The sequence below is a fragment of the Schistocerca gregaria genome, chromosome 6 (assembly GCF_023897955.1).
Source record: "Schistocerca gregaria isolate iqSchGreg1 chromosome 6, iqSchGreg1.2, whole genome shotgun sequence".
Lineage (NCBI taxonomy): Eukaryota > Metazoa > Arthropoda > Insecta > Orthoptera > Acrididae > Schistocerca > Schistocerca gregaria.
The window spans coordinates 453651918-453785469 of record NC_064925.1 but is presented as its reverse complement, the minus strand read 5'-3'; the positions used below and the strand labels follow the sequence as shown (position 1 = coordinate 453785469).

Sequence of the window (133552 nt, the reverse complement as noted above, 5' to 3'; positions counted from 1 at the left end):
TAAGCAGATTCATAAGGATGTAGGATGCAGTAGTTACTCAGAGATGAAGAAGCTTGCACAGGATGGAATAGCATGGAGGACTGCATCAAACAAGTCTCTGGACTGAAGACGACAACGCAACAACATTTATGAATAGGGGTCCTCACAGTTTGTCAGAGCTACCCTGGTGTTTCCCGCATCAAACTGTGACAATGCCCTGCAACTTGACTTTGTCTTGCCCTTTGCAGTCACCCACCTCTGAAGTCACTACTACGCCCGGGTTGCGCTCATCTGGGAGGCATTTGGTTCGATTCTTGGCACCGGAAGATGTTTTCACCCGATGAAATTTGGCCAGCAATAGCAGCAGAAGTGATGGCGTACCTGCCGGTCCGCAAATTGAGTGCCCATGCTGTATGTTGAGTCCCAGGCAGTGTCTAGCGGAGTGTGAGAATGTGACGCTGTTGTGCTGATCTGTCCGCCGAATGGGGTTCTTAAACTCGACGGCAGGTTTGGTGCTAATGGCGAGGGGTGAGCTATGCGCCTGTACCGAGATTCACTTAGGCACTACTTTCCCATCGTCAGCAACGATACAACACAACATCAGACCACACCCACCAGTCGGTCATCTGCAGAAAACAGCGTATGGGCTTTGGGCTTTTCGAAGGAAAGATGCCGGTTAGAACCTAGAAGAGAATCTTCCCATCCAGGAGGTCAGCCTTTTCCTTGGATAATATTTTTTTTCTTTTTCATTCTATAGACAGAGCCGCTGTTTGAGTAATGACCCACCTCAGAGTGAGGTACTCTTCAGTCAAATACCAGCCGACGTGGTGGAGAGGGCGCCAAGTCCCAAATGTGAAATCAAGGAATAGGTTTCGATTCCGCCATTTGCCATACAATCAGCGGAGTCTTCCCGAAAAACTTCCTAATAACCGAGGGGTGGGAGCTATTTTTAATTTAATTCTGAATTAAAATGTGTAACGCAGAAGACTGAAAGCCTGGTGTATGTGGAAGTGTATTTGTTTACGAAGTCAATTTAGCAGTTTGCTGCACTTGCACAGTGTATTTGTCGTTGACAGTGAGAGTTTGACACAACAGTATTCCTACTTTTTATGTGAAATTCATATTCGAGCGTACTTCTTTCATTTCTCAGTTCTTCTACAATAGCATATAACCAGCAATGCACAGCTGAACGAAACCGGCATGTATATATGAATAATGAGTCTAACTGTAGACATTAATGATACAATTTTAACTCTGTCTCTTTTTTTGTGATATGTTACAATACAGCATCACCGGTCTATTGCGGTCTAACTGTGTTGGTGAGGCAGTCAATTTATCCACAGGGCAGTGACTGCGTCACTGCAATTCACTTTGGAGGTGTGGCGGTGGGACTTGTAGTCCCGTACCACCCACTGACGGTGATAGTACTACATGAGTCAGGCAGAAAAATTTAGCCTAACGTGGGCAGGTATGATTGAAAAGTATTGGACGTAGAATGGGGGCTAGTCCTGCCAAACGATGCGTCCGTGGTGGGCGTACCGGACCTATCGTTAGCTATGGTCGGAATCCGATTCCTGTAGGATGGTTAAGGGAACCGGATGTCGATGCCAGGAGCGTGGAAGTGTGGTCCCAACGTGGCGTAACCCATGGAGAGTGTCCCGCAAGGCATCCACTTTCTCATAGAGCCGTCGCGCGTTGTTGCGTATGGTCGTCTTTAGGGGAACTCTGTCTCGGTTATTTACATTATTAAATCCTTGCTGCTTAGAAAAGTGCCTACGAGTGACACCGTTTCATTATTATTATTATTATTATTATTATTATTATTATTTTGAGGAAGACAGTTTCATATTTGGTAAAGCCCTGCTAAGTAGCAATAGTTCGGGATTTCTTTGATAACGCATATCTCTCGTTTCGTAGCAGCAGATCTATTAAGGGCTGTCTAAAACAACATTGTTTTTAATGCAAGCCCACAGATACAATAGGAGAACAGTTCATCTCAGTTCGGCACTCGTTTTGTGACAGTAGCGAAGACACATTCATAGGAAAATAGATCCCTGTAGCAGTCTAGAATCAAAAGGTATGTCTCTGAGCACACTTATCTTGCCTTTTTCAGTGCGGCTAGGGTAAGACACATTTTTGTGAAGATCGATTTATTCGCTCTCCAACTTGGATAACGTGAGACATTTTTGCGTTGTAAGATTTGTGGATTTGAAATGTTTAACAACGAAACGACCACGTGCATGTGACGAGTAAAGTTCAATGTGTAAAAACGTCATAATTCACCTGATGATGACGACAACAAGACTAATGAGACCCGTAGTAGTACTCAAAATTGACTGAGGCAGTAAATCGATGATTTCTCCTGTACAAATTGGGAGAACTAATTAACAGTTCATTTGTTATTTACAAATTGTGCACCTGAGTGAGTAAGAATACAATCAGACGGGTTACTCAAAGTAAAGCGTTAGCGTGGGCAACCGTATTGAAAATAGTAGCAAACAAGCTGCAGGATTGTAATTAAAACACAAGACAATTGTTTTTAATTCCACATGTTTTATACATTTCGGGTTATCAAGTAATAAACGCAAGATCATTATAAAACAACGCAGTCTTCGGGTAAGCAAGCGTGCTGCCGAAATACGTCACTCAGTTTTTTTCTCACAGCTTCGTAATTCATATTATACGGGGGACGCCACATCTATGATTGAGTGACTTCAACAAAATATATTAATAATGACAGACGGTAATCTAAATTACAAATGATGAATACTGGAAAGAAAGCTTACCAGTTTAATTATTCAGCCGAAGTACAATAGTCTCTACGCCTCCTGAGAGTACATAATAATACGGATTGCAATGTATATTTTCAAATACTACAGAGAGAGCCGTCGTGTTTGCGTCCAACTCCAACGAAATATGCCGGTGGAAGACGATCAGAGATAAGGAGAAAGTTCCAATGTAATGATGAAACAAAAGACGAATTAAATTACACCAACTATGCTATATCATTAAGTGAACTGCAAGGGCGTTTTTTTATGTTACGTAAAATACTGTAATAATATGTATGTAAAACAGTTTCTGAGACTTTTGATATTACAAATAGAATGGCAAAGTGGAAGAGACTGGCCAGAGTCTTCCTTCTAGAATATTGGAGAATGTTGGGAAATATTGTAGAATGTTCCAGAATACTACAGAATCTTCCAGAATTTTCTAGATTGTTTCATTACCCTGTTGTCGTGGAGATATTATCCAGCGTAATGTCGAATGGACGTGTCAGCAAACTTTTGAGAATCGATTACAGTAGATTAGGGAAAAGTGATACCGATAGAAACTGAAATAAACTGAAGTGAAAGTGGATTGCTGAAGATACTAAACAGTGTATTTCAGTGTGTTAAGTATAACATTTAAAAGGATTAACATAAAACAGAAAAGGATCTTGCAGTGCTGAACTGAAAGGTCAAAGCAGAAACAACGAAGAAATGAAACAAATGAGGAGAGAGAAGCAATTTAGCTTCAGAAAGGAAGAGAATGAATAGACTGAAAGAAAATTTAACAGAAGTTAGAGAAGAAGGACCAATGAGACATTCAGCAAGCTGGCACAAAGAAAGTTCCAAAGAAATAAGATAATGAAATTAAGGGCATGAATTCAGTCCTGTGTTTTCCATCAAAGGACGTGTCTATTATAGAGTGCGACCATTGTTACAATTGCCAAACCAGTGGCGGCTGCTGTATAAGAGAACGAGAACACCTTATCATTCGACACATTGCGCATTTATTGGTTATTTTTCTTTGAATCCTATTAAACATAACATAGATGCTGCAATCTGAAAGATACAGCACTTATATCTACCGTGTTACTGTTTCTCTAGACTCTGTGAACGTTGGCATCATGGTCGTGAGTACAGTTTCAGTTGAGCACGTTTCAAGGTGATTTTGCCCTTGTGCAACTCGTTTGACGTAATAGCCTTACGGGCCAAATATACTCCTGGAAATTGAAATAAGAACACCGTGAATTGATTGTCCCAGGAAGGGGAAACTTTATTGACACATTCCTGGGATCAGATACATCACATGATCACACTGACAGAACCACAGGCACATAGACACAGGCTACAGAGCATGCACAATGTCGGCACTAGTACAGTGTATATCCACCTTTCGCAGCAATGCAGGCTGCTATTCTCCCATGGAGACGATCGTAGAGATGCTGGATGTAGTCCTGTGGAACGGCTTGCCATGACATTTCCACCTGGCACCTCAGTTGGACCGCGTGAGACGACGCTTCATCCAGTCCCAAACATGCTCGATGGGGGACAGATCCGGAGATCTTGCTGGCCAGGGTAGTTGACTTACACCTTCTAGAGCACGTTGGGTGGCACGGGATACATGCGGACGTGCATTGTCCTGTTGGAACAGCAAGTTCCGTTGCCGGTCTAGGAATGGTAGAACGATGGCTTCGATGACGGTTTGGATGTACCGTGCACTGTTCAGTGTCCCCTCGACGATCACCAGAGGTGTACGGCCAGTGTAGGAGATCGCTCCCCACACCATGATGCCGGGTGTTGGCCCTGTGTGCCTCAGTCGTATGCAGTCCTGATTGTGGCGCTCACCTGCACGGCGCCAAACACGCATACGACCATCATTGGCACCAAGGCAGAAGCGACTCTCATCGCTGAAGACGACACGTCTCCATTCGTCCCTCCATTCAAGCCTGTCGCGACACCACTGGAGGCGGGCTGCACGATGTTGGGGCGTGAGCGGAAGACGGCCTAACGGTGTGCGGGACCGTAGCCCAGCTTCATGGAGACGGTTGCGAATGGTCCTCGCCGATACCCCAGGAGCAACAGTGTCCCTAATTTGCTGGGAAGTGGCGGTGCGATCCCCTACGGCACTGCGTAGGATCCTACGGTCTTGGCGTGCATCCGTGCGTCGCTGCGGTCCGGTCCCAGGTCGACGGTACCGTGCACCTTCCGCCGACCACTGGCGACAACATCGATGTACTGTGGAGACCTCACGCCCCACGTGTTGAGCAATTCGGCGGTACGTCCACCCGGCCTCCCGCATGCCCACTATACGCCCTCGCTCAAAGTCCGTCAACTGCACATACGGTTCACGTCCACGCTGTCGCGGCATGCTACCAGTGTTAAAGACTGCGATGGAGCTCTGTACGCCACGGAAAACTGGCTGACACTGACGGCGGCGGTGCACAAATGCTGCGCAGCTAGCGCCATTCGACGGCCAACACCGCGGTTCCTGGTGTGTCCGCTGTGCCGTGCGTGTGATCATTGCTTGTACAGCCCTCTCGCAGTGTCCGGAGCAAGTATGGTGGGTCTGACACACCGGTGTCAATGTGTTCTTTTTTCCATTTCCAGGAGTGTACATACGGATTCGATAAACAACGTGCATGGTTCATGATGTGCACAGCTAGCCCTAGCCACTCAACTAGAAGTTTGCGTCAGAGCTGCCAGGTGGCAGCACACAGCGGAAGACTTGATCCCCGTTCGCTCGGCGTAAATCCTGCTAGATTTGCAGACATGCTAATTCACTCACTATATACCTTAGTCAAATTAGATCGGACGTCAGTATACGTTAAAGTTGTACTGAGAGTAAACCTATTTTGTGGGTTTCAGAAGGAGTTACAGTATATTACGTTGTGAATTTTATCATACAGTCATCCATTCGAGGCGCTGACATTGCACCGCCCTCAGATTTAATGGTGAGATGGCCCAGTGGATAGACCGTGAACACCTAAATCTGGCAAGGAGCCATACCTCACTCACTCACCAGGCGTACAAATTAGTTGCGTCGATAAGCAATTCCTGTCATATGACACCTGTATTGTCACTAACGCCTTGTATAACATACCAGTCGTGTTTACAGGTGAAGGCTTCGGTTGACTTGTCACTTTGTCATGAAACATTTGCAGTTTCCTTTCGAAAGCCACTTCTTTTCGACTGCTTATAGAGTAGTTGTGCAGAATCAACTTTCATTATAGGTCTCTTCCGCGCACCTCAATATTGCAAAAGGATGTTACACCAGGACACTGACACAAATTTGAATACAACGACAGGGGGTAAAGAAGAAATGCCACGAGGGAAATTTGAACATAGCTCGCCCACTTAGAAGTCCAGCACCGTGACCACTTAATCATGACGCCATGGCTGTTCTACGTCGCTCGATGTTGCTGTTACTAAACTTGGACCGTTAACTATTTCTATTTTGCTTTTTCACAGGTCAGTGCACCTTCTTCCTGTTTTCATGCTTGATCTGTGTTCAGTTGCTTACAAGCTGTCGACTGGGCCCTTTTAGCAATAAACCTGAGGGGGATGCGATGGAGAGTTTCCCTTTTGAGAATCATAAGGGCCTAAAGCACATCACTGTCGATTGTGAGACTCTAGCATTTCTTCATGCTACTGAAACTTGTTGATCTTATGGTGAGTCATGTTTACGTGTGCTGTAGGCCCACATTGTATGTTACGTGTGCTGTAGGCCCACATTGTATGTATGAAATTTCAGGAAAAGCTGTATCACTGGTTTGTCTGACAGTCACTAAATTGTGGAATCGACGCCATGTGCTTTAGGCCCTTATGAACCTTAGCGCTTCATTTGTTTTCTAGTTAAGTGATCGTGCTGGTAGACATTACTAATTGTGTTTAATCATTTCCACAAACGGCGCTTTGTGTTTGGAGTTGGTTGTTTTCTGTGCGGGAATCGGCTTTCTTGGGCAATATAAACATCAACTATGTAGATTCCGTTTTAAATGTTAACAGGAAAGTTAAGCCGTGAGGACGAGTGGTGCATCGTGCTTCAGTATCTCAATCGGTAGAGCACTTGCCCGCGAAAGGCAAAGGTCCAGAGTTCGAGTATCGCTGCGGCACACACCTTTAATCTGCCAGGAAGTTTCATATCAGCGCACACTCCGCTGTAGAGGGAAAAATCTTATTCTGGGAAGAGAGAAATAAATTATCGGGAAAAATTAGCTGTAAAGGAACAGATCCTTTGATTGAGAGAGTGACGAAACCAATTTAGCTTGACTACAAGCGAACATTTAAGAAAGAAGTTTACAGTTGACACAAGCTGTTGTTAGGTTGCAGCGTAAGAACACCTGATTTTCAGCCCGGAAGTAAATTCGTGAACTAATACATTTATTACGGACCTTGTATATCTGTCAGAAAAAATGGAAAAGCACAAAAACTACCACTTACGCAAAAATGTGAAATGGAGAGCTGTCAGAAGTTACACATTATTTCGTTATTGCCCTAAACAGTTCTTAATTATGTACAAAACAACAAAATTCCACAAATTTTGTCAGGTAAATTATGCATCTTATTATTATTACTATTATTATTATTGCAGCGGCTGTAGTTGTATAAACTTGTTGATAAGCATAATTATTATACAGCAGATGCTATTAATTAAACACTGTCAGATTTTTCTGAATCTAAAAATTTGTGAATACCCAGAATGTATACTCGCGAGCCGCCACTGTGCCAAACTAATCTTACAAATTTTTGCAACTATATTTCATTGGCGGCGAACAAACTGAAGTCAAAAATTGTTCGGAGTGAGATCATAAAGAACTGCAAAGTATTTTACTCAAGTACAATCAATTCATGCATTTAGAGCAGCACTAGATCAAGTTTTATCTGATGGGTATAAACCTGTGACTCGAGCCGACGAAAGACCAGATGGCGAACACGAATGTCTACTGAATGCACCGTCAAGTCAGTGAAACTGACGTTTTAATTGTGGCCAGTGAGTACACAGGTCATGATACAATTTTTAAACGAATAAGAGAAGGATTACAACGTGTCGCAGAATGACACCGTTTTTACGATGCACTTCACTATAGATCAATTTTTATTATAGGAGAAGGCGTTACCCCTTCAGTCTACAAAAAAGTTAATACAATACAGGTGCACAAACAAATAGAAAAGTAACTTCGAAGGAATTTTATGCGTATTACCTAATGCTCTGAGGCAAGTAGGGATCTTATCATAGCACGAGTTTCTGGCAATTATTTCAACAGTCTGTAGTTGATATACACGCCAAAATAAGGGGCAGAGCGAATGATATTCATACGATAGAACAAAAAGAAACTGCGTACATCTGTAATATTTTCAGAAAACAAATGAAATTAACGACCAAGTGAATTGGGATTTTGACACCCAGCAGTAAATACAAATTACGTTTATGATTGGTAGCGTATAGCCAAATGTAAACTCAAATGCTAGCAGCTGCTGCGAACCCGTAATGGAAGATTGCTATGTAACTTCAAGAATTTTATCTCCCTGTGACCAACATCGTGGCATAGTCCCTGTCATTCTAGGCAGGGTGTGGAACAAAAAAGACGTAACATATTGCCAAAGGTGCAGCGCAGGCAAGATTGTATTCATTGAACAAATCTATCGATGGGGAATCAAATAATGAATATATCCTTCCTTTGTTAGGCGTGGAACGTGAAGTAACAACTTAATCTCTTTAACATAAGAATCGCTCACACGAGAAATAATCTCGCAGTATGAGAACTGTATGAATTTAAACCACTATTAACACGAATGATAACTTCCAAAAACTCAGCTGGTTAAGCTCAATATTTTCGAACGCATTTTGGCTGTACAATTTCATCTGTCGTTGCCCCGATGCTTTCGTTGTCTAATATACTGGAGGTCATAAAATAATCATACATCAAGATGAGGGAGAAAATTTATTTTCAAACAGGTGGCGTTACCTTACAAGACATTATAACCTAAATATTTGTTGTGAACTTTGTCTATGAAACATCTCGACTTTGCATTGTGTATTACCTACAATTATTAGTTACTCGAGGAACCAAAAGCCTTCTGCGCGGTATGGGATCCTTAACAAGTAGGTTTGACAGTGGACATCGGAAAAGCACAAAAAGGGTCAGGTCGTTTTGTATTATCGCGAATGGGGACTGTCACTGATGTGATAAGCGACATGGGATGACATTCAACAAAAGTATTTTTCGTCGTGACGAGATCTTTTCACGAAATTTCAGACACCATCTTTTAAAATAAGAGAATTCAGAGCTCTAACGGAAAGATGTAAGTGTTCGTTTTTCTCGCGCGCTGGGAGTGGAACGGTAACGAAGCAGCCTGAAGCTGGTTCGATGAACCTTCTGCTAGGCACTTAAACGTGAGTCGCAGTGCAGTCTTACTGATGTAGAATGCACAAATTTATTTTACAACGACAGTTTATTGAATTAGGTAACTTCACCTGGTATTATTAACCGAACACAACCAACTGCGTCTTTCCAGTGAGGATATTTGTCCAGATATTGAGACATACCAGAAGTGCGTAAAAAGGTACCAACGACGTCAACATTACACAACAATTTTAATTTATTTTATCATGCATATGTTTTCAATTTTCACTCGTTAGTGGCCTTGTAGCTGCACTGATAAAATGGATACTACAATCAGCAACTTACAGAGCTATACAATCACTTAAATGATATCATGTCGATGAACCATGATAAGATACGCAAAATCTGTTGATTATACAGGGTGTTCCAAAAAGGTACGGCCAAACTTTCAGGAAACATTCCTCACACACAAGTAAAGAAAAGATGTTAGGTGGACATGTGTCCGGAAACGCTTAATTTCCATGTTAGAGCTCATTTTAGTTTCGTCAGTATGTACTGTACTTCCTCGATTCACCGCCAGTTGGCCCAATTCAAGGAAGGTAATGTTGACTTCGGTGCTTGTGTTGACATGCGACTCATTGCTCTTCAGTACTAGCATCAAGCACATCAGTACGTATCATCAACAGGTCGGTGTTCATCATGAACGTGGTTTTGCAGTCAGTGCAATGTTTACAAATGCAGAGTTGGCAGATGCCTATTTGATGTATGGAATAGCACAGGGCAATAGCCGTGACGCGGTACGTTTGTATCGAGACAGATTTCCAGAACGAAGGTGTCCCGACAGGAAGACGTTCGAAGCAATTGATCGGCGTCTTATGGAGCACGGAACATTCCAGCCTATGACTCGCGACTGGGGAAGATCTAGAACGATGAGAACACATGTAATGGACGAGGCAATTCTTCGTGCAGTTGACGATAACCCTAATGTCCGCGTCAGAAAGTTTCTGCTGTACAAGGTAACGTTGACCACGTCACTGTATGGAGACTGCTACGGGAGAACCAGTTGTTTCCGTACCACGTACAGCGTGTGCAGGCACTATCAGCAGCTGATTGGCCTCCACGGGTCCACTTCTGCGAATGGTTCATCCAACAATGTGTCAATCCTCATTTCAGTGCAAATGTTCTCCTTACGGATGAGGCTTCATTACAACGTGATCAAATTGTAAATTTTCACAATCAACATGTGTGGGCTGACGAGAATCCGCACGCAATTGTGCAATCACGTCATCAACACAGATTTTCTGTAAACTTAAGGGCAGGCATTGTTGGTGATGTCTTGATTGGGCCCTATGTTCTTCCACCTACGCTCAATGGAGCACGTTATCATGATTTCATACGGGGTACTCTACCTGTGCTGCTTGAACATGTGCCTTTACAAGTACGACACAACATGTGGTTCATGCACGATGGAGCTCCTGCACATTTCAGTCGAAGTGTTTGTACGCTTCTGAACAACAGATTCGGTGACCGATGGATTGGCAGTGGCGGACCAATTCCATGGCCTCCACGCTCTCCTGTCCTCAGCCCTCTTGACTTCCGTCATTTGATAGCTTTTGTCTACGCAACCTCGGTACCAAATGTAGAGACTCTTCGTGCTCGTATTGTGGATGGCTGTGATACAATACACCATTCTCCAGGGCTGCATCAGCGCATCAGGGATTCCATGCGACGGAGGGTGGATGCATGTATCCTCGCTAACGGAGGACATTTTGAACATTTCCTGTAACAAAGTGTTTGAAGTCACGCTGGTACGTTCTGTTGCTGTGTGTTTCCATTCCATGATTAATGTGATTTGAAGAGAAGTAATAAAATGAGCTCTAACATGGAAATTAAGCGTTTCCGGACACATGTCCACATAACATATTTTCTTTCTTTGTGTGTGAGGAATGTTTCCTGAAAGTTTGGCCGTATCTTTTTGTAACACCCTGTATATTTGAAAATATTGGATATAAAAATAAGTTTCATGTAAAATGGTAGAGATATTTTTTCCTAACCGTCACAAAGAAAGAACATTTAGCTCAAGTGTTAAGAATATCAATATGCAACAACAAATATTACATAACCAGATTTAGTGAGAACGCAAGCAACAAACTACGCACTCTGGTGCGAACTGCAAGCGGTAAGTGCGTGTGACAGTTTGTGAGTAGCAGTAAGACAGTCGTGAGACAGAGAGAAATACGGAAACAGTCGATGGAAAAACTGTCAGTCTTCTTTTCTAGTAGATGACCAGTCGTTGAACTATGCAGTTAATTGCTTTCTCACAGTACTTTCCAGAAGCGTGGTATTATCTCTGCCAAACAATATCAGATTAACGAAGTTTTATTTCGGTGCAAATCGAATGTAAATAAAGAAGTTTTCAGAGTCACGGCTGCTCACAAACAGTGCAGCTTGAAGGCCCAACCGACAGAAGCCGCCAAATTGAGAGGGCCACAACTGTAAAGATTTCTATACAGTGTGTAACCATTCTCTGTTAACTATTGCAATATTAGTAGAGGCCGCTTGACGCCGCAAGCTGGTAGGGCGTCAGGGCCACCTAAGTGCAAGATTTGGGGAAAGTGTACGAGGGAAGGGAAGGAGAGGGCAGGTGGGGGTGGCGTACCTAATGTATGGTAAGTCGCACGTGTGTAAACCGTTCTCGAACCGATCTTGCTCACACTTTTCATAAGTAGCCTTCCCATACTATACTGCTGGACGTTATATCTGCAACACCAGGATGGACTGCAAATCAGCCGCCCCTGCCAGTGCCGTTTTATGCAATCCGCAGTTCTACACTGAATTGCCAAAGAAACTGGTATAGGCATGCGTATTCAAACACAGAAATATGTAAACAGGCAGAATACGGCGCTGCGGTCGGCAACGCCTATATAAGACAACAAGTGTCTGGCGCAGTTGTTAGATCGGTTACCGATGCTACAACTGTAGATTGTCAAGGTGTAAGATATTTTGAACGTGGTGTTACAGTCGGCGCACGAAGCGATGGGACACAACATCTCCGAGATTGCGATGAAGTGGGGATTTTCCCGTACGACCATTTCACGAGTATACCGTGAATATCAGGAATCCAATAAAACATCAAATCTCCGACATCGCTGCGGCCGGAAAGAGATCCTGCAAGAAAGGGGCCAACGACGACAGAAGAGAATCGCTCAACGTGACACAAGTGCTTTCGGCAAATCGCTGCAGATTTCAGTGCTGGGCCATCAACAAGTGTTAGCATGCGAACCATTCAACGAAACATCATCGATACTGGCTTTCAGAGCCAAAGGCCCACTCGTATACCCTTGATGACTGCACGACACAATGTTTTACATCTTGCTTGGGCCCGTCAACACCGACATTGGACTATTGATGAAGGGAAACATGTTGCCTGGTCGGGCGAGTCTCATTTCAAATGGTATCGAGCGGATGGATGTGTACGGGTATCGACACAACCTCATGAAGCCATGGACCCTGCATGTCAGCAGGGGACTGTTCAAGCTGGTGGAAGCTCTGTAATGGTGTGGGCGTGTGCAGTTGGAGTGATATGGGACCGCTGATACGTCTAGGTACGACTCTGACAGGTCACACGTACATAAGCATCTTGTCTGATCACCTGCATCCATTCATGTCTATTGTGCATTCCCACGGACTTGGGCAATTCCAGCAGGACAATGCGACACCACACACGTCCACAATTGCTATAGAGTGGCTGCACACTTCTGAGTTTAAACACTTCCGCTGGCCACCAAACTCCCCAGAATTGAACATTATTGAGCATTTCTAGGATGCCTTGCAACCTGCTGTTCAGAAGAGATCTCCTCCCTTCGTACTCTGCACGACTCGCACGTTTTCGCTAGAGGCCGTAGTTTTCGACTTATTCAACAAAAACATACAAAAGTGACCTTCAGGCGCACACCCATCCCACACGCAGCCCGCATGAGTCAGGATTTCTACACATTGTGTTGTTCATGACATTCCGTCCTACCCCTGTACAAAAATTTGCGACTGCACAACGTATTTCTCACATTCTACCTGTTTTTGTCTTCATTGACTGGCCTTATTACGCCACCGGCTTAGTCGAGCACTTAAAGATTGTAAACTTGACATTTGTATAAATTTTACCTAACAATTTTGCGTATTCGCCAGGCCCTCTGACTACATAACCATTGTCATTGTGAGGATTAAGTTTGGATCGAATTGTGAAAGTAATTAGTTTTTGCGTAACGATTACAAAAGTCATTTTTCGTTCATTAACCTCACGAGCACGTTTAGATTAATAATATTTCCGAAGTGGCCGACTATGCTGGTCGCGTAATAGCCCAACCACAGAGGCCAAGTCCTCCACGGGGCTCGCCACTCTTATGCGAGTTCGTGCTTGGCTACCACGGGAGCCTTTGCAGCATTTTTTCCCTTCTGTGCTGCATGTCTATCCCATTGATATTCTTCTTCCCCTCACTTGGGGAACATGTCTTTGATGTTATTGCGAATGTTCTGCAATGTCTGTCACTGGCGTAAGAACAGTCTCACCTTTGTTTCTCGGTCCCTTTTCCTTTCTTTGTTTCCCTTCTCCTCTCGTTCCTCCGCTTCGGCGTTTGAGGTTCTTCTTTCTCTTCTTCCTCCCTGTGCGCTCCTGAAAGCCGGCCCACGCGTCTGACATGTAACAGGTGACTGGGTAATGAGTAATTCTCAGCCCCGGATCGACAGGTAGGGTTCGCACATACCCCTCGATACAGGCCAGGGAGGGGTGACTGCCTGAGCTGCAACCTTCCCAAATTGACGATTGGTTCCTCTGACAGGCGTTCAGGAGGTGTGACCTGAGGTGTGAACAATCACCTAAGGCGGGTGGGCCCCCTTGTGAGGGGTGCCCCCAGTTGGAAGGAGTGCAGCATCAGAGACGCTGGCATTTATGGGGGATTTTCTCGCAATGAGTTAGTCATTTTCCCAATCAATGTCTACAAAACGTAAACGTTATGAGGCTAATGATTCAAAGACCCTTCCTGCTGCACCAAGGTTCCTCATGGTCTCTCATACTGAGGACGGTCAGTCCTTTGCCACGGTAAATCCGTTTATTATTCAGAAAGGTGTTGATGCAACTGCCGGCAATGTGAAATCCTGCTCTCGTTTACAGAATGGCACTTTGCTTTTAGAGACTACTTCTGATTCTTAAGCACAACTGCTTGCTGCCTCGTTTCTCCACGGCTACCCTGTTCGTGTCGAGGCCCATAGAACTCTGAATTCTTCCCGCGGTGTAATTTACACCAGGCTGCTCGACGGTTTAACCGAGATCAAAATCCAATCTTACCTCTCTGATCAGTCATTGCTGTCCATTGTGTAATGAAAAATGTAGATTCCTCCTTAGTGTCCACCCACACTCTTTTTCTCACCTTTGATAGAATCGTGCTTCCATCCAAGATCAAAGCAGGCTATGAAATTACCACAGTCGGCCATACATTCCGAACCTGATGCGCTGCTACCAGTGTCATCGTTTCAACCACACTAGAACGTCTTGTCGACAGACAGCCAAATGTGTCACCTGTGGTAGGAATGTGCACGAGGGCGATTGTCTGCCTCCTTCTCCCCACTGTATCAACTGCAATGGCGGCCATGTCGCCACCTCTCTGGATCGTACTGTGTATTTTGATGAGTGGGCTGTCCAAGAGATACAGATAAAGGAAAAGGTGCATTACCCAGTAGCTCGCTAGACTGGTTAGTCACAAACCCTGCATTATCCCGTCTGGCACCTATAGTTCTGTTATCGTTACCCCTCTCTGCTTCACTGACATGGCCACACAGACGTGCGACCTCCATCTCAGCTCTGAGGTTGTGAAATCGCCCAGTGTCAAGGTAGCATCGTCATCCCCCGTTCAGCTGTGCAACAACTCTTGGCTCAAGGGGCGAAGCCACCAGCTACGCAATCGGTAGGCCAGGTAGGACAGAAGGAGTATTCCCATGAAGACTTTCTCCATCCCTCCAGCCAAACAACACCTGAGTCTTCCGCTAACTGGAAAGGCTTGAAGAAGTCCGACAAAGGCAAACGGTCTTCTCCTTTGCCAATTTGAAGATCCTCTTCGACGGTGTCGCCACGTGATACCCTAGAACGGCCGGCCTCCCTGTTGCCAGTGCGCACCACCAACCGTTTTTCAGTGTTGGACTCCACAGACCGAGCGCACAAGCAAGCCGATGCATCTGTGGATACCATGGAGCGGATTCCTCCTGCTTCTGTGCCCTGTAGTAGCGACTCTTCACTGGCTGTCACTCGGCAGCTGCCAAGGTGATCAAGGGTTCAAACCCACCGGGAAAGGTGCAGGTAGTTTGAAGGTAAGCCGCAGTAGCAAGTGTCAAAATCGGACGCCAGGAGGTAATAGAGAAGATGGACGTGCCCCATCCTGGTGATCAGAGGAATCATCAAAGGAGGCGGCATAGGATGGGTGGCCATGCATGGGAGACAAACGACATGCATACCTGCTGAGAAGAAAGTCACAGTGTAGGATAGTAGCAGCTTCAGCAAACAGACTCTCAACCGGGCTGGTGTACAAGGCTCCCATGGCCGAACGGCTTCATCTGTCCACAAAATCTTCCACAGCCAATCACTGCCCACTTCCAGGCGCGAAGTGGCCCATGTTAACCTTGGTCTTCATTCGCTGCCTAAGGACACTACTCCAGCTTTGCTCAATCGCCTTCAGTTTCATTACCTTCGCATGGAACTTTGCGATAATATCTTTGTATACACTGATGGTTCGCGAATTGACCATGGGATCGGGTTTGCCTTCATCATTGGCTATGTTTGCAACCGGAAAGCTGAACACAGCATCTTTCAGATAGCCCCACAGCCAGAAGTCACGCGGATTAGGATCAGGTGATAGGGATGGCCAGACTGTAGAGAAGTGACAGCTCATAATTCTAGCATTTCCGAAATGCTTCATCAGCTGCTTATCTTAATTTGCAATGTGCGGAAGTGCGCTGTTGGAGAGCTGGAATGACGTTGTTGCGCAAAAGACGCTCATAGGGCTTACCAGTGACAATACAGGTAACAGGACTGGAAGCACCTGTCCCTTCGAAAAATAATGCCCTATGCTAAATGATGCCGTAAACCCACATCACACAGTGACCTTTTCAAGATGAAGTGGTACTGATTGATTTGCGTGTGGATTTTCCGTTGCCCATATTCGACAATTCTGTGTATTGACATATCCTGTCAGATGGAAGTGGGCTTCGTCTGCCCACAAAATCTTCCACGGACAATCGCTGAACACTTCCAGGCGAGCAAGAAATTCTAAAGCAAAGGTATCTCTTGCTGGCAGGTCAACAGGAAGCAACTCGTGCACATGGGTAATTTTGAATGGATAGCAAAGAAGGATGTTTCGTAGGATTTTACACACCGTGCTCACAGGTATGTCCAATGTTTGGGCAATTCTCCGTGCACTACACGTTTGCACACCACCACTCGTCTCCTCCTGCATTGCTGTGGCCATTGCTTCCACTTATAGCGTCCCCAACGACATAATAACAAAAGACTTAAAAGACAGTATTTATAAAGAAGAGAGATTTAAAAATTGAATAATATACATTTTTCTCATGTATCCGTATTATAATAATTTCTCTGTGTAAGTTTCGAGGGCAAAGAAATCTAACAAAACGATCCAAAGAGACGACAAGATACGCTCTTTTGTTAATTTTTTAATCGTCTTCACTACTTTTCTTGTCTTGGTTGCGTGTAGACGGACATCTTGCGAGTGCTGGCAAATGTAAGCATATTTGTACTAATTAAGCAGACAATATACTGATTTAATATTATTGTTCATTTTTAATTTGTAAGAGGTGATCCCGATTTCATGTCTGCCTTCCTTGAATTAACATGCATTCGAGCAATTTACAGTGCAACAATCGCAGCGGGCGATGCAGCCAACGACGCCATTACGTGGCGATATTAACTTATAAAATTTAGCGGAAGCGAAAAACTCGCCCGCTATTAACATAATATAGATTTTTCTCCACAGCCGCTCGACGATGCAGAAAATACGTAGCTTTAAGATTCTTATTTTCAGTACATCAGCCGAGAGCCTGAGCCAGGACTCCGACTACAATTCAATGGTTAACGGAGGTAAGAAAAATACTCTCGCATGTGTGTGGGCCGCAATTGTAATTAATAACTAAAGATTTTTTGCTTTAAAGTGAACTGACTAGCCGAGGAAATTAATATGAAAAGTTTATTCCATTGTTCAACTTACATGCTCATGTTTTAAGATTCAGGGAGTCTAACGTTCATTAACGTAACAAATAATTTATACTGAAGATTAATATTGTTAAAAAGGAGAAGTTAACAAAAGCATTTAATTGTAAATCAAAATTGAATGAAATATTTTGATTAAGGCCCACCACGTAAGTCAGCAACAATAAACATTACCAATAAATCATAAATTAAATTACGACAGGCGACGGACGCGAGATTGGCGCCCAACATGGGGCCAATTTCGCATTATTGTACTCTGAAATTACAGTCTGTCGCAAAAATATTGACTGTGGGTTCACTTCACGTTAACAGTTCACATTTATAAGCAAATTCACAGTTTTTCGTGCGTAATATTGGCGTTTGGCGTCTTCACCGCTGTTGTACGTTCAATACTACCACTTCACTGTCCGTATCACAGTTTCACCTTCACAGTTTTTCACACTGCTTAAAGTAACTGTTTCGATTACTTCACAAACACTAACGTATTTCATTCAGTCTGAGCTGGATTTTGGCTCGAGCTGGATTTTTACCAGTCTCTCGCACTAATTACCTCGTTCCATTTTTCACTTACAGAGTCGTACTTGCCTTCAGACTTTTGACTATACAATTGTATTTCCGTCTCATCTGAAGTAAGTCCCCATGTCATGTCTGCCTATTCATTGGGTACTTGACCTCCAGAGCCAGGCTCGACTTTACAAAAACTTTGCCTTTCGTGTTATTTCACACGTTTTGTAATCTAGGCCTAGCGTGCTAGTTCCTAGATTAGTGTTATATTTGAGACTTTCGTTTACACGATAAATTCGTGCAAATCTCTGCCTTAGCAGATGGCATTGTACTTTAACAGTGCTTAGCGTTAGTCGCATTTACTGATTTGCTTTGTACCTTGTCCACAACACATGAGGTACCTTAGGTGATGTACAGCCTGCACTCATGTGACATAGTAAATTATGATTGAGCATATTTCAGGATCGGTATAGACATAAATACATGGAATAACATATATACTATAATATTGAATTTCATAAGTTTGACTACTACTACAGTTCAAAAATATTCATGACACACTAATGAAAAATTCTTTCATCATTACATGCTGTTGAAATTTTTTATATATAATATTTGTAAAGCATTTTTTTAAAAAAGAAATTTGTAAAATATTCTTAAAGCTACGTTCATTTTTTTTGTAATTACTTTAAAATTACTGTTGTTCCTTAACATCTACAAAATTGAATCGTACTAATCCTGTGTGCCTCATTATCTTTAACTGTTACTCTAAATTTGAACATTTACCCACAGAGAAAAATACACTATAAACTTAACCCATTACTCATATATGTAAAAGTTGCTCCACTGAGCGAACTTCTTTAAGTCTTTGTATGGATAGAGTCCTTTGATCTCTTCAGATTCTACGTCACCCAACCAATAGCTACACTCATGTTGTATGTCTATAATTATGTAGGGCCCAGCATACACCGGTTGCCATTCGTTATTCTTTTTCGCTAACGGAGATGACTTGGGATGAGTTCTTATTAGCACCTAGTCACCTGGTTGATACAGTGTTACCTTCTTTATCTTCTTGTCATGCTTCTCCTTTCGGGTCTCCGCGCACCTCGTTGAATTATTTAAAGTCTTAGTTATACTTTGTTCATGAGGTACAATTTATCGTGGTACAGTCGGTAATGGTGACAGCCAGCTGTCGGTTTCATTATTTCCAAACATGACTTCCAGTGGAGTATAACCGGTGGCTGAATGTGGCAATCTATTGTGGAGTCCCTCAAAAGTCGAAACGTATTCTGCCCACTTGGTGTGGCGATTCGGAATGTAAGTCCTCACGAACCTGTTCAATTCTTTAAAGGTACGCTCTACAAGGCTGCTCTCAGGGTGAAATCGAGCTACAAAAATGTGTTTAATACCTTGATCTTGTAGAAACGTTTTCCATTTGAAACCAGTAAAATATGTGGCATTATCGGATAATATGATCTGTGGTTTGCCAACATTAACAAAATAATCTGTTCGTAATTTCTGAATGAGGGGTGTGGCCGTTGAAGTTTTTACAGGATACAATTTTAGAAATTTGGAAAACGCATCATATACAGCAAATACATATTTCACATCACCTCTGCCAGTGGGTAGTGGCCCTAGAATGTCAACAGAAGCTAGTCGTAATGGTTTGTTAGGAACAACAGGGTGCAATTCACTTACAGTGGGCAGATTTGTATGTTTCATCCTTTGACAAACTACACATGTCCTTACAACATTCTGACTTATTCTTTCCATATTCCTAAAATGACATTGTCTTGCGAGAAGTGCTCTACATTTTTCAATGCCCACGTGTCCCCACGAAAGGTGCACGTGCCAGATTAAATCACTGATACATACTTCCGGTACACAAATACACCACAAGTCCTTGTTAACATCCTTCCGGTAATATAATACCCCATTTTCACAGAATAATGGCTACCTGTCTGATTTCCACCCGAAGCTAGGAGTTCTTGTTTGACTTTTCCCAAGGCGGTATCTTCGTCCTGTAACCTAGGCAGTTGCCTGCACGCCTGCAGGAACTTTTTGCGAGATATAGGGTCTTCCATGACTAAAATTTTGTACTCTGTTGCCTGTTCTAGTATTGTTAGCTCAGGCAGACCTTGCGGCAACCGTGACAAAGCATCAGGTACTACGTCGCCACAACATTTTATATACATTATTTGAAATTGATATTCCTGCAGAGCAAGCTCCCACCTAGTCAACCTGTCGTGCATTAACTTGCATCTCAGCAAAGAACTTAAGGCCTGATGATCACAGAAAATCTTAACATTTTCTTCCGTGCACATAATATCAGAACTTCTTCATGGCCCCTACTACTGCTACTGTTTGGAGTTCTGTGACTGTATATGATCGTTCACAACTTGACAACACTCGGCTTGCGAAACCGATTATTCTTACGTTCTTCTTTCCACCTTCCTCATCGATTTGGAATAAACAAGCGCCTAGTGCCACAGTGGAAGCATCTGTAGCAAGGCAAAATTCCTTTGACATGTCAGGATGTGGCAGTAGATTAGCATTTAGAAGGGCTTGTCGTATTTGCTCAAATGACTGCTGGCACAGTTCATTCCGTATCCAGGGCGTACTCTTTCTCAACAAGTTTAACAGGGTATTATCATTTACAAGCTGGTCAGGTATGAATCGTCTGAAAAATGACACTAGACCCAAAAATGCCTTTAACTGTTTCTTGGTTCTAGGAGGGGGGGGGGGGGGGGGAGTTCTCAATTGCTGCCACTTTCTTCGGATCAGGCACAATACCTGTAGGTGATATTACGTGACCAAGAAATTTTATTATCTCCCTGCCAGATTTGGATTTTGCGAGGTTTGCGGTTACGCCCACCTCAGAAAATCTTTTTAGTACCCATCTCAGCGTGTCCACGTGGCTTTCCCAATCGGGAGTAGCTATTAATAAGTCATCGACATACAACGTTACTAGAGTCAACAAATCTGGTCCTAATACTTTATCGAGCGCTGCAATGAAGACACCCGCACTAACATTTAATCCAAATGGCAAAACTTTAAATTGGTAACTTCTGCCAGCAAACACAAAGGCAGTGTACTTTCTTGATGATTCAGTTAGTGGGATTTGCCAATACGACGAACGCATATCGACAGAGATCAAATATTTAACTCCATAAAACTTCTGCATCTGTTCATCCAGGTTTTCTCGTCGCGTTCTGACAGGTACAATTATTTTGTTAATATCGCGCGCATCAAGCACGAGACGTATACTGCCGTCCGCTTTCGCTACTGCCACGTGCAGACTGCTGTACGGGGATAGAGATGGTTCAATTATCCCCCATCAAGCATTTTTCTTATTTCCTTCGTAACTGCCTCCTTCTTTGACCACGGGTTGGTATAGTTTGCGTGACAGAAAGTATCGCGAGGTACCACTTCGATGTTATAGCTGTAGCCCTCGATAACACCGGGTTTTTCCGAAAACACATTCTCATAATCTGTAAGTATCTGAGTCAATTCGTTCTGTTGTGCATCAGTCAAATGTTCTGACTCCATGACTTTCACGGCTATCAGTTTCCTTTTTTCCTCTCTGTCTTCAGTAATAAACTTTTTATAATATGCTTGTCTCGTACTTAAGTCAGAATATAAATTATTACCTGTATTCCTTCGAATCTAGACTGAAAGCTCCGGCAATATTTACCGTGCACTTCCCGTGTCCTCAACAATGGCAATATTACACGTCTACCCTCATTCATAAGGATTACTTCGCCGCACAAGAGATCGATGTTTGCGTCCTTCTGGCGTAAAAATCCCATCCCCAGGATGCAAGCAACACCTCATCCCTTAACTACTAGGAACGAGCTTTTCATTGCTTCATTTCCTACTGTAAACTCGACTTGCACATGGTGCTTTATGACATGAGATTGTGCACCTATTGCACCAGTTACACGATAATTCTTCACTGGAAATACTGGTATTCTATTATTTTGACTCAAGTACTTGTAAAAATTCGCACTCATGACATTGGTTGACGCACCGGTATCGAATATTATCTGTATTGGTGCTCCGTACATATCTGCTTACAATATAATCTACACAACACTTTTGACGGTTCGGTTACATTTCTGCGGTATGTCTACAAGTTCCTTTTCTATTTTTATTCCCTCATTGCACCTCAGCATACAAAGTTTATGACTGTCATCCGTGAATGTGCCCTCACTACACCATCCTGCAGCCAACAACGGAGAGCGTATTGTGGCTGTCTTTAGTTTAACGGATGGGCATTAGTGGGTTGACAGTTGTCTGTCGCTTCCACTACCCTCACATTGTGGTTCTGGTTGTTGTTGTTGCTGCTAATGTTGGGTTGGCCACCCTGCTTCCCCGATGGTGTATTTTGATCATGTGTAGCTCTTGTTTTGCGGTGGTCGGTTGTAACTTCCTGACATGTTCTGTGATGGACCTGGGTTGGCGTTCCATTGTGGCGCTGTGTTTTGTTGCCACTGTGGTTTCGGTTCATTACAACCACGCCACCGGTTTCGGTTGTTCCGCCATTGCGGATTGCCATTACCATTATATCCATTAGTCATGCGTCCATCATGATGTCTCTTCCGATTTTGACAATTATAAGCGTTGCCGTTGTATCCATTCCCATTGTTTGTGCCTCGGTTCTGTTGCCTGTGCTCTTGCCTATTCCCGCTACCATCTGGTACTAAGCTACTACCGTTGCTATGGCTGCCATTGTAATCGGCTTTTTGTTAATTACAGCCTGCATGGTTCCACTTGTTTTCGGTTTTCATATCTTCGATCAATAAGTCAACAGAATCCACTATTTTCATGAATTGTTCTGTATCATACTCCGGCACGTTGATGAAATATCTTTTAATTTCACTGGGCAACTTCATTTTTATTAATCTGATTATGTCACGATCGGACATTGGCTCGTTCCAGTACCTGGTTTTGTTTATATACTTTTCAAAATATTTGCATAACGTTCCCACCTTAGGATTGTACATTTCTGGACTGTACAACTCCTTGCGTAGTCTTTCTTGGACGCTATCGGACCAGAATTTTTGCAAAAATGCACCTTCAAATTGTTGCATCGTTAGACATTTTTCGGACACGTCGGTGGCCCACAGTGCCGCGTCACCTTGAATAAAGGAGACCACGAACTGTATTCTTTGTCTTTCTGTCCATGTCCTGGGAAACACATTCCTGAAGCTCTTATTAAATACCACAGGGTGAACATTTCGTTTTTCGCTATTGAAGGGTTGGAATGTCCTGTGTTTTATCACATTTCCCTCCTTTTTGCATATCTGATTGCTACCTTCTGTGGCATTCATTACTTCGTGATGTGCGCTGCACGGTATCGCATATTGTTCGTGCCCGTGATTCACGTTAGGTTGCGTTGCGCACTCGCACCCTGCATACCGTCAGCGTTATTACAGTAATCAGTACGCGGAGTCGGATTCATTGGTTTACATTGCTTTCAAACACAGTCTCCGCGCGACCTCCTGTTGCCAATTCGCCAACTCCGCTGTCACACGGGATTTGATCTGTGTTAATTCGCCGTGTAGTGCGACAGCGCTAGCGTCGATATGTACACTCGCGGCCGCAGTCGATTGCTCTACAGCTGTGTTTACATCGCTTTCAATCTTTGCAGATATCTCACGATTCTTTACATCTAGCCATTCATTAAATTCTTCTTCGATTTTTTGAGCTTGCACTTCCAAATATGTATCAATACTTTTCCGTGCATCTATCTCCACATTATCCACGCGGGTGGTTAAAGTCTGGACACTGTCTTCAAGCCTAGCCTGCGATATCTGTAATTTTTGCATCTCGCCGGCTAAGCTTTGCACAAGTTCGGGTATTTCTTTGCAAGCGTCCCGCATCTCGGCAAGATCGATTTGGATACTGTCTAGTTTCGCTTTACCTCGCTGCTCTTGCTCAATGAGCTTTTGCGTTAATTTTTTCTCCTGCTCATGTAGCATCTGAGCCAGTTTTTCGTCTCTTTCTTTTTCCCTTTCTTTCTGTTCTCTCTATTGCTCTTGGTCATAGAGCATCTGAGCAAATTTCTGATCTCTCTCACTATCTCTCTCTTCTAACCTGCGTACAAATTCTGCAAATGGGTCTGCAGTCGGTTAGCATACTGGTGCCGCGCGTAATCTAGCACTCAATTGCCCCCCCCTGCCCAGGCATTGGAGTTGTTATTCTATTCCCATTCTGCTGTGGAGCGTCATTCACCGTCCACAGATCCTCGCCCCCCACGCCGGAAGTTATGTTATCCGAGGCGGTGGCTTGGGATTCGTTTACGTATTGCAATTGATCCTCACTTTCCACGTTAACAGAATTTTGTTCATCTGATACAGATTGTCCTGTCTTACCCATAATAAATTCAGTTTAAGCCACTGACAAATCTTTAACACTGATACACACACGAATAATTATCCCCTCCAAAAAATAAACACATGAACACATAAATACTTACGATTTTTTCACCGAAGGTATCTCATGTGCATATGGGTTCGATATTCCGCACAGAGCTGCACAGGATGCTTGCACAATAGGCCTTACCTTTGTTATTTCTCTTTCACCTAACCCTTTTTCTTTTCTACACTCTTTCTTCTCCAGATCTCCTCAGGATGTGGTTTTGTTGTTGTACATGTATAAGAATTCATATAGGCATTAATATTTTACAACAATTAGGCACATACATAATTACACTCATTACAATAGTAAGTAACTTATCGATCGGGCCCAACATTGGGCGCCAATCTCGTGTCCCTCGGCCGTCGTAAATTAATTTATGATTTATTGTTGCCGACTTACGTGGTAGGCCTTAACCAAAATATTTCATTCAATTTTGATTTACAATTAAATGCTTTTGTTAATTTCTCCTTTTTAACAATATTAATCTTCAGTATAAATTATTTGTTACGTTAATGAACGTTAGACCCACTGGATCTTAAAGCATGAACGTATAAGTTGAACAATGGAATAAACTTTTCATGTTAACTTCCTCGGCTAGTCAGTTCACTTTAAAGCATAAAAACTTTTGTTATTAATTACAATTGCGGCCCACACACGCGAGAGAGTATTTCTTTTTACCTCCGTTTACCATTGCATTGTAATCGGAGTACTGGCTCCGGCCCTCGGCTGTTGTACTGAAAGTAAGAATTTTAAAGCCACGTATTTTCTGCAGCGTCGAGCAGCAGTGGAGAAAAACCGATATTATTTTAACAGTGGACGAGTTTTTCGCTTCCGCTAAATTTTATAAGTTAATATCGCCATGTAATGGCGTCGTTGGCTGCATCGGCCGCTGCGATTGTTACACTGTAAATTGCTCGAATGCAGGTTAATTCAAGGAAGGCAGACATGAAATCGGGATCACCTCTTACAAATTAAAAGTGAACAATAATATTAAATCAGTATATTGTCTGCTTAATTAGTACAAATATGCTTACATTTGCCAGCACTCGCAAGATGTCCGTCTACACGCAACCAAGACAAGAAAAGTAGTGAAGACGACTAAAAAATTAACAAAAGAGCGTATCTTGTCGTCTCTTTAGATCATTTTGTTATATTTCTTTGCCCTCGAAACTTACACAGAGAAATTATTATAATACGGATACATGAGAAAAATGTATATTATTCAATTTTTAAACGTCTCTTTTTTACAAATACTGTCTTTTAAGTCTTTTCTTATTGTGTCGCTGGTGACGCTATACGCTGACGTCGAATCAATTCGTTTCCTCCCTCCACCAGGTTGCACACGAAAAGAACCAGTCTTTTCGAATTTCCGAATCATTCTCTCCAGACCCCCGGCAGTCATCAGACCAACGCCTTTTTTCAAACCCTTCAGTTTCCAGAACTTCTTCAGAGCGACGTGTGCACAGTCATCCTTCTTGTTAATACAGCTTTACAAGCAGAGCGCGATCCTTCATTGAGAGTCACGGTGAACGTCGCAGACGCGAGAGGAGGAAAAGCCGTGTACCCGGAGTGTTTATACCAGCTTCAATGAGTCGTACGCATGACAGATGTTTTCATTTACGTATTCTGACACATACAGCGCCATGTATTGATCAATTTCCACACTATTTTTTTCTTCTACCATACGTTTCCCCCCTTCTCCAATGATATTCCGTTGCAATTTGACGTCATTCTGACCAGTGGTGTTATTTCTACAGCGTTTTGAAAGTTTAATTATAATCACCCTGTATATATTCCTTGACCCTGATGTGTACCAGTGGTTAAGATTAGGAATTGCCAGTAAGCTATCTGCTGCGATGGTAGTGTAGACTGTAGATGATTGAGAAATGTGTAGGGTCTTCCATTGTGAGTAATACTTTTTAAAATTATGATTTTCAGTATGTAATATTTTTTCGTGTGCCTCCTGGTGTGAAAATATCTAGTACAATTGATAGTTTTGGCGCTTGTGAAGGCTACTATGCGAACAATAACACCCCAATTGTGGCTCAAAGGAAGTTTGCGACCGAGTTCAAGCTGAAGACAATAGGTCCAAGTGTGCTGACAATCATGAATTAGATTCGCAAGTTCGCAAGTTTGAGAGAACAGTTAGCATTTGTGATGACACTGTTGGCAATATCGGTCTTCCAAAGAGGGTGAAAACGCCTGAAAACATCAGGAAGACACGTGTGCTGTGTTTCAAACCAGCCCCAGGAAATCGATGAGACGAGCTGCACAACAGATGGGAATCAACCGGGAGACACTGCTACAAACTGAAGACCTGCATCTCTTCTCATACAAAATTCAAAACCATCAGCCATTAAGACACAGGGCCACGGAACAGCAGTAGTTTTTCGCCAACACTATTGCCCACAGAATTGACGAATTGGTCTTTGATGTGAATATGGTTTGGTTTAGCGACAAACCCACTTTCATTTGGATGGTTTCGTCAATAAGCAAAATTGGCACATGTGGGGGACTGGAAATCCGCATTTCGCGATGGAGAAGTCTCTTCCTCCTCAATGGGTCATTGTGTGGTGTGCAGGGTCCATCACAGAATAATTGGTGCAATATTCCTTGATTACATGGTGACTACCTTACGGTACGGGAAGGTTTTGGAAGATTATTTCATCCCCATTATCCAGAGTGGCTCTGATTTCGAGAAGGTGTGGTTCATGCAAGACAGAGCTCGAGCCCATCGAAGCAGGACAGTGTTTCACGTCGAGGAAGAGCAGTTTGTGGACAGCATTCTGGCTCTGGTGTACCCAGAGGCCACTGGCAAGGGCCTCGATTGGCCGCCATATTCTCCAGATCTGAACATGTGCAATTCCTTTGTGTGGGGCTATATTAAAGACAAGGTGTACAGCAATAACCCCAAAATCAACGCTGACCTGAAAACAACCATTCAGGAAGTCATTGACAACATCGATGTTCCAACACTTCAGCAGGTCATGCATAATTTCGCTATCCATCTGCACCACATTATTGCCAATGATGGCAGGCATATCGAACATGCCATAACCTAGATAAGAATATCTGTAGAGCCGTTTACATGTTTAATAGTGTGTGTGAACGCCACAGTTTGTAAATAATTTGTGTTTTTTTCATACAGTTCAATAATTGTCACCCTGTACATCAGAATTTGTCAAGCATTTGAGGAATGGCAGTCTACTAGTGTGAACTGCTACATAAAGCTGAATTATTACAATAATCAGAGGCTTTTGGGAAATTCGCTATTGCTACTGAATTGTACAACACCAGCAATTCTGCAAAACGTTTGCAACATGCAACGACCTACTGAACTTAGATGCAGAGGACCTGAAGGAAATGTTGGTAGATGCTGGTGCGACAAATGTCAAAATTAAATGAAGCAAGTGAATGGTGAATTAGAAAAGATGGCTACATTTAATCTGACCTTCAGTCCTCCATTGTTGTGTATGTTCTGTGAATGAGTGATTCTTGCCCAGCTGAAGTTCCTACACTGCCAGCAGCTGGTGCCAGCAATGTTGTTGCATTCCTGCCAGAGAAAATGCACCCGCTAGTGCAAAACCGAAGAGCACAGAGCCACCCTGACGCTAGGAGTGGCGTGAGGTGACAGCACAGGGAGAGTAGGTGTTGGAACAGGGAAGCTGCGTCAACTTGAGCCAGTTCTGGGGACTGTGGGCAACAGGAGGGCAAGACTTTAGATATGGTGCTGGGCTACATTTGACATGCCATCCGGTGTTGTTTACATCTCAGCATGGCTAATGAGCAGTGGTAACTTGGAGGCACTTGGCTGCTGGCAGCCAGAGATAATGGCCCCTGTATTTGGAGGATGGGGCAGCAACTGTCATCAAGGTGACAGGAAGAGCATCAATAGAGACGCAACAGTATGAACAGGGTCAGTACTACAGGAACCATGTATCTGAGAAAGCAGCTATCTGGACGTGGCCGAGCAAGAAGACTGCATAACAAAGCAGTGCAGGGAGCCTCATTGGATTCTTGGGTGTGGGCTTTGTTGGTTACTCGTCAACACAGAGCATCAAACTTTGTTTGGGCGAAAGGATGCTGCTAGAGTCTGGGGTCCAGCAGAGGAGGTACTGACAAAAGCAAGATGATTTTAGCCAATGTTTGTCCTCGGTAGTGGCAGTGTTAAATGAGATTTTGCTGGTTGTGTTCAGTGCAAAACTTTGGTTGTGTGGACACCTGCGTCTGACTGGGTTTCAGTTTAAGTTGTGCAAGTTATCATATTGTCATAATGGCGAGGCCATTGCATGGTCCTAGTGTGTTAAGCACTATTCAACCTGTATTTTACTTTTAACTGGACTTAAAGAACTTTTTGTTCTCGTTCTTATTGCTGGGGTTGGTTGAATTATTGATCCCATGTACTGTGGTTAGCAATGGGTAGCCTTGTTCTGAGTATTTTAGGGTCTGTTTACTATTTTTCTTGATAATTACTTGAATTACTATTAGCTTGAATACAATATTGACGTGCCTGTGTTGTTCAGAAGTACGATGCAATGTTCGAAGGAACAGGCACTGCAGCAACTACAGTCATTATGAAATATATGAAAGATATTTGCAGTTGTGAATAAGGGTAACCATCAGCTGTATATTGGAATGACAATGACAATTTTTGCAGGCTGGACTTGAGCCTGGATTTCCTACTTTACACAACTGTTTGCCTTAACTGCTTTGGCTATCAGTGCACGATTCATGGCTGGGCTCTAATTTCCTTATGTCATCAATCCTACGTCACATCCTGTACTCCTACATACATAAAGGGTTGGAACTTAAATAGTGGCAACTACTTATTCACAACCGATACAAAAGAGTTACATGTTTGCACCTGTTCCTGTCCTTCAAAGTAGTCACCCGTATTGTGTAGAACCCGTTGCCAGTGATGTGGAAGGCGTAGTATGCCGTTAACAGAGCCTGTTCAGTTGATGGCGAGAATGGAGTGGTCTAAAGTTATGGTGATTCTCGTGTAAGACTGTGATAATGTTATCCTAACACATTAAGTTCCTCCATGGCATACTGTCAATGCACAGTATTAATGTTTGTTTTTGGAGCACCACCTGCAATCAGTATTGTGAAAGAAGGGGTGACACTTTCTGAGCAACCCACCCATCATTTTACATGACAATGCGCAGACGCATACAGTGCAAGCTGTGCCTGCTCTGTTACGTCGATGGGACTGGGAAGTACTTTATCATCCACCATACTCCCCGGACTTAAGTTCTTGTGACTGATTTGATTCCGAAGATGAAGGAACCACTTCATTGTATTCGCTTCAGAACTGTTCCACAGATTCAACAGGCAGAAGACCACTCCATTCGCACCATCAACACGACAGGCACTGCTAACAGTATACTACGCCTTCCACATTGCTCACAACAGGTTCTACACAATGTTGGTGGCTACTTTGAAGGACAGTAACAGGTGCAAACACGGAACTCTTTTGTATGTTGTGAATAGATAACAGTCACTATTTAAGTTCCAACCCTCGTATTATGTAATTCTTGTACGGAAGATGACATTTAATGTATTTGTTAACAGCAGTAGTTGCTGCAGTGCCTGTTCCTTTGGACATGCATAGTTGTCTGAAGGAACATTTCATCATTTTTCTGAACAACACAGGCACCACAATATCATATTTACCTGCCGACACCGGGCAATCGACTTTCAATTAAAATGTCTCCCCTACATGGGAACATACATAATGGATGTATGAGTACAGGTTAAGGAAGTTTGGGTCTGACCACGAGTCATGCTCAGACTGCCTAATGGTAAGGTGACTGCTGACAATAAGTAAGATATCTGGGTCCGAGTTCCAGTTCGGCACAAATTTTCATTGTTACTCCATTATATAGCTGATTGTTGTTCACATTCGCAACTTTGAATGCATTTCACTTATTAGTTTGGGGCTTTGGTGGTCAGCTTCTGCTGGGGTTACTTTGGATATTATGTCCCGAGCGGACATGTCCAAAAGAACAGACACCATGCATTCATATAATTAATTTGCCTAGATGGGCAATGGATCCACTTTCTTCAGTTTGGATACACCAGATACATCCTACCTCCTGCAGGAATCTCAGAGTCACGAACATGGAGGAAATGTACAGGGACTATGGAATAGGTGGCGCTCAGTGGTTGTGTGGGTTGGCCATGAGGCATGCTGAGACAGTCTGCACAGTTGCGATAACAATGTGTCCTGGATGGAGCAGTGCTTAACGCACCTAGCTGGTTAGCAGATTCCGAGTTCAAATCCTAGTCCAGTACGCAGTCTCACTCGTCGCCACTGATTCTGCGTAATGTTCCAATGCAGCTGACATCAGTTATCCCTTCCCTTTCCTTTCCTTTCTCTCCGCTCTATCTTCAACTCATATATATTTTATAATATTGTTGTATATTATTTCATAAATTCTTATTATTGTGAAGCTAAAGGTATTTTAAGGAGCAGAGGATTTTACTGTTTGTTATGTTGCACTAGATATTAAATTTTGCAATTTGTAAATTGAGGGCCTACAGTTTTACTTGTATTTGATATTAATTATGAGTTCTGTTTTGTTGAATTTTATTGTCAATAATTCTATTTAAAACTTGTTAATTATTTACACCCACACAACCCCAGTCACTTTCCACTCTGATAGTTCCCTGCACCATAATTGATAGCTGAGCATGTTCATGCATTTTGCTGGCATGTTGTTAGTATATAAGGTATTGGTGATATTTCCTGTATGCTTGCACCGTTTTGCAATCGTATTGCAAGAACAGTAATTAGAGTGTTCCCTGGATTGAACTAGCTCAACAAGGATGAGTTAGCCACTAAATCTGCTATTCGCACAGAGTTCTCCCGAAGGTAGTGTGTCCAAGTTGACAAAGCAGCTTCACCAGGTAGTGAGAGAGCGGAGGTGGTTAGCATCAGGAAAGCAGCTGTACATAAGTAGTTTAAGTTCTACAATACAGTTAACCTCAACTGAAATTGTATTGTTAATCGAGTTTTCGGAAGGTGAAATGTGCTCCCTGTCACAATTAAAGAGTTATAGGCCTAGGTACACAATATTTGGTTCGTCTGAATGAATTAACATTTTTCACTAAAGATGGTGTAAACATTGATGCAGTAGAGGGACTGCACACAATGGGTGCACACATAAAATTGACATTAAAATGTAGGCTGGCACTACCTTGGTGCAAGGTAGTATGGTTAATTAAAACGTGGTGCAGGAAGATAAGAGTTGTCAAGTTCAGGAGTTAGCAGCTCCAAGAGTGGAAGTGGTGCACTGAAATAAACAGTTGTCTAGCTTACACCACGCTCTCAAAGGGAAGATGAAAGAACAAGTATTTTTAGTGGATTCTAGCCAGGGTATTGTACAGTTTTTGTACTACTTATTGTCACCTGATGAGGAGAAAGAAGTGTTTGGTTCAAGGGATACTGAAATTTTACTGATGTTGTATTCGAAACATCCACATTCTAAATGAAGTTTTCTCAGTGGGAGAGTATGGTAATAATACCATGACAATTGATAAGAAATGACTTTTTCAGGCTTTCCCAGTGGATCTGTTGCAAGTACAGTTCCCAGGTTTGCTGCCAGATGGCATTGTGTGAATCCCCCAATATTTCACTGCTTGACATCTTCAGGTGGTGGTCTTCAGATAGTGCTGTTGTCACTTCTGCAAGACATGAATGACGATAATCACGTGACAGAATCGAAATTTATCATGCCATGAACAGGCAATACGCATGTGCAGGAAGATGCTCACAGTTGGGGGAAAGCAGCACTCCTTGTGCCACCTGCTGGGGGCCACAGAAAGACCTTCCACGCATGTGCTGCGGGCAATGACTGTGCTGCTGGACACTCCTGTGGTTAAAAGCTGTGTGTGTGTGTGTGTGTGTGTGTGTGTGTGTGTGTGTGTGTGTGTGTGTGCGTGTGCGTGTGCGTGTGCGTGTGCGTGTGCGTGTGCGTGTGCGTGTGCGTGTGCGTGTGCGTGTGCGTGTGCGTGTGCGTGTGCGTGTGCGTGTGCGTGTGCGTGTGCGTGTGCGTGTGCGTGTGCGTGTGCGTGTGCGTGTGCGTGTGCGTGTGCGTGTGCGTGTGCGTGTGCGTGTGCGTGTGCGTGTGCGTGTGCGTGTGCGTGTGCGTGTGCGTGTGCGTGTGCGTGTGCGTGTGCGTGCGCGTGCGCGTGCGCGTGCGCGTGCGCGTGCGCGTGCGCGTGTGCGTGCGCGCACGCGCGCGCGCTGCGCGCGCGCGCGTGTGTGTGTGTGGGTGCGTGCACGCACACTTTTGCACTCAATGTAGATTAGAGATGGGCAAACGGAAATACATAGCTGTTTTGAAACGAATGAAACAGTACACTGTAATACTTCGGTAACACTGTAATACTTCGGTACGCTGTTTTGAAACAGTTTATGTTGACAAATGAGGTGCGAGAGCGCTGATCATATCGCAGAAAGTATGAAACTACCACTTCTAGTCTTGTCAGTTTCTTACAGTTACCAGTGCTCTTACAAATTTGGTAGAAATGAATGAGGATAAAAAGTCTAAATTATTATAGAACAAATAGTCATTCTCACACAAAATTATGCTCACTCTCTTCAAATCTCATTCACCGTCCCCTATGATAACAGTATCTTATATCATTTAAGACATTGTAAATTTGATTAAACACTAAAAATGTCAATTAAAACACAAGTAATACAAGAGAAAAGTTAAAATAATTACACAGTGATATATGGCTGGCTACTAACTTACAAAAAACATAGATGATCCAGCTAACATAATGAAGATAAGTTGGATATTTCACTGAACCCTAAGAATTGTACCACATACATACTTTTAAAATAGGTGAGAAAACTGTAGGTAAATTAGCTGCTGTTCTCTTGTACGAATTAACACAAAGTCAACAAAAATGTGACACACACTTATCTGTGTGCCACAAGCGCCACACACTGAAGGGTCATTTGCCTGGAGCTAGGAGCCAATCACCACAAGGCTGTTCCTATGTAGAAACAACTGAGAAAGAACACATTCTGTCTGGCTGGCTGGAAGAACGTATGCCACAGCCGAGCTGTCCAGTTTACTAGGTGCAGTTTAATGTCTGTCACTTCCAGCCACTCTTCTTCCAGTCTTGCGAGGTTTCATTTATATTTTAAGTTAGCTTGTTGTGATGTACAGCTCGGAGTAGTCTTCAAACTACCGAGTTGTTAAATATTCTTCTTATTTGTAGAATAATTTAATTTTTACTAAAAAACAGGATTTTGCACAATTCTGATCTTTTATGGTTTTTACAGTGTTTTTATATACAACACGTATTAGATGGTAAGTATCTTGTTACAAGAGACCTGCGTAGTGAACTAGTGATTTTTCAATACACAGATATATAAATTATTGATATAAACTTCTGGCCATTGGTAACCTTTAACAGTGTGACTGGCAAAGAAGACTTTTTACCACCTTTGACTACTTTGCCTATTAAGACTCCAAGTACGTCTCCAATTCTATTGGAAAGGACTGGCTACCATGCAAATAATAAAATACACAAAACAGGACTTGTCCCCCAATAAATCTTCTTAGATGATAACTAAAACTTTTTATTCTGAACAATTATTCTCAATAATAAAAATGCATATAATTCTAATAATAAAGATTGTTAATTTTTATTCAAAATTTCTATGAGATTTCACTTTCAATCAACGAAGCAGCAGAATCCTGCTGGACAGTGGCAGCAGTCATTGCAAAATGCTCTGTCATTGCCTGGGCAATATCTCTGGGCATCATTTGGTAAAACTGATGCTGGTATAGGTAAACAACTGCATTTACCAGAAATCATCCTGGTGGCTTCCCATACTTTTGTTGAAAAAGTGCAGTGGTCGATAAGAGTCCAGAAACACTTGCCATGAACCTTTCTTGCTCCCCTTGATTATTCACTGAGCTTTAGCTATTGCTACTTGACAGGCTGTGTGGTTTTCTGGTGTTGGTAAACCCTAAAACTGCTGTACAAATGTTCACCTCACATGAATTGCTGAGGGGCACTCAATGTCTACCAAGGTACAGGCTGCTTTCTAAGACAAAATGAGGACTTTGGTACACGTAAGTTTCTTTTTGAGGACTACTGAGAAAATTTAGTGAACTGGCATTTGAAGCTGACTGCCGAATGATTCTACTACCGTCAACATACATCGTGTGTAAGGAACACTCTATTTTCGAGTGGAACGGGAGGGGAAATGACAAGTAGTGGTACAGGCTACCTTCCGCCATGCACCTTTCGGTGGCTTGCGGATTGTCTAGGTAGATTTAGATGTAGATGGTGGATCACATGTGATCCATCCATTACTGGACGCTGCCTTGGTGTTCAAACACAGCCAGCTGGCAGAACAGCATCCATCTTGGCAGCTTCCTTTCAAGGACTGCTCCATCTGGTAGTGGGCCCACAGTTGGAAGTGGTCATTGGAACGATGGTCATCAGCGAGTCCCTGCTGAGCAGAATCGGCAAAGGCTGGAGAGAAGAAACAGAGGTCTATGGCTGAGGATAACCCAACAGCAGCAAAGAAATGAGTGGGATGGCCCATGATGAGGCCAACACAGCTGCTGAGACATCATAAAACTCTCTAAAACTCAATGTGTGAGGTAGGAAGGGCATAAGCCTCTTAATAGATTACAGTTATTCAAACCTCTCACTGGAAAGAATGATCAAGGACTTGTCCTGTAAGATCTGAGAGCCTTAGAATATTATGATATTACTGAAAAAATTAGAGACAAGTCTTCATCAATACTAAATACTTTGAACAATATGAAAAGGGAAGTTGCTACTCACTATATTGTGGAGATGCTGAGTCGCAGATAGGCACAAATGAAGCTTTCGGCCATGAAGGCCTTTGTCAGCAACAGAAGACAAACACACACACACACACACACACACACACACACACACAACTGCAGTTTCAGGCATCTGAAAACACACTGCAAGCAGCAGCACCAGTGCTTGATGGGAGTTGTGACTGGTTGGGGGTAAGGACGGCGAGGGAGAGGGATAGTATGGTGGGGACGGCAGACAATAAAGTACTGCAGGTAAGATGGAAAGCAGGGGAGAGGTGGGTAGGTGGGGTGGGGGGGCAAGTAGTGGAAAAGGAGAAAATAAAAAGACTGGGTGTGATGGTGGAATGATGGCTGTGGAGTGCTGGAATGGGAACAGGGAAGGGGCTGGAAGGACGGGGACAGTGCCTAACGAAGATTGAGGCCAGGAGAGTAGCAGGGAAAGTTCACACATGCGCAGTTCAGAAAACCTGGTGTTGGTGGGAAGGATTCATATGGCACAGCCCACCCAGTGGCCACTCCCATCATGCACTGGTGCTGCTGCCCGTAGTGTGGTTTCAGCTGCCTGGGACTGCAGTCGTGTGTGTGTGTGTGTGTGTGTGTGTGTGTTGACGAAGGCCTTAATGGCCGAAAGCTTTATTCTTGACAGTCTTTTTATTGTGTGTATCTGCGACTCAGCACCTCTGCTATATGGTAAGTAGCAACTTTACTTTTCATAATACTGTTACATTCCATCCTGGATTTTCCATTCCTAGATACTTTGAAACCGCATCTGTTACTGTACAACCAAGAAACTCATCAGTCATATCATTCTCTACAATCTCAACAAAATCAATTACAGCCTCACAAATTTACTTGAAGAAACTGAGTGCCTCAAAGACAACAACACAGATGTTCTCAAGCAAAACGAATCACAAAGATCACTGAATCCCCCTTATGTTAACACAAAAAGTTGCTAAAACCTTCACCTTCATTTGGAGAAAAAATAGAGAAGAAAAATTACCACAATTAAATAATGACTGCCACATTACATCAAACTCTTTCAAAAATAATTAGAGCAATTTGGCACCAAACGGATTACATACGTCCTGAAATGTGCACTACTTAAGTCATTTCTAAAACAACAGATACGACACCACAGCTGCTATAATCATTTTGTGAATAAACATATTCTGAAAATAGACATCAGATAGCAGTGTACAAATGAAGTGTAATCTGTAGCCGTTTCTTATACAGATAAGGAAACATTTAAAGTGTTAAACAATGACTCTATATGAAAAACTATTTAAGCAATTATAGTTCAACTACAAGGGAACTTAAATTTTGTTTTCAAATTAAGATAAAAAATTTGAAGTGAATATAAAAGTAATTTACACCAAATATCTTAACACTTTTTTTATTATATACATATCACACATCATCTTTAAATTACTGGCATGTTCTTAAAAACACTCACATTGACAAATGATAATGTTTGTTTTTGCTCCACCACTGGTCACCATCGTTAAAATACAAAACGTCAAACAAAGAATCCAGTAACTGTAGCAGATCTCCAGAAACAATCAAATCTTGCAATTATGTAAGCCAACAGTACATCAATCTGAAGTTCAGATAGACACTGGTGTCACAATCATAATCACAAACACATTCACAAGATGCACTTCTTGTATTGTTCATCATAAAAACATAAATCTACAGGAAAGCAGAATGTAAGAGTGGAATTTATTGTTGCTAAACATTATTTCAAATTTTCTAAACAAAGATGCCTCAAGTTCCACAGTAACCTCTTGTGATTACGAAAAATAAAGAACATCTTTTCAAGGAGCCAAAAATGTTACAAAACTGAGGCAATTTCAATGCAAACTGCAGAAAACATTTGTGTATCAATAATTTTTATGGATAATTACTACTGAGCAATTTGAGAAGAAAGGAAAACCACGTATACAAAAATCATACATACACATTTTGCCTACAGATCGAATAAATCATAGAAACAAAAGATTAATATCTATTGACAAAGACAGCCACTTCAGGATTGATGAGTGTCTCACCAACATCAGTTTATTTCAAACAAACACAAATTCATATCCATTAATAAAATATTTCTGGAATATTTAAATTATAACTCGAAACCTTCGGCAATTGTGACAACCTTCAAGGAAATCACATTATGTATGACAACTGAGTCTTAGTTTCTGTAATCAGGCACTGCTGGAATGATCCGAGGAAGCATACTTTCCTCAACAGACATGTAGAAAAAAAAGTTATTAAGACACCAAAACACCTCGTTTTAGATGCCACAAACAATGTGCTGTATAACTAACTTTTCACTTTTATCAAAGTGTCCACGGCACTTCCAGGTCTATTTATTACACTGCATGCTTCCGTATCATTTTTAGAGGCACCTTCTAAACTGATCTAGGAGGCCTTAAGGCTTCCACAGCCTCAGAAGTCCATCTTCACTGTATGTGCACAGTAGGTTTTGATGGGGATGATGGGCAATTCCAATCACATCCTTCTCATGTACCTGGAAAAATTAATTACAGAAAAATTATTTTCATTTCTCCAACAAAATATGACAGAAAAACAGTGTGAACACTTAGTACAATAAAATACATGGCTGCAGTTGAAATACCAAGACGTAATTTTACAGACAAACTACAAATGTATTTACCAGAAAATCCACAACAAAAAGCTTTTTTGAACCAATAAGGGAGCATGTATATATCTAACTAGAAAGTCAGAGGTTTCTTGTATGACTTACAGGTTCCTCCTATTCATCACATTAATAAACACACACAAGTGTTGTGCTGCCAGAGGAGGTCTGATAAGGCAGCAGGAACATTAAGGAAATTCTATTTACTTATCAATTCCTATACCTCACATTTATTCCAGTGAATACACAAAGGCAGGATCGTTAATTCACATACTCTTTGAGTATAATTCTGTGGATTTTTTTTATTTTATATCTTTGGCTCCAGCTTTACTACCTAGGTCAGTTGGTCCCAATATTTATGAGTCAACTAAGACTATGCACACATCTATCTGTGTCATATTAAAAGATTGAAACCAATATCTGAGTCATGTGACAGAAGGTAATAAGTTGAGTTTCCATCATTACACATTATGCGAAGTGGAGCCAATATTTACAGTTTTTTCTCATTTATCGCTGAAATCAAGCACTGATTTTAACAACTGATCAACTTCTTGTATTAGTGTTACATATTTAGTGGAACACTTAATCTAATTTAATTAATTTTTAATTTTTTTAATTCTTGATCTTAATGCACCGGTTATAATTTCATTATTTTGCTGGGTGAAAGGGTAACAAACAGTATGAAGCATTGTATTGACCCTCTCCCCCCCCCCCCCCTCTCTCTCTCATATTTTTACAAGCTATGTAACTACAGTCCCCCCCATGAACCATGGACCTTGCCGTTGGTGGGGAGGCTTGTGTGCCTCAACGATACAGATAGCCATACCGTAGGTGCAACCACAATGGAGATGTATCTGTTCAGAGGCCAGACAAACGTGTGGTTCCTGAAGAGGGGCAGCAGCCTTGTCAGTAGTTGCAGGGGCAGCAGCCTTTTCAGTAGTTGCAGGGGCAACAGTCTGGATGACTGACTGATCTGGCCCTGTAACACTAACCAAAATGGCCTTGCTGTTGTGGTACTGCGAACGGCTGAAAGCAAGGGAAAACTACAGCCGTAATTTTTCCCGAGGGCATATACCTTTACTGTATGATTAAATAATGATGGTGTCCTCTTGGGTAAAATATTCCGGAGGTAAAATAGTCCCCCATTCAGATCCCCGAGCAGGGACTACTCAAGAGGACGTCGTTATCAGGAGAAAGAAAACTGGTGTTCTACGGACGGAGCATGGAATGTCAGATCCCTTAATCGGGCAGGTAGGTTAGAAAATCTAAAAAGGGAAATGGATAGGTTAAAGTTAGATATAGTGGGAATTAGTGAAGTTCGGTGACAGGAGGAACAAGACTTTTGGTCAGGTGAACACAGGGTTATAAATACAAAATGAAATAGGGGTAATGCAGTAGTAGGTTTAATAATGTATTAAAAAAACAGGAGGGCGGGTAAGCTACTACAAACAGCATAGTGAACGCATTATTGTGGACAAGATGGGCACGAAGCTCATGCCTACTACAGTAGTACAAGGTTATATTCCAACTAGCTCTGCAGATGATGAAGAAATTGATAAAATGTATGATGAGATAAAAGAAATTATTCAGGTAGTGAAGGGAGACGAAAATTTAATAGTCATGGGTGACTGGAATTCGAGAGTAGGAAAAGGGAGAGAAAGAAACATAGTGGGTGAATATGGATTGGGGGAGAGAAATGTAAGAGGAAGCCGTCTGGTAGAATTTTGCACAGAGCACAACTTAATCATAGCTAACACTTGGTTCAAGAATCATGAAAGAAGGTTGTATACATGGAAGAAGCCTGGAGATACTAGAAGCTTTCAGACAGATTATATAATGGTATGACAGAGATTTAGGAACCAGGTTTTAAACCGTAAAAAATTTGCAGGGGCAGATATGGACTCTGACCACAATCTATTGGTTAAGAACTGTAGATTAAAACTGAAGAAACATGGGAATTTAAGGGGATGGGACCTGGATAAACTGAAAGAACCAGAGATTGTACAGAGTTTCAGGGAGAGCATAAGCGAACAATTGACAGGAATGGGGGGGGGGGGGGGGGGGGGACAGTAGAAGAAGAATGGGTAGCTTTGAGAAATGAAATAGTGAAGGCTGCAGAGGATCAAGTAGGTAAAAAGACGAGGGCTAGTAGAAATCCTTGGGTAACAGAAGAGATACTGAATTTTATTGATGAAAGGAGAAAATACAAAAATGCAGTTAGTGAAGCAGGCAAAAAGGAATACAAACGTCTCAAAAATGAGATCGACAGAAAGTGCAAAATGGCTAAGCAGGGATGGCTAGAGGACAAATGTAAGGATGTAGAGGCTTATCTCACGAGGGGTAAGATAGATACTGCCTACGGGAAAATTAAAGAGGCCTTTGGAGAAAAGAGAACCACTTGTGTGAATATCAAGAGCTCAGATGGAAACCCAGTTCTAAGCAAAGAAGGGAAAGCAGAAAGGTGGAAGGAGTATATAGAGGATCTATAAAGGGGCAATGTTCCTGAGAACAATATTATTGAAATGGAAGAGGATGTAGATGAAGATGAAATGGGAGATACAATACTGCGTGTAGAGTATGACAGAGCACTGAAAGACCTGAGTCGAAACAAGGCCCTGGAAATAGACAACATTCCATTAGAACTACTGACAGCCTTGGCAGAGCCAGTCCTGACAGAATGCTACCATCTGATGAGCAAGATGTACGAGACAGGCGAAATACCCTCAGACTTCAAGAAGAATATAATTATTCCAATCCCAAAGAAAGCAGGTGTAGACAGATGTGAAAATTACAGAACTATCAGTTTAATAAGTCACAGCTACAAAATACTAAGACGAATTCTTTACAGACGAATGGAAAAACTGGTAGACGCCAACCTCAAGGATGATCAGTTTGGATTCCATAGAAATGTTGGAACACATGAGGCAATACTGACCCTACGACTTATCTTAGAAGAAAGATTAAGGAAAGACAAACCTACATTTCTAGCATTTGTAGACTTAGAGAAAGCTTTTGACAATGCTGACTGGAATACTATCTTTCAAATTCTGAAGGTGGCAGGGGTAAAATACAGGGAGCGAAAATCTATTTACAATTTGTACAGGAAGCAGATGGCAGTTATATGAGTCGAGGGACATAAAAGAGAAGCAGTGGTTGGGAAGGGAGTGAGACAGGGTTGTAGCCTCTCCGCAATGCTATTCAATCTGTATATTGAGCAAGCAGTAAAGGAAACAAAGAAAAGTTCGGATTAGGTATTAAAATTCATGGAGAAGAAATAAAAACTTTGCTGTAGCTGACAGAATTACAATGTCATCGGCGAACCTCAAAGGACTTGGAAGAGCAGTTGAACTGAATGGACGGTGTCTTGAAAGGAGGGTATAAGATGAACATCAACAAAAGCAAAACGAGGATAATGGAATGTAGTCGAATTAAGGTGGGTGATGCTGAGGGAATTAGATTAAGAAATGAGACACTTAAAGTAGTAAAGGAGTTTTGCTATTTGGGGAGCAAAATAACTGATGATGGTCGCATTAGAGAGGATATAAAACGTAGACTGGCAATGGCAAGGAAAGTGTTTCTGGAGAAGAAAAATTTGTTAACATCGAGTATAGATTTAAGTGTCAGGAAATCGTTTTTGAAAGTATTTGTATGGAAGTAAAATGTGGACGATAAATAGCTTAGACAAGAAAAGAATAGAAGCTTTTAAAATGTGGTGCTACAGAAGAATGCTGAAGATTAGATGGGTAGATCACATAACTAATGAGGAGGTATTGAACAGAATTGGGAAGAATAGGAGCTTGTGGCACAACTTGACTAGAAAAAGGGATCAGTTGGTAGGACATGTTCTGAAACATCGAGGGATCACCAATTTAGTGTTGGAGGGCAGTGTGGAGGATAAAAATCGTAGAGGGAGACCAAGATATGAATATACTAAGCAGATTCAGAAGGATGTAGGCTGCAGTAGGTACTGGGAGATGATGAAGCTAGCACAGGATAGAGTAGCATGGAGAGCTGCATCAAACCAGTCTCACGACTGAAGATGGTGGTGGTGGTTAGTGGTTAATGTCCCTTCGACAATGAGGTCATTAGAGACGGAGCGCAAGCTCGGGGTAGGGAAGGATTGGGAAGGAAATCGGCTGTGCCCTTTCAAAGGAACCGTCCCGGCACTTGCCTGAAACAATTTAGGGACATCACAGAAAACCTAAATCAAGATGGCTGGAGACGGGATTGAACCGTCGTCCTCCCGAATGCTCACGACTGAAGACCACAACAACAACAGGAATTGTGTTACCTTATGCAATCAGATGCAAATTTAGGAGGCCAAGAAGATAATCAGTTGCGCGTAATCAGAAATTTTTATGTTAAGCTCTTTTTCAATGGGCAGCTCACCCAAACCAAAACTGTAAGATTTATATTGCTACAGAACTTTAGCCCTCAGGGATGAGAGGCTGGGAAAGTTATTAGTTAAATAAGAGAATTGTGACGTTGTCACATGCAGTCTATATCAGCTTCCAATTACATCTAGAGGTTTAAAATACACAAGCTTTTGACTGAGTACTCCTGGGTCATTGTCAAGTGGGGACTGACCTTCAGTTGATGCTGCCGTTGTTGTAAACTAGTGCTATCGTCTGTGACGTCACTGATACCCATTCCAGGACCAAATAAGGTAACATTTTAGTCACGCGCATCAACCTTCCAATGGCCAAGTCTCATCTTGTGATAAACTGCAGCCTGCTGTCTTTTTTAAGGGTGGTTTCAGAAATTTTTATCTTGCCCTCTTCCTTTATGACACTATCCCAGAAACCATCTGTCTTTTTAATAACAAGTGTTGCATCAAGTGCAATTTGATGTCTGTTTTTGGTGTCCTTATCCACACCAAGTTGTGCTCCTGCTCCTTTCTTAGGATATCACAACACAGGCACAAACCTATCTCATGCTGTACATGGTGCTGTTCAATAATGCACATAGTCTACCCAACATACAACTGTCCACAACCACATGGTATTCTGTATATTCCATGCATTCTGAGTCCTACATCATCTTTCAAAGGTCTAAAGAGTTGTCAAATTCATCTGGAGGTATGAAGACTGAATCAATTCTGTGCCTCTTCAGGACCCGGCTAATCATTCCTGTTACTGAGTCACAGAATGGCAAAAACATAAGCACCTTGATATCATCCTGAGAAGGTTTATAATTTTTTTTTTTTAAGTTCTGCAAGTTTCTTGATTCTTTCGGTAGGTTTTCAGCATCTCAAACGCCTTCTCCTCAATGTACCAAATGTACCAAGGCCCTCAGAATAAGTAAATCTCAGGTATTTGGAAGCATTTTATAATACCTAGAAACAGTAAGTCAATTAGTTTGGTGGTACTGCTCTTTTCTAATATCCCCCCCCCCCCTCTCTCTCTCTCTCTCTCTCTCTCTCTCTCTCTCTCTATCTATCTACTTATCCGCCTATCTTTGTTCAACGTACATCATTGTAAGTAATGCTTTAAGTTCATTTCATGTCTCATTTTTGTTTTCATGACGACTACATTCTACAGTCCAATTTAACATCTGCCTCATGCTTTTTCTCATAATAATGGATGCTCATCATCAAACTTTCACTAAAACGTTACTGTTTCTGTGCTATAAAAGCCTATTTTCAGTGTGTTGTCCTCGCGGGACATAAGGAATCTTGCTTTGAATCAAATTTCGCTTTCTGAAAATATTCATTCACTCATTTATTCATAGAGAATGGGCCTAGTATACATGCATTTATTCTAGAGTTTCCAAATCAGGAAAACAGATGCTAATACAAAGCAGTACAAATGACAAGTACAGACTACTAGGACTGTATGCACAGCAAATGAAATAAATGTACGAGTAAACCTGGTGACGTGTGGTTCTGGCATACTACATAAAAAAAGATTCCATTTTGTCTGAAACAGTAAATATATAAACAGTATGCATTACCAGTTCTGAATTATTTTAGTGGGACTTTGACTATTAATGTGAAAACCATTCAAATTCTGAGGGTTGTGCAGCAAGCATTTGGGAGATATAAGTTGGCAGAAAAAATAAATAAATAAATAAATAAATAAATGGGAGATCAAGGAACACAATAGAGTGAAAGATGTAATTATGAACAATGAACATGAAGTGCCAGTACGTGGTACGCGTGAGAATGGATGGCAGATGAATGAAATAAGTTCTTTGCTGAATTGCAGAAAGATATGAAAAGACAGAAAATTACCTTATCTGCGGCAAAGGGGCCGACAGATAACAGAAAATATATGTAGAAGTAGCTAGGCCATGTAGAGATTAAGACTGCAGCCTATGGAAAGGTGTGATGGAAGCCTTTACCCAGCAGTGGATGGCCAATGAGGTAATAAATTTTAGAGCCATATAAATTAGTGTTAATGGATGTTAGTTTTAAGGAAGAAGCAACTGAAATCACTTAATAAAAGCAAATCTTCCAGTCTAGATTACACAACAGTCAGGTTCCTTGCAGAGTATACATGTTTAGCAATCATAAACAACTGCTTGCTTGAAAAAAAGATCCATGCCTAAAGACTGCAAAATTACACAGCTGTCACCAGCACACAATATTGTAATCTGTTGACTTGTAAATGTATATCACTGACATCCATCTGCCATAGGATTTTGTAACATACACTGTAATCGAACACTGTGAAATAACTTTGAGCAAATGATCTGCTGACAGAGACAGCATGGTTTAAAAAAATCTCATTCTTGATAAACATGTATGTCTCTTCATTCACACAAAGTAATGAGTTCTATTGACAGAAGATATCAAATTAATTCAATGTATCTGAAGTTCAATGTTCTGGACACAGTTTTCACTTTAAAAAATGCCTATGGAGCACTATTGCAGTTTTGCAACTGGATTCAAGATTTTCTGTCAAAAAAGCCACAGATCATACCAAATGACATAAACTGAAATGTAACTGATATCTGGAATTCCCCAAGGAAGTGCTATAGGCCCTCTGCTGCTCCACAATCCAAGCAGCTCTTTCAGACTGTTTATAGATGATGCTGTTGTTTATCATTAAGTAAACATATGATAAGATCAAAACAAAGTGCAAAATTATCTAAATAAGACATCTATATGGTGCAAAAAGTGGCAATTAAATATAAACAATAAAACATGTGAGGTTCTCCATATGACTGCTAAAAAATTGTGTTAAATTTTGGTTGCATAATAAATAACACAAATTCAACCATTGTAAACCCAACTAAACACCTAGTAATTAAAATAACAAATTTTTAGAAGATGCAGGAAAAATCTACTGAAGTGGCAGCATATACTACACTTGTCCACCCCCTTCTGGCACATTACTGTGTGGTATGGAATTCTTAGCAGAGATAGCATTGATGAAAGACTTCAAAAAAGTTCAAAAAGCGGGCAGCTCACTTGTGTTATTGCATAGTAGGGGAGAGTGTATCACAGATATGATAAGAGAATAGGGATAGCAGTCACTAAAGCAAAGGGGTTATACATTGTGGTGAAATCTTTACACGAAATTTCATTCACAAACTTTCTTCTTTGAATGCCGAAATATTTTGGCAGCTCCCACCTACACAACGACATTTGCTGCTCACTCACCTCCCCACAATCATGCTTGCTCTCAGCCAAGCTCATGTGTCTGTTCCCCTTCCAACCCTTTCTTATTGCTGAGCCTGAACAACTGTGAAAAACAGACTGCAATATCTTCTAGTGTGCAGGTCATATGTAACAACACCAACTAATGCATACGTAAAAGATCACAAGTATGATTCAGTCCCATTCTTGAGCTTTCCCCTATCCCACAATCTAGTGACATTTGTTGGTACTATCTACACACCTGGTCTAGCCACTGCAATTTATTCTTGCAAAAACAATTACAGTCAGTTTACTATGATCTACTTACTTTGTTACACATTTCATTCTGGATTAATATTCCTTCTTATTCGAAACTACATGTCACCATCATGTTTAATGCTGATTAAAAGCTGGTAACATTTTTACCTTGTGTTCTAATACAAGAACAGCGACTGAATTTCTCATCTGCCATCCACTTTGTAAATCATTACAGCCTCTCATAACCAAATAAAATATTGGTCTGGGTTATGAATCAACCAATGGAGAGCAACATTTACGTTTTTGAATGTTACCTTTACTTAAAAAGCTGCATTAATGTTTGTATTCAGTATCCATACATGTACCAGAATGTTTATCGCAAACTTGTTCAAATACAACAAAAGTTTGTAAGATGATAGAATTTAATGCTATTTCCTCCTGTGTTTCACAAAATTGTCAAATTTTGACGACTGCTATAAGACTGTTGTAGTGGTTAGTTCAATGTGAGTATCATTTGCCAAGCCCTTCCCTTCCGAATCCTTCAAAATACATCTACACGATCTCAATAGCCAAAGCTTCATCTATAAATGTAAGATGACCCCTACAAATGTAAGACTACTACATTACTAAACAATGTAAAAATGTTGACATCAGTAGCATTAGTTTAATCCATGTAAGACAATCCTGGATTTATCAAATTACGACTTTGGAATAAAACCTTGTCTTATAATCGGTACTTTCACCCATCTGATTTTGATTCCCATTTCATTTTTCCTTCTTTGATCTCTGTGTCTCCAATAGCTTTCCCTTCCAAAATCCTCTGTCAGATGATCCTGGTTTTTGTTTGTAATTTTTGAGGCACTCTATTTAGCAGTGTTGTTCTTACTGCAGGAACCTACCCAAGTATCCACCTGGCCTTAAACATTTGTCACATACGCTCTTCCTTTCATCACATTTAAAGACCAAGAGAGCTCATATAAATGTTCTAGAGTTGTTCTTGATTTACATATCACGACTAGGTCTTAATTCAGTTTAAGATATAAAACTGATAATATTTTTGATAATTTTTTTGCTGTCCAATTAATATAAAAAATCTAAATGTCTGCTACGTTTATGCTACAGTTTCCCAGTTGTGAATATTTCTCATTTTCCATGTTATTTTATTGTATGCCTTTTTTCTATTTTTTTTTAAATTTGTTTCTTTTCGTAAAATTGGTTGTGTTTGAGGTCACAATTCATTTCTACTGCCTTTCTAAACACTAAGTTTTCATGCAGATACCGTCGCCGTTCTAAACAGACAGTGTACAAAACCATCGAGAACATTGAATTTGCTACAACAGCTGGAGACAAGAAGAATCGTATACCAGTCAAGTCTGTCGCTGCTCAAGCCTTGTTGGACGGACCTTCTGTTTTCTGTGGTTGCCAACTTAATTTTAGTTTAGATATTAATGATTCATTTGGTCATGGTAACGGATGGTTTACTGTTGCTATTGTACGTGGAGGTACAGGAGTACCAAATGTTCCTGGACTCGAAAGTTTCGTTGACAGAGACATTATTGCATTTCGCACGTACCGTATGGCCGAACTTGCTAATAAAGACTTTGGTAAATCAGCTTATATGTCTACTTCTGCATTGTCTTTGTATACTTGTAACAGGAGAAAAATATCTGTAAATGAGTCTGTATTCATTTGGGTAAAAGGTAAAGGCGTATTGGAATATGTAAAGTTTGTTGGTGATTGTACTGTATATTTTCATAAATAAATTGTTTATATGCATACTGATCTGTAGCGTAGCTGAGAACCGGACAAGGGTACATCTAGAACGGGGGGCTCAAGGATGCAACAGCGTGTTACGCCTACAAAGGCGGCTGACGCAACCCGCCGAACAGCTTACGCAATCTTGGCAGCGCGCCAGCGGCGGACTTAGCGCACAGCCGGAGAGGGGCTGAGAAGAGTAGCAGTATCTTCCCCGTCCCACTCCAAATTGCTGCTTTCATTCACCATGACAGTTGCACTTCGATCTGAGCTGCCAGAAATGGCGATCATGTGCGTGTAAGGTGGGATTGTTTGTGTTAGAGAGAGAGAGAGAGAGAGAGAGAGAAGGCCTTTGTCGAAAACTAAATGTGTAACAGTGTTTTCATTTTGCCTGTCTGTAACTCAACAAGTGACAATCTATCCTTTTCCAAATACTGTTAATCAAAATTTAATTCATGTGTGTCACATTTCAGTGGACAAAATAAGGACAAGGCAACAACTCAACTATAGCAAAATATGGGTGTGGACCATAGAAAGACATAACGGGAAATATTATTCACACTGGCTTTCAAGTCTCTGCTCTTTTTTTTCTGGTAAATGTACACACTTTCACATATGCAACCACACAGAAATCACATTTCAGTGCATAGTTTAAGACAGAACACCATATTATTAAACAAATAAGTGATCCAAACAGGAGACGTAACACTCACGTTTAGAGTTCTTTCCAGTTTGCCAGAGGCTGTTGAGAAACAATAAAGCACAAGATCTTCACCAACACAATATATCCATTCACCACGTGGTGAGAGAGTAGCACACACAAAATCACCACCTTCACGCTTACCACTGGAGAATGAACGTACAATCTGAAATAAAATTAACAACATGAACAGAGTATACGCATTAGGAAGGCTATGCATACGAAGTGACCAATAAGAATCACTTAATACAGGGTAAGAAAAAATAAAAAGAAGTAAAATACACATTGAAATCACAATACCGCAACTGCATACATGGGTAAGGTCAGTAGATCTCAGCCTGGTAGTGAAAAACTGATTAAAATGATTCTTTCTTTTGCACAATTATATGAAATTTCAAATGGAATCTGGTTTCTGTCATCATCCACGGTCTTCAGCTCATTTAACTGACAGTCTAGTTTTTGGGAAGTGCTTGTTAATGAGCTCCTACTTCCTCTTATGATCTAAAGACGGTGAGAAATTGTCAAACTGATAATTTCCATGTGGAATTTTATACAATTGTGACTAACAAACTATTTTAAAAAGAATTTTATCAAACACAGCTGTCTACAACATGACTGAAACGTGATTTTTTTTTCCCACAAACACAAAAACTGAGTCATTTAGGTAACAAATGCATCTATTTTTTTATGTTGTCACCTGATTAGGTCAATCCACTATTGAGCAGATTCCATTCTGAGTGTAAGTCAGGAAGTTCTGCAACATATGCACTTCCAGCTATCATAACCCATCATTGGACTCAAAAATATGTGTAAACCACAAATTCTTTTGGTCCATTTAGGGAGTAAAGGTAACAACTCATTTAATAGTTGAGGTGCTGAGTCATCAATACTACATCATGCCAGCAGTGCACTTTACCGATGAGAGGGGTTATGTCACTCCACTTCCCATTACCAAATTTCTTTGGTTGTGAGAGGTGGAAGACACTGTGTGCATTTTCCCAACAGCTCATACTTCAAATTTCTTAGTTTTGTTATAATTCTATCTTCCTACACAACAGACAGATCCCTTTTTCATGTCAGAAAAAATTGGCTACAATCTTTACAGCACTTAAAACACATTCCATTTTAGTGTAAGACCATCAGCTTCCAATCCACATGTTTGTTGTTTTGTTTCTGGCATGAAGCAACAGAAGCATGTCATTCACAATGACAAATCAGTGTGTCACACCATTTAATACTTTTTATGGTCCAAACATTGCTTATAAATTGTTTTCACATTTGTTTTTGTTCAGCACTAAATAAATATGGCATTCTTATTTCACCTATCTTTCTGATTGGTAATCATTCAATTTAAAATATACTGTGCTTTTCTTCTGACGTGTCTCTGATGTCAGCTATTCCATACACTTTAACAGCCAATTTTCCAGTGGCATATTATGGACTTCCTTTTTTTTCATTTTTTGCCTGTTGTTGCAATTTTGGGATATCATTCATACAGATAACCTCCAAAAGAATTACCACATTTATGTTTAAAAACTATCCATTTCTAAGTGTTAAAAATCAATGTGAAGAACATTTACAATATTCTTTAGCTGTGGACAATTTTCCACTGTCCTAAATAAGAAAATTTATGAATGCACAGTACTGCAGTATATTTAGACAAAACATAAAAACTAATTTTAACAAGCACATAAAAACTATATATTTGAAGATCAAGTTGAAACTTCACTTAAATTATTGTGCAACATTTACCAACAAAAATACTATGAATTTTCATTGATATCAATGCCATCTCTGTACCACGTCAAGTACCTTACACCTCACCCTTTTATTCATAGCTCCTCATAATCTTAAATGTATTTCTTCTACATATTTTTCTTTCACCTGCTTTCTTCAGTTTTAACAGGTGAGGTAACTATGACAATTTACAACATGATTTAATGGCCTTCTCAATTTGTTCTGGAAATGGTCCCCGTAAGTACATGACTTATGTCAACAACATACAAAGCGCTGAGGGTCCAAGACCTACATGTAATATATTAATCCAGTCAATTTAAAGAAGGAAGGGAACTAAAGGTTCAATGTCGCACTGATGACAGCCATTACAGACAGTATGTGCTGAACTAAGAAAGGAAATTGGCCACATCCTTTTCAAACATACATTCTTGGGATTCTACTAAAGAGATTTAGGGAAACCACATAAAATCTGAGCCACTCTATATGTTGATCTTTCAGAAAGAAAAATAACCGTTCACATGCCACAGTTACACCAAAAATTATTTATTATCTTGAAACTGGTTCTTTATCACAAAATGAATAGAAGCACACACACTTTTTCCTACTGTAGTAAGCCTCACAATCCTCATTTCAACTTCTGACAACAATAACATTTGGTATGACCGTCAGTCATGAGAATAATGTGCCAACTACATGTACTCCACACCTCAAAAAACCGAAGAGCACTTAAGGCACATATACCTTACATATGAGGGTCCAGCATTTTGTCAGCATACCACACTACTAAAATGTCACTGATAATTATGTTAAAGGAGCTAAGATAAACTGAAAAGAAGTTGGTTATTCACCATACAGTTCTGCACATTTAATGAATCTTAAAACATAACATTTGATACATTTACATAAAGTAAAAAAGTCGTATGTAGAAATGAAAAGTTATGGGCTCACTGGCTACCTTTTCAAAGAAAGAGCACCTTCAACACATTACGATAACTGTAAAAAGAGCTTATGTTTGCCTTAAAACATAGCAATCATAATACATACATCCTTAAAAGTGGTTGTTCACCAGTGAACTGCCTAGACTTCACAAAAATCAGTCCCTATTTAAAATATATACATTCTGAATAGTTAGCAACAATGAAGTGTCATGCCTTTTCATAAACAGACCATCAGGTGGGAATAAAAAGATTATAAGCTATTATGTCTAATTAATCTGGGTAAGTGTTTCAACAGCAATTTGTACATTCATCTGCAGTAGCCTAGGTCATTATATCAAAGCAGTCATTTCTGTGATTGTTACTATTAAGAGTCAGACTGTAGTTTCTGGGGAAAAAAAAGAGCAACCTATGATAGAGGAAATCTGATAACTTCGTACCTGTCCTTGCATGTTCATGATGACAACAGTATTTGAACGATTGCATACAACAAAATGTTCAGGGTTTTTGGGTAAGAGGTGTATGCTGTTAACTGTTATGTCAGCTGCTCCCAGTGATTTAAAGGTTGCTGTGCACTCAGTTGATTTTGTGCTCCATACCTTCACTGTACCATCAGATGATGCACTATAATATATAAACAAAACAACTGTTTAAGAAACACTACAGCATTTTTTCTAATTTAAAGTCTGGAACAAACAATCCATATTAATGCAGAGATATACACGAGTAATTCATACATTGTGAAAACAACACTGAGAATAATACACAGAATTTTCACTAAAACTGCTAATTATTTTTCTGCAAAAGCAATACCACTTAATATAGAGAAAATGAGTAAATAAAACACTATGTGATACAGGACGTAACATTAAAGAATGGTTAAAGTGAATCAGTTAGCTCAAATTCTCTATTATATATGCTAACAGCAGCTAGAAACATTCTAGATTGCTTTCAATTCTCAATTTCAAAAACTCTTGCTCTGTACATTATTGAAAATGAAACTGTCTGAAAACTTACTCAGTGTATTTCCATTCATCAGTATCATAGAAGATAAAATTTTGTGGAAGTTCGTCACTTACACACTAAATAACTGGAAACAAATGTTCTACAATAATGTTCAAGTCAACAGCAACATGCATAAATATACAAAGTCAGACAAATCAAAATGAAAATCAAGTGCCAATAACAGGTCACATTCTACCAGGGGAGCAAGCTGATCATTGACATCACTAAAGGAATGACAATGGCGTAGGCTACTTGACCCACATGTGTACGAAGGGACCTACTTCCCAAAACAGGGAGAAGAGCTACTACAGTGGGACAAAGAAGCCATAAGAGTAGACAAATATATTAAAAATAGAACTACAGAAGTTTAAAAGTTGTAAAACACAGTTAGTAACATGGTAAGTCAAATTTTACACAAATATCCCAGTTTATTTTCTGTGTCTAAGTAATTGGCAATGATGTACAAATTAAATAAAATTTGCATGCATACGGGGTCACACATAAGAGAAAAACAAAGATTACATTCACAGCGAAAGGTGTAATCAAGAATTCTGATTATAACAAATTGCAATTTATAACTGATAAAGGTGTTCCACAGAGCGACAATCAGAATAGGACAACTACAAGTCATATACAGGGTGTTTCAAAAATGACCGGTATATTTGAAACGGCAATACAAACTAAATGAGCAGCGATAGAAATACACCGTTTGTTGTAATATGCTTGGGAGAACAGTACATTTTCAGGCAGACAAACTTTCGAAATTATAGTAGTTACAATTGTCAACAATGGATGGCGCTGCAGTCTGGGAAACTCTATAGTACGATATTTTCCACATATCCACCATGCGTAGCAATAATATGGCGTAGTCTCTGAATGAAATTACCCGAAACCTTTGACGTGTCTGGCGTAACGGCTTCACATGCAGATGAGATGTATTGCTTCAGCTGTTCAATTGTTTCTGGATTCTGGCGGTACACCTGGTCTTTCAAGTGTCCCCACAGAAAGAAGTCACAGGGGTTCATGTCTGGCGAATAGGGAGGCCAATCCACGCCGCCTCCTGTATGTTTCGGATAGCCCAAAGCAATCACACGATCACCAAAATATTCATTCAGGAAATTAAAGACGTCGGTCGTGCGATGTGGCCAGGCACCATCTTGCATAAACCACGAGGTGTTCGCAGTGTCGTCTAAGGCAGTTTGTACCGCCACAAATTCACGAAGAATGTCCAGATAGCGTGATGCAGTAATCGTTTCGTATCTGAAAAATGGGCCAATGATTCCTTTGGAAGAAATGGCGGCTCAGACCAGTACTTTTTGAGGATGCAGGGACGATGGGACTGCAACATGGGGTTTTTTGGTTCCCCATATGCGCCAGTTCTGTTTATTGTTGAAGCCGTCCAGGTAAAAATAAGCTTCGTCAGTAAACCAAATGCTGCCCACATGCATATCGCCGTCATCAATCCTGTGCACTATATCGTTAGTGAATGTCTCTCGTGCAGCAATGGTAGCGGCGCTGAGGGGTTGCCGCATTTGAATTTTGTATGGATAGAGGTGTAAACTCTGGCGCATGAGACGATACGTGGACGTTGGCGTCATTTGGACCGCAGCTGCAACACGGCGAACGGAAACCCGAGGCCGCTGTTGGATCACCTGCTGCACTAGCTGTGCGTTGCCCTCTGTGGTTGCCGTATGCGGTCGCCCTACCTTTCCAGCACGTTCATCCGTCACGTTCCCAGTCCGTTGAAATTTTTCAAACAGATCCTTTATTGTATCGCTTTTCGGTCCTTTGGTTACATTAAACCTCCGTTGAAAACTTTGTCTTGTTGCAACAACACTGTGTTCTAGGCGGTGGAATTCCAACACCAGAAAAATCCTCTGTTCTAAGGAATAAACCATGTTGTCCACAGCACACTTGCACGTTGTGAACAGCACATGCTTACAGCAGAAAGACGACATACAGAATGGCGCACCCACAGACTGCGTTGTCTTCTATATCTTTCACATCACTTGCAGTGCCATCTGTTGCTGAAAATTGTAACTACTGTAATTTCTAAAGTTTGTCCGCCTGAAAATGTACTGTTGTCCCAAGCATATTGCAACAAACGGCGTATTTCTATCGCTGCTCGTTTAGTTTTTATTGCCGTTTCAAATATACCGGTCATTTTTGAAACACCCTGTACATAACAGTATGGATGAACAAAGCAATACTAACATGGGCAACAATAACTGGATGATGAACAGCCACTATTGCCAGTGAAGAAAATGTTTCAGCACATAATCTCATCCATGTCGTAATACACATACAGCTGATGACATACCTCAGAACTCCAATATAAGTCACGGATCAGTATTATGTTAGAATCCTCAACCAGTTGCAGTACTGTAAAGTGTGCAAAGTCCGAGACAAAATACTTCAAACAAGAGCAGAAATAGAGATTCTGTTCATATTGCAAATATTTTCTTATATAGTAGAATGTCAATGGGTGAAACGTGATACAAGCCCTATGAACCATATGATAAAAAAAACGGAAAATCCAGAATGAAATAACTGTATGAATATTAAGATAGACTACTACTATTAAACATGCCTTTCTGCTATCCATTGCCTCCTCTGATGGTGACTAACAATCTATCCTAGTTTCATATCGAACCATATAATCAGTAAAAAAATGTATTACTTTTATAAACTAACATTACAAAATATTGTGAACATGATCTATAGAACGCCCTAAAAACAGTTACTCAAGTCACAGCAGACTTCTTGTTATCTCTCAAACACAATGGTCTTCATTCACTCCCCCTGAGTCATCAATATCATAATTCAGTGCAGTCATAACAAAATACCTATCACTTCTTGTTATGCAAGGCCATACTAAAAAGATGCACTTAGCAAAACAATGCTACACTTATTGATGTAGCATCTAACATCTGAAAATAAACTTCAATATTATATACAGATAAGAAAACAAAATTTATGACAGCCAACAGTATACCTACATTTGTTTACATCCTCTATTAGAAATCGGGTATGGGATGTATAGCAAATACAAACCGTAGATGTTCACAGACAAGCAACGAAACAAGAACAAAAAGAAACAAGATGGAAAAATCCAATTTATTGAAAAAGTAAATGGCATATGATTGAGTGGTGGTGGTGGTGGTGGTGGTGGTGGTGGTGGTGGTGGTGGTGGTGGTGGTGGTGGGAGGGGGGAGCAGGCAATGCTTGCCACATCTGTGGTTAACCACATATGCCACTTTGGTCATGTCAAATATCAAGCTCCACAGATGTCTCAGTCTCCATTGCCCGAGTACAGATTTGGCGAATCTATGTTTTCCAATCTGGGGCTGGTGAGTACTGCCAATAGTCTGTAACTGCAGGTAATGTGCAAGCTTCAGCAATTATAGTGTGGCACGGTAGTGGAATATTGTGTGTCATACTGCCTGGGTACCATGATGGTACAAACTTCTGTTAGACTAAACACTACACATCACGGTATGCAATGTGGTGATGGGGTGGCTGGCTGCTGAGACAGAATGGAAGTTAGCAGGCAACCTCTGGGGAACCTGCCCCATGCCATTTGTATAATGCTTACCCAATCAATGAAGGCTCTGTCTGGGTGGACACTGGAGGCTCTGTCTGGATGTATTCCTTGTTCTCATACCTGCTCACGGAATGTTCATGGATCCCATTACACACAATAAAAACACTTCCTGCAGTTTGAGTGGACCGTTAGGTACTACTTAATACCCAATTCATTAAGAGAAGTCATGAGTTTAGCCCACCTGAAAACAAATTGTGTAAGATGTAAGAAGATGATAACGGGACAACTCAACTGCCACGATGTGTTTTGCTAATTATAAAGTGAAGAGGGAACATTGGAAAGCTTGTCATCTTTCTACATATAGAAGCCTTTATATTCCTTATCAGGAAACCTCAAGGAAGTGAAATGCCTCTGAAGTGGAATACTGATAGTAGAGACTACTACTTAACATCAAGCAACACTGCTGCAAACTGCATAACAACTTTATGAGTACCAAGTCATGAAGGGGCTAAGTAACACCTTACATTTTAGCACAGATTCCCTCACTTGTAGCAGTATAATAGACTTAATTAAAAGAAAAATGGGAAATCGAGGCAGTATAATAGACTTAATTAAAAGAAAAATGGGAGATGGAGGCAGTGAAATGTGTACATGTCATCATGGGGAGGGGGAATCAACAGTGGAACTGCAGAGAACAGCTAAATTTGTTATTTTGACTTTAAATATGTCTCTTCTTTCTGAATGGTTTATCTGCTTCAGAGTCCAGCCCTAGACAGTAAACACATTAAGAAGTTAGAAAGACATTTTGAAGTTTTTCCTCCTAAGCTGTTGTTGACAGATATTCACTTTATTACACCTTGCACGACTGGCTAATTCTGGCCTTACAGGTCATTACCAAGAACAGTGGATGTCAATGTATTGTTCAATTACCTGTTATTGTTCAACATATTGAAATCTACTGCACTTGAAAACGCATTTTAAGGCTAAATTGGGCCAATCATGTAAACTGTAATAAAGTAAACACTTGTCAAGAACAGCCTATGAGGAAACTTTCAAAATATCTTCTAACAAAGATACAGCTGTGGTACACTCCATGAGGAAATGATCATTTCAGGTGTTCAATATACCAACATTTTGGATTCACTACGCCATTATGTAACGATCGGGCAACTAGCAAAACGTGGACCAAAGCTGCCCATGACCTTGGCATCACATGCACATCTCTGCTGTCATGTGTCATTTTGGCAGAAACCTTGCTCTTTGAAGGTGAGATTGTCACATTTACTTTGGAAAGAAATCTCAGCAAATCATTGTAAACAAACTAATGGTGTATAGCAAAGTAAAAAAGATGTTTAAGGCAACAGCCACCTATTTTTAATTCCCAGTAATAAATTTAAAGTGTTTGTCTGCCTGTGGCATTGTAGCTCCCAAATGAAAGGTCCAATTTCTATCCAGTATTTTTTTTTTTTTTTTTATGCTGGTCAATCAGGATGGTTCTTAGCTATATTCCATGAAAGTTTGTTCAGTCAATCAAACTTCATAAGCTGAATTGAGTACAAATGTTTTCCACCAGTGAGCACTCTTAATATATGCTACGTAACACATAAGAGCAACATCGTCAAGTTATGTAGTACCAGATTGTAGAGCTCAGAGAGATCTAAAGAAAAGTCCATGGGAACATACGTTCATCTTCTTGATTGACTATCAATAATGATTTTTGCCTTTTGAAATTGCCCACTTCAGTAGCTACAAAGCAGAAAATGGGAGGTTGTGACTCAAAATAAAATATAAACATATGCTCTTGCAGATGTTTCTGTAATTCTTTTTAAGGTCTACAATTCAGTACTATATCAAATGATTTTGCCCTAATAGTTAAGGCAGCCTATTGCATGAGATCGCATGACAGCTGACTTTCTTCCATCTTGATTTAGAATAATCACCATTGCTTATTGCTTAGCTAAATATATACTAAATTAACATCTGTGTGAATTAATAAAAACAAACATCACACAAGTTTCAATGGTAAAATACAATTATAATGTTTAATGTGTTTTAATTATTAATAGTAGCTGCAATTGAGAATTGCAAAAGTATTCTAAATATAAAAATATTTTTAAATAATGAAGTATGACACTCAGTACAAAATTAGAGTACTGAAGAACTGTTTCTCAGTCTTTGCAATTCTGCTAAAACCAATCTCTCAGATGGATTATTAAACAGTTTCCTTTGATTGAATTTACAAATAGCAACGCCCTACAAGCTTTGTAAGCAACTTTAGGTCACATAATTTTGCCCTTCTACAAAAGTACTTTTGCCTAAATAAATGACAGCTTTTTCCACAGTGGTCCCTTGCAACTTAAGGACAGTAACAGACCCAACTTACAATTATCAGAAACATTATTTGTTTTATGTTGCCAAACTCTCTAAGACCTTGAAATGTCAAGACTTCGGGGCATTTCAGGAATCTATCCATTCTTGTCTTTAAAGCTCCCCCCAATCAACTTGTCATTGAATTACACAAACATCTTTTTCACAAATTCCTCTTCTTCTAATTGATCTCTGTGAAGTCCATTCCAATCCAGTTAAATAAAAAGTTCATAAAGCATGAAATAAAACTTAAATTAAAATTTTTAAAAGGGACAAAAAAACCTAGAATTAAAAAATAATATGTGTTGCAACTATATGTTTAATGTAAGTAGTAATACTTTGATCCAGATGGGACCACTTCATCTAAAAATAATAAAATACATCTAAAAATAATAAAATATCTACATCTAAAAATAATAAAATATGAAATTTAAATACCAGTAAGCTACTTAGGCAACGCAGGTAAATATCAAAACAACATCAAAATGTTACTCTGAGAAATTTGGAATATAGACACAATCATTAACAAAGCCTGCGCTCATAAGGCAGCCCATTTTGGTCACTGCACATGGTCACACCCTAGGTGCCATGTACCATGCACTACAAAACTTGTGCTCGCAATTTAATTAAGTGTGATTTATACGCTATCATCAAACCACTGCAAGGCATAGGCCTCGTAAGCTAGATTAATGCATGAAACTAATCTCACTTGTGTAACTAGGTAAAAATATGGTATAAAATAAATATGTTACTCTATTCTTTAACAATGTTAGCCTACTAAAAGATGGATTGGTTTTAGTATTTTATATAATAAGCAATTATAACTTCACTCGCTATTTTGAGGTGTGGATGTGTGACATATAGGACTAGTAGAGATGACGTCAAACAGAAGAGGCTTATACCAAGCAATAATGAAAGAATGTGTTCTAGAAAGGCTAGCTGCTGTTAACTTCTTTTTTTATTTATAGGTTTTTGTGTTTAAGTTTTCAACATTATCATTTGTACCTGCTGCAAAAAAGCCGATGCCAAATTACAGATATCAGTTATGAGAAAGAAAACATGGGCCTGCCAACATATTTGCAGGGGCACAATAGCTACAAAGCAGCCTAACTCCTCTAAGCGGCTAAAAAAAAGACCACAGCTACAAAATAATGCACAACAAACCACAACAACATGACCACCCTGTTGCTGAGCATGCCACCCATGATGACATTCCTCATTTCAATGACTGCTTCAAAGCCTGTGCCATCTGGATCCTCCCCACCAACGCCAGCTTTTCCAAATTGCACAGATGGGAACTCTCCCTGGAATGTATCGTACATACCCATAACTCCTCCTGGCCTCAACCTACATTAGTCATTGTCCTTATCCACCTAGTCCCTTTCCTGTTTCCATTCCAGCACAACATAGCCCTCTATTCCACCAACGCACCCAGGCTTTTTACTTCTCTCCTTTTCCGCTACCCCTCCTCATCTCTCTGTTGCCTTCCATCTAACCTCCAGATCACCTAGCTGCCCTACTCTCCACCTCATCCCTGCATGCTCCCAGCAGCACTTTACTGTCCCCCACCCCTAACCTGCTATCACTATATCACTATCCTTCCCCCTCCTCGTCCCAGCCTCCTCCTTACCCCCACCAGGTTACCTCTCCCATAATGCACTGCTGCTCACTGTCTAGCTCCAGCTGCCAGAGACTGTAGTCATTGTGTGTGTGTGTGTGTGTGTGTGTGTGGGGGGGGGGGGGGGGGGGGGTATCAATTTTTGACAAAGGCCCTGTTGGCTAAAAGCTAACTTTCCAACGGTCTTTTTTCTATCTTTCTGGGATTCAGCATCTCTGCTATATGGTGAGTAGCAACTATCCTTTTCATAATATTGTTACATTCCATCCTGGATTTTCCTTTGTTTGTAACTATCAATGACTTACACACTATGTTGTATGAGGGACAATTGCATCCATAAGTAGACATCTTGATTAATAACTGCTTGGCTGCTCTTGTAAATAATTTCTTTAACAATCAGTTCTGTAACCTAAAAGCCACATCATCAGGTTCAATCTGTTAAATTAGAAAAAGTGTTACCAGAATTATTGTGGAATTATAGTTACAGTCAATAGTGAGAAATAGGGCAAGTTATTAACATGTTGAATCTTAACACGAAAGTTGCAATATGGATGTTCTAGCCCATTATTAGTCTTTTTTCGCATTAGAATGAGAGGTGATTTCTTGACGGTTCTGATAGCAAAAAAATGAGAGAGACAGAGAGAGAGAGAGAGAGAGAGAGAGAGAGAGAGAGAGAGAGAGAGAGAGAGAGAGAGAGAGAGAGAGAAGAGAAAAAGGCACATTTCCAGGAACTGTGGATCTATACTTTCTGCTTACATGATGACCCACTAACTGCATTATTTATTCATAGACAAGGAAAGTTCAGTCCTGTCCGTGTTGGAACTTTAATGTCATGATTCACCATGTAAGTAGTTTTCTCTATTCCTCACTATTGATTGTAGGTATAATTCGACCACAATTGTAGTGAACACACTTTGTGTTTAGCATATCTAACCTTATGGTGTGCCTTTCACACTACAAAGCTGGCCATTAACTAAATTATTTACAAGAGCAGCCAAGCCGCTTTATTCCACATGTGTATGAACTCTTGTATACCATTTAACAAATACTAAAAAAAATATTCAACTCTCACCTAGGAAGAATTATGGCTGTTATCAGATATGTTTATCATTACACCACCTAAAATACAAATTGTTTTAACAAAGTAATGTACTGAAAACAAACAGTTATCCTTTTGACAAGTTAACAATTATGAAAGCATCAAATTTACGTCAAATATTAAATTTTGCATTAAGAGATTTAGAGTTTAAGTTTCTTAGCCAAATCTGAAATTTCAACATCTAAAACTCCAGCTTCTTACTTTGCCTTTTCTTTAATCATCCTTTTTTTTATCTTGGAGCTCTTATTTCTTGGACTGTTCTCCCTTTAAGACTGGTCATGTCGTTCTCATTTTCACCTGATTTCTTCTTTTTTAAGGCTTGTATTCTTTTTGATGAAGTATTCTTCACAGCTAGTATCAATGATTTTGTAATGTCCACATTCAGCTGTTTCTCATTATTAAATAAACTGCTTAATTGCAAAAATTTCTTGTAATGTCCACTTTCAGCTGTTTCTCACTATTAAATAAACTGCTTAATTGCAAACATTTCTTTCTGCAACAATTGTACTACTTCTCTGATTTCAACAACATGTCTTTGTCAACAGAAAAGCCTTTTTCAACTGCAGCATTTCCATGAAACATGCATAACACCATCTGTACGAACCTGATGTCATGGTTTGCACTTTGCAGTAAATTCACCAGAAAGTAATTGAGTTCGCCCTTCTTAGGACTGTACTGTTTCATTTGTACTTCAGAGTATTCAAAAAATTTAAAATATTTGCTCTTCACTACCTCTGTTTCTTGACACGCATTCTTCCAATGCAATTGTCACTCGAAAATTTCTCAAAATGAAATCCTCATACCTTCAGGAATAAACACAAGCCATCTTTGACAAACTTTAATTTCAAAGGCCTCTCCTCAGCAATTTTTAGATACCCACTTTGCAAAACATCTGTGCAGTCATTTCCGAAAATTTTCGATGTAGCTCTTGCTAGCAGCAATAGCACCAAATCCAATACCTACATTATGACTTGTTTTATGATTATGTGCTTTGGTAAAATCAACAAGTAACATGATAGAACTTCTTGTCATTTCCTTAAAAGTTTTCTTTATGAACTGAGAAGCAACACTTTACATTAGCTGAACAAATCTTTGTGCAAAAAGGGGCAGAGAGAGAGAGAGAGAGAGAGAGAGAGAGAGAGAGAGAGAGAGAGAGAGAGAGAGAGTCATTTCACTGACACTTAGTTACAAACTCCTCTAGTTTAACTGATAATGATATAAGAAACTCTAGTTTTGGACAAAGGACTGTCTTCTAAATGACATTACAATACTTTTATAGGAGTTGTTAAAAACCTTTACAGAAAAGCCTTTCCAACAAAGATTAAAATTAAACAAATGTAAGTAGAAGAGGAAGCAAACAGACCTAAAGAAACAGCTCCACGAACTGATACGCCTCCAGCAACAGAGCAAAGCTACAGTTTACACATCATTTCACTAGTTGTATATACCTCACATACTCATAGGTATGTGTTAACAATGCTAGACCTCCAAATTTCTCCTCTGCACCTTAAGGTTCGAAACTCCTGGAGGCAGAGGTAATGTTAATGTGGCTTACACAGATAGACAGACATATGAGGTCCCTACAGATAGCAAAGACTTTATAAGAATACTGACAAATCTTTATAAAATATATGCTATTGTTTATTAAATGGGCTGCTCGATACAACATTTTTGGTGGTAGTGCTACTTTGCTATTCCCTAGGAACTGCACCTCAATGACACAAAACAAATTTCATGATTGCTCATTCAATTTCATTACTTTCAAAATCATTTTTTACTACTTTTTCACAATGCTGACAACCAGTAGAAACCCTGACCCCAGATTCCTCTGACCACCTTAGGAAGCAGTCAGCACATTAGTAGAGCGACAAGTGCCACTCAGCAGACAAGGTCAGGCATGTAGCTCTACAACCGTTTATATACCAACCAATGACAGAAACTTCACAGCCTTTCGAGAAGTTAGGACTAAAGCTTGACAAATAATATAAGACAGCAAAGAAAAGATTCAGGGCCAGCGTTCCTTTGATTTCCATCAAATGCAGCCAACCATTTATAGCAGTGGTGCTGAGGCAGGAGTGTCTCCAAACAATGGCACAATCCTGCAACTATGGAGAGGGGTGGAAGACATAACTATCCCTTCTCCTTATGGGTGCTGAAACTAACACTGCCTGAGGCTCATGATACTGCACCCAGTCACAACTAAATCCAATACAGTAGACCGCAACACTTGCAAAAGGTGTTGCAAAAGCAATCAATGGAAATCCTGCTTCAAACTATGAATGGACCAAATGTGTCCCAGTTGTTACAGACACATCACATTAATGAGCTGTGTAGGAAAGATGCTAGCAACTGACATTTGGCTTGAACATAAAAGAACAGGCAACTTCTTAGCCAGTCTCAGTGCATATTCAGAAAGTGTCAAATAAAGTTGTCAACCTGAAACAGATGGCTGCAACTATACAGCAGGTTTTTTTTTATGTAAACATCATTGTACAGCAAATTTTTTTTGACACTACTTGGAGACAGAAAGTTTTAGGATAATTTCACTAACAGAACAGGGCTTTTGTGGCCATCTGCGCATATTCATATAGTGCTTCCAATCACAATGCTTTTTTACATACTGAGTTATCAAAGCACTGGCCAACAGTTTTGAACAGAAGAATGGTGCCCCTGAAGGGGAGAAACAGGAAACATCTGCTTTTGTGAGGCATCAACTAGATTATGGGACTTAAGATCACTGACACTATACACCATGAGGTAATTAGGCTGGCCACAGGTGGTTACACTGACATACCCATACCCAGTCTCTGTACTGATGCTGCAGATCTGCCACTTACCATCTGGTGGCAACTGTTGTAAATCGTTTTACAGAGCAAATTTCCTCATACTGGCTGTGAGCTATGACAGTGTGTAGTGTGAACTCAAAGTGTGGGAAACTATCAACCCAAACACAGAACTGGAAGACAGTGCCATCCTTGTTACTGAAGAAGGCGACGCATATCCTTCACTCTATAAATTCTTTTACTTGGCAGATAAAGTAGTCCAGAAGACCCTTCTCTGCCTACAAAGCCTGGGAAAGGACGTGTCGTTCCACTGGGTACCAGGCTATATGAGAGTTCAGAGAAATGTATTAACAGATGTAGCAACCAGTGCTAATCAGATAGTTCAGTGTACCACTCCCCTGGATACTACCATCTCACTGTTGAGGTATGGAGTCATATGGTATGAAAAACAGCTGGAAATAACTATAAGCCATAGCTAGTAAAAGCAACAATGCAGCCAAGACTAGGTCCTCCTCACTACGCTACACAGAGGACACGGTGCCCCCCCCCCCCCCCCCCCACACACACACACAGCATATGGTTTCATACATACAGCACACTATAAAGATCTATTTGGCAGGTTTCGTGCTATAATGATATATTTAGCTGTATCAACATTTCAAGTGCAAAATTTCTTTGCCTTGTTTATATTAGGCAACCTACAAGAAAACACTACCATAATTTTCTCATCAACATAGATTAATACTAATCTAGGGAAATTTACTGGCGTAACAGTGTGAACTGTCACAGACAAAAAATTTGTCAAATTCTAAAAAGCTCTAATTCTATTATAAAGGATTAATATCTCCACGAAATAAACAGCATTATTTCAATTTAAAGAGTTTAGTTGAATAAATCATTAAAGGTCAAAATGCAGCAAGAATCATTTAAACAAACACTATGACTCTACAACTTCTTAAACAAGCAAATAGTTTTAAGGCCTATCTGTAGATAAAAATGCTGTGGCATTAGGAATCAAAAGGAAAACAAACCTCAAAACATTATGTCCATCTAGTGTAAAGGCTACTTCATTCACAAAGGAGCTGTGGCCCCGGAATTCCTTGAGTGTCTTACCAGATTTCAAACCGTGAATCCTGAAACATAGGAAGTTAACATCACAACAATATCCAAATATCACAAATATGCAGTGACGATTACAACTTTAACAATACAAAGGCTAATTTACAGAAAAAAATATTTAAAATTTATTTACATGAGCTAAAAATATTTTGAATACAAATTTAGGATAAACTGATAGGTAATGAGAACTTCGAACTGTTTCCAGATCATACTATTTCCAAATGAGACTTTCAAAGTTTTTTACATTCTTCAAAGCCAATGCCATAAACTTTATCACTCCCTGTGATTAACATGTCATCACAAGAGAGAGTCCTTTTTCTTTCTGTCTACCTTCTTTACCAAGCTCCTGAAGGTGGAATATGTGATAGCTTTCATAGAGGCCACACATTTTCCACTGCAGTTAACTAACCAGATCGCCTAATCTGCTTCTGGAACTATCTATGCCATTTGCAAATCTGTTTATTTTAGAAGGTAATGAAATTGAGATAAAATCCATTGAAGATAATCATGATGATAAATAAAACAGACCGATCTCAAGACTAAACTGCAGACTGACTTCATGGTATTGAGGGCCTATCATGGCACAGGTGGGAAATGAAGGTGAGATATTATTTGATGACAGTAAAAGAAAGGCTATGAAACTGTGAAAAAGACAGGAAAATAAGAATTTTTACCAGACCTTGAGCTTCATAACTGGTACCCATAAATGTCACAGGAGGATTACTTACTAACTATAACTGTAACTAGTAACGGTGAAACTGTCAGTATCTGAAACAGATAAACATCTAACTTGTAAGTGTAGGACCAAAAACAGTTGATGCAAGGATTCTGAATAAAAGAAAAAGCATACACTGCCTCTTTAATAATACAATGTTTTAAACAGTTCCTTCTTTAGAAGAAAGGCAAATACATAAAACACAGTGCAAAAAGAAATGGTAGGATACAGGGTAGACTCAAGTTACAAGATAAACAATGTTTACTTTCAACAGATGATAGCTTATATAAATTACAATGTGACAGTAACAAGCACCCACTCAGCCACAAAAATATAAGTTGCTCACTCAAAAACAAATTACCATGTACAAATGGATATGACACTTCCAAATGGGCATGAAAAGGAAAAGGATGGAACCAAGTAAAGAAAATGTATTAACATAAAAATGTAATTGAAAGGAAACAGATATTAATATACTTAGAGAACATAGAATGTACACTGAACAGAATACAAAGGATGTGAAGTGAATGAAGAAGAGGAAAGAAAGAAAGAATTTGTAGAAATAACATTAAACTGTTGGTGAGAGCCAAGGTTATCCATTCATCAAGGTTCTCTAAATCCCATCAAGAGTTTATCTTCCAGTGTCATTTCCCACCTCCTTCATTTGGCACGCTGGTAAATTATCCTAACCGTGAAACCAGAACACAGCTTTCTGCTGCTGCTGCTGCTGTCGTCGTCATATTATCAGTCCAGGCACTGGTTTGATGCAGCTCTCCACACTCCTCTCTCCTGTGCAAGGCTCTTGATCTTTGTCCAACTACTGCAAATAATATACATTTGAAAATACTGCATTCATCCCATGGTCTCCCTCTACAACTTTTTTCCTCCACATTTCTATCAGTTACCAAACTGATGATTCTTTGCTCCCTCAGAATATCCTACCAACAAATCCCTCTTTTAGCCAAGTTTTGCCATAAGTAGCTTTCCCCCCATACACAATTCAGTACGTCTTCATTTGTTATATTGTATACCCATCTAAATTTCAGTATTCTTCTGCAGCACTACATTTCAGAACTTTCTATTCTCTGCTTATCTGAACTGTTTATTGCCCACATTTCACTTTCATACAAAGCTGCATGCAAGACTAATACCTCCAGAACAGTCTTCCTAATAGAATGAGATTTTCACTCTGCAGCGGAGTGTGCGCTGATATGAAACTTCCTGGTAGATTAAAACTGTGTGCCCGACCGAGACTCGAACTCGGGACCTTTGCCTTTCGCGGGCAAGTGCACTTGCCCGCGAAAGGCAAAGGTCCCGAGTTCGAGTCTCGGTCGGGCACACAGTTTTAATCTGCCAGGAAGTTTCAGTCTTCCTAATACTTAAATTTATATTCATTGTTAATAAATTCCTCTTTTTTGGAAAACACTTTTCTTGTGATAGCCAGTTTGCATTTTATATCTTCTCTACTTTAGCCATAGTCAGTTTTTTGCTGTCCAAATAGGAAATCTCATCTACTACTTTTAAGTGTCTCATTTTCTAATGTAATTCCTTCCTCATCACCTGATTTAATTCGAGCACGTACCATTACTCATTTTACTTTTGCTTATCATCATCTTACAGTCTCTTTGCAAGACACTATTCATTCCATTCAACTGTCCATCCAAATCATTTGTCACCTTTGGCAGAATTACAGTGTCACTTGCAAATTTTTAAGTTGTTCAAGAACTGCATTATGCAATACACTCCTGTGTCAATATATTTTATCAGAGACAATTGATTTCAGTCTAGGATCAGACCATGATAAGGTCCAAAAACCATCTCAGCTGTGCACTTGTGTAACTGGAATGACAGTAATCAGATGTAGATTGTACCACCACTAATAGAGCTGTATGTATAAATGTAACATATATGTCCATTTAACCTCAGACTTTTTTGACACAAACATCTATGAGGTTAAATGAAAACACTCAATCTCAGAGCAAATAATTTAACTGGATAAATAAAAATTCTACCCACCAAGCAGCGGCAGTACACACACATAAAAGAAGGCTATAATCAGGCAAGCTCTCGGAGTCAGTGGCTCTTTCTTCAGGCAGAATGTTTGAAAAGGAGGAAAGAGGGGTGAAGGAAAAGGACTGAAGAGGTCTAGGAAAAGAGGTAGATTTTGGGAAAGTCACCCAGAACTGCAGGTCAGGGGAGAATTACTCGACAGGATGAGAAGGAAAGACTAATTGATGGGGATTGCATCGTATGAGATTTGAAAATCTGAGAGCTTAAAGGTGGAAGACAGGTTAATATGGAAGACAGAGTTTACTCCTTAAACATTGTGCTTGAGTTAATAAGAGTGAAAAGTAAAGTGCACTGCACATAACAGAGGTTGGGGAGGGGAGGGGTGAAAGATAAATGGGTAGGACAATGAAAGATGCCAAAAATAGTGAAGAAAAGAGTAGTTACTGTGAAGAAATGCTGAGACAGAAGAAATTAACGTAAATTACGGCCAGGTGGTTGGCAAGAACCAAGGACATGTAGTAGTGCTAGTTCCCACCTGCTGAGTTCTGAGAAACTGGTGTCTGGGGGAAGATTCCAAATGGTGTGTGTGGTGAAACAACCACTGAGGTCACGACTGCCATTCTGTAGAACACGTTCTGCAGGAGGATATTGCATGTTCCAGTATACACCCTCTGCTTATGTCCATTCCTCCTAACTGATAATTTGAAGTAGCCATGCCAATGTAAAAGGAAAAACACTGTTTATATAAAATGCATCCTTTCGCAGGTGGCTCTCCCTTTATAGTATATGTTCTGCCACTTACAGAGCTGGTATAGACGGTGATTGGAAGGTGCATAGGGCAAATCTTACAGTGGGAATGGAGCATAGGGTCCGACAAGAAATTGTGAAGGTTGGGAAGGTGACAAAAAGCTACTCTAGCTGTGGTGGGCAAGATCTCAGACAGAATGGATCTCATTTCAGAACATGATATTAGGAAGTCATGGACTTGTCAAAGTAGCTGATTAATAAATTCCTGACCAGGATAATACTGAGTGACTGGTGGTGTGCTCTTAAGATGCCTTTTGGAGGGATCAGCAGTATCAGGATTGAATGTGATGGCCCAGGAAATCTGTTTTGAACTAGGCTGGTGGGGTAATTACGTCCAGTGAAGGCTGAGGTGAGAATGGTGGTGTATTGCTATAAAGAGTCTGCAGTTGAACAAATATGCTTGCCTTGAATGTCAAGGCCGTATGGGAGGGAACATTTGACATGGAATGGATAACAACTGTCAAAATGTGAGTACTGTTGTTGGATAGTAGGTTTAATGTGGACAGACTGAATGTGTGTAGCTGACCTTCGGTGAGGACGAGATCAGCATGGGATTCAGAATAGGATCCTGTGAAATTTAATTGAGAGAAGGTATTCAGAGATTCCAGGAATTGTAACAGGTCAGCCTATCATGACTCCATATGACAAAGATAACATCTATGTATCTAAACCAAACCAGAGGCTAAAGACTTATGGATCCCAGGAAAACCCCCTCCAAGTTGCCCATCAAAATGTTGCCAAGGAGTCATCCTGGTTCCCATGGCCCTACCCCTGAATTATTTGTACGTCTGCCACTCAAAGGTGAAGTAGTTGCTGCTAGGCATAAAGTTGATTAAGGTGAGCTAAAAGGATGTTATGGGTTTGGAATCAGGTAGGCACTGACTGAGGAAATGTTCAGCAGCACAGACCATGTAAGTGGAGGATGTTTGTATAGGAGGAGGTGACATCAATGATGACATGCAAAGTGTGTGGTGGAAGTGGGATGGGCACAGGTTTCATACAATCTAGGAAATGGTTGGTATCTTTGATGTAGGAGGGATGTCCTTGTACTACGGGTTGCAGGTGCTGATCAATTGAAGCAGATTTACATTTGGTGGGTGCTTTGAAGCCAGCAACTATAGGACGTCAGGATGATTGGGTTTGTGGATCTTTGGAAGGAGGAAAAAGGTGGAAGTGCGTGGTTTGGGAGAGGTGAGATTTTCTATGGATTGAGGTGTTAGCCCTTGCGAGATGCCTGTGGTTTTAAGAAGGGACAACTGGTCAGTTTAAATCACAGGATGGGGATCTAGATGGCAGATACTGTATGTAAAGGTACAGTGCACTTAGCTTTTCAGTTTTATTAACTCATGCACAATGTTTAAGCAATGATCTATGTCTTGCATATTACCCTGTCTTCCACCTTTAATCTTTCAGATTTTAAAACCTCGTCCGATTCAGTCCCCAACTATCAGTCCTTCCTTCACATCCCATCCGGTAAGCCTCCGCTGACACATGACTCTGGGTGAGTTTCCAAACATCTACTCCTTTTCGTAGACTTCTCCACTCCTTTTCCTTCATCCCTCTTCCTTCCCCTTCAACGCTTCTGCCTGAAGGAGCCACTGACTCCAACAGCCTGCCTAATTACAACCTTCTTTTATGTATGTGTTCTACTGTCACTTCATAAGTAGATTTTTTTATCTATTCAATTATATTATTTTGTCAAAAATTGTTTGTTTTTGTTGTTATATTAGCCCATGTGGCCACCATTCCTTCTTATTTAATGCTCTTCTCAGTCTTCTTTGCCATCCATCTGATTCAAACTGTTTCTGTTTTCTACCTTATGTGCTAATCTGTTCGTTTATTTATCTGTATCACCAAGATTAATCAACCTTTTGCACCTACATCTCTTCTAGTACTGATATCTGTGCACGTAGATGGGTCCATTTTTATTTGCATACAACAACTATATAGTTATTAAATTAAATTATGAGGTTAAATGGACATGTATGTTACATATATACAGCTATTATTAGCAATGGAACAATGTACATCTAATAACTGTTATTCCAATTATGCAAATGTATAGCTAAGATGGTTTTTGGACCCAGGGGTGGTCTGATTCTAGATTAAAACTGGTCATCTCTAATAAAATATACTGACACGGCAGTGTATTGCATAATGCATTTCTTAAAATTCGTTAAAGCTGTGCACTTTCTTAAAGTTTTTATCTTCTTTCCATGAACTTTAAGCCTGTTTCCAAATTTCTTGTCATTTCCTTTACTGCTTACTCAATGTACAGATTGAATAACACCGGGGACAGGCTACAACACTGTCTCATTCTCTTCTCAACCAACTCTACTCTTTCATTCCTTCGACTTATAACTGCAGCCTGGTTTCTGTACAAGTTGTAAATAACCTTTCACTTCTGTATTTAATCCCAGCTACCTTCAAAATTTAAAAGTGTGTCCATTCAACAATATCATAGAATTTCTCTATATCTACAAATGTTATAAATGTAAGCTTGCCTTTCTTCAGTCTACTTACAGAGATAAGTCACAGGGTTGACTGAGATTCCAACGTTACATTTTAACTAACTCTTTGCATTATCTTAGATAATGAAATCAATGGCATGACCAGTGACACAGTAAACTTAGAAATCCTCTGTTGTGGTGAGATTCTCATATTGGAATGTTAACATCTACCACTAACACCACAAATTTGTTTAATGTTATTACAAATTTGTTTAATGTTATTAAAGTGTGAGAGTTATTTCATCCGTCACAGAAGTATATTTGATACCTTATGTGTCTCAATGCCAGACATGCAATAGCAATCACTGTACCCAAGGAACACAAAAAGTTTCTCTGGTTAATTTACAAATACACAAATTGAAATAACTTAGATCTACATGTCAACAAATACTGAAAATCCTGGCTCACCATATTCTTCATATAAAGGCATGTTGGTGGTACAGATACACTATCAGACTGTAGTTCGCAAGTTTAATAATTACAATATCATTCTTACAATATTATGAAAAGAAAAGTTGCTACTGACCATATAGTGGAGATGCTGATTTACAGATAGGCACAACGAAAAGACTGTCACAAATAAAGCTTTCGTGTGTGAGTTGTGTTTGCATGAGTGTGTGGTGTGTGTGTCTGTCATCTAATTTTGAAGAAGTCCTTACTGGCTGAAAGCTTTATTTGTAAAGTCTTTTTGTTGTGTCTATCTGCGACTCAGAATCTCCACTATATGCTGAGTAGCAACTTTCCTTTTCAAAATATTGTTACATTCTATCCTAGATTTTCCACTGTTTAATATCAGTCTTAATAATTTAATCAGTATCTTTCTTGGCACTTCACATTGTTGAGTTTCGTAAGTGGAAACTGTGTACAAATTCAGGTTACTATTTCTTACACCCTTAAATTCTGTATGGATATCACCTGAATTATCATCTAGCTATGCCGTGTCGTTCTCTTGAAGGATGACTACTTCTCTCCCACAACTACATCTGTGCTGAAAATCTGAAAGTGCTTATGTAATTTTTGACGCGCTACTAAATTAACGGAAATCGCTCCTTCTGATATGTGATTATACTGAACCATCAATTACAGTACCTAAACACCTCACATAATGTTCATATACATTATGTGCTATGATATTAGATGTGCTCAGTACAACTTCAATGACAGTTATCTTTAGAGCAACAGCCTTGTCTTGCAGAAGCAATGTCTCCAACTGCACCAGAAATCATACACAAACAAGATACAACTCCCAAACAGTATACCAGTGTAAATCACTATTTGAAGTAAAAACTATTTTCATGGTGGTGACCATCATTCATTGGTAATTTATCAAAGTTATATCTTACACCATAACATCTATCGAAATATTAGTGGGTTGTGAGCTGTAGTCCACTTTATGATATCTCTCAATGAGAACATCACGTCTCACTCAATGAGAACGCATCACACAAGTTCTGATATCCAGAAATTGATAATGAAATGGCAAATAATATAACAATGCTCAGAACTTCAAGTTTTAAGCTCAGGTTGCTTTGATTGTACATATCACACGCATCAATGGAAAAATTCAATTGAGAAAACTGTTTAAATTACAAAGTGACAGAATAATGTGCCAATATTTACCTTCATGAGGCGAAATGTACTTTGAATATATATATTAACAGCAGAAAATACTAATCCCATCTTTCAGAACCTGCACATTCTTTCTTCTCTCTGGTTGGGAAGAGCAGAAAAAGAAAAATTGGGAGGGGGGTGGGGGGGCACTGGAAGGGAGATTGCTCAGAGCCTAGTGTGTGTTCCCACCTCCCCCCCTTTCAAACCTTACCAACCTTTCCTCTCTCAAGAGAGAACATGCATGTTTTGAAAGCTGGGATTAATATTTTCTATTGCATGCACTTACATTAGCAGTCCTAGGAATTATTCATCCTAAAGGCAAATACTGGCAAGTCATTCCATCTTCCTGTAAACATAAGATATGCAATGAAGAAGAAAATCACAATACATTTTAATATTTCCCCACCTGATAGTTGTATCAAAAGATGCACTCAGGACTTGACTATTATCTCTGGAAAATTGGAGACATGTAACCCCCTTTGAATGAGCTTTCTCGAATCGCCGAAGACATTGTCCAGTCTGCACACGCCATACCTTGATTTTGCCCTGTTGGGATCCTGATACTAACATTTCTGAATCACGGCTGAATGACATACACAGAACTGCTTCTTCCATCATCATGAAATTATCCTGCAATTTAAAAAATAATGAATGTTTTACTCTCTCCTTTTCAATGGCAAGTGACTTATTATAAAATCAGAAACAAAATACACAACAATTACTTAAATTTAAAAATACAGTACATCTCGCCCCTGCTCTCGACGCACGCGCACACACGCACACACACGCACACACACACACAGTGACATTTGCCTACTTTATTTCTTCATTGACAGTCCTCGGTGTCAATGTACTGCTTTGTTATACTGGCTGAAAAATAGGTGGTGGAAGATCAACACTGACTACTTTAAATAATGTATCTTTACTTTCACTGCTCACCCCCGCCCCCCCCCCCCCCAATATACACAATTAGTATGGCCAGTGCACTATTGGTTAACTTTTGATAAGCCTTATTAATAGTTTGCAGGCATACATCAGCATTCTGCTACAATACTTTACTGTTGGACATCTAAGAGCAGTAAAAACTTAACCACACAGTTCTTGCAGAATAACATGGGACATACTGAACAGATACTGTCATTGTTTTAAAACATGGCCCAATTGTGTTACATTTATTTCATGGATGCATTGTTGTTGATCTAACCAATATGGGTTTCTCGTTGAAAACAGGCCATGGACTGACTGTCTCAGGGCCAAAAATCAGGCCCTTATACATCCTCACAATAATAGGCACTGAAACTATACATTGTTTGATATGTAATTTACAGAAATTAAAATTGAAACTCATTCAATTAACTGCATATATCGAAAAATTGGTTCTTTTTAACAGTTTCCTCTCGCACTAGAGTTAGGCTGAATTATTTGTTTAAATGATAAAATTAACAGATATAGCATTCTAGCATTAGATATATTTTTCCCACGTGGAATGTTTCCCTCTATTATAATTAACACATAAAGTTACACAAACAACACTTTGGACAAAACTGGTAATTACTATGGAATTAATTAAGAGCTGGCTTTGCTAACGTGTTTTCGAATAGAGCCAAATAAATACTTTAGGACGCTATCAGTTGGTCCTCCAAATGTTTATAATTAGTACAGAATTTATATTTGTCAACAATGGAATTTAAGTTACGAAACAATTACTGATTTCACCCTATAATAAAAGACATTAACTAGTAATGGTCAAAATAAATTAAAAATCAATTACATACATAAAACCAAGCACAAAAGTAGAGCTGGTGTTATATTCTTTAACACTGAGGGTCGACCTTTCTCTTTTATGAAAATGCAGATTATACTCACATATGTTAATGTTAATCAGTCAGACATGGAAAAATGAATTTTAAGGAGGCAGATGGCAAAACAAGAGGGGAAGTAAAAATATCCCAGCTTGCTTTGCCACAACACACAATACTTTACTGTAATCTAATTAATCACATTATAATGAAAATGGTGAAGTTGTCATAAATTGGATAGAAGGCAATAACTTATGATGCAAATGATGAATGAACATTTAACTGTCTACATCCAGAGCACCACAGGATAAAAAAAAAATGGTTCAAGTGGCTCTAAGCACTATGGGACTTAACATCTAACTTAGAACTTAGAATTACTTAAACCTAACTAACCTAAGGACATCACACACATCCATGCCTGAGGCAGGATTCAAACCTGAGACCGTAGCAGTCGCATGGTTCCGAACTGAAGCGCCTAGAACCGCTCGACCACCGTGGCCAGCACAGGATAAAATTCATACAAGATACATCAGGTGCCAACATATATCATTCAATAAGAACACTAACAAACAACCTGAGTTCTCAAGAACTTGTATCTGAAATTTGTGCTGCTCTTAAAACTCAAAAACACAGTAAAACAATGGGAAGTGATACAATCCATCCTAAATTTCTTTTGCATCGTTGGAACTATGCAAAAAGATTCCTGGTAGGTTTCTTCTATGACATTATATCTGGTCCAACCTCACAAAAAATAAAGCAATAAAAAAATCACAGCAATATTCACATTGGCAAGCCATCAGTCCAGCCAAAGAACTATCACCGAATCACACTATTTATAAGTTCCTTGAAAGAATTCTACAAAACTGGAGTAGTACAGTGATCTTTCAGAAACTTCCTGTTGAAGCCGGATTCTGGCCAGGATGTAGCTGCACTGATCAAGTTTTATCATTAAAACATTTACTGAAACAGAAATCACGACCAGCTTTCATTGATCTAAGTGGAACATATGACACAGTTTGGAGGCATGGCCTGTTTCATAAATTATTACGGTTTATTCCAAGCAGATGGACAAAAAAAGTAACTGACAACATGTTAGCTGGAAGGACAATTACTGTAACTACAGGAAAAGCCAGTAACTGTACAAAAGTACTGAATAACGGCTCACCATAGGGATCCATCCTCATTACTCACCTGTTTAACTTATATGTAGCTGGTATTCTTCCAATTCAGTCCGGGAAGTTCGACTGTATGGACGAATGGACAACAGCTAGCCAACACAAAACATTCGAAACAACTGAAGATATCCAAACTTCTGAGGTAGATATCTTAAGCCGTAACTGGATGTTACAACCAAACTCATATAAAACAAAGTTGCACATTTTCATCTGTCCAACAGACTGGCCCTTGATGTCTATTTTGAAGGAGACAAACTTCATCGTAATACACATCCAAGCCACAAGACACCTGAGGACTAGCAAGGGGATAGCGACTAAGATGATAAAGTGAGGAGATGACATACTATTAATCAGCAAAACAAAGTTTATTAACAAGATCTGCAGGACAAAAAAAACTACCCAAATGATGCAAGAATGTAGTGACTCTGGCAATAAAAAATTGGCCAACTGCAAGTAGGACTTGTGCACTGACGGTTCTGTACAACCTTAATTTTGTATACAGATAGTTCACCCATATCTGGAACTGAGAATCTCAATGGTTTCAGCCTGTTATTGATATCAATACTGGTGAGATATCAGTCTCAGATATTTCAAGAATATATCAAAAGCTCTACAGTAGTTCCTCAAACTAGATCAGACAAACAAAAAGAAGTGAGCCAGGGACTTCAGTTCATACATGCAGAGAGGGATGAATTCATACAGGACAAACAAGAAATTTGAGCTGGATACAATGTGTTACATATTCGAAGAAATATCCTTATAGTGTTATTATTTATTTAGTGCTATTATTTATTAATGTAAAAATCATTGTAACTGTATTACAAATTTTTGACACGTCTCCTGTATGCGAACCAAATGGATTGCAAATGTACGTCATGAGATGAATAAAACACAATTCACTTAAGGGGAGTTACAAAGGAATTTTTTTATCATTTTTGGATTTTTATCTCACTATAAAATTTACAATTTTCCAAATAATATATATATATATATATATATATATATATATATATATATATATATATATATATATATTAAAAACAAAGATTCCAAGACTTAATTTCCAGATTTTAATCAAACATTGTTATAAGTGTAAATCAGGGAATGAAGAAGGGCATATCTGTGACAGAAACAGGTGTATGGAAGCCGTTGTGAGGCCTTGTTACCCAGTATCCCATTCTCTCCATCCAGACTGAGCTGCAGAAAATCCTAAAAATTCAAGGTCCTTCACAAGGCCTCACAACGGCATCCATAGACCTACTCACTCCACCTGAGCCATGTACCCCTACCTTCTACGTATTACCCAAAATCCACAAAGAGAACCATCCTGGCCGTCCCATTGCAGCAGGCTTCAAAGCCCCAACAGAATGTATCTCAGATCTGGTAGACCAACACCTCCAACCTATCACCCACAGACTCTCATCCTACATCAAAGACACAAACCACTTCCTAGAACGCCTCAAATCCATTCCCACTCCCCTCCCACCTTAAACCTTTCTTGTCACCATAGATGCTACATCCCTTTACACAAACATCCCACATACCCATGGCCTGTCTGCCCTTGATCACTACCTCTCCCAACACCCATCTGAAGATTTTCCAAAAACCTCGTTCCTTATCACACTTACCAACTTCATCCTCACCCATAATTACTTCACTTTTGAAGGCCAGACCTACAAACAAATCAGGGGAATGGCCATGGGAACCAGGATGGCTCCATCCTATGCCAACCTCTTCATGGGCTGCATGGAGGAGGCTTTCCTGAAAACCCAACAGCTGCTTCCCCTGGCTTGGTATAGGTTTATAGATGACATCTTTGTGGTCTGAACTCATGGTGAAGAAACACTCCTTAATTTCCTCAATAACCTCAACTCCTTTTCGAATCTGATTTTTCACCTGGTCCAAAACCCAAGCCACCTTTTTGGATGTTAACCTTCATCTTGCCGAAGCTCACATCCACACCTCTGTCCACATCAAACCCACAAACAAACAACAGTACCTTCACTTTGACAGCTGCCATCCATTCCACATCAAACGCTCCCTTCCCTACATCCTAGGTATTCGTGGCAAACGTATCTGCTCCAGTGATGAATTCCTCAACAATTACACCAATAACCTGACCAGTGCTTTCCTCTCCCGCAACTATCCTGCAGACCTTGTCCAAAAATAGATCTCCTGAGCAATACATTCCTCCCATCCGACAACAATGTTCCTACACCCAGACCACACAGAAGCATCCCACTTGTCACCCAATATTATCCTGGCCACGAAAACATCAACAAATTACTCCGTCAGGGATATGACTTTCTCAAGTCAAGCCCTGAAATGATATCATCCCTTGACAATATTCTCCTCACACCACCCAGAGTTGCCTTTCGTCGCCCACTTAACCTCCATAACATTCTTGTCAAACCCTACAATTTTCCCAGACTACCTTCTCTACCCGGCGGTTCCTACCCCTGTAACCGACCCCGCTGCAAAACCTGCCCCATCCCATGCATCCCCCCCACAACCACCTACTCCAGCCCCACTGCTGATAAAACAACCACAATTCAAGGCAGGGACACATGTGAAACAACACATCTCATTTATCAGTTGACATGCCTGCACTGCACAGCCTTTTACATCGGTATGACGACAACTAAACTGGCTGAGTGCATGAATGGGCACAGACGAACTGTTCGCCTAGGAGATGTCCAATAGCCAGTACCAGAGCTTGCCCTCCAGCATAATTCTAGGGACCTAGGAACCTGCTACACCGTACTTGCCATTTGGCTTCTCCCACCCAACACCAATCCCTCGGCACTGCGGACATGGGAACTTTCACTCCAACACATCCTTTCATTCCACCATCCCCCTGGACTGAACCTACGTTAACCAGCCTAACTCCCATCTACTCTTCTGTCTTCTCCTTTTTCCCTCTCCTCTTTAGCCATTCACGCATCTTTTCTTCCTACATAGTTGTGTTTATCTTTACACTATATACCTCTTTACTTCTGTATGCATCCTCTTTGGTTTGAAGCTGGCACAGTACTTACAGAAGAATATCTTTGGCTTCCTTCTGACGACCATGCCTCCATCCTTACTACCCTCCCTGTTTACCTTTCCCTATTGCTTCATGACCTGAGTTGTGAGTAACTGAATCCATTTTTCTCTTTTTTCCCCTCTCTCCTCCCTGATGAAGGAACAAAGTTCCGAAAGCTAGGAATGTAAATTTTCTGTTCTGTTTTGTGTATCTATCGGCTGTACTGAGCTGAGGTAAGTACTGGCCAGCCCCTCTATCTCTTCGTTAGTATTTGTTTCACATCTTTATATGAAATTTTCCATTAATCATTTGTATCACTGGTTTCTCTGATATTCATTTAAATGTGGGATTGACAGTGTGTGCTTTAGGTCCTTATGGATCTCAGTGCCTTATTTGTATTTTAGTCAAGTGACCATGTTGGTAAACATTAATATTTGAATTTAATTTCCTTTTGGATTTGGAGATTAAGTCTCAGTCCGGCACACAGCTTTAATCTGCCAGGAAGTTGCATATCAGCGCACACTCTACTGGGAAAAGAAAAGTAAATTATCAGGAAAAGTTAGCTGCAAAAGAACTAGGGCCTCTGAGAACAGATCCTTTGATTGAGAGAGTGACGAAATCAAATAAGGTTGTCTACCAACAAACATTTAACAAGGAAGAGTACAGTTAGCACAAGATTTTGGGTGGGTGCAGTGTAAGAATATCTGATTTTTCAGGCTGGAAGTAAATTCGTGACCTAATACATTTCTTAGGAATCTTGTACATTAGTCTGAAAAAATGGAAAAGTGTGAAAACTCCCACTTACACAAAAATGCGAAATGGAGAGTTGTGAAAGCTTACATATTATTTCAGTATTGCCCTAAACTGTACTTAATTATGTACAAATAACAAAATTCCACAAAAACAATTCTTTCATTTGTCAGTTAAGTTACACATATTATTATTATTAATGTTGTTATTATTATTGACAGTGGCTGTAGTTGTACAAATTTGTTGATAAACATAATAAACATAACTGTTACACAGCAGATGCTGTTAATTTCACACACTCAAATTTTTCTGAATCTAAAAATTTGTGAACACCCATAATGTATACTCATGAGTCACCATTGGGTAGATGACACTGCAAATCCAAAAAACCATTCTGAGGAACTGTAATTAAAGTGGATTAAGCACATGAAAAAAAGAAATAAAACTTCATGAAATGTTTTACTAACCTGTGCTTGGTATTTAAGATCTTTTCTTATTTTTCCTGTGGTGAAATTCCAGACCTCAATGAAACCATCCACAGATCCTGTTACGAGGTACTGACCATCAGGTGAAAATCGAGCACACTCTACGTGTGACTTTTGTCCAAATTTTATCTGCTTTGATAGTTGTGTAGGATATTTCTCTTCTTCCTGGTCACGTATAGCGGCCTTACCACGGAACAGATCAATTGTTGTTCCTGGGAAAAAAGCATACATTTTATATACTACAAATAAATGAAGCATTTATAAACAAAAACAACTACAAATCAACATATTTTTCCCCACAACAATCAGCCTAGGAGATGTATTACATGAACTGCTATTTGGAGAAGAAAAAAAGGCTGATGGGTTGTGGATAGAAACTGCACCCTCAAAACTTTATAATTTGAGTTTATTATCTGATGATGCTGAATGCTAACAGTTAATCACCTTGTTTTACACTTTTCACTTTCAAAATATTGATAAAAGAAGGAGAATTAGACTGCTAACAGGTGCAGTGTCGGGAGGCTGTGGGTCAAGGAGGTGGGGAGAGGAGGGGGATGGAGAGGGGGGTGGGAGATGATGCAAAAAAGGAGAGGAGTGGGGAAAGATGGGCAGGTGCATTGAGACACAAACAGGGTGGAAGACAAGAATAGAGAAGAGGTGATAGGACAGAGGGAGTGGAAATTTTTGAGTGGAGGGTTGAAGGCCCTGGTGGGACCCTCAGCATATTGTGATACTGGGCAGGGATTTCTTGCCACTGTAGATACACCATCCCTGGGAGGCCACACTGTACGGCAAGGATTTTATTTATTTATTTTGTGGAAGGAATGGCAAAGTCAAAATGCGGGTACTGTTGGTGGTTGGTGGGTTTATTGGGGGCAGAAGTATGGGTGGGGCCATCAGAGAGGAGGAGGGCAATGTCCAGGAACATGGCATACTGGGTTGAGGAGGACTAGTTGATGCAAATGGGAGAGAAGAGGTTATGAAAGAATGATGATAAGGTTTCTTGGCAATGAGTCCAGATCATGACGATATCATCAATGAATCTGAGCCAGACTAGGGGTTTGGCATTTTGGAAGGCTAGGGAAGTCTCCTCTACATGGCCCACAAACAGGTTGGTTTGGAAGGGTGTCATGTGGGTGCCCATGGCTGTGCCATGGGTTTGTTCATATGCCTTCCCTTCAAAGCAGTTGTGAGTTGGGATAAAGTTAGTAAGGTGTATGAGGGATGAGGCAGTAGGTTAGGAGTCTGAAGAACATTGGGAAAGTTAGTGTTCAATAGCAGTAAGACCATGGGAATGAGGGATGTTGGTGTATAGAGAGGTGGAATCAACAGCAACGCGTTGGGATCCAGGATTTTAAGGGGTGGAGACGATGGAGAGTCAGTGAAGGAAGTGGTTGGTGTATGTGACATGTGAGGCTAGATTACGGGCAATTGGTTGGTGGTGTTGATCAATGAAGACCAATTTCCTTTCAGTGGGGACACAATAATCAGTACAATGGACCACCCAGGATTGTTGGGTTTGTGGACTTTGGGGAGCTTGTAGAAGATAGGTGTGCAAGGTGTCATAGGGGTGAGGAGGGAAATGGATTCAGGAAGAGGTTCTGGGAAGGGCCTAGGGTTTTAAGCAGGGATTGGAGTTTATGCTGGACTTCTGGAATGGGATCACGCTGGCAGAGTTTATAGGGGGTGGAATCAGATAAATGCCAGAGGCTTTGTGCCAGTAGTCATTGTGCTGCAACCTTTGTCTGCAAGTAGGATAATTATGTCAGGATTTGTTTGGAGGCTGTGTTTGGCTGTCCTTTCTCCTACTGAAAGGTTGTTGTTCTGAGAAAGGAACCTGGCCAATGATGGTTAGGCCAAGCTGGAGGTAAGAAATTCCCAGAAGGTAACCAGTGGGTGGTTAGGTGGGAGGGGGGAGTGAATCATGCTTGGATGATGGTGTGAACTGGAAGAGGCAGGGTTCAATGTTGGGATCAGGTTGGCTTTGGTTGGATTGGGGGGAGGGGGAGGCTGTAGTGCTAAAGGTGAGGGCTTTGTATAAGGATGAAACTTCTGTGGGACTGATGGTTTTTGTGGACAGTTTAACAACAGTGTCATGGGAATGTTTTGGCTCTGGATCTGGTGGAGCAATGGTAGGGAGTTTTGGGGGACGAGGCAAGTTGAAAATGTCAGCTAGGCTGTGTTTGGGCGCAATGAGGTAAAACATTGTGGGTAAGATAGGGGTTGGATAGTGGTCCCTGGATTGGTAGCAGGATGTCAGCAGGTCGGATAACTTACGGAAGTGGTGTTGGAATGCTCCTCCAGGTGCTGCAGAGCTCTGTGTTTTGATTACCTATCACCATGCCCTATCATAAGGGACATCCTACCCAAGATTCTTCTCGCTCTTCTTAAAGCAGTGCTCCGTCACCCATCAAATCTTCACAACATCCTAGCCCACCCATATCCCAAACCCAACCCCTTGCCACAAGGATCGTATCTCCATGGAAGACCCAGGTGCTATGTCTGCCCTATCCGGCCACCACGAACTTCCTATTCCAGCCCTGTCACAGGTGTACTTATGCCACAGAGGCTGAGCCACCTGTTGAAGTAGTAATGTCTTATACCAGCTATGATTGTCGCACAGTTGACAAAATGGTACATATCGAAATAGACGACAGAGGGATAGAGAAACAATTAAAATCGCTCAAAAGAGGAAAGGCCGCTGGACCTGATGGGATACCAGTTCGATTTTACACAGAGTATGCAAAGGAACTTGCCCCCTTTCTTGCAGCGGTTTACTGTAGGTCTCTAGAAGAGCATAGTGTTCCAAAGGATTGGAAAAGGGCACAGGTCATACCCATTTTCAAGAAGGGACATCGAACCGATGTGCAGAACTATAGACCTATATCTCCAACGTTGATCAGTTGTAGAATTTTGGAGCACGTATTATGTTCGAATATAGTGACTTTTATGGAGACTAGAAATCTACTTTGTAGGAATCAGACGATCATGTCAAACCCAGCTCGTGCTATTTGTCCACAAGACTCAGAGGGCCATAGACACGGGTTCACAGGTAGGTGCCGTGTTTCTTGACTTCTGCAAGGCGTTCGATACAGCTTCCCACACTCTTTTAATGAACAAAGTAAGAGCATATGGACTATCAGACCAATTGTGTGATTGAAGAGTTCCTAGATAACAGAACACAGCATGTCATTCTCAATGGAGAGAAGTCTTCCGAAGTAAGAGTGATTTCAGGTGTGCCGCAGGGGAGTGTCGTAGGACCGTTGATACTCACAATATACGTAAATGACCTTGTGGATAACATCGGAAGTTCACTGAGGCTTTTTGCGGATGATGCTGTGGTATATCGAGAGGTTGTAACAATGGAAAATTGTACTGAAATGCAGGAGGATCTGCAACAAATTGGCGCTTGGTGCAGGGAATGGCAATTGAGTCTCAATGTAGACAAGTGTAATGTGCTGTGAATACATAAAAATAAAGAGCCTTTATCATTTAGCTACAATATAGCAGGTCAGCAACTGGAAACAGTTAATTCCATAAATTATCGATCGTCGGTAAAGCAGATGCCAGACTGAAATTCATTGGGAGAATCCTAAGGAAATGCAATCCGAAAACAAAGGAAGTAGGTTACAGTACACTTGTTCGTCCACTGTTTGAGTATTGCTCACCACTGTGGGATCCGTACCAGATAGGGTTGATAGAAGAGATAGAGAAGATCCAACGGAGAGCAGTGCGCTTCATTACAGGATCATTTAGTAATCGCAAAAGCGTTACGGAGATGATAGATAAACTCCAGTGGAAGACTCTGCAGGAGAGATGCTCAGTAGCTCGGTACGGGCTTTTGGTGAAGTTTCGAGAACATACCTTCGCCAAGGAGCCTAGCAGTATATTGCTCCCTCCTACGTACATTTCGCGAAGAGACCATGAGGATAAAATCAGAGAGATTAGAGCCCACACAGAGGCATACTGACAATCTTTCTTTCCACAAACAATATGAGACTGGTATAGAAGGGAGAACCGATAGAGGTACTCCAAGTACCCTCCGCCACACACCATCAGGTGGCTTGCGGAGTATAGATGTAGATGTAGATGGTGCAATTATTGTACACCTTTTTATATTGGTATAGCTACCAACCAGCTATCTACCTGGAAACAGCCACTATCAAACTGTAGCCAAGAGCAGAATAGGCCACCCTGTGGCACAACATGCAGCAGAACATAACATGCTTGATTTCAATGGCTGCTTCACTACTCCTGCCATCCGGATGCTCCCTCCCACCACCAGCTTTTCTGAACTGTGCAGATGGGAATTATTCTTACAACACTTTCCCCACTCCCAAAATTATTCCAGCATCATCCTACACTTACATACTGTCCCCAAATCCTCCAACCAACAGTTTGTATCCCCTCTGTCCTGTTAACTCCTCCTGATTCTTATCTCCCACCTTCTTTGTGTGCCGTCCTCTACCAGTGCAACTGCCCATCTTCCCCACTCCTCCCCCTTTTCACTCTATCCCCCCCCCTCTTCCTTTCCCCATCTCCTTGCCCCAAGAGCTCCCAACACTGCATCTGTTGGCAGTATAGACCCAGCATGCTCTACCAGACATCGGTGCTGTTCTCTCCCACCACTTGTTTCCTCCCACCACCCGTATACAGCTATCAATTTCCCTTCCCCGACCCCTCAAGACTTCTGCTTCCATTCCATGTGATAGGTGCATTCTAGTCTGAGCTGAAAGAGATGCTTATATTATTTGGTAACCTATTATAGAAGCAAGCAAAATGTGGTATGTAACTCTTTCATTGCTGGGAATCTTGTGATAATTCTGGTTCATGTATTGTAATTGTGAATGTCACTTTTCATTATGCTTATTTCATCATTCTCTTTTACAAACTGAATTACCTTGAGGACATACAAAGAATAAAAAGTTAGTTAGTAAATTATATTTGATGAAGTAATCCCTGTACGACTGGTGTCTGTTTATAATAGCAGTTTCCTAACTGGTCTCTTCTGAAGCCTGAATATCCCAACCATGTAGACTGTGGGTGCTACCACCCCAAATTTCAATCCCATATTGGAAATGCAAGTGGATTAGTCCACAGAATATTGATACAATGGAAATTTAACTTTTATTTACTTGATAACTAGTTTCGGGCTGGGGCCCATTTTCAAATAATCCAGATAGTCGAAATGGTATTTTCCAAAATATAAGAACCATGTCAAGATTGTATGCTATGTAACTGTTCATTTGAAGTAAATAACAGAGAAATTAGCAAATTTGGTTATTTTTCCATTGTATTTATTAACACAAGTCGGTGTCCTGTAGTTATTCCAGCAAGCTGGTAGTTTGCACAGAATATTAGTTTAAGGGCAAGAGAGCTTACTATATTAAAGTGAGAGTTTTAGTAAGTAAATATCACAGCTAATCTTTTTACAGACGTAGCTCTTTCATGTTAAGATGTTCATCAAACAAAATGCCAAAAAACTTATATTTATCAGATGTTTCAGGTGTAGACAGTGATTCAATATTTATGGCCACTTGAGACTGGTTACAAACTAACAAGAATTTCATCACAAATTGTCCTCATTCAGTGTAAGTTTATTCATGAATAGATACCCTGAGATCAGTTCAAAGTCCTCTTTGTTGTTTTGGAATACTAACTACTCTGGGTGGCCCCGGACAATAAATGATAAATCATCAGCATAGTAGCATAGTTCACTACCTCAGCACAAAATGTGAAAGTATGGACTTACTTGACAATATGAATAATTTCTGTCACACCCAATTACCTGCCACCCACCATCTCTCCCTCCAACGTTACACACATATGCATAATTAATCTTTTCACAACTCAGTAATTATGTGTAAGCTGCAGCTTGGATGTAGCAAGCAGAATGAATTGAAAAGTCATGAATTATTATCTGAAAATGAGCATTCCTGACTAAAAAAATGGCACTAAAATTAAAAACAAACCAGATGGCCTCTAGTGTGAGCTCACCATCTCCCATACCCATAGGAAATGTACAGTTAAAATTAATAAAACCACGAACTATGAACATCATGACCACACATTTCCTCTTTTCCCTTCTTTTTTTAAACTTTTATATTTTTTAATACACCAGTAATTAAGACTCAACATATTTACATCATCTTTGTGAACAAAATAATTACAACTACAGCACATTTTTTTTTATATTTTTAATCACAGCTGTATGAAACACAACAGAATTCACTCAACCCACCTGGTGGCAATAAGCCTTGATGCTGCTGCCATTTCAGTGACTGACCAAGCAAAGCGAGCAGACGTGACGACGGCACGACAGACACCTCGCCTGACAGGGCTTGTGCTATTGCCGCACGACGCTTCTCCTTGCTGCTGCCATCAGGATACGCCTCCCTGGGATCAAAATATGACCTTGCTAACAAATTTTCTGAAAATAATGGAAACACATATAAATTATATATTCAGGCAGCTTAGGAACAAGGAAAACAATGAACAGGCTAAATTAAATGTATTCCATTAAAATACTTGGGGGAAAAAAAATAAAAGAAAAAACTGAATAGTACAACGAAGTCAAAACATTTGGCAAAAAGTACTAAATGGGATAAATTTTATCAATTGTTTGATGTAATTAATGAATAGGTACAAAGATTAACAGATATATTTTCAGACCACAGATGATGATGATGATGATGATGATGATGATGATGATGATGATGTCCCATACTCCGAGGAGAGTAGGGAACAATGTGGGAGACCACAGAAAGACAATGTTAAGGTAAGAGAGTAAAGGGAAACTTTGTGCACATGGATATGGTATAATTTATCCACAATGAAGCAAACGAAATAAATGTTGACTAGAATTCAATGGTAATCAAGATCTTGAGTGTAGAAGTTAGGACGTTGAATGTAAACATTAGGAATGAAACGAGTATATGTTTTATGGAATGATGTTCCCAGTTGCTGATTTGGGGTGTGATAGCCATTTCCTTCCTGTTGTTGTTGTTGTGGTCTTCAGTCCTGAGACTGGTTTGATGCAGCTCTCCATGCTACTCTATCCTGTGCAAGCTTCTTCATCTCCCAGTACCTACTGCAACCTACATCCTTCTGAATCAGCTTAGTGTATTCATCTCTTGGTCTCCCTCTACGATTTTTACCCTCCAGGCTGCCCTCCAATACTAAATTGGTGATCCCTTGATGCCTCAGAACATGTCCTACCAACCGATCCCTTCTTCTGGTCAAGTTGTGCCACAAACTTCTCTTCTCCCCAATCCTATTCAATATTTCCTCATTAGTTATGTGATCTACCCATTTAATCTTCAGCATTCTTCTGTAGCACCACATTTCGAAAGCTTCTATTCTCTTCTTGTCCAAACTATTTATCGTCCATGTTTCAATTCCATACATGGCTACACTCCATACAAATACTTTCAGAAATGACTTCCTGACACTTAAATCTATACTCGATGTTAACAACTTTCTCTTCTTCAGAAACGCTTTCCTTGCTATTGCCAGTCTCCATTTTATATCCTCTCTACTTCGACCATCATCAGTTATTTTGCTCCCCAAATAGCAAAACTCCTTTACTACTTTAAGTGTCTCATTTCCTAATCTAATTCCTTCAGCATCACCCGACTTAATTCGACTACATTCCATTATCTTTGTTTGCTTTTGTTGATGTTCATTTTATATCCTCCTTTCAAGACACTATCCATTCCATTCAACTGCTCTTCCAAGTCCTTTGCTGTCTCTGACAGAATTACGATGTCATCGGCGAACCTCAAAGTTTTTATTTCTTCTCCATGGATTTTAATACCTACTCCGAATTTTTCTTTTGTTTCCTTTATTGCTTGCTCAATATACAGATTGAATAACATCGGGGAGAGACTACAACCCTGTCTCACTCCCTTCCCAACCACTGCTTCCTTCCTAACTTTTACATTCAACATCTCAATTTCATAATATTTTTGCATTCCGCCTTGGATTTTCCATTACTTGATTTAATCACAATAAGTACCTGCACAGTCAACACATTTGAATAACTAGTGGTTAGCGTATTGTGTAGTTACTGTGTAACTGTTCCTAGTTTTTCTCACACCGATTAAATGAAAGATGCACTGACCAACCATGAGCAGTACAGGGAAAGCAACCTAAACTGGAATGATTTTATGTTTAATTTTACACACAGAAATTTCTAGTCTGAATGTTCAAGGTAGATGTGAAACAGAGAGAATATTGATGGCCAACACTTGAGTATTTCTGATGTTTTCCTGTTCTTGGTTTGCAGTAATAAGTTTTGGCCAAAACAACTGTTGCGGCCACAGCAGTGGAGAATGGCAAAACAGAGGCAGCCGGCGATTGTAGCATTGCAAAGTAGGTGCGGCACAGATAGCCTTGCAGACAGTTGCAAGTCTACCAACCGGCTGATGCAAGGACGCAGGCAGGCTGAGCGCCGAGCGAAGCCTGGAGAGTGCTGAGTAAGGGAAGTGAGGCTAGCATGCTAAGTTTCGCTTTAATATACTGCAGGAGTAATAACAAGAAGCTGCCACCGAGGGTAAAAAAACATCCTCCTGGTGGATATAAATAGTGGAGCGCAGGCAGCAACAGACAGAGCCATTAGGAAGCAGTTCGGATCTGAGGACGGATGTGGTCCATGTCCGAATGTTCAATCTTCGTAGGTGACAATTCCAGAAGTCTGTTCCAGCTCGCAGGAATCATCCATTCGCTGCCAGATGTCAACTTCAGCTCTAAGGGCCGACCCGAGTCTGGTCAGCACCATGGCTAACTAACTACGCGAGAACTTCCAGCAGGACCGGCCGCAGCACGGTCTTGGGCACAGGCGCCACTGGGGACTGACACCCGGACTCCACGGCAACCCTGGCCCCATGGCGCGTGGTCCGTCCATGATGGGAACTCGCGGACAACGCGACTGACGGCTTCCCAGCTGCCAGCGCAGCAGGCGGCGGCAGCAGCTGACCTCACGGCGACACGGCTCCGTGGGGGGGCCATACTGGGCTGCCGAGTGGCAATGAGTTCATCTCAACCACAGGGCCTCCTGACTTCAGTGGAGCATTGGTGGGGCGCGTTGCACGTATTATCAGAGAATCTACACAGCAGCAGCCATGTGGAAGGATCTGTAGGGCTGGACAGCGACGACGGGGGAGAAATTGTAAAGAAAGCTCAATAAATAATTGTAAAACTCCACGTCGTCTCAGTCTTTGGCGCAGCCACTGTGTCTGCTGCTAACAAGTACTGCAGAAGTCGTAACATGCAGCAAACGGCCATAACAAGTACTGCAGATGGCCATCTGACATAACAAGTGGTGTCAGGCACACCCACGCCACGACTTTGACAAGCACCTTGCGGAGCAACCGAGAAACACCGAATAGGGTGAGTCCAGCAACTGCCTTCCCTCTATGTTTTCTGTGTAGCTAGACATGTCGAGGGTAACCTTCAGGTATGTGAGAGTGTCATTTGAAAGGCCTAGCAGCCTGTAGACTTATCACAGTTTCGTGGGAATGATAGTCATGTTAACTTAGTACCAACTAAATGGGTAGTGTGTGGATTAACAGGTCACGTCGCTCCTTGCAATAAATTTGTATCAGCACTTGTGATGTGTGTGGCTTCTATGGTCATGTAACGGGGCAATGTGGTAGGTCTCGATGGCTTGCCATTAGACGTGCTAGGAATTAACTTGCTTCTGGGTGATACAATTTTATTTTTGTGAAGTGAGGTATACCACACGGGAAATGCCAGAGACACATGCAACTGGGACAAGTGACGCCGTAGTCGCATTGACAGAGCAAGTTAAGAAACTAATTGAAGAAAATAAGTTGCAAAAGCAGCACAAGCAGAGGTTGGAGCAACAATTGTTGCAAAATACTCAATCAGGCTCAGGAAGCAATAGAGTAGAATGCAAGAGTACTGTCTTTTCCGGTGTGGCAGATTGTTCAGCAGCTAATTTGATACCTTCCTTCTTGGGTAAAACATCAGAGGATGTGAATGTTTTCATTGGTGACGTACGTAGTACGGGTAGACTGTGTGGCTGGTCAGATGAAATGTGTTCGCAAATGGCGAGGTTACGATTAGTAGGCGACGCAAAGACTTATGTGGCATACCACGAAGTGTTAAAGGATGCTACTACATTCACAGAGTTGGCTGAGGGATCATTGCAAAGGTTTAGGAAACAAAACAGTGCCAGATTTTTTAGAGAAAAATTGGGGAGGATGATGCAAAAAAAACGGGTGAAACGGTAGAAGAATTTTTAGACAGAATTAGGAGAACGAATGCGCACACGTGCGAGTTGACAAGATGCGAGTGCAAATGAAGTTCTATTGAAAGAAGCAGATAATAGAGCTTTAGATGCATTTTTGCGAGGGGTCTCACCGGATTTTTCATGCTGGATACGGGTGGAAAATCCAAGTGATTTAGCAGCAGCATTGTGCATAGCTACACATCTGCAGGAAGTGGATAGCGCCACTAGAAGTCACAATGACAAGAACATTTTTTCGTCTTCCCAAGAGTGTTACCGTTGCGAGAAGCAAGGTCATTTTAAAGGGCAATGTCGAGAACCGCAGTGTTTCAACTGTCAGAAAATAGGGCATAAGGCACAGCAGTGTAAAGCCAAGAAATGGGTTAATGATACAGCAGGTTAAAAACTGTTAAACGAAAAAGGGGAGTGTTCCTGCCATAGGGAGGCATCCCCAGTAAAAAGAGGTACTCAGAGAGTACATGAAAAGGCGGATTGTAGTTTGATGGTTTGGATAAAAGATAAGTGGCGAAGAGTTTTAGTGGATACTGGAGTGCATTTAACAGTTGTCAGTGTGGACCTTGTGGGCAAGAAAGAATTGGAAGCTCCGAGATACAGATTGCGCGCAGCAGGTGATAAGATAAAAAATTAGATGCACTAGGGACAGCACAGCTCAAGTTTAAGATAGGGAACGTGTGGTTCCGGGAGCAAATGGAGGTGTTGCAACTGTGGGACATGGATTTTCAGCGATGCTTGGGTTGGACTTTCTCATTAAACATCACGCCAAAATTGACCTTTCGCAACATACGCTGGAACTCGATGGGAACGTGTTCTCTATGGGTACAGACGTTGCAAATGATTCAGAGTCGCAAGATGCACCGATAGCTAAGGTGATACCAACTAAACTGCGTATAAGTGCATTAAAGGTGATTTCGTGTGACAAAGTATTAACAGGTACAGGGAAGTTGATCTGGGTACCCATGGATGTCGATGTGCCACAGCAGGGGTTATTCTTGGTACAGCCACTACCGAATAACTTAGGCGAAAAGCATTGCTTTATTCGTAGGAGTGTATCACAGGTAATGGACATAAATGGGCAGTTTATGGTTCCGGTGAGCTTAGATAACTTCAGGCGGGATGATGTCGATCTGCCGAAGGGATTAGTAATAGCCAAAGTAGAGTTAATGGATGAAGAGGACATCGATAGTTTGAGGCTGGACTATGATGTAAAGCAAACCGTCAGCACGTCTGCACTTCATGACAAGGTAAATAATTTGAGAGGAAATGATCGTTTGGGTATAGAAGCATTATTACTAAAGTATAAGGCATTGTTTGAAGCACAGGGTACGCTACACCGATAACACAGCATCATATTCCAACAGGGAATCACACTCCAGTATATCGTAAGCCATACAGACTACTGAAACAATTACAACCAGTAGGAGAGAAATTAATAGAGCAACAACTGGAAGATGGGATAATCCAGCACAGTAATAGTTCTTGGTCTAGTAGCGTGGTCCTAGTTCCGAAGAAGACTCCGGACGGGTCAAAAAAAATTCGTTTTTGTTTTGATTACAGACATTTGAATGAACGGACAGTGGTGGACGTGTATCTGATTCCGAATATCACAGAAACATTAGACAATCTAGGGCAGTGTAAATTTTTCTCCACTATGGATTTGTGAAGCGTTTATCACTGGATTGAAGTGTGTCCGGAGGACAGGCCAAAAACAACATTTACGAGGCATTGCGGTCACTTCGAGTATAAAATAATGCCGTATGGACTAAAAAACGCTCCAGCTACATTTCAGAGGTTGTTGGACGAAGTCCTTCGCAGGTTGAAACCGAAAAAATGCATGATGTATCTGGATGACATTATAGTTTTTTCAAGAGATATAGAGCGGCATGTGGAACGGTTAGAGGAGGTGTTTAAAAGATTAGAGGCAGCACGGCTAACATTAAGTTTGGACAAATGCCATTTTGCACAAGCACAAGTAAATTATCTCGGGCACGTTATCAGTCAGGACGGAGTACGGACAGATCCTTGTCTCACTTCTGCAGTATGAAATTTTCCGGTTCGGCAAATGGTTAAACAACTGCAATTGTATATTGGTCTTGTGAGTTATTATCGAAAATTCATACAGGGGTTCACAGAAAAAGCGACGCCACTTACTAAGTTACTAAGAAAAGGTGTTACCTTCGAGTGGACATCAGAGTGTGAGAAAGCATTTCAAGAGTTGAAACGGATGCTGACATCAGATCCAGTTTTGAAGTTTCCATACTTTTCGAAGGAGTTTATACTACAATGTGACGCGCATAAGCACACTCTTGGGATTGTACTTGGGCAAGAAATTGATGGCAAAGAACATCTGATTGCGTTCATGTCTCATAAACTTAAGAAGGCAGAACAAAATTATTCCACGACGGAGAAGGAATTGTTAGTGGTGTTATACAAGATTTCGTACTTTCGGTGTTATCTGTACAGCAGAAGGTTTAAGGTTGTGATGAATCATTCAGCTCTGAAATGGTTATTAGGTCTGAAAGACCCAGGGAGTAGGCTAGTGAGATGGGCGCTGAAACTCAGTGAGTTTGATTATGAGGTAATACACAAGCCAGGTGTGAAACATGCCAATGCTGACGCATTGAGCAGGAAAGTGGCAGTGTTACAAGTAACAGGGGTGACTGAAGATGAGTGGAAAAGGGCACAAGCCATGCATAGAGATTGCCAATTGTTCAGAAAGCAACCGCAGTATCTAGTACAGGACGGGTTACTTTGCACATCGACGAAATGCGGCCCGCACGTTGTCATACCAGCAGCGTTAAGATCTGAAGTTTTACAACAGGTGCATGACCATTTTCTTTCAGGACATGATGGGAGAAGAGCTACGAATAGGCGGATAGCGGAGAAGTTTTGGTGGCGGATACGACATCAAGATGTGGACGAGTACATCAGGAATTGTGTGCCATGCGCACAGTGTGCGGACTTGAGCCATCAAAAGATTCAGCTTCAAAGATTACCAGAGCCAGACAGACCTTTCCAACAAATTGGAATTGATGTATTAGGTCCATTAAATAGGAGTGCAGCAGGGAATAAGTATGTGTTAACAGTGATTGACCACTTTTCTAGGCATTTAGTCATGGTCGCATTACCAGATAAGAAGGCAAGAACGGTGGCACAAGCTTTAGTTAATAATTGGTTACTCAGGTATGGGATACCTCAGTCCTTAATCTCGGATCAAGGTACTAATTTCACGTCTGATCTGATGAAACAACTGTGTAAGTTACTGAAGGTAAAGAAATTATGGACTAGTCCATTCCATCCACAAGCAAACGGACGAACGGAGAGAGTGCATCGCACGATCGCTAAGATATTGAGTCACTATGTAAATAGTCAACACATCAACTGGGATGTGTACTTGCAATTCATAACCAGTGCATATAATAGAAAGGTACATACGTCGACAGGATTGTCGCTGTACAAAGTGGCGTATGGGCAGAAGATGCCATCACCTTTTGACATGCTTCGTCCAAGGCTGGGAGCGGAGGGCGAGCAGGTAAGGCAATTTGCGAAAACCATTAAGGAAGTATGGCAGAGAGTTAGACGAGCTAACTTCAAAGCGTTGGAACGACAAGAAGGGATGAGAGGTACAACGAGGAAGTTGCCACAGTACAGAGTAGGCCAATGGGTGCTACTAGCTAATACATATGTTCCAAAAGGGAGAACCAAGAAGTTCACAAACAAGTTCCAGGGACCGTACCAGGCAGTGGAAATAACATCATGTGTCAATGTAAAATTACAATTGCCTACCAAGACAACAGTGGTTCAAGTGAGTAGAGTTAAGCCATTCCAGGGGGTAGTAGATCCTTGTATATGTACTACTTCTTCTGGCAGAAAACGAAAAGAAGCACCAGAAGCAGACAGTAAACCATGTATTAAGTATAAGTTGCATTCGAGGCATGTGTAGTTGGCAGTAATTATGTGTGTATTATTTTTGTGTATGGACTAAGGTTACTTTATTGGTATCAAGGAGTAGTGATGGGAGTTTTTTCCTTCCCTCTCCATTCTGTAGGTGAAGCAGGATGGGGTACAAGTGGATAGTATGGGGCGTAGTCCTCTGGCAGCTGACACAAGCTGGCCAGGTACAGGATATGGCATTGCGAAGTGGGGTGTTGTTTGAGAAACAACCGGATGTGGTCCTCACGAGTCACGAGTGGACGCTTTGACTGATACTCAACATCCTGCAGGTAAGGAATGAGATGCGACAGCTACAGGAGGTGGTATTGGGTGCGGAAACGGTTGCACCTAAGAACGGAGTAATACGAGAGGTGCAAGAAGTGTACAAGGCTTTGGATAGGTCATGTAAGGAAATAAGAGAACAACTGCGCCAAGTCATGAGCATGATTCCAGGGAGGAGAAAGAGACTAAATAAGGGGTTAGTTGAATGCAAGTGGGAAGTTGCTGAAAACTATTTTTGGAACAGCGGATAGAGACGATATTGAGGATTTGAACAATTCTTTAACAGTTATTCGCGACAGGGAGAAAAGCATAGGAAAGTTAGTGGATATACACACAACAGAGATACAGGGATTAGGTACAGAGTTGTTGAATGTGACACGCGTGGTGCGTGGGATGGCTACAGGATTACGAGCATATACAGAACAAACAGAAATTATTGAATACGGATCTGGAACTGGTACAAACGCGAATGGATATAGTGGAAAGGAAGCTGGAAATGGCTAAATTGCTGCAGGAACTGGTTAACAGCATTGGTGATGCCCGAGTGAGGATGGATGAATTGCAAGAGGCAGTACATCATGCATTGCACGGGCAGGTGAGTGTGACGTTGATATCACCAGAAAAATTCAGACGGAGTCTGAAGCAGGCAGAGGGAGAGTTTCCAGAGGGCGTAGAGCACGTAGTGCCGATAATTGAAGCGAGTATGTCACTTTTTTATCATATGTCTAGGATTAAGGTAACAACGGATCTAGTTAAGATGTATATAGAGATTAGATTTCCAGTAACTAGTGTGGGGAGACAGTATCACTGTTACACACTGCATCCTTATCCGGTCAGATGGGAGCGCATGGGGAAGGGTGTACAGTTCAGGACACACGAGGTTTTATTAATTTCTAAGGAGGGCGATACTCATGCTACTACATCGAGTTTAGAGTTGAGTAGATGTCTAACAAAGTCAGTTTCCATTTGTCCATCACAGATTGTTTTCACGGGCAAGGGGTCATGTGAGATCCAGTTATTTAGGGCAGAAGCAGAAGCTTCGGAGTGTCGGAGAATAATAGTGAAGCCTACGCCACATTTTCAGCAAGTTGGGAGGCATTGGTTGCATTCTGTATTCGCTACAGATAGGACATCAGCCAAATGTTATGACAATGGGAATTGGACAGCAACCATGGAGATGGAATTAGGGGACAGTGGTTTGCTAATCAACGGGACAAATTGTGAAATAGCAGGAGATCGTTTCAGCTTACCAGCGACAGTCACAGGAGTCACCAAGGTTACAGATACTCATCTGACATTGTACTGGCCAGATGCATCATTCAGCATTGCTCCAGGAGAAAATTTGACGTATATGAACAACACCATGGATGCTACACTATTGCAAACGATAAATAAACTAGTAGATTCGGAGAAAAGTCAACTTTCAATGCAGCAATTATTAAAGCATGTGGAGGAGTACGATACCAGGCAGAAACGTAGCATAGTGACCTTTGGTATTTCAACCAGTACTATTACCGTGTTGATTGTATTTATCGGTGTGGTATATGGCTTATTAAAATGGAGGATTCAGCATGTTAATGCAAGACCACTCCATGAGATTGCTGTGGAATGGATTACCACTAGGGCATGAGTCAGGGCAACCTGGGTGTACATAGGGAAGAAGCAGAATATAGGATAGAACTAGAGTTAACGTATAGGGTAAATTCCTGGATGAATTTAATTTTTAGGAGGAGGCAGTGTTGCGGCACCTGTAGTAAGCGTTGCTTCATGCAGTGGAGAATGGCAAAACAGAGGCAGCCGGCGATCGTGGCATTGCAAAGTAGGCGCAGCACAGATAGCCTTGCTGACAGTTGCAGTCTACCAACTGGCTGACGCAAGGACACACGCAGACCGAGCGCCGAGCGAAGCCTGGAGAGTGCTGAGTAAGGGAAGTGAGGCCAGCACGCTAAGTTACACTGCAATATACTGCAGGAGTAATAACAAGAAGCTGCCACAGAGGGTAAAAAACGTCCTCTACACAGCAGCAGCCTGGCGGAAGGATCCGCAGGGCTGGGCAGCGATGACGAGGGAGAAATTGTAAAGAAAGCTCAATAAATAATTGTTAAACTCCACGCCGTCTCAGTCTTTGGTGCAGTCACTGTGTCTGCTGCTAACAAGTACTGCAGAAGTCATAACAGGTGGCCATCTGACGTAACACAATTAATACAAGCAGCTTGAAAAGGAAGTGAAGAATATGTGGACGATACATATATCCCTTACCATAAAATCCTTTACAAAAAAAAGGGAAGAAAATCAGAATTTAAAAAACAAAGATATATCAACCAAACAAAGAGACAGGTACAGGCCTATGGAAATAACACTCAATGAGTTGTATGAATAAAAGGAGAACATTCTTCGGAGAAGATTCTCAGACCAAAAGAACATTCTCTGAGGAAGTTCTCAATTTTGTATGAATAAAATATTTGAAGCATATTCCCTGATGAGGGAGTTCTTTCTCACTACCTCCCCTCCATCTTGAGAAGTGTCTCAGTGTGTGTCGTCTGCCGCATCCAGCACAGAACACACACTTAATCTTACATTTCATTCACCTCACTCAAAGAGGGAAACTATTTAATGTACAAATATGGAACTGGCATAAATGTGTTCTGGAAGAGTCGCACAATGTTTCAAATCTAAGTTTATGTGCGGCAACAAATTACTCAGAAGATTACAAACAGTTCGCATTTTATGAAGATGTTATCAAATTTTCGACTTGTGGGAAACCTTTTGCAAACAAAATCTTAGGAATACATCACATTTTTATCTACTCTGAAACTGAACTCTGTTAGAGTTTTCTAACATGAAATACTTTTGTAATAATATTATGCTGAGTCGTGGAAGCCACAACAAAAAGGTTGTCGAAAGTGAGCTTTTGGCCAACAAGGCCTTCTTCAAAAATAGACAAAACACACACACACACACACACACACACACACACACACACACACACACACAAAAGCGCGAAACTGAAACTCAGCCTTTCTGGCCAAACGCTCACTTTCCGACAGTCTCTTTGTTATTCCTATCTGCGACTCAGCACCTCCGCTATATGGTGAGTATCAATTATCCTTTTCATAATATTGGTACATTCAACTGTCTGATGAGATATGATGCATAATGGCCCATGACAAGTACTTACACCATCAACTGTGTGGTTTCATTATGAGACTCACTCAATTTGTAATAAACCAGTTATTAATTTTTCAGATCCAACTATTTATTTCTAACATAACAGAATATAAGGTTTATGCTGTGAGAAAACAAGATGAAGATCATCTAAAAATTTCAGTGACACAGTTGTCTAGTGTATACCCAAGCCTTTCCCTACACCAAAACCTGGGTCTGCTTAATAGCACAAAAATGCTTCATTTTCCCTTCATTTGACAGGTCACTGCCCACTTCTTTCAAGATATTCAGGACAGAAATTCACTGGAAAAACAAGGTTTTTTTAAACCTGTATAAATTATGCAGTTTTTCTCTTCAATATTTCTTCATATTAAACATATCTTTATTTGCCTTCTGTGCAACACAAATTCTGGAATTTTTCCAAAAAACTGGGTAAAACTTAACCTCGAAAAAACTTACTCAGCTCAAAGTATGCTGTAGAGCACACTTCAGAAAATGGAAAATGTCCTCCGCTTGTCAGAAATTTCACTAGTTTTATTCATACTGAATCTGAGGGGGAGTGTTCACTGCAGTTGACAAAATTATTGCCTCCACTGAGGTAAAAGTTGAGTATGACAGTGAAGTTATCTGCTTGCATACGACATGTTTAGGTGAAAACACATTAACTGCTGGATGTTTTTACCAGCCACTTGATGCCACTGTGACAGTTCTAGAGTCATTCACAGAAAGTCTATGGTCAGTTGTGCATAAATACCCACATTGTGCAATACTAGTTGGAGGCAACTTTAACCTCCCAAGTACAGACTGGGATGTCTATGGATTCATTGCAGGAGATACAGACAAAGTCATGCGAAATACTTTTGAACGTGTTTTCTGAAAACTGTCTTCAGCAACTAGACTGGCAGCCTATAAGTAATGGAGATATTTTGGACCTTGTAGCTACAAATAGGACAGACCTTACTGACAATGCCAATATAGAATCCGGGATTAGAGATCATGATGTCATTATAGCAACTATGATTACTAAAGTTAATGAATGAGTCAAGAAGACTAGAAGAGTGTTTCTGCTAGATGCAGCACGCGAGCAGTTGTCAGCCTCTCACTTAAACAGTGAACTGACATCACTTAGTTCCAATACGATAGATGCAGAGGAATTATGGGAAAAGTTTAAGCAGACTGTAAATCATGTTGTTGGGTTGTTTTTGGGGAAGGAGACCAGACAGCGAGGTCATTGGTCTCATCGGATTACGAAAGGACGGGGGAGGAAGTCATCCGTGCCCTTTGAAAGGAACCATCCCGGCATTTGCCTGGAGCGATTTTGGGGAATCACGGACAACTTAAATTAGGATGGCCGGACGCAGGATTGTACCATTGTCCTCCCGAATGCGAGTCCAGTGTCCACCCACTGAGCCACCTCGCTCGGTCACTGTAAATCATGGTCTGAAGAGTTATGTACCTGGTCAGTGGATAAGGATGGAAAAGATCCACCAAGGTTTAATAACAAAATTCAGAAGATGCTGAGGAAGCAGAGGCTGTTGCACTCTCAGTTCAATAGAGAATGCATAAATGACAGCAAGTGAAGGTTAATACAGATTCAAACATCTGTGAAAAGATTTATGCATGAAGTATACAACTACCACCATCACATCTCAGCAAAAAATATGAAAGAGAACTCAAGAAAGTTCTGGTCCTATGTAAAATTGTGAAGCTTCCATCCTCTCCAGAGGACACCACCTCGAAGTAGCACAGTCCGTGCACATGGAAAGGCTTGTGTGTTCGCGTGAAGCTGAGGGCTTGCCAGCTGTAGGAACCTATGGTTGGTAAGGTCTTGGCCCATGGGCCAGACTAAGTGTGTCCCACAACGACCTGTCATCCCACATCCATTCCTTGTCCTTTCCCAACTCCTTAATACTCAACCCAAAGTGTGTCGTGATCCATGGCGAGGGATGCATGGCACATGGGAAGATGTGTTGTGAATGTCTTAGGGATACCAGTCGACCTTCCTGAGTAATTTGCCTTGCACCGCATGAAGTTTCCGTGGTGTGGACCAATTAGATACACAACTCTCGTGGGACCAAACTGAACATGAAAGAAAACAGAAATACTTCTCAAAACCTGAAAGTCTTGAAAGAGGATTGGAAAGTAATCAACTGGAAGGTTGGTGCAGCCTTCAGCTTAGGCTGTGATTTCTGCTGAGCCATCTGTATGCTATGCAATATAAATAACATTTTCTAGCTGTGCATATAGCTGAATGTTTGCAGGAACTCAATGCAGCACCTGTGAAGGTTGAGATTGACAGATGGGAGGAGCAAGGGAGGTGGGAGAAAGGGGGGGGGGGGGGGGGGTCGTGTCACGGGCTGAACACTGAGACACCAAGATCATCACTCCCTCGTTCAAGTGGTTGTCCATGTGAAGTTTGTGATATCAGCCCGAAATTTGAATGACTTTAGTGATGTAAGTATTTGGTGTCATGAATTGCAGCTTGCTCACAATGAGTGAAAATAAAAGACAATGACAACGAGTAGGAAAAACGTTAATGTTTGATCACAGTATTGGTAGTATGCTGCTTAACCATTTGCACTCCATAATGCAGAAACAGGGTGTCTCAGTCCACTCTTATTAAAATCTTCACCACCTGGGCAGCAAATGTGCCACAGAGGACTGTGGAAGTCTCTTTGTGGAAATAATGTGGCCACTGACAAACAATTACAGTATACATTAAAACAAAAAGTGTGCTTTCACTGAAATATATTTATGTAATCATTGCAATACAAAAGCATTCATTTTGTGATAGTTATTGAAACCCTTAATTGTTTAAAACGAATCACTGTCATCATCAAAATCATCCTTATGTTTGTTTGCACATAGACATTCCTCTAAAAGCTTTACCATCTCTTCCTCAGAAAAGACTGGGCACAAAGAACTAGCCATTTTACACCTCCTAACTTGAACATAATAATTACGAACTTTCTCTCAACACAACTTTTACAGTGTGGCACTGGGTTAATACAGGCTTCCGGTGATAGTGGCACTATGCAGCACTGATGCCTAGTACAGACAGATGTAAGAATGGTGCAATGGAGAGCTATGAAAAATCGTGTTGACTGAGGTTCAACACAGGAGGGGAAAACAAAATTTGCAATGTCAAGTGCCATTCGCTGTTGGGAGAGAAAAGGGTTAACACAGTCATATTGGTTAAATATGTAGATGAAATGTTGCAAAGATGAGCATGTAAGGTCAATGAACAGAAGGAGAAAGGTTTACTTCAGTTTACTGTGAGAATTACAGGGAAGTTTAGCTCCTCTACAAATGAAACAGCATATAGATTACCTGTGTGACGCATTCCTGAGTACTACTCAAGTGTCAGATAAGAGAGTCAGGGCATACAATCATTTTTCCCTTGCTCCATTTTTGAACTGAACAAGAAAGGGAATGGGTGCAAACCAGGATGTGAAGTAAACAAGTTTCTGCAGTTTCTTGGTTCTGCATTCCTTCCATGAAATGGTCAAGGAGGGAAAGTTCTTCGGCTCGTAATGATAAGAAGCGAAGTATTTGATTTTAGAGGTGAAGTCTGAGAAAAGATTTAGTCAAAGAGTAAGATTGCAGCACAGGATAAGGACCAAGTCCTGCAATGGCTCAGTGTCAGACACTTCCCACGTACGTACTCACAAAAGAGCAGTGAGTCCCCAAAGTAGTCATCTGCCAAGGAACTGTTCAGTCAGAAATCTTAAGCAGAAAAATGAGAAGTGCTATTTCTAAAGCTGACCACCTCTCTCTAGTATCTATGTGTGGAGGATATTTTTACAAAACATACTCCACTGTGGCTCCTAAATACTTGCAAGATTTAATACTGTGCAAAGAAGCTACCCTAATCCACTACTTACTTTACTTTATGCGATCAGCCCCAGGTGATCATGCAGAGTCGCAGTTAAAGCTCTCTATCTGCTTCTGTCTTCTGCTATCTGTCCCGAGTTTTCCAAGGCTGCCAGTCTACTCTATCCTTCCATCTCTTCATAGGTCTGTGACTGCTCTGTCACCTGATAGCATCTAGTCCCTAGCAATTTTGGGCCATCTCCTTTCTGTCATTCTTGTTATGTGTTTATTTCACTGGAATCTTTTGCTTTCCATCACTCCAAAGATAATAGGTTCCTTGTATAGTTAGTTCTTCTAGTTCTGCATTGTGATGCCTTCTCCATTCACCAAAAGTTGGTCACAGACAGGTACATATATTTTCTTGAGGACCTTCCTTTCAAATGCCAGCAATCAGTTAAAGTCTTGTTTTTGGATGCTCCAGGTTTGACAGCCATATGGTACTCTCCCCAATGCTATTCAATTTGTATATTGAGTAAGCAGTAAAGGAAACAAAAGAAAAGTTTGGAGTAGGTATTAAAATCCATGGAGAAGAAATAAAAACTTTTGAGGTTCGCCGATGACACTGTAATTCTGTCAGAAACAGCAAAGGACTTGGAAGAGCAGTTGAACAGAATGGACAGTGTCTTGAAAAGAGGATATAAGATGAACACCAACAAAAGCATAACGAAGATAATGGAATGTAGTCAAATTAAGTCGGGTGATGCTGAGGGAATTAGATTATGAAATGAGACACTTAAAGTAGTAAAGGAGTTTTGCTATTTGGGGAGCAAAATAGCTGATGATGGTCGAAGTAGAGAGGATATAAAATGTAGACTGGCAATGGCAAGGAAAGCGTTTCTGAAGAAGATAAATTTGTTAACATCGAGCATTGATTTAAGTGTTACGAAGTCGTTTCTGAAAGTATTTGTATGGAGTGTAGCCACGTATGAAAGTGAAATGTCGATAATAAATAGTTTGGACAAGAAGAGCATAGAAGCTTTCGAAATGTGGTGCTACAGAAGAATGCTGAAGATTAAATGGGTAGATCACATAACTAATGAGGAGATATTGAATAGAATTGGGGATAAGAGGAGTTTGTGGCACAACTTGACCAGAAGAAGGGATCGGTTGGTAGGACATGTTCTGAGGCATCAAAGGATCACCAATTTAGTACTGGAGGGCAGATTGGAGGGTAAAAATCGTAGAGGGAGACCAAGAGATGAGTACACTAAGCAGATTCAGAAGGATGTAGGCTGCAGTAGGTACTGGGAGATGAAGAAGCTTGCACAGGATAGAGTAGCATGGAGAGCTGCATCAAACCAGTCTCAGGACTGAAGACCATAACAACATGGTACTACTGGTATCACTAGTGTTTTAAAAAGTCTTACTTACAGTAGTTGTGATACACTTCTAGATCATAATTCAGGATTTAGAGAATAATAACATGTGTTTCCTACCAACAGTCTTGCCTTAATCTCTGCTTCATATAACGTTACTTCAATTAAAATCGATACAATATATTTGAATTCTTTCACAGATTTGTACCTGGTACAGCTCATTGTTGATTTTGGGACTTGCAAGCCTATCTTCGTTTGATCATGTACTCTGCCTTTCCAGTGCCAGATTGGAAAGGACAGGTGATAATCCAACTCTTTATCTTAATACTGTGTGTGATGCCACTGATTTCAGGGTCGAAAAACTTCTTCTCAGTTCTTCTTGTGTGCATGCTATTAGGATAATAAGCTGTATATGCCAGATAGGTTGTATTTTAGTTGTTGATTTGAACAACCATAAAAATTACTTTGTTGAACTCTTGCTTTTCAAGTGCCAAATTGGAAAAGACAGGTGATAATCCATCTCCTAATCTTAACACTGTGTATGCTTTGAAACATTCTGTCATTTCATTGACAATTTTAACTTTATATTTTGTGTCATTTAATCACATCTCTGTAAATCTCACCAGTTTATTTAATATGCCAAATTCTGTTATGGTTTTAATCAGATTTGGTCTATGGATAGTACTATAAGCCTTCTTGAAGGCTTGACATATAATGAAAAGAAATTTAGTTACATATCGAGTGAAGGTATAAAGACTGTAAGACATGGAAAAATCTAATTTTTTCATCTAAAAGCTTTTGAAAAATTGGACGATTAGTATTTCATATTGGCCGGTACGCTATCTCTTCAGCACAGGCAACATAATTAGGCAAATGTACAGCCATAAGAAAATCCTACGCAGCATGGAATTCAGAGAGCACATCTAAAGCAGCAAAAGGGTTAATTCACTTTGGAATTACTTCTTGGGCTACTTCTTTAATTACATCTGCAATTACCTTCCAATTCTGATCTATCTCAACATTTCCGTCATCTTCATTCTCCAATGCTTCAAAACCATTGCTCAATTTGATCTCTTAAATGCTGCCTGTCTTTGTTCAGGCTTTCCTGATCATATCAAGTTATGTTTTGTATTCCTTTGCATTTTCTGGGTCGCCACATTGCCTTCTTCACTACAAGCAAGTGGTCCGATCCACACTCAGCACCTCTTGCACCTTGACATTTTGTATCCCTTCTTTATTATTGTCTATACCAGTACAGAATTCACTGTCTTTCCATCTGGAGATACCCAAGTTGCTTTACAACAATATTCTGAAAAGGAAAGTTGCTACTCATCTTATAGTGGAGATGCTGAGTTGCAGACAGCCACAAGAAAAAATTTTCACAGTTAAAGCTTTCGGCCTATGGCCTTTGTCAACAATAGACAAACACAAACACACACACATACACACACACAAATGCAACTCACACACACAACTGCAGTCTTAGGCAACTGAAACCACACTGCGAGCAGCAGCACCAGAGCGTGATGGGAGTGGCGACTGGGTGGTGGAAAGGAGGAGGCTGGGGTGCGGGAAGGTTGAGGCCAGGAGGGTTACGGGAACGAAAGATGTATTGCAGGAAAAGTTCCCACCTGCGCAATTCAGAATGGTGTTGGTGGGAATGATCCATATGGTACAGGCTGTGACGCAGTCATTGAAATGAAGGATATCATATTTGGCACTGTGCTCAGCAACAGGGTGGTCGACTTGTTTTTTAGCCACAGTTTTTCGGTGGCCATTCAGGCGGACAGACAATTTGTTGGTTGTCATGCCTACATAGAATGCAGCACAGTGGTTGCAGCTTAGCATGCAGACCACATGACTGGTTTCACAGGTAGCCCTGCCTTTGGTGGGATAGGTGATGTTAGTGACCAGGCTGGAGTAGGTGGTGGTGGGAGGTTGTATGGGGACATACAACATGAATATAACATAGATATAAGCAAAATTCTTTGAAACTGGAACTATGACCCACTTAATTAAATCTGATTGCCTGTTCTCTATGGACTAATGAACAAGGATTATTCCCTTTTACAAGAGCATATGAACTTGAGCCAATCAAAGCTTTATTTCCTATTCGGCCTAAAACCTCTTCATTAATTCACTGCATTTCCTCTTCCTTTCATCTGCCCATTTTTTTCCCTGATGTTTCTTTTGTTGAGATTTGTTCAGTTTTCTCGTTTCTGATCTTACTTCTGAACTGTTTTCTGGTCTCAATTTCTTCTTCTGAAATTTTCTATTGTTGGAGGTCTTCTTGTGTTTCTTTCATCCACCGGGTCTTCCATTTGCTTGCTTTAACAAAGCTAATTTTTTGTTAGTATATCTGTTTTCATCCATCCTACATAGATGTCCATAGAAGTGTATGCATCTTTTTCCTAAATTCACATGTAATGTCTGTGTGTTCTTAGAGTTGCTTTGTAGGTTGTCTGACACAAATGCCATCTCCGAGAACAGTGCTATACATTTTTCTGAATATTTTTCATCCTTGATTCCTATGTGATAAATTTTTGTCATCCCTCTACTTACGGTTGTTTCTTCTGCATGCAAGGCTTTTGGTAAGACAACCATATTGTAGTGAAGTAGTCTTGCATTATAAGTTGTCTTTTGTTGTGACTCCATGTCAGTTTGGCTTTTGCAATTTGAATATTCTTTCTGTGTTGGAGTCTGTGTTCAGTCCTTTGGGTTGGATGGATTCTCCTCTGATTTGGTGTCCTTATACTGAATTTTTTCATAGGAAATTTGGAGTCCAGTTTTGCAGAAGATTTGAAATAGTTTATCAAGTGCTAGTTTCAATTCATCTTCGTTGTTTGTTGACATAGCCAGGTCATCTGCAAAAGACAAGCATTTCACAGTGACTCTTTTCCTCTCTTTTTTTCCAATTTGGATACCTTTGATGTGCTTCTCCCATTCCTGATTATTTTTCCAAAACAATATTGAACAAGATTGGCAATAAGCCATCACCTTGTTGGACTATTGTGTGAACTTCAAATGAGATTGAGATTTCTCTCACAAATTTCATTTTTAAAGTGTTTCCTGATAAGGTTACATGGATGATGGCCCTGGTCTGTTTATCAACTCTTGATTCTTCTGGGCTATTAAACAACTTCTGTTTGTCAAGCTTTTTGAAATCCACAAATGTGGCTGTAGTGTTCTGGCACTGTCCGATGTGCAATATTAGTTGCCAGATCTGTTCAATACAGGATCTCCCTTTCCTGAACCTTGCCTGATGCTCACCCGTCTGTGGCTTTGGTTATGGATCAAGTTGATTCAGCAAGGATTTAGAGATAATGTTATATGTTACTGGGAGAAATTTATATATGCAATCCTATATACCGGATTAATGCACAAGAAATACGTAGCTGCAAGACAAATTATGTTAAATGACACTGGTGAAAATTTTTTTTAACAAATATGTTTATATGGGACAGTTAATTAGTATCCAAGGGAACTTAAAATTTGAAATTTTTCACCGAAACAATCTATGTTGGAGGGTTCATGAAAGAAACACAAATCTAATATGCCAACAAATCAAAAAAGGTTGTTTTCAAAAAGTGTGTTCATCCTGTACTAATGTATGGTTGTCAAGCTTAGATTTTAAATAAGTTTTCAAAAGAAAATTCCTAACAGCTCGGAGATCTATGGGAAGGTTACTGCCATGTCTCACTAAGAAGGATGGGAGAAAGAAGGAAGGAAGGAAGGAAAATCAGTGTTTAACGTCCTGTCAACATCAAGGTCATTAGAGACGGAGTACATGCTCTGAATGTTTCAAGGATGGGGAAGGAAATCAGCTGTGCCTTTTCAAAGGAATCATCCCATCATTTGTCTAGAGTGATTTAGCAAAATTATGTCTCACAAAGAAGATCGAAAAAGAAATGATGGCATAAGAACACCAGCAGGAGTTAGGGATTTTGTGGAAAGGAAAGGCCTCTAAAGTGGAAATGGGCAGGACATATTGCATGAACAAGTGATAAACAACACATATAGGCAGTACTAAACTGGAGGCCCACAGAAAGATCATGAGGTGGACCACCTGACCATTGAGATAAAAAAGAAAAAGAAACTGAAGAGCTGACAGAGAATATTGGGAGATAAAGAGGCATGAAAACAGTGATTAAAATTGTGTTTGTTAGTTTAAAAGTCTATTAAAGGTGTGCTGTTGTAGCTCCACTTTCACTGTCTGGTCATCAGCTGTATAATGTACCTCCACTGGAAGCAAACAAACTGAGGTGACACACCAAACCAAACTAAATTGAACTCTGCCTGAACAGGCCATGAAGGCCCAATGGTACCGACTGGCTACCATGTCATCCTCAGCCCATAGGCATCACTGGATGCAGATATGGAGGCACATGTGGTCAGCACATTGTTCTCCCGGCCGTATGTCAGTTTATGAGACCTGAGCCACTACTTTTCAATCAAGTAGCTCTTCCGTTTGCCTCACTAGAGTTGACTGCACCCCACTTGCCAACAGCACTCAGCAGACCGGATGGTCATCTAAATAAGTGCTAGCCCCGCCAGACAGCGCTTCACTTCGATGATCTGATGGGAACCGGTGTTGCCACAGTGGCAAGGCCATTGGCGAAGCAACACTCTATCCCTCATAAATCCATCAGGTGTGCATAGATTTGACATTTACTTCAACACGAGCATACTATGCCATTTTCCAAGTCAGTGTCGAGCTGACACGTAATGTTGATTAAATATAATGTACACTCAAAACTTCAGTTATAGCAATCCCTGTCACCATTTCAGCCAACATATGAGTAAGGGTTAATTTGCAGTCTGCTAATCTCCGGTTATAGAAGTTCTTATAAACCACAATACTTATGAAAAAAATGACACATCTATGAAGAATAACAACTCAAAGTTATTAATTATTTATTTTGTTCTGCAAACAAAGGCATTTTCAAAGTTAAAAAAAAAAGAAAGATCATTTCATGTAACCAACCTAGATGAATATATCTCTCCGGTTCCTGCTGCTTCATCATAATCATTGGATCTGTCTGTCTAAGAAGTGATCGAGCTGCACCCAGTTCACGTAGTTCAATCAGTTCTAACACAACCTGAAAAAAAGAACAAACATTACACATCGCCAATACCTCGTTGCTTTTCCTAAAAAGGGCAATGAACAGGGCAAGAAAAATACAATGACCACGATAGGATAACAACAAAGATACATCATTAGGCTGACTTGACACTAAAGAGTTCTCTACAGTCCGATTTAAACTAGTGGTCACTTTACAGTTCGCAGCCTGCACGGCTCCTGCCTCAAACAAACCAACAGTGCCTGTCACCATCAGCTCCCACAGCATTGCCACTTCCACTGCACTGCCCTGCCTAAAGCAGTGTGCCAGCAAGTCCTCATGAAGCCATTGAAGTGAGAGGTTTGGGTGACATTTATCTTCATGTGCCTTACAATGTGTGATGAAAGTAGTTGAAAGATGGGCAGACTAAGTCTGTACACACCTAGGAAATTATCAAAAAATGTCAGACATGGCGTGATTATACGCAGTCAGTTGGTTGAATTCAAGTGTTCTTTGAGGAAGTATTTTGAGAGAGACGGAGATTCAGGAGTCCCTCTAGTTCCTTTGGATAAAGAGGTGAAGCAAATTGCAGCAGCTCTAGAGATCAGCGAATGATAAATGATAAGAATCTGCATGGAGAAATTTGTGAAAGAAAAATCAGGTGAGTCATCTGACCTGGAGACACCTGGGAAGAAGAGGTACCTCGAGAAGAGGGTCACAAATCTGAACTGTTTTCAGAAAGATGCAATTCACTGTCAGATATATGCATATTATTCAAAGAAGGAGTATCCGACACAAAAAGTGACATGCTACCCGTGTAGCAATGGTCCTATCTCAGGGCAGTAAATCATCCTTGTTATGAGTTGTGAAAAAGTTACAATACCACTATAAATCCTTTTATGGCCACAAGTTATTATTGTAATGCTAAGAAATTGCAGCCTGGCGATGCCGCTTTCTTAAAGAATACATAGGGACAAATTTTTACTATATCATTTGGCTTGATGAAACATGGGTGGCTGCAAGACAGTTTGAAAAATGGCTGGATAGACAATACTGTCAGCAACAGTATGGCATATCTGATAGGCAGAGGAAAAGGAATAATTGTAGCAAGTGCTGCAAATTCGAAGCTTTCATTGTCTGCTGTTATTCAGTTCAAACAATACTTCAGAGTACCATAAGGAGACGAATCACAATACCTTTGAGCATGATCAGAACATAACGAAAAACTATGTAATTATTATGGATAACACTACATATCATTTGATAGTGCAAGATAAAATGCCCACAAAAGCTATGAAGAAAAATGACATCGTTTGCTGGCTAGACAGGTATGATATGGGCTGGCAGTAATTTGACAAGGGCACAATTATTAGAACTTTTGTCACAACAAAAGCCACAGAATCCAGTTTACATTGTGGATGAAACAGCAAAAAAATAGAGGCATTAAGTGCTCAGACTGCCTCCCTACTACTGCCACTTCCACGCAATAGAGCTGATTAGGGGCACACATTAAATGTCATATTGCTGCAGAAAACAAAACAAAAATTACATTGACTGAAGTGGAATGCCTTTTGGAGGAGGCAGCTGAAAATGCAAAACCTGAAGACTTGCTTCCCCAGCCAGAATGTTTTACCCAACAGATAAGCTTGCAAAATGGTTGGTACAAATTCTTGTCAGTCACATCTTCCCGCAGCCAAGGTTGCCTTTGTAGATTCACATACAAACCACAAGCAGGCGAATTCTCAGGAACATACCCCATTCATTATCCATTGAGTGACACGATGTTTAGAGGTACTGACTGTAGTGGCTTCACACCATGCTTAATACTCCATGTGGAATCATATACATATATCCAACTGCTGTGTATTTAACTCAGGGAAAAAGTTAATTTCATTCACACATATCATTCCAGCAGTTTTATTTTAACAACATTCTTAACAATTTTACACACTGCACGATATTCCCTGTATTATTTTGATACAGCATGCAATTTCAAGGAATGCACATCTGAACAGTTTACACTAGTGTATCCTCAGCTATTTCTGGCAAACTATAAGTGATACAAGTAACATTGTTTTATCCTTTTGCAGCTTAAGATCTTAGCGAACTGCCCTTACTACATCTTTGAAGACAACTGTTTTGTTATCCCTGCCCACAAGAGGTGGCAGAGTTCATGAATGTAAACTGAAAAGATCACATAATTACAACATTATTTTTAAAATTATTTAATTGGGTAGATAAAAAATCTACTTACCAAGCAGCTGCAAAACCCACACATAACATACTGTTGCAATTGGCAAGCTTTTTGAGCAGAAGGGTTGAAGGGGATGGAAAAAGGGAGAAGGAAAAGGACTGGAAAGGTCTTGGAAGGTCACTCAGAACTGGGGTCATGGGAGACTTAACGTACGGGATGAGAAGGAAAGACTCAAAATTGATTTTAAATTCTTTCAAACCATACAGATGATCTTACATACCAAATTTAATGGAACCCTTTGAACCAAAGTTACTCACACACTGAATGAATCTCTACCGTAATTCATGGAAAGCGGACTAAAAACATGATGAAACAAGAGATTTGTATGAAATACACTAATAACTGACAATGCAGTGAAAGACTAAACTACAGTGATGAGTTGCTGTACAAGTTTACCTGCTCATAGAGATCAATGAGCTTCTTGTCTGGAAGTTTAAGTGACTGAATTGCTTTAAGCACTGTATCCCAATGGCCATTATTGATGTCAGCCACAAAACCTTCAACACTGTCCACAGTGTTAAGGGAAACACCAGTCTCATCCTAGAACATAAACAACAAAACCTTTAGCACTGCACACTTTATGATCTATAAACACACATTTTATCTCATAACAGTGAGCAGTAACCTATAGAAAATACAGCACAGGGTTATCATTTGCTGTCAAAATCATTAGGTTAATATGAATATAAATCTACAGAATAAAAAAATCATTCAAATTCTTACAGATCTTGCATTTGTGTGTACAGCACACAATAAATGGTTTCAGGAAGGAAATGTGAAAGATTACAGTTCAACGGCCCATCTACTATAAAGTCTCAGAGGTGGGGCACAAGCTCAGATTGTTTTAAGGATGGAAGAAGGAAATCTGCTATGCCCTTTCAAAGGAACCATGTCAGCATTTGCCTGGAGCAATTTAGGGAAATCGAGGGAAATCTAAACCAGAATGGTCAGACACAGATTTCAATTGTCATCATCCCAAATGCAAGTTTGGTGTGCTAACTACTGAGCTACATTGCTCGATTTGGCATCAGGGTTTACTAACTTTATGAAACATTATCACAAACTTGTGTCTCCCCACTGTGTCAGCAGACCATTTTTTTTCCCCCCCCAGCACAAAAATTTTCCTTCCTGTAATTTCATAGTTGTCATACGCAAAATCTTCAAGTATTAACACTCTCTAACAACTTCACTGAACAGTAAGCATGCTTTTATGGTAATGATGTCACCAAGTTACTCAAAAAATGCGTACTGTGTCAGACAACTCAAACTGAGGAGAAAAGCCAAAAAGCATTGGCAATTTACTAGAAAAATACATTGTCCATCAGTTCAATGAAACAACATAATATTTACATTCAAATTCGGAAAGCAACCACAAGAAAAAAAAAAAAAAAAAAAAGAAAAAAAAAAATTGTTACAAGATACTTTCATTACTTAATTCTACTACAAAATTTTGAAAGAAAATTGTTCCCTTTCTACTGAAGCCCTACCATATAGACCTAAAACTTGTAGAATTAGCCTGCAATCTCACAAAAAGTAAGACCTGTAGCTGTAATATATCAAGCATCTCACACTCGAACCTGAAAAATAACTGTTCACACTTTTACTGCTAATAAATAAATGTCATACATTACCTCACCTGGCCCAAGCCTTTTGACCAACAACAGTTCGGCTACTCGTGCCTCAATTTGGATGATTTCGCTTGCAAGTGGTGTTTCAGCTGGCCTCACAAGGCTCGTGAACTTCCTTACAGATCTTTCCACCAGAGAAAAATATGAGGTGGCCAACAGAAATCAAATCTGACACCTCAACTTTACTAACCAAAAAAATGCTAACCACTAGATCACATGCTCAATTTGCTTCTGCTGCTATGACATTAGCTTTCATTGTTGCAACATTGGAAGATTAGAAAGGCCATGTATAATTCCAAACAAGTGTATTGACTACTGGAGGGAAGATACTCTTACAGATGAAGAAGCTGAAAATATAACAAAATCAGTTGCCATGGATTTGAATAAAGAGTCAGCAACATCATCCGTACCTGAAACAGCTGACAGTGGATCAACACAAAGTTGTGGACAACAGCAACATCATCAGGGAAGGAAACTTTCACATAATGCCAGCAAAGTGTCATGAACAGCCAAAATGAGGTATATTGTACATCCTATTTCTGTCCTTATTCTACATAAGCACTTCATTCAGACAAGTAGCACTTGACAGTTCTACATTTGTACCAGTACTGGAGTGTGTGTTATTGCTACATCTCCCCCAAATTTCTCAGGCATATACACAATGGCGATTCCACCCTAGGCAGGTACTCAGTTTGATTTGAGGGGTAATAACAGATACTATAATGTAATGATTACTTGTTTGTAGACATGGAACTCCTGGGTATTCAACAGATATCACATATTATTAAGAGCAATAATGGTTCAAAGTTGACACAAAGACCACCAAAAAGTACACAGAGGCAGTAAAGGCCAATTCCTTCATCCCTTATGGATCACTTTTCGAAGTCATGTATTTTACTTTTCAGTTTAACCATGTTTACTCATTTTATCTTCGTCTGTTTATTGGAATCCAAATATTTTTGAAAATGTTTCTTTCATTGTAGCAGAGCTTCATCTGTGTATTTTTTAAAGTAATGTGCATGAAAAACAACATCTATGACATAACCCTTGTTACTTGAAAACTATGTGATACATACAGCCAATTTTAATTTTAGATACAGAGAAATTGTAATGTTTGAATTGCCATTATTATTTTTAGATTTATTCTCAGAATTTTAAAGCTTTCCATAGATGGGCTACAAGATATTAATGGGCTGCTTCTTTATCTATTAACATTAATTACATCATAGAGTTTGAATTCTATTTTCTTCACAGATATTTCCCATAGGTAAAATTCTATTACTGACCTGAAAAAGTCCTGTTCTTGTAGTGTACTATGTAAAACAGAATAAATTCCGATACTAACAGAAGATAAACTTACAGTGTATTGGGACTAATTTTAAAGATATGCACATACATTAATGAACAGCATATTTTCGCCCAGAGCCAGCAGTCTTAACGCAGATGCAGACACATAGAGTTAAAATATATGTGTAAACCTGGACATTCCAGCTTTGGGCATTGTTAAGGAAACAGATCATTATGCCAGCATGAATGAAGGCTGACAATTTTAGATGCAGAAAGACTTATTTTCCATGTTAACAACCAAACAAGTTAAATACAGGCCATGAAATACAATAAAACTGTAATGATATACATGGCCAAAACTTTGTATTTCTACACTGCAAATGCCAGCTTTATTAAATTTGCACCACATAGTTTTAATAAGATAAACAGCGGTCCTTCATAGTTCATTTTGTAACTAGTATCTTTGTGTAGTTAGGTAAATTAATTGTTTTTATTGTGCATCACTATAAAAAGATACTTACATTACAAAATTAAGTTAGTGTAGTTAAACTTGCGAACTCTGCTTGTATAGTATCTCTTGCATTTTACCTGGGTTTTTGTATTCTCATGACAAATGAGTGTCTGAAATTTCTGAAGTATGTCACACCATTAGACAAAACAAAAAACTTTATTTTATTATTTATTTAAAATGTTTACAAGTTACTTACAACATAAAAATTCAGGGAAATCTTGATTCATCACGTGTCCAAATACATGAACCCATCAGCTTCAGTACCCTGTCATGTAATCTACTGGACAATGAACATTTTATAGGAAGAATAACCCACAGGAAAAATTTCAAGAAAACAGCAATAAAAAATTTAAGTGTCCAGACTGACCGTGTGAAATTCCCTGACCCCACCGGGAATCGAACCCAGGACCCCATGCATGGGAAGTGAGAACACGACCGTGTGACCACGAGCTGCAGACTGATATAAAAAGCCTCTTTGTTTGTGTGTGGGGCTGTCAGAAGCAATAATCTTCTTATCTGCTGTGTCCCTCTTCGTCTTCTTTCATTATCTTTCTTCTGCAAAATTTCCCTTGTTGCTCATATGACACAACTGTGATCCCACAACACTGAAAGTCTTCTTGCAGAATCTACAAGTGTTACTTGCCTCAAACCTTGTAAGTAACTTTTTTGGAGGCAACCCAAAGGACCCATGTTACATCTACATGTTATGCAGTGGAGGGATTCACTCACTTTATGCATTTCTCCTTTAGTACATCTTTCCACTAGTGCATCAGAAGTCAGTTTCAATTCCATGAGCAGCACTGTTGCCATACTGTTTTCAGACAGCGTTACCTTCCTTATAGTGTGGGTGTTTACACATCCCTCTACAATTTGTTTGTTGGCTCAGCACCAAGAATTCCCATGTTCTGGACATGCTGCATGCTGTTTGTTTGTTTTGTTTTAGGGCGCTAAAACAAATAATGTCGAACACGTCCATGTTAGAACTGTAGAACATGAAGACAAAAAAGTTGTTAAAAACAACTAAATGTCAAGCCCAATTGACGAAGGAAAGACAGCTAAAAAAAGGGACTTCCACTTGGAAAAAGGTCCATAAAATACACCACAAAGACAACGGAGGTCCTGGACAAAAGATTAAATGTCCTTCCCCATATAAAAAGTGAAATGCGGTCAACGGCATGCCATTCACAAAAACAGCCGATAACTCATACAGCAAACACAAATTAGAAAATAAGTAGTAAAAAAAAGTACATTTGGTCAGTAAATGGCAAACCATCAAAGTTGATGACAATGAACACAATTATCACCACTTAACAAGTGGTGTGGTAATGACTGAAACAACAGTGCCCAGCTAAAATGATCTCCTTGCAGCGAGCAGGCTGAGAGGGGTCGGCCAAGCTACTGGGAGAGGTTTAATTTCCCAGAAGTTGTTCCCATGAAGGGAAGACGAGTGGTGATGGCAAAGGGACAGCACCTGCCGACAGACAGCAACACAGAGATCATTGGAGGGAATGGAAGAACTAGCGGACCGAGGTAGGACTGCAGCCTTGGCAGCAGTGTGAGCAGCCTCATTTTCCATCAGAGAAACGTGACCAGGGACCCACAACAAAATCACAGCTTTCCTGGAGCCAATGTACTTAGGGACGGGCTGTGTATAGCACACAGAGGCGCTGAAGTGTTCCAGAAGCCAACACCAAAACTCGTTGGTGACAATAACAAAGGCACACATGACACCACAGTCCATCCGAGAGCCATCAGTGTACAAAAAGGTACTATCGCAATGTTTTTTACGGAGGTCAAGAAACTTATGGCAATAGAATGAGCCTGGAGTAGTGTCCTCAGGAAGCAAATGAAGTTCAAGGTGAACAATAGCTCTGCACGAAGCCAAGACGGTGCTCAGGATTCACACCCATTGAGAAAGAGGCAGGTAGTGTGAAGTTAAGCTGCCAGAGCAATAGCCAAAAGCAAACTCCAAGAGGTAACAGATATGAGGGATGTGCCCCATACTGGCAGCTAAAGGAATCATCAAAGGAGGCGGCATAGGATGAGTGACCACACATGGTAGACAAACAGCTTGCACATCTGCTGAGGAGAAAGTCACGGCAGTAGGACAGCGATAGTACAGCAGCTTTTGCAAACAGACTCTCAACCAGTCTCGTGTAAAACACGCCAGTGGCCACATGGATGCCACAATGGTGGATCATACTGAGATGGCATAAGATAGACGGACTTGCAGATGCATAAACGAAACACCCATAGTCTAGTTTTGAATGGGCACGGGATCGGTACAAACGGAGGGACATGGTCCGATCCACTCCCCATGAAGTACTGCTGAGGACACTTAGTACACTGAGGGACCAGGTACAGAAGGTGGCCAGGAAAGACACATGGGTGAACTAAGAATGTTTGCTATCAAGCATGATCCCTAGGAATTTCACAGTTTCGGCGAATGGAAGAGCAACAGACCCACTGTAAGGACAGTGGAAGAAAGCCACTGCACCACCAGAAATTCATGCAAACAGTTTTGTCAGCAGAAAAACGAAAGCCACTGTTGATGTTCCACAAGTAAAGTTGATCGAGACATCGCTGGAGACACCACTCCGGGAGACAAGAATGTGGAGAGCTGGAATAGATCACAAAATCCTTAATGTAAGTCAAAGATGCCCAGTGGGAGACAGGCCATAATAGAGTTTATGGCAACAGGAAAGACGACAATTTCTCAGGACAGAACCCTGAAGCACACTGTTTTCCTGGATAAAGGTGTCCAACAAGTCAGAAGCCACACGTACCTCGAAAGCCCGGTCTTTTACAAATTCCTTAAGGAAACGGGGCAGGCAGCCTCAGAAGCCCCACATATAGAGAATACAGAGGATAACAGTCCTCAGGGCAGGTGTCTTAAGCTTTCTCCAAATCAAAAAACACAGCCACTGTCTGGTATTTCTGCAGAAAAACATTCATCACGCGGATGGACAAAGTGAGAATATGGTCAACTGCAGAACACCATGCTCAAAATCCACATTGTGCAGTGATTAATAAATTTTGAGACTCAAGCCACCATACCAGGCGGGCACGAACCATATGTTCCATCACCTTGCAAAGAAAGCTGAAGAGAGAATTGCCACAGTTGGTAGAAGGGAGGTGTTTGTCCTTATTGGGTCAGGTACAAAGGTGGCAGAGGTTTCAGGCCAGCAACTGGGAAACATGCCATCTGCCGAAATGCGATTGTATGTAGGAAGGAGAAAGTGCTTGCCCGCAGGAGAATGGTGCTGCAGCATCCGAACGTGAACACTGTCCAGCTCTGGGGCAGAGGATTGGGATGAAGTGGGAGCATGATCCAACTCCCTCATAGTAAAGGCAGCATTGTAGCATTCACAATTCTGAGAAGAAAAGGTTATCTTTGGAACCTCCTCCACTCATTTCTGAAGGGGGAAGGCAGTATGACAGTGAGTGGGCAGTATGATGGTGGGTGGAGATCGAAATGTCCACAAAATAGAGACCAGAGGTGTTGGAGGTAGCAACCGGGTCCACTGTGACATCATCTGCCATGGTCAGGCCAGAAATTGGGGAATGGACCTTGGTCCCACAGAGCTAGTGGAGGTTGGCTCACATGATGGACGAGGGAGTGGAACTCTTAAAAGAACTAGTGAAGGAAATCCTGCTAACTTTACTGATATCTCAAAGAACACTACGACACTGCACATGCAACTGTTTACTAAAAACGCAGTTCACCATAATAGGATGACTGTTAAAAACACAAAATTCAATGCGGCACACCTCAGTCCCCCGAGGGACCGGGATATGGCACTGAAAAGATGAAGTGTGAGGAATGGAACATTCCGCGGCGGTAAGGATAACGTCTGCAGGGTATTCTACCTCATCATTACAACTGGGAAAATGTTGTTCATGGAAGGTCTTCAGCAAGAAGTAAAGCCTTCAGTCGGCCTTAGAAAGCTGCCACTTGGGTTTGCACATAGTTGGGGTAGGACCAGTAAACGGATAGCACACAGGAAATGGTTACTCGCCTAGAGGTCAGAGTGAATGGACCACTAGGGATGATGCGCAAGCTGGCAGTACAGAATGAGGGGTCCAAGGAACATTGGTGTTCCAGTGTTAAGGCAGATGAGGTTGAGTTTACTGAGGTCAGCCAAGACTGCATCTCTTGGATAGGTTCTGGGAGAGCCCCAAAGGGGAAGGTGCACTTTAAAGTCACCGAGCAGCAGTGTTGTCCAGTATACTGGAGAAAGTCTGCCCTAGTGGCACACAAATGACAGAGGGACATAGACAGTATAAAATGAAAAGCTGAAGCGAGGAAGTAAAATGCAGACTACAATAACTTGTAGCTGGGTGTTGAGTGAGATGGTTTGACTGTGAATGTCATCCCAATGAGCAGCATGACTCCCCCACGAGATGGAATGCCGTCCTCAGGGGGGAAAGGTTAAAGCAGGTCAAAAGGTCAAAGTGTTCGTGAGGACGCAACTTTGTTTCCTGGAGCCAGGGAACAAGTGGACGCCACAATTCCAAGAGCAACAGTAATTCCTCCTTGTTGGATTTAAGGCTACAAACATCCCACTGGAGGAGAGTCGTGATGGGGAAAGGGGATGAGGGGAAATAAATGAAGGGGTGTCACCACAGCAACTGCCAAGTGCCAGCCTTCGAAGACTCTTCAGCTACAGGGTACAGATGGTGGAGGATCCTGTTCTATGAGATCTACAGAGGTGTCGACTTTCTTCCTCAGTCAAACTGCAGATTCCAGTGCGACATGAAGGTCGGCTGGGTGAGGCTATCACGTGGCGAAACCATTGAAGAGGATCTCCAAGTCGGCGAAGAAGACCATTTGCCTTTGATTTCTCACAGCCTTTGCAGTTGGCAGATGAAGATTCAGATGTCTGTTGGCTGGAGGGACATAAAAATTCTTTGTGGGAGTGTTCTTTCCATTATGTCAGACCTGCTAGTAGTGTAGCAGGTGATTTCACTGTGTGAGGCAACAATTTGGTGGCTTGTTGTACAGCTGTAGGAGAAGAAGACAGGGATGCTCAGTGACACTGGGTGAATTTACAACCACAGAGCTGAATTTGAGGTCACAAGTCTGTGTGGTCATATACTTCTTGGAGCGAGATGTAGGAAGAACGGTACTGTAAGTGCCGGTTGGTAAAATGCAGGGCCTCCGACAACCCAGAAACTTGCTAGTGACAGGGTAAGGCACTTTCCTTCACCCAGATCTCCTGGATGGTACACTAATTGAGATACACGGGACATCCTCAGGAGGAGGCTGCATGGTCACCATTGCAATTGGTACAGTGGGGCGGGAAATTGCAATCATGGGTATCCCAACCACTTGTAACACATCTGACCAGGTGTCAACAGGACATTCAAGTGTGGTTGTAATGATGACACTGGTAGCAGCACATCAGATTCAAAATGTATGGTCGGACTGTGATGACTTCATAGCCTGCTTTGGTCTTTGATGGAAGCACTACACTATCAAAGTGAGAAAAGGAGTGAGTGTGGACACTAAAGATGTATCTACCTTTTCCATCATTCAGTGGACTGCAGTGATGCATACATGACCACTGTCTCTGGCTGCCTCAGCAACCAGAGACAGTTGTGTGTGTGTGTTTTGTCTAATTTTGATGAAGGTCTATTTGTTTGACATTCTTTTTGTTGTACCTATCTGCGACTCAGCATCTCCGAGGGAGTAGAACGCATCCTTTTCAGAATATTGTCATTATTCCGTCCTGGATTTCCCAAGATTATGTATAGGTAAAAGACACTGAGAATCACTTCAAATGAATCACACTCACACACAATTGTTTCGTGTGCCACAACCAAACTGACAACTCCTTGAAGCCACAGAGTATGTTCTATCAACCGATACCTTGTTTTACTCAAGTTGTGCCATACATTTCTTTTCTGCCCAATTCAATTTGTGACATTTGCCTACTTTATTTCTTCGTTGATAGTCCTCTGTGTTGATGTGCTGCATTGTTATTCTCGCTTAAAAGTGGGGGGTTGGAAGTTCAACACTGACTACTGTAAATGATGTGGCTGACAGTTGTATTTCACAACTCTTTTCTTTCACTTTTCACAACTCCTTCCTTTCATTTCTCACAAACTTAAATCACACAGTTATATGACCAGTTCACTATTGATACGCCTCATTAATAGTTGCAGGTAAACATCAGCATACTGCTATGGTAGTTTGCTGTTGAACATCTATGAGCAGTAAAAACCCAATCACACAGTTCAAGCAGAATAATACAGTAAGTGTGACACTATTTCGCAAACAAACTGAACAGACACTATCATTGTTTTGACACAAGGCTTACATGTGTTACACTAATTCCACTGTTAAGTTACTGCATTATTGTTGCTCTAACTGATACAGACTTCCCGTCTGAAAATCGGCCGTGGACTGACTGTCTTGGAACCAAAAATTAGGTCTTTATATATCCTCATAATAATAGATACTGAAACTGTACATTGTTCGATGTTTAATTTACAGAATTTTGGAATTAAATAAGGGCTGGCTTTTCTATGATGTTTTTGAATAGAGCCAAATAAATACTTTAAGAATCCTAGTAGTTCTTCTTCCAAATGTTTATAATTATTACAGAATTTATATTTGCTTGTTAAGTCAACAATAGAATCTAACTCATGAAACAATTACTGATTTCACCCTGTAGCAAAAGATATTAACCAGGAATAATCAAAATAAATCAGGAAATTAATTACATACACAAAACTAAGCATAAAATTAGTTCTGGTGCCATATTTGTTAAGACTGATGGCCAACCTTTCTCTTTTATGAAAATGCAGATTATACTTATGTATGTTAATGGTAATGAATCAAAAATGAAAAAAAATGAACGTAAGGAGGCAGATGGCAAAACAAGAGAGGAAGTTAAGAGAGCCCAAATTGCTTCTTCACGAATTCACTACCTCCTTTATTAGCTATTCGATCTTCCCTTCCTATCTTCAACACTCTTGTGTAGCACCACATATCAAAAGATTCTATTCTCTTCTTCTCTGAACTGCATATCACTCAAGTATCACTTCTGTACAAGGATACACTGCAGCAAATACCTCCAGAAAACACTTCCTATCATTTACATTTTTGTATTTGATCTAATTAAATTTTTCTTTTTTCGGAAATGCTTTTCTTGCTACTGTTAGTCTATATTTTATATCCTAGAACTTAAGCCACCACCAGTTATTTTTGTGCCCAAATAACAAAACTCATCTACTACCTATAGTGTCATTCCATCTAAAGTGGTCTAGAGGTTCCCACATGACCACCACGGATTCTGATGAAATTTTGTATGAACATTTGCACATATCCCCAATAAACATTGGTAAAGTTTTACAATAACTAATCCAATATTCTAGGGATATAATCATTTGTCTGATCCCCCAGCACAGCTGTCAACAGGGCATCCATGAGTTTTTGGCAAGTTTGAGATACAAAATCTCTGGCAATATCTTGAAAGAAACCAAACTAGGCCACCTTGTACAACTTTTTTTGCACTCTCTCAAATGAAGTAATAAGAAAAGAGTTTCTGAACAAATTTCTTACAGATAATTTGAAGAAAAGGCAGCTGAAAAAAAAAATAGGTGATCAAAAAATTTTGAACTTTAGGTTTTCATATCTCCAGAAGTAATTGCAGGATAAACCCAAAACTTTGCATGAAATAACTTACCAATACAACATCTTAGAATGTAACATTTTGTTCTGCTGCCTTCCAAAAATTTACAAATACAGGGCAAAGTTGATGATTTTTCTAAACATGGCAAAATGGCTATATTTGGCCCACTTTTACAGTAAAATTTTCTTCTGCACTCTTTTAAACCATTTTTGTTAGAAAGACTACGTTCTCAAACATCTAAAAAACAGATTTTGTTCTACAATGCAAGAATATAAGTCTACAATGCAAGAATATAAGTACCTAAAAATGTCTAAACATTTGAGGTGCACTGGAAATAAGCACTTATTCCACTGGTACTAAAATGTGACATCTTTTATTATTTTCTACAATTGCTTAGTACTCACTGAGGAAGGCAGTACAAGTCTAGATGATCAGGAAGGGAGAAAGTTCAAATAACTCTAAAAATGAATCATCAGTCTGTTATTGTGTTATAACTACAAAACCAAACTGGTAGTTAACTTCACTGTCTAACTGTGTGTTACCAAGGCAGTGGAGATCATGGTAATAAAATTGTTGCATAACAGCTAAAGCACACATCACACAAATAGCCTCCAGGTTTTACACAATTGTCATGCTGTGTAAATTTTGGTGAGGCTCATAGCACATAGCAGTCTGCCTGGCGATTTTTGAAATGTAGTGTGTTATAAAGAATTCGTCTTTTTGTAGCATAATGCTATTGATGTGTTACTTTAATTACAGTTTAAGGTATAATATACTTTGTGTTAGCATAGTTTTCAGTTTATGTGGAACATTAGCATACTGATGAAGAATTGTATAAACACATTGCTAGGGTCTTTGCTGTATTAACCAGTGATGATTCTTTGTAAAGTGAGAAAATCAGCATCTCCATTGGATATGGGCCACACCTGATAGCTCTGAATCCATGGGTAGATATCTTTACCACAAGTTTCCAAGCCTGGTAATGGTTTCTTCACAGATGATCCCAAGCCTAATGATACATATCCACAAGTGCCAGAGACCAAAGCTGGAACATGTCTCTTTTAGGATAAAAACTTGGGTTTATTTCAAGCTATTTGAATTTTTTACACGTTTCATTAATTTGCCGTAGAATAATCATGAGGAAAACTGTACTGCCGGCCATGTGATGTCACTAATGGGATTGTTTGGAAGAAATTTTGGTAAGACGGAACCCAAAAAATTATGAAGAAAGGAATGTATTCTAGCAACTGTAAAATTTTTTCTCTAAATCTACATTTGCTGTAAATGTAGGTTTGCCTTTTTAATCCTATCTTCCAAGATAGGTTTTGGGGTCAGTGCTACTTCATGTGTTTCTATATTTCTCTCAAACTCAAACTGCTTCCTCTAGTTTGGTTTCTACCAGTTGTTTCATTCTTCTGTAAATAACTCGTGTTACTACTTTGCAAAGATAACTTATTAAAGTGATGGTTTAAATAGTTTAAATAATTAAAAAATTGGATGCACAAAAAGTGGTTTACCCAGTCATTCATCAGAAATGAGCCTAAAATCATTCTCCAGAAGCAAGCACTGAACCACTCAAATGACAAATAAATTTATCAGTCTGTATAACAAGAAATTTGGCCTGAGCAGAACCTCACCAAGTGACAGTTGTCACAACAAAGCAAGGATCAGTTAAGCATACCAGAACAGGCACCGTTCATCACAGAATACCCGAAACACTTTCAAGGAAGAAGAGCGAAGCGTTCCAAAGGATTGGAAAAGGGCACAGGTCATCCCCGTTTTCAAGAAGGGACGTCAAACAGATGTGCAGAACTATAGACCTATATCTCTAACGTCGATCAGTTGTAGAATTTTGGAACACGTATTATGTTCGAGTATAATGTCTTTTCTGGAGACTAGAAATCTACTCTGTAGGAATCAGCATGGGTTTCGAAAAAGACGGTCGTGTGAAACCCAGCTCTCGCTATTCGTCCACGAGACTCAGAGGGCCTTAGACACGGGTTCACAGGTAGATGCCGTGTTTCTTGACTTCCGCAAGGCGTTTGACACAGTTCCCCACAGTCGTTTAATCAACAAAGTAAGAGCATACGGACTATCAGATCAATTGTGTGATTGGATTGAGGAGTTCCTAGATAACAGAACGCAGCATGTCATTCTCAATGGAGAGAAGTCTTCCGAAGTAAGAGTGATTTCAGGTGTGCCCCAGGGGAGTGTCATAGGACCGTTGCTATTCACAATATACATAAATGACCTGGTGGATGACATCGGAAGTTCACTGAGGTTTTTTGCAGATGATGCTGTGGTGTATCGAGAGGTTGCAACAATGGAAAATTGTACTGAAATGCAGGAGGATCTGCAGCGAATTGACGCATGGTGCACGGAATGGCAATTGAATCTCAATGTAGACAAGTGTAATGTGATGCGAATACATAGAAAGATAGGTCCCTTATCATTTAGCTACAAAATAGCAGGTCAGCAACTGGAAGTAGTTAATTCCATAAATTATCTGGGAGTACTCATTAGGAGTGATTTAAAATGGAATGATCATATAAAGTTGATCGTCGGTAAAGCAGATGCCAGACTGAGATTCATTGGAAGAATCTTAAGGAAATGCAATCCGACAACAAAGGAAGTAGGTTACAGTACGCTTGTTCGCCCAATGCTTGAATACTGCTCAGCAGTGTGGGATCCGCACCAGGTAGGGTTGATAGAAGAGATAGAGAAGATCCAACAGAGAGCAGCGCGCTTCGTTACAGGATCATTTAGTAATTGCGAAAGCGTTACGGAGATGATAGATAAACTCCAGTGGAAGACTCTGCAGGAGAGACGCTCAGTAGCTCGGTACGGGCTTTTGTTAAAGTTTCGAGAACATACCTTCACCGAAGAGTCAAGCAGTATATTGCTCCCTCCTACGTATATCTCGCGAAGAGACCATGAGGATAAAATCAGAGAGATTAGAGCCCACACAGAAGCATACCGACAATCCTTCTTTCCACGTACAATACGAGACTGGAATAGAAGGGAGAACCGATAGAGGTACTCAGGGTACCCTCCGACACACACCGTCAGGTGGCTTGCGGAGTATGGATGTAGATGTAGATGTAGAAGGATTGCTGGAATTTGGATCTTCTGAGAAATAAAAACAGATCCAATATTCTGGATGGATGATGCAGGGTTGGAGGGAATACACAGCCTTGCACAAGAAGAATAATGTTGCAGACAACTTCGTGTCTTCGCACCACATGATGCATTACTTCCTTGTGCCGGCAACCAACTTGCTGTTGGGTCATGTGCTCAAGCCTGTGCTAGGGGCTGCCCAGCTACACTATCGCTGTTCACCGGTCCTTTTGGGCACTCACTGTTGCCAATCAAAGCACAGTGCAGGCATATGCCTTGAACTTTTGACATCCTGGGTTCTACGGCTTAACACCGTCTGTTTCTGTGTGTTGTCCCTGCAGCCAGGACCTTCCCTCACAAACACGATGGTGCTTGGTCCCCACGGCAGCATAGTCATCAGCAGTGACACCTACCGCATATGTTGCCTGCCAGGCCGGTGAAGTGCTGCAGCATCTTATGTCACCGACAACAATAACCTAACATCAAGGTGACTCCATCCTTGTAATTGAAATGAACAAAGCATTTTGATAACCAGGAGTGTTTTACTGAACATTTGTCATACAAGTATAGTCACCACCACACAACAGCCCACGTCCGGGTAGGAAGATGTCGTGCATTCTGGGTTGCCATCAGCCATTTCACTTGTTGCTGTAGTGGTCACATCCTGCCTCAACATTCCGGCGCCAAAAGTGTTCACTGCTATGTTGACAGCCGCTATCAATCGAGAGCACTCTCCAGCTGCCACATCACCACCATTCCAGTTTACAGCTTCGACAGTACGAGTGTGGTGATTGAGCTTGTGCTCTATGTACAAACATTATAGGGAGAACTGCCATAGACATCTGCAGGTATGGTTTGTGAAAGCACAGGGACCTGCATATATGTTTCAGTTTAAAGGTAAAATTAAGGAATACTATTCACAGCAAGTAAGACGTAAGCAGAATAATTTGCAGGGCCACAAGCAGCCTGTCACATGTAGTACGTGCTCGCGCTATGGGCAAGGCGCACATGTGTTCAGAGTTGAGACAGCTGACAATTTGTTGCAGAAATTGAGATAATTTCCTGATCTTATGTATTAGTGCTTGTAGTAACTACCTTTGCTTCCTTAAATTTTTGTATACTTTACAAGTACTTTATGCAGAATGAGGAAAGTAAACTGAAGATACTGTTTCGAGAATATGTGATAGTTTGTGCCATTTGGAACAGGCAATGTGTTCTGTGCTAAGGAAAGCTATGGCTTATTCTTTTTAAGTATGTATAGTTTTAGTCATGGTCAGCCCTTCAGGAAGAAATAGTATGCTACAATAAGAAGTTTATCTTAATTTAAGCATTCCCATCAACATTCTGTTTTCTTCTCTAGCTTTCTTTGTGTGATCACTGCAGGGTAAGCCACATTGTCTTTGATACTGCGGAAGGCTCCCCTGGATGAAACAGTGCCAGTTTTAGCAGCCCAAGTAGCACACTTATGAGCAAACAGTGCAGACATGTCCAAGCCAAATAAAGGCTGTGGATGAGGTCAGATAGTTATAGCAGAGAAAATGAAGGTTGTGAGAGAGAACGTAACATTCCACCATAGAATTACTTCAGAGGAGGTGGGAAAAAATGCAGCAAATTGGTGGGTTAGAAATAGGCAGCTGTGTGGTCATCTACCAATAATTCATGATATGTTTGTGCAAAGTATTATGAGATTAAAATAGAAAACTGTTCATGCAGAAGGAGTAAAAAGTAAGAAGTGTAAGTTTAAGTGATGTGCACAGTACTAATATTGCAGAAGTTAAGGAGAGTAAGGTAGAATTATCAGCTCCAATACACTGTGATAATGCGGTGTCTGAGTCATCTGCAGTACCAGACAAAGTGAATATATGCTGAACTGAAGCAACTAAGTGTGTGAGCAGCAAGATGGCTGATATTGATTTAGGTACAGTAATGTCTACCCTATTGTGTGCAATGTGGAAAACACTGAAACTGTGCTGTAGTTGGATGAGGAAGTATTTCCGAAGGATGTAGGCCTAATTAGGTTGTCACCTGTGGTGACACCGTCTCCTCAGAGAGGTGAAAAAGGAACAAGAGGAAGAGGGGACATGCTTGTATGGCTGATGATTGTGCCAACAAAACAGAATCCCTTCAGGAATGGGCACATACAGGAGGTTTGTAAAGTTGATGGTATTTGCAATGTTATGTGTACTGAGAGAAATAAGAAAAATGCTGTGTAATCATTCTTTGGCAGCAATGCACTGCCAAACACAGGGAGACATTGTTTCAGCAGGAGCAGACAGTTGCAAATAATATACTGTCCCGTGGTTGTATCGACATGAGGAGAGCATCAGCTCAACAGCGCACAAAATCATTCAGATTCAATTCATGAGATAAAAGTGCTGCAGGACACAGGGGAGTTGTTTTGGATGAGCAAAGGTACATGGATGATTGACAGTCAATCTTTAATTAGCTTTAAAGTATATTGTTAACGTGGTTATTGTGTGAACATAGTTTTAAGAATGTGTTTGCTGTGAAAATTTAAAGGGAACTTCAGTTGCATAGAAGGCAAAGTTACGGATGATTTGTCAAAACAGCGGATTAAGAGATGTAATGCCAAACATGATAAATTAATTGCATGGAATCATTTACTATTAAAGGATTGCTAAGAAATCCATTACGAAGAATAGAATCTCATAATTATATTTTGGTAGTTTGTTGTATGATAATTCAAAATAGCATTCAGATTAATATAAAGCCAATGAATCATGTGGTTCATACTAAATCTCTTATCACAATAAGGAGAAATGGAGGCTGTTTATTTGTTTTTATTATGCCAACCTGTGATTAGATTAGATTATTTTGTCTGATAATGTAAACAGATCACAATCCAGACACAGGATTCTTCAAAAAAAGAGGGTGGAATGTTGCACTGTGGTTTCGTAGAGGGGAATGTACTGTTCCAGTGACACTCAGTGTCCGGAATGACATCATGGAGGAGGAAGTAGTCGCCAGCCTGAAGCACACATACTGTTTCACAAGAAAGTGTATTCATGGAGAGAGAGAGAGAGAGAGAGAGAGAGAGAGAGAGAGAGAGAGAGAGAGAATGCACATACAGGACACTGGCAATGTAGGAAGTGTCTAGCAGCACCTCTGAAAGGTAAAGTGGATGACAAATGTTAGAAGACTCTGAGGGACCTGACATCATCATCATTTAAGACTGGTTATGCCTTTCAGCGTTCAGTCTGGAGCATAGCCCCTTTATAAAATTCCTCCACGATCCCCTATTCAGTGCTAACATTGGTGCCTCTTCTGATGTCAAACCTATTACTTCAAAATAATTCTTAACCGAATCCTGGTACCTTCTCCTTGGTCTGCCCCGACTCCTCCTACCCTCTACTGCTGAACCCATGAGTCTCTTGGGTAACCTTGCTTCTCCCATGCGTGTAACATGACCCCACCATCTAAGCCTGTTCGCCCTGACTGCTACATCTATAGAGTTCATTCCCAGTTTTTCTTTGATTTCCCCATTGTGGACACCCTCCTGCCATTGTTCCCATCTACTAGTACCTGCAATCATCCTAGCTACTTTCACATCCGTAACCTCTACCTTGTTGATAAGGTAACCTGAATCCACCCAGCTTTCGCTCCCATACAACAAAGTTGGTCGAAAGATTGAACGGTGCACAGATAGCTTAGTCTTGGTACTGACTTCCTTCTTGCAGAAGAGAGTAGATCGTAGCTGAGCGCTCACTGCATTAGCTTTGCTACACCTCGCTTCCAGTTCTTTCACTACGTTGCCATCCTGTGAGAATATGCATCCTAAGTACTTGAAACCGTCCACCTGTTCTAACTTTGTTCCTCCTATTTGGCACTCAATCCGTTTATATTTCTTTCACACTGACATTACTTTCGTTTTGGAGATGCTAATCTTCATACCATAGTCCTTACATTTCTGATCTAGCTCTGAAATATTACTTTGCAAACTTTCAATCGAATCTGCCATCACAACTAAGTCATTCGCATATGAAAGACTGCTTATTTTGTGTTCACATATTTTAATCTCACCCAGCCAGTCTATTGTTTTCAACATATGATCCATAAATAATATGAACAACAGTGGAGACAGGTTGCAGCCTTGTCTTACCCCTGAAACTACTCTGAGCCATGAACTCCATTTACCGTCAACTCTAACTGCTGCCTGACTATCCATGTAAAGACCTTTAATTGCTTGCAAAAGTTTGCCTCCTATTCCCTCATCTCTTAGAACAGACAATAACGCCCTCCTAGGAACCCGGTCATATGCCTTTTCTAGATCTATAAAGCACAGATACAATTCCCTGTTCCATTCATAACAATTCTCCATTATTTGCAGTAAGCTAAAGATCTGGTCCTGACAACCTCTAAGAGGCCTAAACCCACACTGATTTTCATCCAATTGGTCCTCAACTAATACTCGCACTTTCCTTTCAACAATACCTGAGAAGATTTTACCCACAACGCTGATTAAAGAGATACCTCTGTAGTTGTTACAATCTTTTCTGTTTCCATGTTTAAAGATTGGTGTGATACTGCTTTTGCCCAGTCTGATGGAACCTGTCCCGACTCCCAGGCCATTTCAATTATCCTGTGTAGCCATTTAAGACCTGACATTCCACTGTATTTGATGAGTTCCAACTTAATTTCATCCACCCCAGCTGCTTTATTGCACTGCTGACCATTTTCTCCACTTCCTCAAATGTGATCCCATTTCCGTCATCATTCCTATCCCATTCTACCTCGAAACCTGAAACAATACTGATTGTATTTTCACCTACATTGAGCAACTCTTCAAAATATTTCCTCAATTTGCCCAAGGCATCCACAGGATTCACCAGCAGTTTTCCTGACCTGTCCAAAAAACTTGTCATTTCCTTCTTACCTCCCTTTCGAAGACTGCTAATTACACTCCAGAATGGTTTTCCAGCAGCTTGACCCATAGTCTCTAACCTGTTTCCAAAGTCTTCCCAAGATTTCTTCTTGGATGCTGCAATTATCTGTTTGGCTTTGTTTCTTTCTTCAACATAACTTTCTCTGTCTACCTGAGTTCTAGTAAGTAGCCATTTTTGATACGCCTTCTTTTTCCTTTTACAAGCTGCCTCGACTGTGTCATTCCACCAGGCTGTTTGCTTCTTCCTGCTTTTACACACTACTGTTCCAAGACATTCTTTAGCCACTTCTAGTACTGTGTCCCCGTACCTTGTCCATTTCTTTCCAATGACTGTAATTGACTACATTCAACTACCTGGTACCTTTCTGAGATCGCTGTTATGTACTTGTGCCTGATTTCCTTATCCTGAAGTTTCTCCACTCTTATCCTCCTACATATGGACCTGACCACCTGCACTTTCGGTCACCTGAATACATGTGTGTCCCTCACAGCCTTCCTGAATTCCTGATTTGTTATTATATAGTCAATGACAGATCTGGTTCCCCTGCCTTCCCAAGTATACCGGTGAGGAGCTTGTGATTACTAAGCCCATACTGGAACAGAAATCCAAGATTTGTTTCCCGTTCCTGTTGGCCTCTATATCCTCTCCAAATTTACCCATAACTTTTTCATACCCTTCTGTTCGATTTCCAATCCTGGCGTTAAAATCACCCATGAGCAGAACACTGTCCTTGTTCTTTACTCTAACAACAACATCACTGAGTGCCTCATAAAAACTACCCATCTTATCTTGATCTGTACCTTCACAATGCGAATATACTGACACAATCCTAATTTTCTTGCTAGACACTGTCAAATCTATCCACATCAGTCATTTGTTTACATACCTTATTGCAACTACGCTGGGTTCCATTTCTTTCCTGATGTAAAGCCCTACACCCCATTGTGCTATTCCTGCTTTGACTCCTGACAGGTAGACCTTGTATTCTCCCACTTCCTCTTCTTTCTCACCTCTTACCCGAATGTCACTAACAGCTAAAACGTCCAGCCCCATCTCACTTGCAGCCTCTGCCAGCTCTACCTTCTTCCCAGAGTAGCCCCTATTGATATTAATAGCTCCCTATCTCATTACCATTTGTTTGCCAAGTCTTATCTTAGGAGTCCCTGATTTGTCAGTTAGAGGTGGGAATCCGTCACCTCCAAAGGTGGCATTTTGCTCTGATTGTTGCCAGCATCATATTTAAAGTACCAGGGAAGCAGGTTGCTAGCCTTACTTGCCCTGAGTCCCATTGGGTATTACCCCTAACAGTTGAGGGACTAACCGGTGGATTTGGTAGTCTTTGCCGTATGAGCACAAAGGTGACCACAACTCAGAATATGTCCGAGATGCCCTGCCTTATTCCAAAGTAACTGGTATCCCGACTGTCGGGACCACTTACTTGGCCACTCATACATTGCCCGTGGTTCATGAACTAGGACATGACTACAGGAACCCACACCATGATGGATAACAACAGCATATCCGGGCAGACCCTAGTCCAGGCTCAAACACCCGATACACTTTGGAGGTGTGGTCACCAGGAGGAGAGAGTCATTGACCAATGTGAAGATGACAAGGGACCTGACAAAACAAGAAAACCTGAGCGAATCAAATCATTGCCACCCAAAGGCAATGCCCTTTTTCCCGGAGATCTGGGGCAGAAGTGCAAGCATTGGAGAGAAACTCATTAACTGGTTCATGTATACACTTCCCCAAATCAGACACTCACTCACTTATGCAGTATCCAAATGTGAATTTGATGATGAACAATACAGTCTCACCAACCACTAACTTCAAGAGCAAGAAGCTGCAGTGCCAGATGAAGCAGCAGCCATATTCCGCAGACTTCTGAGTCCAGCAGCTGCAGGCACCTGCCGGAGCTAGAGTTTGTATGCAGAAAACTTGTCATCTTCACATTGGTCAATGACTCTCTCCTCCTGGTGACCACACCTCCAAAGTGTATCGGGTGTTTGAGCCTGGACTAGGGTCTGCCCGGATATGCTGTTGTTATCCATCAGTCCTTGACAGCCATGAAGTTGCTGGTCACCAACCGGTGAAGCCATAGGCCTTCAACTATGGACATGCTTGAAGATACGGCTCAACACAATCTATTCCAGTGTGTTTCCACTGTGGTCGTGACCTCCCCTCAATGCTGGCACATCACTCACATGATGGCTCCAAGACGGCTCTTATATCAGCAATAGCAGCTTCTGCATGTGTTTCCTATCTGGCAGGTGAAATACTGATGCCAACATGAAGTGCACTCACAGTGTCCTACATCACCATGGCAAATAATCCACCCTCCAACTCCAAGCTTGCAATAAGCATGTAGGTTATAAATTAATCAAGGCTGTTTTACTTGGAGATCGCATTATGAGTACAGTCATCATCACTTCTGTAGTCCACACCCAAACCTTCCTGGGTAGCCATCAGCTGCTTATGCAGCGGTCACACACCGACCCCCACAATACAGAGCTACAGTACATACACTAAAACACATGAATGTCACTCAGCACTCATTTAGATATGCATCAGTGTGTTATGAATTATAAATCTGTAGTGAACAAAAGTGACAGTGAAAATGATGAATATTCATATACTGGAGACAAATATGCATTTAAGAATGAAAAAATTAAGACTGGAAAAGAATTTGTATCTGCCAAAGATAAGCATAGTACCATGAATATTTAAGTACAGTCCTTGCACAGTGGTCCAAAGCAGCTGCAGATCCCTCTCCCCCGCCCCCTATTTAACCTTGAATTGTCATAGAATCCCACACAATAAAACATCACATACAATTAATAATGTTGTTCAGTAGACAAACGAAATGTCAGTAGCAACAAAATGGAGACTGACAGAACCCATTAATAAACATTTAGGATCAACTAAATCTACAAATTCTGTATGTTAACTTCCCCTCACGACGTAATGGTGTTGTGACATCATACATGCACAAACTGGAAGAGAACACAACATGAAATTGGAATGCAGGTGTGGTAATAAGACTGCTCCATAGCACACTCCAAAATATAGGCTACAATGAAACATGACAATATGAAAGACTTGATGAAGCCAATGAATGTGAATACAAAATATTAACTGTGGTATAGTGATTATTGGTAAAGGATACATATTGGACTCCCTTACATTTTTCAATATAACATGGATGTAAACATCAGTCTTAGCTATAAGTCAATGTGTTTCCACAACCAGATTTTCTGCTTTCACATTCATGGGCATCGCCAACACTCAACTATAATGTCACCTTCTACCCTAACCTAGACTTCGTCACTTCAAAGATTTCAGGAACAGTTCAATACATAACTTCAGCTCTGATTTGTAGTGCAGCCAAAAACCTGGTTTAGGATGAAGTTGACTAAGTTGGCGAAGCGGTACCAAGGATTTCAGTTAAACCAACAGTTACAAAGTGTACAGCAAAGTAGATGGGACAAAGACATATTAAGATCGTAACACACTGTCAACAGCAATGTTATCAGAGACGGAGCACAAACTTCGATTACTATAGGATGGATTTGGAAATAAGGCGTGCCCTTTCAAAGTATTATCTTCATTTGCCTTTAGCAATTTAGGGAAATCATGGAAAAGATAAATCTGGATGGCTGGAGATGGATTTTGAACTGTAGTCCTTCCGAATGCAAGTCCAGCTCTTTAGAAACTAAACTGATTGTTACACTTAGTCTGACACACTGCATGCTATGTTTTTTGTCATCTGTAGCAACTTCTGTGAACATAAGTCATACTGTGTCAAAAGTTTCTTAAGTTGCAAATATGTTTGTACCGACAAAGAACCTGTAATTCAACAGGCACAACCATGAATATCAAAATTACTTTTTGTAGTTATTAAGTAACTTTCGCTCCATGTTATCACAATAATCCAACTGCCCTAATGGTACTTATGTGTGAAATATTGGCACCTGGTTAAAGCATTATTTTATTAGGAAGAATATCCTTAGTTTTTCCTAATTCTTAACAGGGAACACGGCATCTGAACCAATTTATGTCAATTCTAGTTAGCACTGTTTAACCCAGTCAAGAGCAATGATGAATGCTACACAACTCCCAACACTTCGTACACTCTCTGAAGGTGAGCGACAATAATGGGTAACGCGGGATGCTGTGTATAGTAAAAGACAACGTAATGGTGCCAGCAAAACAGTCTGTCGATATAAAGTGAAAATTTTTTTTTTCGTATTCACAAAAAAGTTGCTTTACCTGCAACGTCTGTAGAGTTCTCAGTAGGTTGGATTCTTTCAGGTACTGCTGAATTAGACGGACAACGCTACAAAAAGAAAATGTGTCACGAGATTGCACAACAAGAAATTTACAAATGTACAGCGTTAACACACTCCTTATACTCACTCCGCAGACTCGATTTCTATAGACATCTTCAACAATATTATTATCCACTCTCTCAGAAACAAAAACAATCCAATGAATTCTATAGTCGAAGACATGTACATCTTTCCATATCGATTATTTGGAAGCACAGAACATCAAGATTCGATACAATTACTTGAATCTCGATTCTGAGTCCCTTCAATTCCATATTGAATGATAATCATCACTTATCATATTTATCTTACTGATTCACAGGAAGATACGACCACTACAGAAAACGTTTATGAAATAACAAGATATTATTTAATGATTCAAATAAAAGGAAAGCAACATGAATTACCCTAAAATCAGAAAAACGTAAAGATAAACAAATCCCAAACAACCTTAGGATTAAGGACGTGATTGAGCTAACGAATGATTCACACAGTAAACTTTGTGAAGGAGAAATTTTCCATTATATCACCAAAATTCCAAACCTTCATAAATGTTGCCCATGAGAATCTATACCTCCACTAGTGTATGGACTCTTTTCCGTTGTATCTATGAACGCTTTTTAATGTAACTTACATGTTTTGTGTTCTATAAGAGTAACAAAATAATTTATGTGTTGTTTCAAATCATCACCACTTTGCAGCAGAAATTAAAGTAAACCAATAGGTTAAATGGGCCCAGTAAATGAAGGTTGCTGAAAATTACACTGAATTTAGCGATCTATTGGAAGCATGAAAAAGATTTTGATTTCTGGAAGAAATGCAATAC

The 133552-nt window shown here is 40.6% G+C and overlaps 1 protein-coding gene across 1 annotated transcript; it reads right to left on the bottom strand.

The window, feature by feature from the left end:
* Positions 1-36813: 36813 nt before the first annotated feature.
* On the bottom strand, positions 36814-132934 carry LOC126278178 (WD40 repeat-containing protein SMU1). Its single transcript, XM_049978079.1, has 11 exons — positions 132815-132934; positions 132668-132734; positions 109705-109848; positions 106979-107093; positions 85397-85585; positions 79138-79367; positions 72328-72551; positions 64181-64282; positions 51174-51357; positions 48075-48227; positions 36814-37637 (listed from the first exon to the last, which is right to left on the bottom strand). Exons 1-11 carry the CDS (start codon positions 132913-132915, stop codon positions 37539-37541), a joined length of 1608 nt encoding a protein of 535 aa, XP_049834036.1. The 5' UTR covers positions 132916-132934; the 3' UTR covers positions 36814-37538.
* Between the last annotated feature and the right edge of the window lie 618 nt (positions 132935-133552).

Excerpts from the sequence above, each read along its gene's own strand:
- LOC126278178 (XM_049978079.1), bottom strand. The coding sequence starts at position 132,915 with ATGTACATGTCTTCGACTATAGAATTCATTGGATTGTTTTTGTTTCTG. Across the intron at positions 132,735-132,814 it reads ATAGAAATCGAGTCTGCGGA|CGTTGTCCGTCTAATTCAGC; the intron begins GTGAGTATAAGG and ends TTCTTTTTGTAG. Across the intron at positions 37,638-48,074 it reads AACTGGAAAGAACTCTAAAC|GTACATGAGAAGGATGTGAT; the intron begins GTGAGTGTTACG and ends TAATTTTTCCAG.